General features: G+C 48.2%; 1 protein-coding gene and 1 long non-coding RNA gene across 2 annotated transcripts; one reads left to right on the plus strand and one right to left on the minus strand.

Annotated features, from left to right (window-relative positions):
- Positions 1-9,410: 9,410 nt before the first annotated feature.
- On the minus strand, positions 9,411-86,912 carry LOC129697556 (xanthine dehydrogenase/oxidase-like). Its single transcript, XM_055636224.1, has 38 exons — positions 86,779-86,912; positions 85,612-85,697; positions 84,443-84,500; positions 81,232-81,328; positions 78,205-78,313; positions 72,194-72,320; positions 68,886-68,947; positions 67,862-67,915; positions 65,954-66,031; positions 64,667-64,808; positions 63,481-63,573; positions 62,472-62,623; positions 61,249-61,342; positions 61,053-61,162; positions 57,493-57,677; positions 54,403-54,574; positions 51,310-51,399; positions 49,593-49,762; positions 47,930-48,056; positions 45,944-46,063; positions 42,775-42,871; positions 41,535-41,659; positions 37,770-37,903; positions 35,857-35,944; positions 34,993-35,079; positions 33,589-33,780; positions 31,950-32,095; positions 30,038-30,119; positions 28,145-28,240; positions 25,118-25,246; positions 24,951-25,022; positions 23,774-23,776; positions 22,447-22,499; positions 19,672-19,786; positions 17,822-17,887; positions 14,555-14,743; positions 12,515-12,682; positions 9,411-11,391 (listed from the first exon to the last, which is right to left on the minus strand). The coding sequence occupies exons 2-38, from the start codon at positions 85,681-85,683 to the stop codon at positions 11,341-11,343; spliced, it is 4,005 nt and encodes a 1,334-aa protein (XP_055492199.1). The 5' UTR covers positions 85,684-85,697; positions 86,779-86,912; the 3' UTR covers positions 9,411-11,340.
- LOC129697557 (uncharacterized) lies at positions 86,893-90,506 on the plus strand. The gene is made up of 3 exons (XR_008723545.1): positions 86,893-87,157; positions 88,291-88,465; positions 89,322-90,506. It is a non-coding gene; the product is annotated as an uncharacterized LOC129697557 (long non-coding RNA).
- Positions 90,507-144,179: the final 53,673 nt, after the last annotated feature.

Raw genomic sequence — 144,179 nt, forward strand, 5'->3', positions numbered from 1 at the left:
AGGACATTGAGGGAAGTTAGTGTAGAAATAGCAGGGGCTATGGCAGAAATATTTCAAATGTCATCAGAAACGGGAATAGTGCCGGAGGATTAGCGTACTGCGCATGTTGTTCCATTGTTTAACAGGGGGTCTAAGAGTAAACCTAGCAATTATAGACCTGTTAGTTTGACGTCAGTGGTGGGCAAATTAATGGAAAGGATACTTAGAGATAATATATATAAGCATCTGGATAAACAGGGTCTGATTAGGAACAGTCAACATGGATTTCTGCCTGGAAGGTCATGTTTGACTAATCTTCTTGAATTTTTTGAAGAGGTTACTCAGGAAATTGATGAGGGTAAAGCAGTGGATGTTGTATATATGGACTTCAGTAAGTCCTTTGACAAGGTTCCTCACAGATGGTCGGTTAAGAAGGTTCAATTGTTGGGTATTAATGATGGAGTAGCAAGATGGATTCAACAGTGGCTGAATGGGAGACGCCAGAGAGTAATGGTGGATGGTTGTTTGTCAGGTTGGAGGCCAGTGACTAGTGGGGTGCCACAAGGGATCTGTGTTGGGTCCACTGTTGTTTGTCATGTACATCAATGATCTGGATGATGGTGTGGTAAATTGGATTAGTAAGTATGCAGATGATACTAAGATAGGTGGGGTTGTGGATAATGAAGTAGATATTCAAAGTCTACAGAGAGATTTATGCCAGTTGGAAGAGTGGGCTGGAAGATGGCAGATGGAGTTTAATGCTGATAAGTGTGAGGTGCTACATCTTGGCAGGACAAATCAAAATAGGACGTACATGGTAAATGGTAGGGAATTGAAGAATGCAGGTGAACAGAGGGATCTGGGAATAACTGTGCACAGTTCCCTGAAAGTGGAATCTCATGTAGATAGGGTGGTAAAGAAAGTTTTTGGTGTGCTGGCCTTTATAAATCAGAGCATTGAGTATAGAAGTTGGGATGTAATGTTAAAATTGTACAAGGCATTGGTGAGGCCAATTCTGGAATATGGTGTACAATTTTGGTCGCCTAATTATAGGAAGGATGTCAACAAAATAGAGAGAGTACAGAGGAGGTTTACTAGAATGTTGCCTGGGTATCAGCAACTAAGTTACAAAGGTTGAACAAGTTAGGGCTTTATTCTTTGGAGCGCAGAAGGTTAAGGGGGGACTTGATAGAGGTCTTTAAAATGATGAGAGGGATAGACAGAGATGACGTGGATAAGCTTTTCCCACTGAGAGTAGGGAAGATTCAAACAAGGAGACATGACTTGAGAATTAAGGGACAGAAGTTTAGGGGTAACATGAGGGGGAACTTCTTTACTCAGAGAGTGGCGGCTGTGTGGAATGAGCTTCCAGTGAAGGTGGTGGAGGAAGGTTCGTTTTTATCATTTAAAAATAAATTGGATAGTTATATGGACGGGAAAGGAATGGAGGGTTATAGTCTGAACGCAGGTATATGGGACTAGGGGAGAATACGTGTTCGGCACGGACTAGAAGGGTCGAAATGGCCTGTTTCCATGCTGTAATTATTATATGGTTATATGGTTATAAATTAGTCAGAGGGTGATGAATCTGTTGAATTCATTGCCACAAACGCATGTGGAGGCTAAGTCAATGGATTTTTATTTATTTATTTATATATATATATATTTTTTAATTAGAAGCAAGTACAATACTGTGGTACTTTTTTATTCAGGTGCCAAATATATGTTGGAATGTTACATTCTATGGACAGCATTTATTTTATTTTTTTTAATGAGTGAGAGAAAGAGAGACTAAATAATTGAGAACAGAAAAACATGTGATGTATGGTGTGTGAGAAAGGAAAAGAAAAGAGAGAGTAGGTGAGGAATAGAAGTAAAAAATAAGTCAATGGATATTTTTAAGGCAGAGATTGATAGATTCTTGATTAGTATGAGTGTCAGGGATTTATGGGGAGAAGGCAGGAGAATGGAGTAGAGAGGGAAAGGTATATCAACCATGATTGAATGGTAGACTGATGGGCCTAATGGCCTAATTCTGTTCCTAGAACTTGTGAATTTCCCTTTGGGTTTTCATCGAGTGTGTATTGACTCGAGTGTGTATGGGCTTTGGTAAAATTGTTAAACGTCCCTAGTGTGTAGGAAAGAACTAGTGAATGGGCAGCATGGACTTGGTGGACCGACGGGCATGTTTCCACACTGTATCTCTAAAGTCTAAAGTAAAGTGTAAAGTCTGAAGGCCACTTACGCCCTAGTCATTCCCTCTTCACTGTGCCTTCAGGCAGAAGGTGCAAATGCATGATTGTGCCTTAGTTTCTTTCCTCCTGCACACCAAGGAATGTACAGGTCGGTCAAGTGCCCCTGGTGTGCGGCAAGTCAGAATACGGGTTGAGCTGATAGATGGAAATGTAAGGAGAATAAAACAGCAGCAGGGATTGGTGGATTAGTGTCAATGGGGGGACTGGGACGGTGTTGAAGATGGGTGAGGGTGGCTGGGACGGTGTTCTGGCGGCGGTGGCCTGAGTCCGATGTTCGGCCGTGGGCCAGCGGCTGCGTCGGCAGGACTGGTGGGCGGCAGCTTCAACCACCCCGGGCCGCGGTGTTTGAGCCACGGGACTGTTCTTAACATCTCGGGGGGGGGGGGGGGGGGGGGGGGGGGGGGGGGGGGTATCGCCCCAGCGCAGAGGGAGAAGAGGAGGGAAGAGACTGCAGACCAAAGACGTTTGCCTCCATCACAGTGAGGAGATGTCGGTGGCCTCACTGTGGTGGATGTTAATATGTGTTTATTGTTTTATTGTATGGTATTATATGTATGACTGCTGCAATTTTGTTCAGACTTCGGTCTGAATGACAATAAAAGGCTATCTCTCTATCTGATGGTCAACATGGACTTGGTGGGCTGAAGCTGTGGGAAGGAACTACAGATGCTGTTTTAAACCGAAGATAGACACAAAAAGCTGGAGTAACTCAGCGGCATCTTTGGAGAAAATGAATACGTGATGTTTCTGGTTGAGACCCTTGTCCAGACCCTTCTGAAGAAGGGTCTTGACCCGGTATGTCACCAATTCCTCTTCTCCAGAGATGCTGTCTGACCGGCTGAGTTACTCCAGCTTTGTGTCTATCTTCAAATGACGTCACGCGCTCCAGACGGCATGAAGTCGCGTGCGACCTTTGCGGGACCATCGTGGCTCACCGCGACCACGAGGTCACGTCATATGCGTGCCAAGGACACGTAAGTGGGACAGTTAGTTATCAGGTTATAGACACTAGATCCTGCAGGTCTTTCTTTGTATTTGCCTTTCTTTCATTTCAACTGAACTTAGATCTAATGTATAAACACAGAAGCTCAATGGTTTGCCAGAGGCATCCTGACCTGAAAATATAGTGTGGTTCCTTCACCGTCACTGGGTCTAAAGCCTGGAGTCTTTAATCAGACTACTGGTCCTTATCTTGCACTAAACGTTATTCCCATTATCATGTATCTGTATACTGTGGACGGCTCGATTGTAATCACATATAGTCTTTCCGATGACTGGTTAGCACACAAAGTCTTTTCACTGTACCTCGGTACACATGACAATAAACTAACCTAAACCAAACTAAACTAAACTAAACTAAACTAAACTAGAACTCTCTTTCACCTGAATGGCTGCTGCAATTCAAGGGACAATTCAGCCCCACCTTCTCAAGGGCAGAGTAGTGGGCAATGAACGCTGCCCTTGCCAGCAATAAAATACCACACGCACACGCATACATACAGGTATGCACACGGGGACACACACACACATACAGGTAAGCACACGCACACGCACACACGCACACACACACACACCCACACACACACACACACACACACACACACACACACACACACACACACACACACACACACACACACACACACACACACACACACACACACACACACACATACACACACACACACACACACACACGCACACATACACACACACGCACACACACACACACACACACACACACACACACACACACACACACACACGCACACACACACACATACACGCACACATACACGCACACGCACACACACACACACACACACACACACACACACACACACACACACACACACACACACACACACACAAACACACAAATTCACACGCGCTCACACACATGCGCACGCGCACACACATGCGTGCACACACTCACACACGCTCGCTCATACACATACATACTCAAACTCACTTACACACACTCACACACACATACACACTTACACACACGCACAAACACAAACACTCACATAAACACACTTACACACACACACTTACACACACGCACAAACACACACACTCACATAAACACACTCACACGCACACACTCACATAAACACGAGGCTCAATCACCTGAAGATGGCGGCGCGTTCAGACGCAGCGGCTTTGCGCTCCCAAGTCCGAGTTAACTCGGAGCAGCCCGGTACCGAACGCGGCTGTGAAAGTAAGGTAATTAAAAACCTCAGAACCCCTAGTAACCCCAGAAACCATAGGAAGAAACTCACCTCCAGGACGAGGAAATCCAGGACCCGCATCGCAATCCCGACGGGTCGCACATGGAGCCGCACGGAACTGCTCAATATCGCACGTGGCTGCGAGAAACTGGCTTGTGAGTACTACAGAACCCTTACCAAAATCCCGATGGAGCTGGGCAGAACAGTCCCCTGGATCACCACTCCGGAGGGTAGGAGACGGAGCAAGCGCCGGGAGCGAAAGCAGAAACGTGGAAAGCGAGCGGGGGTGCAGGACAGGCTACGGAGGGCTCCACAAAGACCATCGCTCCCAAGCGTCTTTCTCGCGAATGTCCGGTCACTCACCAACAAGCTGGATGAGGCGAGGCTCTGGATCAACACCCAACGATCCCAGAAAGACTGCTGTGTGCTGATCTTCACAGAGACCTGGCTCAGCGAGCTGGTTCCCGATGGGGCTGTGGACCTAACCAACCAGTCACTGCATGGTGCTGATAGAACAAAGGACTCCGGTAAGAGCAAGGGTGGCGGGCTCTGCATCTACATCAACAATGACTGGTGCACCAACCACACTGCAGTAGAGAGCTACTGTTCCCCAGACCTGGAATACCTACTGCTTAAATGTAGGCCGTTTTACCTGCCTCGGGAGTTTACTATGGTTCTCATCATGGCCATATACATCCCACCACAGGCTAATGCTAACCTAGCGCTAACAGCTGCACTCGGCCATCAGTAAGCAGCAGGATGCTCACCCCGACGGTGCCTTCATTGTTGCAGGGGACTTTAATCAGGTCGACCTACGAGCCGCACTCCGCTAATTACACCAGCATGTGCAGTGCCCTACCAGGGGTTCAAACACGCTGGATAAAGTGTTCACCAAAATCAAGGATGCTTACAGAGCTCTCCCCTGCCCATCCCTGGGGCAATCCGATCACCTCTCATTGTTTCTACTGCCTGCATACAAACCCCTCATCCGCAAGACCAAACCTGCAATAAGGACGGTCAAAATATGGCCCGAAGACGCCACTCTACAGCTCCAGGACTGCTTTGATCGCACCGACTGGGACCTGTTTGCACAACAGGCAACCAGTGGTACAGAGGTAGACTTGGAGCAGTACACATCCACTGTGCTCTCCTACATCAACTGCTGTGTGGAGACTGTCACAGTGGACAAGAAAATAAAGATGTTCCCAAACCGGAAACCCTGGATGAACAAGGAGGTTCAGAAACTGCTAAGGGCACGCAACAATGCCTTTAAATCCAGGGACACTTCTACCTACAGTGCGGCCAGGTCGAACCTGAACAAAGGCATAAATAAGGCCAAAGACATCCACAGGCAAAGGGTGGAAGACCACTTCAAAACCGCGGACACCAGGAGCATGTGGCAGGGTGTCAGGGACATCACTGACTACAAGAGCAGCCCCGCCTGCCCCTACGGTGATATCACACTGGCTGGCGAAGGTATTCACGAGAATCTTCAATCTGTCTCTATCTCTGCAAACGGTCCCCAAGTGCCTGAAAACAGCCACCATAGTGCCGGTGCCGAAAAAGTCTAAAGTCACCAACCTGAACGACTACCGCCCGGTTGCCCTAACTCCAATCCCAATGAAGTGCTTCGAAAGGCTGGTCCTCTCCCATATCAAATCCAGCATCCCTGCCTCACTGGACTCTCATCAATTTGCATACAGGCAAATAGATCAACAGAGGATGCCATCTCTCTGGCTCTTCACACTGTCCTGACTCACCTGGACAGACAGGGCACGTACGTGAGGATGCTCTTCATTGACTATAGCTCTGCATTCAATAGGGTCATCCCCACCAAGCTCACCACCAAACCCCACCAGCTAGGCCTCAGCTCGCCGATATGCGATTGGATCCTGAACTTTCTGACAGAGCGACCGCAGGCAGTGAGACTGGGCCCGCACCTGTCCTCCACTATCACCCTGAGCACCGGCACACCACAGGGCTGTGTACTAAGCCCCATGACTTCCTCTTCACTCACGACTGTGTTCCTGCATTCGACACCAACACCATCGTGAAGTTTGCAGACGACACAACAGTGATTGGGCTGATCACCAACGGTGATGAAACAAAATACAGAGCGGAGGTGCAGAACCTGGCGGACTGGTGCGCACGTAACAACTTGTCACTAAACACCTCCAAGACCAAGGAGCTGATTATTGACTTCAGGAGGTCCCATAATAGAGAATACACCCCAGACTTACGGGGAAAGTGTGGAGAGAGTGTCCAGCTTTAAGTTTCTGGGCACTCACATTTCTGAGGACCTCACACGGTCCACCAACACCGCTGCGCTGTTCAAGAAGGCACAGCAACGACTGTTCTTCCTGAGGAAAAAAGACTGGTCTGCCCCAACAGCTGCTGACAACGTTCTACCACTGCACCACAGAGAGCATATTAACGTATGGCATCTCTGTGTGGTATCTCAGCTGCACGGAGGCGGAGAGGAGAGCTCTTCAGCGCGTCGTCCACAGAGCGCAGAAGATCATTGGGACACAACTACCAGCCTTGGAGGGCATCTACCACACACGGTGCCTCAGGAAGGCCGACAGCATCCATAAAGACTCCTCACACCCTTGTAACGGACTGTTCGAACTACTTCCCTCCGGCAGACGTTACAAGGCCTTCTACGCCCGAACTTCCAGGAACAGATTTATTCCCAGAGCTATAGCGGCTCTGAACCGGACCTGCTGAGTGCCCCCACCCCCCCTGGACTGTCTCCCTCGGATGGTCACGTCACACAGATTATTTATTTATTTTACTTTTCTTTTACATCGGGTTGGAAGCTGCATACTAAATCTCGTTGCACTGGTGTGCAATGGCAATAAAATATATTATTATTATTATTATTAAGCTGATACACACACACACTCACATAAACACTCACACGCACAGACGCACACATTCACGCACACAGACACGCGCACACATATACACAGATGTGCGCACACGCACACACACACCCACGCGCTCACATGCACACACACACACGCGTGCACACACACACAGACACATACACTATCGCTGTAGAGAATGCATGGGGATCACGGGGATGTTGCCGGGTGTGTTTCAGTAATGAGAGACTAGATTAACTGAGTTTAACTTCCGTGGGGAGGAAGAGGTTGAGATACCTAGTAGAGGTGTTCAAAATCATAAAGTTGGAGTAGACAATCTTATCCCAGTGCCAAAATTGTCCAAGGCCAGAGGGCATAGTTACCTGTCCAAATGTTTCTTAAATGTTGGGATAGTCCCAGCCTCAACTACCTCCTCTGGCAGCTCGTTCCATACACCCACCACACTTTGTGCATAAAAGTTGCCCTTCAGGTTCCTATTAAATCATTTCACCCTCCCCCACCTTAAACCTGTAAACTAGATATTGATTACAATATGGAACAGGCTGCCTGAGGGGGTGGGGGTGGCAGAGACTCACACATTGAAGTAGTTTGAATATGCAGCAGAGCAGGCAGTGTAACAAGTGAAGATAAACAGGATTAGTTTATGGACACTGGAGACTAGGGTTGCCAAGTTTCTCACTCCCAAATAAAGGACAATAGGTCAAAATAAGGGACAAATTCCCAACGGCATAAAGTACAGGCCTTCGTCAAGTCACCACTGACGGCCTAAACCCATGTCTTTTTTGCTTGTTATAGCTGCATAGTCTTTTCCTTTTTGCAGACAAACCGACCGAACAACAGACGTTACTAAAACAATAGATAATAGACAATAGCCATTCGGCCCTTCGAGCCAGCACCGCCATTCAATGCGATCATGGCTGATCATCCCCAATCAGTACCCCGTTCCTGCCTTCTCCCCATATCCCCTGACTCCGCTATTTTTAAGAGCCCTATCTAGCTCTCTCTTGAAAGCATCCAGAGAACCTGCCTCTGAGACAGAGAATTCCACAGACTCACCACTCTCTGTGAGAAAACCTTTTGTTTTGGCAGGAATTGGCATAATATAGCGTACAAGTGATGTGCATAAGGGGGCCTGTGGTTGAATGACAGGTGAATTACTCATGCGGGACGTCAACAGCACATGCAACACGCACGCACGCTGTTGTATCGGATCTAGGATGTCTGTAATTGTGCCCTCTGGTGATTACACAGTAGTAGCAGTCAAATACGGGACAAGGGCGGTCCCGTATGGGACCAACCAATTTAGCCCAATATACGGGATGTCCCAGCTAATACCGGACAGATGGCAACCCAACCGAAAACAGAAAACAAAATGCTGGAGTAACTCAGCGGGACAGGCAGCATCTCTGGAGAGAAGGAATGGGCGACGTTTTGGGTCGAGACCCTTCTTCAGACTGACAGTCAGAGGAGAGGGAGATACGGAGATAAGGAAGGGTAGGGTGTAAAAATGAGAGAACAAAAGTGACGAAGGTCAAGGGAAATGTAGAATAGATCGTTGTTAGATAGGGGAAGATGACAACGAAGCATATACAGGTAAAATGTAATCAGGAGGACAGTCAGACTGGTGGGAGAACTGGGAAGGGGGAGGGATGGAGAGAGAGAGATAAAGCAGGGATTACTTGAAGTTAGAGAAGTCAATGTTCATACCGCTGGGGTGTAAGCTGCCCCAGCGAAATATGATGTGCTGTTCCTCCAATTTGCATTGGTCCTCACTCTGACAATGGAGGAGGCTCAGGACAGAAAGGTCAGTGTGGAAATGGGAGGGGGAGTTGAAGTGTTTAGCAATCAGGTTTAGGGACACTATGGATCACCTCTTGTTTTCTTCTTTTTGTATTTTGTACTTTTATTTTTTGTCTTTTTTTCTTTGTACTGCCTTTAGTGAATTTATGATTAATTTATGTATTATTTATATTTCTGGCTTTTGTTCGAGTCTTTGTATCCCTTGACAGTAACTGATATTCTAATTCCCAAAACAAAATCTAAACCAAGAAATACAGAGTTCGAAATGATATTGTTTTTTTTTGCATTGAATTCTTTATTATAATTTACTACTTGATCATATGCTGAAGTGAGTAGATGTCTTTTACATAAAAATCATTCCACATACACATGACTTGCAGTTCACATTGTGTCCCCGCGTTTAATCTGTATATCCCCAGGAAATGTTTAAACAGGGCACGGGAAAACTTGTGGGAATCTTTCCAAATTTGCCAAAGATTTGATTGTGCAGAGTTTTATTTACGCAAACAGAAAAAAAAAGTATGCTCCAGTTATGAACCTTAGCAGGTAATATAGATGATCAATAGTTTTGATTCCTAACACACGTGCTGCCTGGATTAGAGGGCATAAACTATAAGGAGAGGTTGGACAATCTTGCATTGATTTTTCTGGAGCACCAGAGGCTGAGGTGAGACCTGATCAAAATTGTGAGAGGCATAGATAGGATAGACAGTCAGAGCATTTTGCACAGTTTCTTCTCAGTTGTTATCAGGCAACTGAACCATCTTACCACAACCAGAGAGCAGTCCAGAACTACTATCTACCTTTTTGGTGACCCTCGGACTATCCATGATCGGACTTTGTTGGCTTTACCTTGCACTAAGTGTTAGTTCCTAATTATGTATCTGTACACTGTAAATGGATCGATTGTAATCATGTATTGTCTTTCTGCTGACTGGTTAGCACGCAACAAAAAGCTTTTCACTGTACCTCGGTACACGTGGCAATAAACTAAACTAAACTAAACAGAATGGAGATGTCAAAGACTAAAAATAATAGTTTTAAGTGGAAACATTTAAAGGAGATGTGCAGGTTATGTTTTCTTCAATGTAGGTTTAAGTTTATTATTGTCACTTGTCAGTGAAGCTTTGTTTTGATTGCAATCTAATGAAATCAGATAATACTATGTATAAATATGATCAAGTCAAACCAAGTACTATAGGTAGAGCAAAGGGGAAGATACAGAGTGCAGAATATAGTTCTCAGCATTGTAGCGCACCAGTTCCACAGACAAAGCCCAATGTCGGCAATGGGGTAGAGGTGAATTGGACGGCACCCTAGCTCATGGAAGGACCGTTCAGAAGCCTGATAACAGAGGGGAAGAAGCTGTTCCTGAGTCTGGTGGTGCGCGCTTTAAGCCTTCTGTGACTGATGAGTGCCTGGAATGCAGTGAGAAAGGTGGTGGTGGAGGCTGATACAATAGTGGCTTTTAAGAGGCTTTTAGATAGGCAGGGAATGGAGGGATATGGATCACATGCAGGCAAAGGGGATGAGGTGGATATTTTGCTTCCTCTCTTTGAAATCTTTGAAACTCCCTTCTTCAAACATCAACAGGAACAAAATTCTTGAACATTGGAAACATAGGTGGATAGATACCTAGATAGCTGAATGCTTGATGGCACTGGACCTGTACTTGCTGGAGTTTAGGATGGGAGGTTGGGAGATGGCAAGAGTGGGTGGTATAGGAAACAGAGGGGGTGGAGGTTGGGGTGGTATTACTTGAAATTGGAGACTTCAATGTTTCCACCATGGGGTTGTCGGCTGCCCAAGTGCAATATGAGGTGCTGTTCCTCCAGCTTGCGTGTGGCCTCACTCTGACAATGGAGGAGGCCCAGAACAGAAAGAACAATGTAGGGATGGGAAGGGGAGCAACTGGGAGATCCAGCGGGCCTTGGCGGACCGAGCGCAGGTGTCTGGTGAATGGTTTGCCCAGTCTATGCTTGGTGTCCTGCAAGCCACATCTGGAACAGTGAATGCGGGAGGTGTGGGGTTTTATTGTGTTGTGGGATGGGGATGATCGCAGGGGTTGCCTGGAGGTCCAGGCTCTGTTGCTGGGTCTTTGAGCGATGGAGAAGGGTGGGCAGCTCAATGATGATCCATGCTGCCTTATGCACACGGTGGAATCGTTCCTCTCCTGGGCTTGGGCTACACCTCGACGTTCCAAGGAGTAAAGGTTCCTGGTTCCGCAGGAGGGCACTGGGGAAGGAAGGAGAACCAAGTCCATTGTTACTTTCACATAAACAATGAAATCCACACTGCAGTTGAAGATGTAGGTACAAATACACTGCATCACAGCTTGATTTGGGAACAGCTCTGCCCAAGACCGCAAATAAATTGTACAGAGTTGTGGATAGAAATTAGGTGCAGGAGTAGGCCATTCGGCCCTTCGAGCCTGCACCGCCATTCAATATGATCATGGCTGATCATCCAACTCAGTATCCAGTACCTGCCTTCTCTCCATACCCCCTGATCCCTTTAGCCACATCTAACTCCCTCTTAAATATAGCCAATGAATTGGCCTCAATTACCTTCTGTGGCAGGGAATTCCACAGATTCACCACTCTCTGTGTGAAAAATGCTTTTCTCATCTCGGTCCTATAAGATTTCCCCCTTATCGTTAAACTGTGACCCCTTGTTCTTGACTTCCCCAACATCAGGAACAATCTTCCTGCATCTGGCCTGTCCAACCCCTTAAGAATTTTGTAAGTTTCTATAAGATCCCCCCTCAATCTTCTAAATTCTAGCGATTACAAGCCGAGTATATCCAGTCTTTCTTCATATGAAAGTCCTGCCATCCCAGGAATCAGTCTGGTGAACCTTCTCTGTGCTCCCTCTATGGCAAGAATGTCTTTCTTCAGATTAGGAGACCAAAACTGTACGCAAAATGGATGTAGCCCAGTCCGTCACACACACAGACCACACTCCCCACCATCGACTCCATCTCCACTTCACGCTGCCTCGGGAAAGCAGCCGACACAATCAAAGACTTGTCCCACCCCGGTCATTCCTCCTTCCTCTCCCCGCTCCCGTCCGGCAGAAGGTACAGAAGCTTGAAAGTGAGCACCACCAGATTCAGGAACAGCTTCTTCCCCTGTGTTATCAGGCTTCTGACTGAGACAAAGTCCAATGTCCGCAATGGGGTAGAGGTGAATCGGACAGTACCCTAGCTAGTGGAAGCGCCGTTCAGAAGCATGATAACAGAGGGGAAGATACAGAGTGAGAAGGCTGAGTGTGTGGGCAATGTTGGCATTGGGACGGTGAGGAAGGTTCCAGCCCACCCCCTCTGTCCACTCCTCCCCCCCGGCCCGGCCCTACGTACCATCTGGGTGAGGAAGTCGGTGCAGGCGAGTCGTATCCTGTCTGGCGTGGCCGGGCTGTCTAGACGGAACGGCTCCATGGCTCCGGCCCCAGTCCTGCTGGCGGCCACCGCATCCTTGATGGCAAAGAATATGGAGGCGGCAAGAAACAGAGGGGGCTCCCCGACGGCCTGTTGGAAACACAACAGATCCCAGTGGATCACTCACATCCCACCAATAAACAGACCAGATCCAAGTGGATCACTCACATCCCAATAAACACACCAGATCCCAGTGGATCATCCACCCCCCAATAAACACACCAGATCCCAGTGGATCACTCACATCCCACCAACCAGATCCCAGTGGATCACCCATCCACCCCACCAATAAACACACCAGTGGATCACCCACCCATCCCTCCAATAAACACAGCAGATCCCAGTGGATCACTCACATCCCAATAAACACAACAGATCCCAGTGGATCACTCACATCCCACCAATAAACACACCAGTGGATCACTCACCCATCCGTCCAATAAACACACCACAGCCCAAGCTAGTGGATCACTCACACCAATCCCCACCAATCTTACCTTAGCGTAGTGATTCACTTACATTCATCCCTCCAAAAGTTCCTTGCAAAGCCCTGACAGCCCAGTGTCCACCCCACCCTCTCACTGTCCAGCCATTATTTCACCCCCACTCCCCTCCCACCGCTCCCTTCCACCCAAATCCCTCCCACTGGCTTTACATTTGTCTCCTCTCCTTACCTGACTCCCCTTTGTCTCCTATTCACCTCCACCCATCAACCACCCTTCCTCCCCGCTCACCTGTATCCACCTATCACTCACCAGACTTTGTCCTCCAGCTTCCTCCTCCTATTACAACCAGTGTGAAGAGGGACCCAGAGCTGTCCATTCCCTCCACAGATGCTGCTTGACCTGCTGAGTTCCCAAAACACTTTGTGTGTCATATTACACTTGGACCTAGTTGGATAGTTTTCTCTAGAACAAGAGTTTGAGGGGAGATCTGGTGGAAGTATATATAATTATGGGAGGCATAGATGGGGTAGATAGTCTGAACCTTTTCCCCAGGATGGAAACGTCAAAGACTAATTTAGTTTAGTTTAGAGACGCAGCGCTGAAACTGGCCCTTGGGCCCACCGGGTCCGCTCCGACCAGCGATCCCCGCACATTAACACTATCCTACACACACCAGGGACAATTTATATTTATCCCAAGCCAATTAGCCATCTTTGGAGTGTGGGAGGAAACCGGAGATCGTGGGGAAAACCCCACGCAGGTCACGGGGAGAACGTGCAAACTCCGTACAGACGGCACCCGGGTCTCTCGCGCTGTGAGGCAGCAGCTCTACCCGCTGCGCTACTGGAGGGCATAGCTTTCCAGTGACAGGAAAGTTTAAAGGAGATGTGCGGGGGCAAGTCTTTTACACAGAGGGTGGTGGGTGCCTGGAACACACTGCTAGGGGTGGTGGTGGAGGAAGATACAATAGTGGCGTTTAAGAGGCTTTAGGATAGACAAATGGACATGCAGGGAATGGAGGGATTATGCACAGGAGGTGGGTGGGTGGGTCTTGGCATCATGTTCGGCACAGACCTTGTGGGCTGAAGGGCCTCTTCCTGTGCTGTACTGTTATTTAACATCTTCCGGGGATCATCCTACATTGAGAAACTAGGAACTGCAGATGTTGGTTTGGCAAGGAAAGACACAAAGTGCTGGAGTAACTCAGCGGGCCAGGCAGCATCTGTGGAGGGCATGGATAGGCAATGTTTCTGGCGGGACCCTTCTTCAGACTATTATGTCAGCAGCATACATCTGATGCATCCCTTCTATAGATCCTGTTCACAGCCTGGGATGAAGTTCAACGTTTAACAAAAACTTCATTTTTAAACTGTTGCTGAAAAGAATCACACCATTCACGAACATCATGTATATTCAACAAATATCTTCAGTTAAATGCTAACTCCCAGTCGGTTTGGCAACTTTGCTTTGAAAGCAGCTCCCTCTGTGGGTTAAGCAGCAAATGTCCTGCAGTCACCTTGGATGAATAGATGGCTTTCTTGTTGGGAGCTTCCCGAAGCAGGGACACGTTGAACCGGGCAGGAATGTCGCCAGCCGCCGGGATCTTGTAGCTGCCCGGACCCCGTGTGTACAGGACTCCGTCCGGAGAATAACGCAACTCCTCCAGAGTGAAGAGACCCAGACCCTGGGCAAAGGCTCCTTCCACCTGGTAGAGGGAGAGGGAGAGGGGGGGGAGAGGGAGAGGGAGGGGGGAGAGGGAGGGGGGGGGGGGGGGAGGGGGGGGGGAGGGAGGGGGGGGGGGGGAGAAATGGAGAGAGAGAGAGAGGGGGCAGTGAGAGAGGACGAGGTGAGTGAGAGAGGGAGAGGGAGCGGGAGGGGGAGGGAGAGGAGAGGGGGAGTGAGAGAGGGGGGAGAGAGTAGAGGGGGAGAGGGAGGGAGGAGAGGAGGGAGAGAGGGGGTAGGGGGAGGGGTGGAGAGGAGGAGGAAGAGGGAGAGGGGTGAGAGGGTCAGAGAGGGAGAGAGGGAGGGGGGGTGAGGAGGGGGGGGAGGGAGAGGAGGGAGAGGGGAGTGAGGGAGAGGGGGGGAGAGGGAGGGAGTGAGGGGGAGAGGGAGGGGGAGAGGGGGAGGGGGAGACAGAAAGGGGAAAGAGGGTAGGGGAGAGACAGAAGGAGAGAGGGGGACGGAGAGAAGAAGGGGGAGAGAGAGGGAGGGAGAGGGAGAGAAAGGAGATTGGGAGGCAGGGGATGGGAGAGGGATGGAGGGGGAGTGTAGGGAGACACAGAGAATGAGAGAGAGAGTGAGACAGAGAGGGGAGAGATAGAGACAAGAGGGAGGGAGAGAGAGAGAGGCAGAGGGAGAGAGAGAGAACGAGACAGAGAGGGATAGTGAAAGATGGAGAGAGATACAGGGAGAGAAGGGGAGGGAAAAAGACAGGGAAATAGAGAGGGGATAGAGAGAGAGGGAGAGAAAAATAGAGTATGAGAGATAGACAGAGTGAGATTGAGTCAGTATAGCCAACTCCCAACAAACACAGCCTATTCACCTGACTCTCAGTCAGAAGAAGGGTCTCGACCCGAAACGTCACCCATCCCTTCTCTCCAGAGATGCTGCCTGTCCCGCTGAGTTACTCCAGCATTTTGTGTCTGTCCACAACCTATTCACCCCTTACCTCCCCCCCTCTTTTGTCTTTCGCGGGTGGTGGTAAAACGAGCTCTTTTGCCACAGAGCCCCAGGGGATTGGCGGAGAGATCAAACTTCAAACTCCTCAAGCAGCGGAGCCAACCGCCTCAGCCCCATTGCCCCACTCCCCGTCTTCTTGTGGAACTGTGGTTTCTCTCATGACCCATTACTTCCTGATCCCCTTATGATCCTTTACATGGCTGTCTAGTCCACCAGCAGGTCTTGAGAATGTGGGAGGAAACCGGATCACCCAGGCTGTGTGCGGGTGGGAGACTCACAGTGACACAAGGATTGAATTCTTAAGATTTAGCTCCGAGGGCTAACGGAATCAAGGGATGTGGGGGAAAAAGCAGGAACGGGCTACTGATTTGAGATGATCAGCCCTGATCATATTGAATGGCGGTGCTGGCTCAAAGGGCCGAATGGTCTACTCCTGCACCTTCTTCGCTATGTTCCTACGTTTCTATGAACGTGCAAACCCCACACAGACGGCAGCGGAGGTCAGGGTCAAACCCGCCTCCTTGGAGCCATGAGGCGATGGCTCTACCAGATGTGTAAGAAAGAACTGCAGATGCAGGTTTAAATCGAAGGTAGACACAAAATGCTGGAGTAACTCAGGGGGGACAGGCAGCACCTGTGGAGAAAAGGAATGGGTGACGTTTCGGGTCGAGACCCTTCTTCAGACTGATGTCAGGGTAGGGGGCGGGACAAAGATAGAATGTGGTCGGAAACAGTAAAAGACTAGTGGGAGATCTGGGAAAGGGAAGGAGATGGGGAGAGCAAGGGCTATTTGAAGTTAGAGAATTCAATGTTCATACCGCCGGGGTGTAAACTACCCAAGTGAAATATGAGGTGCTGTTCCTCCGATTTGCGCTGGGCCTCACTCTGACAATGGAGGAGGCCCAGGACAGAAAGGTCAGATTGGTGATGGGAGGGGGAGTTGAAATGCTGAAGTTACCTACCTGATCTCCCGGTACCTGATATTTCGCTTGGGTAGTTTACACCCCAGCGGTATGAACATTGACTTCTCCAACTTCAGATAGCCCTTGCTTTCTCTCTCTCTCTCCATCTCCTCCCCCTTCCCAGTTCTCCCACCAGTCTTACTGTCTCCGCCTACATTCTATCTTTATCCCACCCACGCCCCTGATCAGTCAGAAGAAGGGTCTCGACCCGAAACGTCACCCATTCCTTCTCTCCAGAGATGCTGCCTGTCCCGTTGAGTAACTCAAGCATTTTGGCTCTACCAGGTGCGCCACCCTGTGGAGATGCTGCACACTGCACTTTGAGGCTTTGAGAGGCACTTGAATAGAGAAAGCTTCAACGAGATGGATCAACGTGTGTCGCTGAGATACCGTCTGGGGAAGTACCAATGTTGAAGACTATATTCTGCCTGCCGTTTCTCTCCCTTCACTCTAGTTCAGTTTGGAGATACAGCATAGAAACAGGCCATTCAGCCCAACAAGTCATGCTGACCATCGATCACCCATTCACACTAGTTTATGGCTAATATTGCTTTTGCTTATTCTTTAGAAACATAGAACGTAGAAAATAGGTGCAGGAGGAGGCCATTCGGCCCTTCGAGCCATTCATTGTGATCATGGCTGATCTTCCCCAATCAATAACCCATAGAAATTGATTTAATTAAATGAGTCCAACAGTAAAACAAAACAATTGAATTGATTGAGACAACCCACGGAAACAGGCCCTTCAGCCCAACAAGTCCATGCCGACCATTGATCACCCGTTCACACTAGTTCTATGTTATTCCCTTTCATCCTCCACTCCCTACACACTAGCGACAATTTACAGAGAGCCATTTAACCTACAAATGCTCCCGTCTCCGGGTGCTCCGGTTTCCTCCCACACTCTAAAGCCATACAGGTTTGTAGGTTAATTGTCTTCTGTACGTAATCTCTAGTGTGTAGGTTAGAGCGAGTGTACAGGTGAACATGGGTCTGGGTGCACTCAGTGGGTCGAAGGGTCTGTTTCCATGCTGTATCTCTGAACTAAACTGAAAATGAGCAAAGTGATGATTGTAGACCCATCTTGGACAGGCCGAGATCCAGGAATCGTGGCCGTTTCCCCAGTGTTGCCTCTTGCTCACCTGCCCAATGTCCACCGCCGGGTTCAGGCTCAGTCCCACGTCCATTACGATATCCGTGCGCAGGTTCTGAAATCAAACAGAGTCTGGGGTTACGGTGGGATTAACCAGCACCCATCATCAGCGTGCATTACAGTGGATACAAGCAGCCCGTCACAGTGGTGCAGCGGGTGGAGCCGCTGCCTCACACCGCCAGAGACCACGCGCTCGATCCCGACCTGGGGTGTTGCCGGTGTGTGCAGTTTGCACGTTCTCCCAGTGACCGCGTGGGTTTCCTTCGGGTGCTCCGGTTTCCTCCCACGTCCCAAACACGTGTGGGTTTGTGGGTTAATTGGCCCTCTTGTAAAATTACTCCCTAGTGTGTGGGAATGTGGGATAACGTAGAACTAGTGTGGGCAGGTGATCGATGGTCGGCATGGACTCGGTGGCCAGGAGGTAGTGTATCCATAGATTGACACAAAACGCTGGAGTAACTCAGCGGGACAGGCAGAATCTCTGGAGAGGCGGAATGGGTGACGTTTAAGGTCGAGACCCTTCTTCAGCAGTTCCTTCCTCCGGCGTTGTATCCAAATGCTCCATCTTTCAATCAATTCAATTTTTAAAAACTGGGGAAGTTAGATTAAGGAATTAGCAAATGTAATGTTAGCCATGAACTTGGGTGAGTGGGTGATCAATGGTCGGCATGGATTCATTGGGCCGAAGGGCCTGTTCCCCTGCTTTATCTCTCAATCAATGTCTTAGTTTAGTTTAGAGATACAGCGCGGAAACAGGCCCTTCAGCCCACCGAGTCTGCGCCGACCAGCCATCTCCCCATACATTACCATTATCCTACACACATTAGGAACAATTTACAATTTTTACCAATGCCAATTAACCTATAAACCTGTACATCTTTGGAGTGTGAGAGGATACCGGAGCACCCGGAGAAAACCTATGTTGTCACGGGGAGAACGTGCATACTCCGGACAGACAGCACCCGTAAGGATCGAACCCGGGTCTCCGGCATGGGACCACAGCCCTTACCAGAGATGTGGTCCCATGCAAACTACTGGAGTTGTTGGAATGAGTGGGTTAACCTATGATGAACGTTTGTCGGCACTGGGCCTGTACTCGCTGGAGTGTAGAATGAAGAATGAAACGTACAGAATAGTGAAAGGCTTGGATAGAGTGGATGTGGAGACGATGTTTCCACTAGTGGGAGAGTCTAGGACTAGAGGTCATAGCCTCAGAATCAAAGGACGTTCCTTTAGGAAGGAGATGAGGAGGAAGTTCTTTAGTCAGAGGGTGGCGACTCTATGGAATTTATTGCCACAGAAGGCCGTGGAAGCCAAGTCAATGGATGATTTTAAGGCAGAGAAAGATAGATTTGTGATTAGTGCGGGTGTCAGAGGTTATGGGGGGAAGGCAGGAAAATGGGGTTAAGAGGGAGAGATAGATCAGCCATGATTGAATGGCGGAGTAGATTAATGGGCCGAATGGCCTAATTCTGCTCCTATCACGTATGAACCATAAACTAGATCAGTGTCCGAGATCTGATGGATTCCTTAAGGCCTTAAAAGAAGGGGCCTGTGAGAAAGTTGCTTCACTGATTTAACTGTTCCAAAAATTCCAAAAATGGTGGAACAGGCTCGATGAGCTAAGTGTCTGCTCAGGATCGAATCGAACCCGGATATGGATGCAAAGTGCTGGAGCTCAGCGGGTCAGGCAGCATCACTGGAGTAAAAGGATGGGCGACGTTTCGGTTCGAGATCTTTCTTCAGACTCAGACAACCGAACCCGACACTCTGGCGCTGTAAGGCAGCAACTCTACCGCTGCGCCACTGTGCCGCCTGTTCCTGATTCAGACGTCTTACCTTGTGGTCCCCGGTGAGACAGTCAACTTCCACCTCTGAGCTGGCCACGCCGTAACTGAAGTAACTGTAAAGTTTCCCCCTGTTCTCTTTCCAATCATAGTTCAGATCAGGAGTCCTGTCCAGGGAACATTGATCTGTGTCAGTTCAGTTCAGTTCAGTTTTGTTTAGAGATACAGCGCGGAAACAGGTCCATCGGCCCACCGAGTCCGTGCCGACTGGCGATCCCCGAACACTAAAGCCCCGTCCCACTTAGGAAACCTGAACGGAAACCTCTGGAGACTTTGCGTTCCACCCAAGGTTTCCGTGCGGTTTCCGGAGGTTGCAGGTGGTTGCCGTAGGTTGTAGGTGGTGGAAGCAGGTAGGGAGACTGACAAAAACCTCCAGGAACTGCACGGAAACCTTGCGTGGGGCGCAAAGTTTCCAGAGGTTTCCGTTCAGGTCTCTTAAGTGGGACAGGGGCATTACACTGTCCTACAACACTAGGGACAATTTACACTTATACCAAGCCAATTAGCTTACAAACCTGTACGTCTTTGGAGTGTGGGAGGAAACCGGAGCACCCGGAGAAAACCCACGCGGTCACAGGGAGAACGTACAAACTCCGTACAGACAGCACCCGTAGTTGGGATCGAACCCGGGTCTCCAGCACTGCAAGCACTGTACGGCTGCAACTCTACCGCTGCGCCACCGTGCCGCTCAAGCTGTTTGTATATTTGACATTTACAAATACTTGTTTAGTTAATTAGGTGATTTTGTATTATGGCAGTGGGTTTGTTTGGTATTGTTTCACATTGTATATATTATTAATGTAATAATTGATTAAATTTCATTTTTGTAAAGACATTTAAAAAAAAAATTAAAATGCCAGAGGAGGGAGCTGGCGATGATGACGGACTCAAAGAGCAAGGCCGGTAGGAGAGGGAACCAGGTTCTGGCCTTCCGCACCTTCAAGGTCAGCTGTGGAAGGGATCCAAAGGTGGATGGGCGAGGAAGGGGACGAAGGTTCTCAGGACGATCCACACGACCAAGGAAGGCGGCGGCTGGAGGCCCTACAGCAGCCTGGGGCTCGCCTGGATCGGGCACCTCTCCAGAAGGCCTGGAGCGCTCCACCCCTCATCTTTACCCCTGCCTCCTCCCCTTCCATCAATATCCCTCCCTCTGGCTTTATACCCCACACATCGTCTTTGATCGGACTTTACTGGGCTTTATCTTGCACTAAACGTTAATCACGTTATTCCCTTTATCATGTATCTGTGCGAATGGTATGTTGCTTTCATAGCAAAAGGATTTGAGTATAGGAGCAGAGAGGTTCTACTGCAGTTGTACAGAGTCTTGGTGAGACCACACCTGGAGTATTGCGTGCAGTTTTGGTCTCCAAATCTGAGGAAGGACATTATTGCCATAGAGGGAGTGCAGAGAAGGTTCACCAGACTGATTCCTGGGATGTCAGGTCTGTCTTATGAAGAAAGACTGGATAGACTTGGTTTATACTCTCTAGAATTTCGGAGATTGAGAGGGGATCTTATAGAAACTTACAAAATTCTTAAGGGGTTGGACAGGCTAGATGCAGGAAGATTGCTCCCGATGTTGGGGAAGTCCAGGACAAGGGGTCACAGCTTAATGATAAGGGGGGAAATCCTTTAAAACCGAGATGAGAAGAACTTTTTTCACACAGAGAGTGGTGAATCTCTGGAACTCTCTGCCACAGAGGGTAGTTGAGGCCAGTTCATTGGCTATATTTAAGAGGGAGTTAGATGTGGCCCTTGTGGCCAAGGGGATCAGGGGGTATGGAGAGAAGGCAGGTACAGGATACTGAGTTGGATGATCAGCCATGATCATATTGAATGGCGGTGCAGGCTCGAAGGGCCGAATGGCCTACTCCTGCACCTAATTTCTATGTTTCTATGTTTCTATATACACTGTGGACGGCTCGATTATATTCATGGATTATCTTTCCACTGGCTGTTAGCCTGCAACAAAAAAACTGTACCTCGGTACACGTGACAATAAACTAAACTAAACTCAATCTTGCCTGACATCTCTTGTCACCTTTTCACCTCTAGCCTTTATCACCTACTCCACCCATCTGCCTATCAACCCCCCCCTCCCCTTCATTGTATCCAGGGTTTGCCTTGCTCCCCCCCGCCTCTCTTGCAACTTTCTCTCCCCTACTACAATCAGTCTGTAGAAGGATCTCATCCCGAAATGTCCTCGGTCCATTCTCTCCACAGATGCTGCCTGGGTCACTGAGTTCCTCCAGCACTTTGCGTTTTACTGAAGATTCCAGCATCTGCAGTTCCTTGTGTGTCTCTCTGATCTTCTGCTTTCTTTGAATCAACATCGTTGCGTAGGAGGGAACTGCAGATGTTGGTTTCAGCAGAAGATAGACACAAAAAGCTGGAGTAAGTCAGCATCTCTGGAGAGAAGGAATGGTTGACATTTCGGGTCCAGAACCTGAAGAAGTGCCTCGACCCGAAACGTCACCTATTCCTTTTCTCCAGAGATGCTGTCTGTCACGCTGAGTTCCTCCCTGACAAGTCCACTTAACACTCCCCAGTGCAAGATTTTGTCTGCCAAATGTCTGATTATTTTGCTGCTCTGTTCATCCCCCGAGCCCAACTCGCAGTCATCCCCATGTTGTGTCCGCAGGTCACGTCAAGTCAAGTTTATTCGTCACATACACATACGAGATCTGCAGTGAAATGAAAAGTGGCAATGCTCGCAGACTTTGTGCAAAAAGACAAACAACCAAACAAACTACAAACAGAGGTTTACCTGTAAAATCCCGTGGCTGACAGTCCCACTCTTCCCATGTACGCTGAGGAGACCTGAGGAACAACAAGGAAGATTAACGATCCATCACACGAGCTTCATGTCCGCACCCGCCGTGTAGCATAAGATCATATCATGGGCTCCTAATTTGCAGAAGGACATTCTCGCTATTGAGGGAGTGCAGCGGAGGTTCACCAGGTTAATTCCCGGGATGGCGAGACTGAGATATGATGAAAGAATGGATTGACTGGAATTTGGAAGGATGAGAGGATATCTTATGGAAACATATAAAATTCTTAAGGGATTGGACAGGCTAGATGCAGGAAAAATGTTCCCGATGTTGGGGGAGTCCAGAACCAGGGGTCACAGTTTAAGAATAATGGGTAGGGAAACTTTTTCACCCAGAGAGTTGTGGAATTCTTTGCCACAGAAGGCTGTGGAGGCCAAATCAATGGATATTTTTAAGGGAGAGACAGATAGATTCTTGATTAGTACGGGTGTCAGTGGTTATGGGGAAAAGGCAGGAGAATGGGGTTAGGAGGGAAAGATAGATCAACCATGATTGAATGGCGGAGTAGACTTGATGAGCTGAATGACCTAATTCTACTCCTATCACATATGATTTTATAGAGACATAGAACCGCTAAAAAAAATAGGTGCAGGAATAGGCCATTCGACGCTTCGAGCCAATCAATATGATCATGGCTGATCATTCAAAATCAGTACCCTAATCCTGCTTTCTCCCCATATCCCTTGATTCCGTTAGCTAAATCTAACTCTCTCTTGAAAACATCCAGCGAATTGGCCTCCACTGCCCTCTGTGGCAGAAAATTGCACAGATTCACCACCCTCTGACTAAAGAACTTTCTCATCTCCTTCCTAAAAGAATGTTCTTTCATTCTTAGGCTGTGACCTCTAGTCCTAGACTCTCCCTCTAGTGGAAACATCCTTTCCACATCCACTCTATCCAGGCCTTTCACCATTCTATACGTTTCAATGAAATCCCCCCTCATTCTTCTGAACTCCAGCGAGTGCAAGCCCAGTGCCGACAAACGTTCATCATATGTGTATCATGTGGTCGATCGAACATTGAGTTATTCTAAGGCTTGTTATTCTGACTGAAGGCTTATTGATTTAGCGTGAGTTTAGTTTATTGTCACGTGTACCGAGGTACAATGAAAAGCCTTTATTGCGTGCTAACCAGTCAGCGGAAAGACGATACTTGATTGCAATCGAGCCGTCCACCATGTACAGATACATGATAAAGGGAATCATATGAATAACGTCTAGTGCAAGTTTAGAGATACAATGCAGAAACAGGCCCTTTGGCCCACTCTGTCCGTACACCAGCACAACCCGTCACACTGAGGACAATTTACAATTTTTACTGAAGTCAAGTAGCCTCCAAATGCGTATGACTGCGGGAGGAAACCGGTGCACCCGGGTGAACCCATGTAGTCACAGGGAGAACGTGCAGACTCCGTAGAGACGGCACCCATAGTCAGGTTTAAACCCGGGTCTCTGGCGCTGTGAGGCAGCAACTCTACCCGCTGCGCCACCGTGCCATCCTGGGACGGGAGGACATGGCGCTCCGCCACTCCACCTAGGGTCCGTAGGGGGAGAAGCGGGTCTGTTGTCAGCGACTGGAGGACTGGTGATGGGATCTAGGGAGTGGGCAGGGCCGACGATGTCCTGGTTGGGTTGCTCCTAGGCCCGGCCAAGCTGGCCATCCGCGAGTCACAGCGCCAGGTGGAAGAGAACTTTGCCCGAGGCAGATGCTTTCCCCTTTACCGGGGGTTGCGTCCACGTGGGGTGGTGTTAGACTACATTGTTGTACAGTAGTTATTTAGTGTATTTGAAAGGATTGTAACATAGTTGTTTGGAAAGATAATTTCTAGATAATTTGATGATTTTGTAACATGGTGGTGGGTGTGATACTATGGTTTTGTTTTGTAACGTGATAGTAATTAAATAAATTACTTTTGATACAAAAACAAACCGTGCCGCCCTAGTACCATCCACCGTGGTGGTCTGCGGGGATCGGCGCAGGAACCTCCGCTGTTTGCAATGAAAATGGAGGTGGGCTTGATCAGTAAGTTTGCAGTTGACAAAAAAATCGGAGGAGTTAGGGGTGGTGTGGATGGTTGCCAAAGGATATTCTCAGGCGAGCATCAGATATTACAAGCTGTTATCAGGCAACTGAATCATCCCTACCGCAACCAGAGCTGAACTACTATCCAGAGACGCTGACTGACCCGCTGAGTTACTCCAGCACTTTGCGTTCTTTTTTGTAAACCACCATCTTGCGGTTCCTTGTGTCTGCCCTCTGGTGAACCTCCTCTGCACCTTCTCCAGAGCCTCCACATCCTTCCTTGTAATGGGACGAGCAGAACTGGACAGTCAACAAAGTGACTGACTTTAAATGCTGGAGTAACTCAGCGGGACAGGCAGCATCTCTGGAGAGGGTGACGTTTCGGTTCTTGACTGACTTTGTCGCACGTACCCACTGCCTCCCAGCTTCCTGTTGGATTGGCTGATTTAAATGGCTCCAATCTCTCCAGAAGATTCTGACACGCAATCTGTAGAGAAGGGGAGACAGGGGTTGCTGGTAATTGATGTGGAGAGTGGTTTAAAATATAAAGCCAGTGTATGTTTACTGGGTTTGGTCCCTTACCTTAATTGCCATGCCGTTCATATCGGAGCTGACAGAGGCTGCAGTTGGGCTTGTGTTCGGAACCGTGTTGGTGCTCGTCTCACAGATGTGTATCCGGGAAACTGGAATTCCCAGCATTTTACTAGTAACCTGGATAAACCACAGTTTGTTTAAGAAGGAACTGCAGATGCTGGAACAATCGAAGGGAGACAAAAATGCTGGAGAAACTCAGCGGGACAGGCAGCATCTATGGAGCGAAGGAACGGGTGACCTTTCGGGTCGAGAACCTTCTTCAGTCTGAAGAGGGTCTTGAGCCGAAACGTCCACCATTCCTTCTATCCAGAGATGCTGCCTGTCCCGCTGAGTTTCTCCAGCATTGTGTGTCTATTAACAGGTGGTGTGTTAAGTGATAGATACTGACAAACGTCTTTTGGACTCTGCATGCAACAGAGTACAAAGGTAATGCCAATAAAGGTGTTAATGGCGAGTCTGCAAGAACCGAGGTACAGTGGAACTAACAGTTAATATGTTAATAACAGATGCTAGCTGGCAACTTGAACTTTTTTAGTTCTTACACTGCAAGGGCCAGGAAGCGAGCGGGTAAGATTATCTCTGACCCCTCTCACCCTGGCCACAAACTCTTTGAATCACTTCCCTCTGGAAGGCGACTCCGGACTGTTAAAACTGCCACAGCCAGACATAAAAACAGTTTTTATCCACGAGTAGTTGCTCTACTCAACAGCCAAAAATCTGTAGCCTCCCTTTAATCTGGTATTTTGTTGGTTCACATGCTTGATCAATGGTGTTTTATCATTAATGTTTTATTATTATTCATGTTTAGTGTTTTCTGAGACATTTGTAACTGTCACTGTATGTCATGTTGTTACTTGTGGGCGGAGCACCAAGGCAAATTCCTTGTATGTGAATACTTGGCCAATAAACTTACTTACTTACATACTTTAGTTTGGTTTAGAGATATTGCGCGGTAACAGGCCCTTCGGTCCACCGAGTCTGCACTGACCAGCGATCCCCGCACATTAACACTATCCTACACACACTAGGGACAATTTATATTGACACCAAGCCAATTAACCTACAAACCTGTATGTTTTTGGAATGAATGTATTAATAAACACCTCCAACAGTTTTTGGGGCTTCCACAATTCACGCAGCTGGGATTAATGCAAGGTCAGCGCAAATGGGAGGCTGATTGTTGGTGCAGACCTGATGGGCCGAAGGGCCCGTTTCCTTGCCGTATATTTCCGTGTCTCAGTGGACGGCGTCTGAGTCAGCGTGGTTACAATTCCCCCTTACATTATGGGGTGGCTAAAATAAAAAGACACAGAGTGCTGGAGTAATTCAGCGGGTCAGGCAGCATCTCTGGAGAACATGGACAGGTGATGCTTCAGGTCAGGAACCCTGTTACCTGAATCAATCTATCTGAAGAAGGGTCATCACTTATCACACAGATGGTGGTGGAACGAGCTGACAGAGAAGGTAGTTGAGGCAGGGACTAAAACAACATTTAAATGATATTTGAATGGGTGCATTGATAGGACAGGTTTAGAGGGATATGGGACAAACAAGGGTAGGTGGGACTAGCGTAGATGGGACAACTCGGTCGGCAACATGGATAAGTTGGGCCGAAGGGCCTTGTTCCCTGCTGTATATGACTATGACTATCCCCATTCTCCCGAGATGCCGCCGAGCCTGCTACTCCAGCATATTGTTCCTTTTTTTTGTCAACTAGCATCTGCAGTTCATTGCGTCTCCATTATATGGCGGTAATTTGGAATATGCTGGCCGAGGAGATGATGTAGGCAGATAAAAGTCCAATGTTTAAAAGGCATTTGGACAGGCATTCAGATAGAAATGGAGTAGACCAAATGCAGGCTAATATGATTAGCATAGGCAGGTATCATGTTAGAGGTTTAGCGTCAGTTTTAGTGATTCTATGAGAGAGACTGGAAACCAGATGAATGAAGGTATGCAAATAGTCACCAGATAAAGGGCACTGATAAAGTTACACAATATTCCACACTGGGCCTGCTTCGTTCTCCCCCCCCCCCCTCCAAAGATACAAAGCAAGAGACAGAGGAAACTGCAGATGCTGGAATTTTGAGCAAAACACTAAGTGCTGGAGGAACTCAAGGGGTCAGGCAGCATCAGTGGAGGGAATGGGCAGGTGGTGTTTCAGGTTGGGACCCTTCTTTAGGCTCAAACCTAGTTCTGGTGAAATGCCACCCAACCTGAAACTTAAATTACGTTTCTCTCTCCTCAGATGCTGCCTGATGGCATTTTCAACTTTATTTCAGATTTATAGCATCTGCAGGTTTTATTTTATTTTTGGACCAAACCCTGGACTTATTTACTAAGGAGATCTATTCTTCTCAGTATTATTGATCATTTGATATCTGAACATTTAAGAAGCAGAAACTTCAGCATAGACTTTAGAAATTGGAAATACAGCGCAGAAACAGGCCCTTCGGCCCACCGAGTCTGCTCCGACCAGCGATCCCCACACACTAACACTATTCTACACACTAGAGATGATTTTCAATTTTAAAGGTTGCACGTTTAACCTACAAACATGCACGTCTTTGGAGTGTGGGAGGAAACTGGAGCACCCGGAGAAAACCGACGCTGGTCACGGAGAGAACGTACAAACTCCATACAGACAGCACCCGTAGTCAGGATCAGACTCGGGTTTCCGTCATTGTAAGGCACAACCGTGCCACCCACCACAACATAAAACACAAAGTGCCGGAGTAACTCAGCGGGTCAGGCAGCATCACTGGAGAAGTTGGATAGGTGACGTTTCGGATTGCGACCCTTCTTCAGTCTGAGATGGGGTCCCAACCCATGACGTCCTCTGTCCATGTTCTCCAGAGATGCTGAAGCCTGACCCACCAACCTACTCCAGCACTTTGTGTTTTTTTTGCCAGCATCTGCAGTTCCTTGTGTCAACGTATAGTCACAAACTGCCCGGTTCTCCTGCAGAAATGGATCCCGGTCCTGTTTTCTGGGAGCAAGGACCGTTGCGGGTACCTGCACCATCTTGGTGTGGAGCCCTTGTCCCATTTCCGTGCCGCCGTGGGTCAGGAGCACCGAGCCGTCAGTGTAAATGTGAACCAAAGCTGCCGCCTGAAACAGAACACGGGGAAGGGTTTAACTTGAAGCCTCCACCCCACTCCCGCTCACACCCCTCAGCCCTTCCCCTCCTGCACCACCCCAATGAAACCAGGGCCACCTCAACGAACAACATCTCATCCCAACCTTCAGAAGTTGATGGTCGCTGCAGTTCATTGTGTCTCCATTACCTGGCGGTAGATTGGAATAAGCTGGAATAAGAGGAGATGCTGGAGGTGTGGGATCAGCTCTGCTCAAGAGCGCAAGAAATTCCAAAGAATGTGGCCAATGTACAGAAGCTTGAAAGCGCGCACCACCAGACTCAGGAACAGCTTCTTCCCCTCTGTTATCAGGCTTCTGAACAGCCCTTCCATAAGCTAGGGTACTGTCCGATTCACCTCTACCCCATTGCAGACATTGGACTTTGACTGTGGAACTGGTGCGCTACAATGCTGAGAACTATATTCTGCACTCTATATCTTCCCCTTTGCTCTACCTGTTGTGCTTGAGTTTGATTTGATCGTATTTATGTGTAGCGTTATCTGAACTGATTGGGTAGCACGCAAAAAAAAGCTTTTTACTCCAACTTGGTACACGTGCCAATAAGGAGCCTAAACCCAAGGCCAAACCTAACCTTTCATCTCAACTTTCCCATTGTTGGGGAACCCAAAGAGGTTTGTCCGGGTGAGTCAGTGCCAGCACTTCCACTGCTGCCCATCACCTGCGCTGGTTTTCATGTTCACCTTGGTGAGAAACCACAAACGGTCTGGGTAATGGCCTGGTGTTCAGTCGATAGAAGCCAGCCTGACCTCCCTGTGCTCATGACAAGGACCTGCTGACGCTGGTTTATACCAAAGGTAGACACAAAGTGCTGGAGTAACTCAGTGGGTCAGGCAGCATCTCCCTAAAAAACGGATAGGTGACGTTTTGGCTCAGGACCCTTCTTCAGTATGATTAATGTAGGAAGAGTGAACCAAAATGTCACCAATCCATTTTCTCCCAAGATGTTTAAGAGGGAACTCCAGATGCTGGAAAATCGAAGGTAGAAAAAAATGCTGGAGAAACTCAGCGGGTGCAGCAGCATCTATGGAGCGAAGGCAATAGGCAACGTTTCAGGCCGAAACCCTTCTTCAGATTGCTGGGATGCGGGTTGGAGAAAGGAACAAGCAGAAGGAAAAAGGAGGAGGAGGAGCCCGAGGGCTGAGGGATGGGAGGAGACAGCAAGGGCTAACAAAATTGGGAGAATTCAATTTCCTGCCCTCCAGCTCTACGGCTACATCCTTACCCAGACTAGATACCACAGCTTGAATTCTCCCAATTTTGTTAGCCCTTGCTGTCTCCTCCCCTTCCTCAGCCCTCGGGCTCCTCATCCTCCTTTTTCCTTTCTTCTCCCCGCCACCCCCCATCAGTCTGAAGAAGGGTTTCGGCCCGAAACGTTGCCTATTTCCTTCGCTCCATAGATGCTGCTGCACCCGCTGAGTTTCTCCAGCATTTTTGTCTACCTTCTCCTAAGATGTTGCCTGACCTGCTGAGTTACTCCAGTGATTATATCTATCTGAGCATCCTGTTGCCTTGTTTATTCTAGCCCAGTTTAGTCTAGTCTAGTTTAGTTTAGTTTACTTTAGTTTTGTTTATTATTGTCAGGTGTACTGAGGTACAGTGACCATTTTTTGTTGTTGCGTGCTATCCAGTCAGCGGATGGTCAAGATATGATGACAATGGAACCGTCCACAGTGTAGACAGGATAGAGGGAATAACGTTTAGTGCAAGGTAATGTCCAGCAAAGTTTGATTAAAGACAGTCTTTCCGTACCTGATTGAGGAACGTGGCAGTGAAGCTAATTCCAAACATGGTGGGGATTATCGCCAGGCCCCTTTTCTTCCAGCGGTGTTGCCTGGCGGAAAGATGGGAGACTGTTAGTTCCTGTGGACCAGAGTGGTAGCCATGGAAACCGCTGGAGGTCGAGGCCCCGTGACCCCACGCTAGAGCCCGCGTATCGGGGAGGCCATTCGACCCCTCGAGCCTGGTTTCACCCTTCCATAAGACCACGGCTGAGCAGAACACAAATTGCTGGAGGAAGTCAGCAGGCCAGGCAGCATCTGTGGAGGGAATGGACAGGCCGGGAACCTTCTTCAGACTGAAGAGGGGTCCCGACCTATCCTAAGCCTGACGAAGGGAGCTGAGCTGATGTCACCAGTCCATTCCCTCCACAGATGCTGCCTGACCCGCTGAGTGCCTCCAGCACTTTGTGTTTTTCTCCAGATTCCAGCGTCAGCAGTTCCTTATGTCTGCAGATCAGGGCTGATCTGACTGTGATGTCGACACCGTGATCCAGCCCAGCCCAGCCCAGCCCAACGTAACAACTGCCTTGGAGATATTCAGAGTCTGGAACAAGATGGAGTCTCCACCCTTTTTAATTTGTTCCATTAACTTGTACTTGTTTGAACTACTCTATTTGCCACCTTCCTTTCTTCAATATCACTTTGATATCCTTCCTCCGCAAACCGCTTGTAGCTCAGCTATTGAAGAAAGGATTACTGATTGATGGAGAGACACAGGGTTGGACACGGGTCCTTCGGCCCACCGAGTCCACGCCGACCATCGATCATCGATCACCTACTTCCACCTTATCCCACTTTCACATCCACTCCCAACACACAAGGGAGCAACTTTACAGAGGGCCAATTAATCTACAAGACTGAATGTCTTTGTGGGGTGGGAGGAAACCGGAGCACACAGTTTGCAGCCCCTGTTCGACAATCTGAAGGGGCTGCTCCTCAAGTTTTGGCTACATTTTAGCCCCACGCTCCTGATATTTGGGCACCTGGTACAGAGGGGGGAGGGTTTGGAGGGGGGGGGGGGGGGGGGGGGGGGGGGTGGGGAACACCCTGCCGGTTTGCTCCTGGGCCTGGCCAAGATGGCCATTCGCGGGACCAGGCAGTGGGTAGTCACCTGCCCCTATTTCGGGCCTACGTCCGTCCACGCGTGTACCTGGAGAGGGAACACGCGGTGACCACGGGGACTCTGGAGGCTTCCGTGAATGCTGGTCACCGTGGGGAGTATTATTGATAAAGTTGGCGATATATTAAATTGACGACTGGTTGTTTTTTAAACCGCCTTTGGTCCTGTTAATACTCTGTATGTTTGTTTTGTTTCCTGAATAAAACTATTTGTAAAAAAAAAAAGAGGAAACCCAAGTGGTCACAGGGAGAACATGCAAACTCCATACAGACAGCACCTGTAGTCAGGATTGAACCCGGGTTTAGTTTGGTTTAGAGATACAGTGCGGAAACAGGCCGTTGGCCAGCATTGAATGAATGATTGAATGCATGAATGCATGATGAATGAATGAATGTATGATTGAATGATTGAATGATTGAATGAATCAATGTATGAATGAATGAATGAATGGATGCATGAAAACTGAACATTGACCAGCGATCCCTGTACACTAACACGATCCTACACACATTAGGGACAATTTTACAATTTTACCGAAGCCAATTAACCTACAAACCTGTACGTCTTTGGAGTGTGGGAGGAATCTGAAGATCCCGGAAAAAACCCACGTGGTCACGGGGAGAATGTGCAAACTCCGTACAGACAGCACCTGTGGTCAGGATGGAACCCAGATCTCCGGCGCTGTAAGGCAGCAACTCTACCGATGCATCACCAAGCCGACTTTAGAATGACAGAACGCCATGCAGCAAAAGATTCACCCGACCTGTTAAATTCATCCACTGCCTTCCTCCTGCTGTGGTAGGACGAGCTCTCCACACATTCATCCCAACATTTCCCAATGTTCACATCTTCCATCTTTTGGCTGAAGTGGGCGACGTCTCCCTCTTTGTACAGGTTCAACCTCCGCACCTCAGGAGTGGAACGGGGAGAGGACAGTTTTGGATAAAGTGACGGTTGGGAACAATGGGAGTTGAAGGTCATAAGATGATAAGTGATAGGAGTAGAATTAGACCATTCGGCCCATCAAGTCTACTCCGCCATTCAATCATGGCTGATCTATCTCTCCCTCCTAACCCGATTCTCCTGCCTTCTCCCCATAACCCCTGACACCCGCACTAATCAATCATCTATCTATCTCTGCCTTAGGAATATCCACTGACTTGGCCTCCACAGCCTTCTGTGGCAAAGAATTCAACAGATTCACCAGCCTCTGACTAAAGATATTCCTCCTCATCTTCCTAATAGAATGTCCTTTAATTCTGAGGATGTGGCCTCTAGTCTTAGATGCTCCCACTAGTGGAAACATCCTCTCCACATCCACTATCCAAGCCTTTCACTATTCGGTACGTTTCAATGAGGTCCCCCTCCTCATTCTTCTAAACACCAGCGACAACAAGCCCAGTGCCGTCATACACTGGGGATGTTGGGAACCTTGAGAGGGTTTGGCCATCGATATCCCTTTCAAAGCCAAACAGAGTAGTGTCAGAGTCCAGGACATCTGTTCCCAAACCACAAGAAGAGCCACAAATGCACTGGAGTGCTGGATTAACTCACCAGGTCAGGCAGCATCTCTGGAGAACATGGACAGGCGACGTTTCGGATCGGGACCCATCTTCAGACTCGACACAAAGCGTCACCTATCCGTTTTCTCCAGAGATGCTGCCCGACCTGCTGAGTTACTCCAGCATACTGTGTCTATCTTTGGTATAAAACATCATCTGCAGTTCTTTGATGTTACATTATGAATGGACCGGAGCTGTTTTTGGAGGGTGGGACCTCAGGCAAGGTCCTGCTTCCTGCTCATCCCAGAACGTCGAACTGCCCCTTGAGTCTGAAGCAAGATCACCACCCCAAACCCATTACCCATTGAGGGGGGATCTTATAGAAACGTACAAAATTCTTAAGGGGTTGGACAGGCTCGATGCAGGAAGATTGTTCCCGATGTTGGGGAAGTCCAGAACAAGGGGTCACAGTTTAAGGATAAGGGGGAAGTCTTTTTGGACCGAGATGAAAAAAGAAAATTTCACACAGAGAGTGGCAAATCTCTGGAAATCTCTGCCACAGAAGGTAGTTGAGGCCAGTTCATTGGGTATATTTAAGAGGGATTTAGATGTGGCCCTTGTGGCTAAAGGGATCAGGGGGTATGGAGAGAAGGCAGGTACGGGATACTGAGTTGGATGATCAGCCATGATCATATTGAATGGCGGTGCTGGCTCGAAGGGCCGAATGGCCTACTCCTGCACCTATTTTCTATGTTTCTATATCCTCCAAAGATGCTGCTTGATCATTGAATTACTCCAGCACTGCGTCTTGCTCAAGGCTCCAGCATCTGCCCCAACCTCCCTTTCTCCATCCAGCACCCTCCACCCACCCATTCCCCCCCCCCCCTCGCTCTCTGGTACCTGGTCTGCGGGCAGTCCGCTCTTCCGGATCACGGCGTCCATCCATGTCTCAGCGATCAGCATTCCCTGAGGGCCCCCGAATCCCCGGAAGGCCGTGTTGGAAGGCAGGTTGGTCTTGCAGACGTGGCCAACTCCCCGGATGTTGGGGATCTTGTAAGCGTTGCCCATGTGGAACAGTGCCCGCTCCATTATCTGGCGCCAGAAGGAGAGAGAGAGAGAGGGGGGGGCGCAGAGAGATAAAGAGAGAGGAATAGAGAGAGATAGAGAGAGAGAGAGGGAGAGAGAGGGCAGTGGAAAGTGTTACTTCGGAGTCCTTTCAGTAACCCCACTGTCAAGAAAACCTCAGCATGTGACACGTGACAGAAACATAGAAAATAGGTGCAGGAGTAGGCCATTCGGCCCTTCGAGCCTGCACCGCCATTCGATATGATCATGGCTGATCATCCAACTCAGTATCCCATCCTTGCCTTCTCTCCATACCCCCTGATCCCTTTAGCCACAAGGGCCACATTTAACTCCCTCTTAAATATAGCCAATGAACTGGCCTCAACTACCTTCTGTGGCAGAGAATTCCAGAGATTCATCATTCTCTGTGTGAAAAATGATTTTCTCATCTCGGTCCTAAAAGATTTCCCTCTTATCTTTAAACTGTGACCTCTTGTTCTGGACTTCCCCAACATCGGGAACAATCTTCCTGCATCTAGCCTGTCCAACCCCTTAAGAAGGAATCAGGGCGCCCCGGTGGCGCAGCGGTGGAGTTGCTGCCTCACAGCTCCAGAGACCCAGGTTCAATCCCGACTACGGGTGCTGTCTGTACACAGTTGGTATGTTCTCCCTGTGACCGCGTGGGCTTTCTCCAGCGGCTCCGGTTTCCTCCCACACTCCAAAGATTCCAAACGTTTGTAGGTTAATTGGCCCCTGTAAAATTGTAAATTCTGCCTAGTGCGCTCTCTCCACCCATTCTCTCTCTCTCTCTCTCTCTCTCTCTCTCTCTCTGCAACTTAAAACCTGTAGATCAGTGTCACTCGTGTTATGAGTCATACTTTGTAGCTACACCCACTGGTTTAACAGAAAGCTTCCCTGCCTTGTTCTCACACTTATAGAGTAACGTGCTAGTATGACGTCACCTATGCTGTAATGTTAATAAAGTCTTTGGACCTTGGTTACTCCAACAGCCAAATCGCAACAAAACCTGCCTGTTCACTAACTTTCCCTAGATCTGTTGAAAGGTCGTCATGTTGAACCATTAGCCCAGTTTCTTTCATCGCAGAGGCTGCCTGACTTGCTGGGTGCTTCCTCCATTCCTTTGCTTTTGTTTGTTGTTCTCTGCGGAAAGGGCTCTAGTCACGATTATAAAACAGGGCACTTCACCGTTGTAAGGTGGTGAATCCTAGTCTCACTTACAGAAGATGACAGGTCCAGGCTATTTCCTGCATTGCAGTAAAGTGTCTGGTCCACAGCCACGATTTTCCCACTCTTCTGGAACCCCACCTGTGTGTGTGAAAGCAGGGAAAGAGTCAATGAACAATTCCGTCTACACTTCACGCTGCCTCGGGAAAGCAGCCGACACAATCAAAGACTTGTCCCACCCCCGGTCATTCCTTCTTCTCCCCGCTCCCGTCCGGCAGAAGGTACAGAAGCTTGAAAGCGCGCACCACCAGACTCAGGAACAGCTTCTTCCCCTCTGTTATCAGGTTTCTGAACGGCCCTTCCATACGCTAGGGTATTGTCCGATTCACTCACGGGTGTCAGAGTTTATGGGGAGAAGGCAGAAGAATGGGAAAGATAGATCAGCCGTGATTGAATGGCAGAGTAGACTTGATGGGCCGAATGGCCTAATTCTGCTCCTATAACTTATGAACCTTTATTCTATTGCGGACATTGGACTTTGTCTGTGGAACTGATGCGCTACAATGATGAGAACTATATTCTACACTCTGTATCCTCTACCTGTTGTACTTGAGTTTGACTTGATCGTATTTATGTGTAGTATATCTGATGTGATTGGATAGCAGATTTTTGATTAGTACGGGTGTAAGGGGTTATGGGGAGAAGGCAGGAGAATGGGTTGAGAAGAAGAGAGAGGTCAGCCGTGATTGAATGGTGGAGTAGACTCGATGGGCCGAATGGCCTAATTCTGCTCCGATGACATGAACTATTGAGCACCCAAAACAAAGCTTTTCACTGTAACTCGATACACGTGACAATAATAAACCTAAAAAGCTAAATGTAATTCCCTGCAAGTGGCCGTCGCTGTTGAGACCGTACCTTGTAACGTCCCAGGAAAGGATTCCTTCCCCCGGTCACCAACATGTCCACATCACGACTGAGTACACATCGCACGGGACACTTGGTCCTGTCGGACAGGGAAGGGTGAGGAGATGGGACGGAGCAGGAAGAGAGAGAAGCATTGAGGTTCACCTTCATATGTCATCAGACCAACATTAAGCCACTTGGCCCACGGTATCCCGTGACACCTTTACTGATCATCAACTTGTCACACTCAATGACGGCCTCCACAGACCAATGTGGCAATGAATTGTACAGATTCACCCCCCTCTGGCTAACAAAACTCTTCCTCATCTCCTTTCTAAAGGTGCGTCCTTTCATTCTGATGCTGTGCCCTCTGGTCCTTGACTCTCCCACCAGTGGAAACATCCTCTCCACATTCACTCTACCCATGAAACCTTCCCCATTCTCACTGTGATGCTCACACCTCCTGGGACTAGTTTATGAGGAGATACATAATGCTGGGGTAACTGGCAGCATCTCTGGAGAAAAAGAGTAGGTGGCGTATTGGGTCGAGACCCATCTACAGACTGAAGGAGTTTGAAGAAGGTTCTCGACCCAAAATGTTACCTATTCCTTCTCTGCAGAGATGCTGCCTGTCCTGCTGAGCATTTTGTGTCTATCTTCAGTGAAGTTCCTTACTACACATTCTGAGCTGAGCAGGTTTGGGATGAGCAGACTTGGTGGTCACCTAATTCTTTCAGTTCCCTTCCCCCACTGTGCCCAGAAGGTGGAGAGACGGGCCATTCGGCCCAATGGTCCCTGCTAGCATTTATGCCTCACACCAGCCATGTCCCACCAAATTCAAAGTGTCACGTTGTTCTTTCCGCCTTCCCGTGAGATTCCAGCTGCCCTTATACTCAGCACTTTTTGGTAATTATTCCCAGTTGTGCTGAAGTCCTTCAGGCTATGATCTTTCAAACAGAGGCAGTAGAACTGCTGCCTTTCTGCGCCAAAGACCCTGCCAGGTTCCACCCCGACCTCGGGCGCTGCTTGTGTGTGGAGTTTGCACGTTCTCCCTGTGACCATGTGGGTTTCCTCCGGGTGCTCCGGTTTCATCCCACGCCCCAAAGACGTGCGGGTTTGTAGATCAATCGGCCCTCTGTAAAATTGCCCCCACGTGTGGTAGAATATAGTGGTGTGTGTAGGGATGTGAGGTTGAGGTCATCAGGAGCTGTTAGCCAGCATGCACTCAATGGGCCAAAGGACCGGCTTCCATAGAAACATAGAAAATAGGTGCAGGAGTAGGCCATTCGGCCCTTCGAGCCTGCACCGCCATTCAATATGATCATGGCTGATCATCCAACTCAGTGTCCTGTACCTGCCTTCTCTCCATACCCCCTGATCCCCTTTGCCACAAGGGCCACATCTAATTCCCTGTTAAATATAGCCAATGAACTGGCCTTAACTACCTTCTGTGGCAGAGAATTCCACAGATTCACCACTCTCAAGTGTAAAAATAGTTTTCTCATCTCGACGCTAAAAGATTTCCCCCTTATCCTTAAACTGTGACCCCTTGTTCTGGATTTCCCCAGCATCAGGAATAATCTTCCTACATCTAGCCAGTCCAACCCCTTAAGAATTTTGTAAGTTTCTATAAGATCCCCCCTCAATCTTCCAAATTCTAGCGAGTACAAGCCGAGTCTATCCAGTCTTTCTTCATATGAAAGTCCTGATGTCCCAGGAATCAGTCTGGTGAACCTTCTCTGTACTCCCTCTATGGCAAGAATGTCTTTCCTCAGATGAGGAGACCAAAACTGTACGCAATACTCCAGGTGTGGTCTCACCAAGACCCTGTACAACTGCAGTAGAACCTTCTGCTCTTATGCTCAAATCCTTTTGCCTGCTGTACAAAGCTTATGACTTTCTACCATTTCCATGTTGACACCTACTTGTGGGCAGCGACTGCCACCACCGTCGCCAGCATCGTGCTACGTGACTCCTTCCCACCAAAGCCCCCACCGAGACGCTTCACCCGACACACAATCCTGTTGGCAGGGACCCCCAGTGCCTTGGCAACAAGAATCTGCGGGAACACAGCAAGAGGTCAAAACACACACACACCCAAGCAACTGCAGGCAATGGAATCCCGCATTGAACACAAAGTGCCGCAGTAACTCAGCGGGACGGGCGGCATCTCTGGAGAACAGGGATAGGTGACGTTACGGGTCGAGACCCTTCTTCAGGCTGAGAGTAAGGGGAGAGGGAGACACAAAGATATGGAAGGGTGAGGTGTGAAAACGAGAGAAAAAAGGGGTGAAGCTGAAGGAAAATGTAGAAGAGATCATTGTTAGCCAAGGGAAGGTGACAAGGAAGCACATAGAGGTAAAATCTAATCAGGAGGACAGTTAGATTGGTCGGAGAACTCGAATGGGTAGGGATGGAGCGGGAGGGAAGGCAAGGGTTACTTGAAGTTAGAGAGTCAATATTCATACCGCTAGGTTGTACACTGTCCAAACAAAATATGTGCTGTTCCTCCAAATTGCACTGGGCCTCACTCTGACAGTGTGCCTCGTTTTCACCCTCCCCTGGATAACTGATATATTCTACATTTTCCTTGATCCTCATCCCCTTTGATGTCTTATTTTCATGCCTTGCCCTTCCATATCTCCGTGTCTCCCTGACTCTTAGTCTGAAGAAGGGGCTCGACCCGAATCATCACCCATTGGTTCTATCTGGAGATGCTGCCTGTCCCGCTGAGTTACTCCAGCATTTGTATCTACCTTCGGTTTAAACTAGCATCTGCAGTTCTTTCCTACGCATGTGATAGGTGGATACAGGTGGGAGGGAGGGGGGGTGGGTGAATGGCAGAAGGGTGGGCATAGGTCAATGATGAAAAGAAGACAGAAGGGAGGCAAAGGGAGACAAAAGGTGTCAGATAAGGAGAGAAGAGGAATGTAAAGGCAGAGGGAGGGATATAGTTGGAAGGGACAGGGAAGAGGAGGTGGGGGTAACCAGAACTTAACAACATGCTACATCCCAACCTGGTTAGTCTATCTCCATCTCATGTCCTTCCATTGCATAGGATGGCTCGGCAGCACAGCAGGTAGAGCCGCTGCCTCACAGCACCAGAGACCAGGTTGCGATCCTGACCTCGGGTGCCATCTGTGTGCGTGGAGTTTGCACGTTCTTCCTGTGACCGGGTGCTCCGGTTTCATAGAAACATAGAAAATAGGTGCAGGAGGCCATTCGGCCCTTCAAGCAGGCACCGCCATTCATTGTGATCATGGCTGATCGTCCCCTATCAATAACCCGTGCCTGCCTTCTCCCCATATCCCTCGACTCCACTAGCCCCTAGAGCTCTATCTAACTCTCTCTTAAATCCATCCAGTGACTTGGCCTCCACTGCCCTCTGTGGCAGGGAATTCCATAAATTCACAACTCTCTGGGTGAAAAAGTTTTTTCTCACCTCAGTCTTAAATGACCTCCCCTTTATTCTAAGACTGTGGGTCCTGGGTTCTGGACTCGCCCAACGTTGGGAACATTTTTCCTGCATCTATCCTCCCACATCCCAAAGGTGTGCGGGTTTGTAGGTTAATTGACCCTCTGTAAATTTCACAAATAAGGCCTTCGATCCTGAATCTGTGTTTTCACAAACATTGCTGCCACTTCCATCAAACTGCACACATGTACCCACAACAATATAACCTCTGTGTTGTTTAGTTTAGTCTAGTTTAGAGATACAGCTCAAAAACAGGCCTTTCAGCCCAGCCAGCGATCCCCGCACACTAGCACACTGGGGACAATTTATAATTTTTACCAAAGCCAATTAACCTACAAACCCGCATGTCTTTGGGATGTGGGAGGAAACCGGAGCATAGAAACATAGAAAATAGGTGCAGGAGTAGGCCATTCGGCCCTTCGAGCCTGCACCGCCATTCAATATGATCATGGCTGATCATCCAACTCAGTATCCTGTACCTGCCTTCTCTCCATACCCCCTGATCCCTTTAGCCACAAGGGCCACATCTAACTCCCTCTTAAATATAGCCAATGAACTGGCCTCAACTACTAACTGTGGCAGAGAATTCCAGAGATTCACCACTCTCTCTGTGAAAAATGTTTTCCTCATCTCGGTCCTAAAAGATTTCCCCCTTATCCTTAAACTGTGACCCCCTTGTTCTGGACTTCCCCAACATCGGGAATAATCTTCCTGCATCTAGCCTGTCCAACCCCTTAAGAATTTTGTAAGTTTCTATAAACCCCCCCTCAATCTTCTAAATTCTAGCGAATACAAGCCGAGTCTGTCCAGTCTTTCTTCATATGAAAGTCCTGCCATCCCAGGAATCAGTCTGGTGAACCTTCTCTGTACTTCCTCTATGGCAAGAATGTCTTTCCTCAGATTTGGAGACCAAAACTGTACGCACCAATTCGAGCACCCGGAGAAAACCCATGTGGTCACACTAGGAACAATTTGCAATATACCAAGCCAAATAACCAATAAGTCTGTATGACTTTGGAATGTGGGAGGAAACCGGAGGTCCCGGAGAAAACCCACACAGGTCATGGGAAGATGTGGGAAGGCTGTCAGTAAGTTGGAAAGGATGCAGTGGAGATTCTCCAGGATTTTATCTGGGCTTGCGGGCTTGAATTGTAGGGAGAGGTTGGATAGGCTGGGACTTTGTACTTTGGAGCGCAGGAAGCTGAGGGGTGAGCGTATTGAGGTGTACAAGATCAGGGGGGGCACAGATAAAGTGAACGCTCACAGTCTTTTCCCCAGGGTAGAGGATTCTAAAACTAGAGGACATAGACTGCAGGTTAGAGGAGGGAGTTTTAAGAGGGACCTCAGGGGCATCTTTTTCACTCAGAAATTAATCTGTGGAACGAGCTGCCAGAGGAAACTGTAGAAGCGGATAGAATTACGACTTTTTAAAAGACCTTTGGGCACTTATATGGAAAAGGAAGGGTTTAGAGGGCTATGGGCCAAATGCATTCAAATGGGACGCCCAGTATGCCCACATGGTTGACATGGACAAGGTGGGCCGAAGGGCCTGTTTCCATGCTCGATGACTCTACGGAGGGCAGGACTGAACCAGGGTCCCCGGAGCTGTGAGGCAGCAGATCTACCCACTGACTCATGAGAAGAGCAGCACGGTGGTGCAGCGGTAGAGTTGCTGCCTCACAGCACCAGAGACCCGAGTTCCACCCTGACCAAGGGTGGTTATTGCCTCATCATGTATCTGTCCACTGTAAATGGCTCGATTGTGATCATGCATTGTCTTTCCGCTGAGTGGTTAGAACGCAACAAAAGCTTCTCGCTGTATCTCGGCACACGTGACATAAACTAAACTGAACAGCCTGTACAGAGTTTGCACGTTCTCCCAGTGACCTGCTGGTGTTTTCTCCAGTTTCCTCCCACACTGCAAAGACATACAGGTTTGGCAGCAAATGGGCTCCGGTAAAATCGTAAATTGTCCCCATGTGTGTAGGATAGTGCTAGTGCATGGGGATCCCTGGTCGGCACGGACTCGGTGGGCCGAAGGGCCTGTTTCCGCGCTGTATCTCTAAACAGAACAAAAAACTAAAACTCTGCCAGCAGCGACCAGGAGCTGAATTCAGATGGCTGAAATGTTCATTTGTGCCACCAGAGACTTGGGACAGTGTAGACTCACCGGTGATACTTGCCTCGGAGCTGTCTCCGGTTGAGGAAGACCTACCTGTGTCTGTGATGGGGACTGTGTTGATGAGAAGATCTCCATCTCCCCGTCTTCGCCTGTGGGCACTGCCAATGTACAATGGGTCTCCATGTAGAAGTGCTCCTGGCCTCCAACGTGCATTTCCCCTGCAGAACATTTGGAGCATCGTCAGCAGTTCTGGGCCCCGTATCTGAGGAAGGACCTGCTGGCGCTGGAGAGGGTCCAGCGGAGGTTGACCGGAATGACCCCAGGGATGAGTGGGTTAACGTATGATGAGCGATTGAAGGCACTGGGCCTGTACTCGCTGGAGTTTCTGAGGCTGACGGAAGATCCTCATTGAAACTTACCGAATAGCGAAAGGCGTGGATAGAGTGGAGAGTCTAGGACTAGAGGTCACAGCGTCAGAATTAAAGGACGTTCCTTTAGGAAGGAGATGAGGAGGAATATCTTTAATCAGAGGGTGGTGAATCTGGGGAATTTTTTGGTAGTCACGGTGGCGCAGCGGTAGAGTTGCTGCCTTACAACGCTTGCAGTGCCGGAGACCCGGGTTCAATCCTGACAACGGATGCTGTCTGCACAGAGTTTGTACCTTTTCCCCGTGACTTGTGAATCTGTGGAATTCATTGCCATAGAAGGCTGTGGAGGCCGCCAGTGGATATATTTAAGGCAGGGATAGATAGATTCTTGATTAGTACGGGTGTCAGGGGTTATGGGGAGAAGGCGGGTAAATGGAGTTAGGAGGGAGAGATCGATCAGCCATGATTGAATGGCGGAGTGGACTTGATGGGCTGAATGCCCTATCAATTATGACCTTATGGAACACCATGGACATGAGCTTGATGCTGCCTCTGTTGGGAAGGGGGGGGCGTGGTGGTAACTCTGCAAGTGCAGCTGCACAGTGCACAATACAGGCAAAGGGAGCACTGAAACCTACAGTGTAGATCACGGCTGTACAGCACACATTGGCTGGGGGGCTTGCGTGATAATAAACTAATGAGGATAGACTCACCTACAAGTAGAAACATGCAGAACCACTCCATTACACCCCAGTCATTAATCACCCCCGTATCCATTATTCCCCATTTATACCACATGAACCACTCAACAATATTACTACCCACTGTTATTTTCTGCATTTAAACCCTCTGTAACACACAATAATACTCCAGAGGCCATGCTCTCAGTCCCAGCACTCTACAGACTTAGCGACTAGTTTTCACATGAACTCAGTCCAGATTTAAAACTCGTGCCAACAACAGACCCTCAATGATGTTGTCGGCTTGTTCAAATCCGCCTTTGATGTTTCCACTCTCAAGCTTGAGGGGCGGAATGTGGTACGAACTGTGGCTGATGGCCTCCTGTTTGGGAAGAAACCTCTGGTCAGTGGTTGGAAGCAACACAGGAGTTATGAAGTGGGACATTTCACTGACCCAGCCCACTCTGGGGAATACAGGTTTGTAGCACCAGCGGGTCACTTGGACAATGCATGAGGGGCCTGCCCCACTTGGGCGTCATTTGCGCGTCACGCAGATTTTGTACATCCCACAATCCTGGCGCAGCGCGCGCGACCGCGCGTCACTGCCTACGTCACCACGAACAATGCGTGCATAATGCGCACGTAATGCACACCTTGCGCGTGTAGTGCACACCATGCACACATAATGCACACCATGCGCACATAATGCACACCATGCGCACATCATGTGAACGTCACGACCCGTGCGTCATGTGTCGTGAAGCGTAAATGATGTTGCGTAAATGACGCGCAAATGGCGCCCAAGTGGGACAGGCCCTTTAATATCACTATTGGTTTAATATTGTCACGTGTACATTGTTGCAACATTTAAGAAACATTTAGAACGGTACATGGATAGGACAGGTTTAGATGTTGCACAAACACAGGCAGGTGGGACCAGTGCAGATGGGACATGTTGGTCGGTGTGGGCAGTTGAGCCGAAGGGCATGTTTCCACACTGTATAATTCTATATAACTCTAGATGTACCAAGTAACAGTGAAAAACTTTGTTCAAGCATGTTATTCTGGCAAATTGTACACACACACACACACACACACAAATACAACAGGTTGTGCAAATGAGAAAATAAGCAGACAGCGATAATATTGGCCAATTCAGTATGAGACAAAATGGAGGATTTCTGCATTTACAAAACCTGCTTGGCATCTCTCTACAAAACCATGAGGTTCATGGCTCCAGAATGTCTGGGTCTTGGGGGTGATGTCAAAATGTCCCCTCAATTGTTAATATGTATGAGGGTTTTGCAGAAAGAGCTGAGCCTTGCTGTAAATGCATGAACGGGATTGGTTGGGGAAAGGTTTGTTGACTATGTTGCATGGTCTTTGCACAATTTTCTTGTGATTGGTCAAAGCAAGGGGCCTTGCCCGAATTGTTGATGTTACCTGGATAAATGTTTCTTTACTTAGGGGAACTGTCTTCCATTAGGAACTTTATGTAGAAACAATGTAATGGGGTATTTTGTGATTGGGTTAGGGAACTGTCAATCACATGTATTGTATGATCTTTATTTATCATTGGTTTGGAGGGGTTATCCCTGCCCACCCACATGTATTTTGCGCCACGGGTCGGATACTGTATATAAGAAGGGACACCACATGAGTCTGTGTCGATATTCTGGGATAACACTTGGGGCCAAAGATCCTATAGCAAGCAGGATAGATCACTCAACGAAAAAGACGTAGTACGGTCATGGGCAGATTCATGGGTAATTTAAGGCCCCATTTCCGTAACCGGCTTCCGTCTCCGTACCAAAGATCCCATAGGATAATAGTGCGGAGACGGAAGCCGGTTACGGAAATATCCTCGTAAAAATAAAAGTTATTTGGGAAAAATCTTCTCCTCATTTTCAGAATTATAATTTATTAACAGAAACTGTTCCCCCACAATGCTGATTACACTGCGGGTCGGGTTGGGTCGGGTCGGGTGGGGTTACTGAAATGGATGAAAAATCGGCCCACGTTCAGCTCGGTTGCGTACTACATTTCAGTCCATTGCATTTAGAAGGAGTGGTCTATCTTTGCTTGGGACCGTGCTAACTTGCTGGAGGTGTCTATTCGCACGAGGCTGAAGGGCTTGGACGAGTAGAGATAAGGATCGGACCCGCGGTGTTGGTTAGGTATCGTATAGGAAGTGTGTTCGTGTTTGAGAACAAAGAAGTTGAGTTGATCCAGTGCTTGACTCAGTGTTTTACTGAACCAGACTAACGGGGTGAGATTAGAATCAGAATTACAGCAGCACAATATAGTGTTACAGCTACAGAGAAAGTGCAGGTTAAATAAAAGTGCAGGGGTCCCATTGAGGTAGAATGGAAGATCTGGAATTCATACGAGAGGTCCATTCAAGAGTCTGACAACAGCAGGGAAGAAGCTGTTCTTGAATCTGGTGGAAGGTGCTTTCAAGCTTTAGCATCTGCCCAACAGGAGAGGGAATAATGAGCGGGGTGTGAATGGTCTTTGGTGATGTCGGCTGCTTTCCCGAGGCAGTGTGAAGTACAGGTGGAGTCAATGATGGGAAGGATGATTTGTGTGGACTAGACTCTGTGCGATTTCTTATCTCGGGTATAGCAGTTGCCAAATGAAGCTGTGATACATCAGGTCAGGATGCTTCCTGTAGAAATTAGCTGTAGATGAGAGGTATTGATAATGGAAATATTCCCAAATCTACCTATTGAAACATAATACGGACATGCACGGGAATGATGCCACCCACTTGCGTGTCCTCTACAACATACTACAATTTAGTTACTATGCAACAAATAGCTGGAATAAACTTCCTGAAGATTTAAGACTTGCCCCAACTTTGACCACTTTTAAAACAAGATTGAAAACTTTGATGTTCACTTTAGCTTTCAGCTAAATCTTAACTACATTGCACTTTTAACTTTTGCACTTTTCTATAATGCATTTTTAACTTTGCTTTTATTTTCTTTTAATTCTTCTATTTTATTTCATTTTATTATTTCATTTTATTGTATGACATGTTTTTATGTGAAGCACTTTGAGTCTGCCTCGTGTATGAAATGTGCTATATAAATAAAGTTGCCTTGCCTTGCCATACTCATGTCTTGTGCATTCACATCCAACATTGTTGACACAGATGACAATGGGCTCAGCACCGATGCTGGAGGCTCACAGTAATCACAGGCCTCCAGTCTGAAAAACATCCCTCCACCACCCTCTGCTTCCTTCCATAAAATTAATTCTGTCTCCAGTCTAGTTCTCCCTGATCCCAGACCTCTAACCTCCCAGAGCAGCCCACCATGTGGAACCTTATCAATTCCCTTGCTCGTCTCTGTATCTGATGTTAAATAGTGATTTGAGAAGCAAACGCCAGTCATCCTGTAGATGACATAAGACACACACACACACACACATTACAAAGTGGCGCAGGTACCTGTATGGTGATGATGGGCTCCAGCTTTGTGTAGGTGACCTTGACGGCCTTTGCTGCTCTCTGGGCATGAGCTTCTGTATCGGCAACGACTGCCCCAATGATGTGACCCACATACGTGACCTGTACAGACACAACATCCTGGTTACAGAGTGCACACACGGACACATACACACACACACGGATACACACACACACACACGGACACACACACACATGGACACATACACACGGACACACACACACACATACACACGCACACGCACACATGGGGACACACACACACGGGCACACACACACGGACACACACACACACAGGCACACACACACACGGACACACACACACAGGGACACACACACACACACACACACACACACACACACACGGACACACACACACACACACACACACACACACGGACACACACACACACACACACACACACGGGATACACACACACACACACACGGGACACACACACACACACACACACACACACACACACACACACACACGGACACACACACACACGGACACACACACACGGACACACACACACACACACACACACACACACGGGGACACACACACACGGACACACACACACACATACACACACACACACACGGACACACACACATACACACACACACACATGTGCATACATACACACACACACGCACACACACATACACACACACACACACACACGGACACACACACACGCACACACACACACGGACACACACACACACACACACACACACACACACACACACACACACACACACACACACACACACACACACACACACACAGACATGGACACACATACACATATCCACACACACACACGACACGGACACACACACACACACACACAGGGTGGGGGGAGACACAGTGGGACAGAGGGGTGGGGGAGGAGAGGGTGGACACAGATATCCACATATCCACACACACACACATACACGAACGGGAGACACACACACATAGGGGAGAGTGCGGGGGGGGGGGAGAGGGTGGGTGGGTGAGGGGGAGGGTGGGGGGGGGGGAGAGGGGGGGGAGGGGGGGGGGGAGGGGGGGGGAGGAGGGAGAGGGGGTGGGAGGGAAGTGGAGGGGGTGGGGAGAGGGAGGGGGAGAGGGTGGGGGAGGGGGAGGGAGATGGGTGGGGGAGGAGAGGGTAGAGGGTGGGGGGAGAGGGTGGGGGAGAGGGTGAGGGAGAGGGTGAGGGTGAGGGTGAGGGGGAGGGTGAGGGGGAGGGTGAGGGGGGGAGGGTTAGGGTTAGGGGAAGGGTGAGGGTGAGGGAGAGGGTGAGGGTGAGGGTGAGGTGGAGGGTCAGGGTGAGGGGCAGGGTGCGGGTGAGGGGCAGGGGTGGGGAGAGGGTGAGGGGGAGGGGGGGGGAGGGAGGGTGGGGGAGAGGGTGAGGGGGAGAGAGTGAGGGGGTGAGTGAGAGGGAGGGTGAGGGGGAGAGTGATGAGAGGGGGGGTGACGGGGAGATGAGATGGGGGAGGGGTGAGGGGGATAGTGGGGGGGGGGGGGGGTAGATGGTGGGGTCGGATGATGTGGGGGTAGTGTGGGGAGATGATGGGATAGAGGTGGATGACCCTCAGTGCTTCAATGAGCAGGGATCTTTTTGATTTTTTATTTCAAAATATATTTTATTTGAGGAATAAATATATCCAATACATGATCCTTACAAGACTCCGTCCAACATTCTCGGAGGCTATACATACATCCAATACTGTTTACACAAATTACACAAAGTTATCTCCCACAGTTGCCTCCCATGTGGCCCACTGGCGTGGAATCCCTTCCCTTATTGTTTTTTTTGAGGAGCGTCTCCACCACACCCTGCCACCCAAGGCGGGGAGATGATGGGACAGAAGTGGATGACCCTCAGTGCTTCAGTGGGCACCCAGCGTGTGATATTCAAGGGAGGTCCCGTGCTACAGGAATGGAGCTTGTCTCCGACACGGGTGAACACTCACCACACCATCAGCAAACACCGTCTCGTCCATTGCGATGTGTCCCGTCACGTTGCTTCCTGGGATGTCCTTGGCGGTGAGGAAGCAGGTGACTCCAGCCATCTGCAGAGCTTGACTGCTGTCAATGGAACTGCAGAGTGGAGAGGTGGAGATGAGAACAAGAGACACACAGTGCTGAAGTAACAGTATGTTAATGCTTTGGTGCACCAGCAATAAGGAGGCCAATGTGCAAATAGGTTTAGAGTAAAGAATGGAGCTGTCTTGTTTCAATTCTGGATCAATGCTCCAATTGTCCTTTATTGTCTCATGTATCTAGATACAATGAAATCCTTTACTCTGCACACAGTTCAGTAGCAACATCCTAGACATGAACACAATCAGAATCAAGTGTCACGATTGTAGTGTAAGGTGTGTAGATTACACAAACAGGCTGGCACGGTGGTGCAGCAGTAGAGTTGCTGCCTCACAGCGACAGAGACCCAGGTTCCATTCCGACTACGGGTGCTGTCTGTGCGGAGTTTGTACGTTCTCCCTATGACCGCATGGGATTTGCCCGGGCACTCCGGTTTCCTCCCACACTCCAAAGACGTACAGGCTTGCAGGTTAATTGCTTTCTACAAATCGTGAAGTGTCCCTCAGGTGTAGAATAGTGCTAGTGTACGGGGCGATCGCTGGTTGGCACGGTCTCGATGGGCCGAAGGACCTATTTCCATGCTGTATCTCTAAAGTCTAAAGTGTTACCACGTTTCTGGTGCCATATTGTAGCTCAAGTTTCGTTGATAAAAGGAACGTTTATCTTTTACAGCTTTGATGAGACTAAATCTGGTCTATCACAAGGAAGGGTACGTGTGTTAGAGGGCGTGGGAAACGTTCACCCGACATGCCTGGGATGCTCGGCACAGGGGGGTTTGTCATTTGGCGTGGGATTGAAGAGATTGAGCCTTACCTCTCTGGTCTGGAATTTAGGAAACTGAGATGTGGTCTCAATGAAACGTAGAGGGCTTGTCAGAGATGATGTCCCCTACGAGGCTTGTCAGAGATGATGTCCCCTGGCAGAGGTATGTAGAACCACGGACCAAGTGCTGGAGTAACCCAGTGGGTCAGGCAGCATCTCTGGAGAACATGGATAGGTGACGTTTCAGGTCGAGACCTTTCTGGTAGGCAGATGGGTCTGGAAGAGACCCCAGAAGGATCGTGACCTGAAACGTCACCTATCCATGTTCTCCACAGATGCTGCCTGACCCGCTGGGTTACTCCAGCACTTTGAGTCCTTTTGTCTTTTATCCAGCATCTGCAGTTCCTTGTTCCTGCACTCACCATCTTGTAACAAGGGCCATTTGGGAGAGACATGGGAAAAGACGTCTCACATCGGGAACGGGGAAGGGGAGATTTCTGGGAAGCAATGGCAGGATTGTTGGAGGTAGACGATCAGCTGTGAATAATGCAGAAGGCAAACAGGGGCCCAATGGCCAATTCCTGCCTCCATATCTGTGGGTCCTGATGTTTAATGCTGCATGGTATAGTTCTGTATGTCTGAACCTGCTATATAACCACAGTTGTCAAATCCCATGCTGATTGAAGCGTGTGATGTACGTGTAACACGCGTGCTCTGTGGCATGTTGTCCATCGCCTGTGTGACTAGCACAGGAGCAGAAGCAGGAGTTACCTGATCTGGGCGTGAGCTTCCGTGCTGGTCACCAGAGCCAGGTACAGCTCCCTCTCCAGGCGTGGCAGGTCATCGCAGTAAATAGCCTCCCCCGTGGCTTGCTGGAAGCTGGACAAATGCGGCAGAGGCTGGCCAACCATGTCCGAGGAGAGCTGGTCAGGAGGCGCTCCCTGTGGAATAACATCGAGAGCCCAGCTGGGAGATGGGACGGGCAGGATGCAGGGAAGCTGATGCCAAGGACCGAATGGCCTACTCCTGCACCTATTGTCTATTGTCTATTGTCAACCTGGCCCAGGCCTTCTACCGCTGCACCATCGAGAGCATCCTTACTAACTGTATCACAGTATGGTATGGCAACTGCTCTGTCTCCGACCGGAAGGCACTGCAGAGGGTGGCGAAAACTGCCCAACGCATCACCGGTTCCTCGCTCCCCTCCATTGAGTCTGTCCAAAGCAAGCGTTGTCTGCGAAGGGCGCTCAGCATTGCCAAGGACTGCTCTCACCCCAACCATGGACTGTTTACCCTCCTACCATCCGGGAGGCGCTACAGGTCTCTCCGTTGCTGGACCAGCAGGTCCAGGAACAGCTTCTTCCCTGCGGCTGTCACTCTACTCAACAATGTACCTCGGTGACTGCCAATCACCCCCCCCCCCCCCCGGACACTCCTCCCACAGGAAAAACACTATGTCTGTATACATGTAAATAGATTTATTTATTGAAATCATATTCTATGTCGCTCTTCCAGGGAGATGCTAACTGCATTTCGTTGTCTCTGTACTGTACACTGACAATGACAAATAAAGTTGAATCTGAATGGTCTCTCCCACCGGCCAGTGGATCCTCACAACATGGCAGCTCAGTCGGAGACCGACAGCCAATGCTAGACCTTTGAGAAAACCAACTTGGTCCAACCCCAGCTATTTTCCAATGCCCATGAAAATCCCTTTGGAGTTCAAATCCAAGTGCCTTTTGAAAATGCCCATGCTGTGTGTTTCCTGCATCCATTCTCTGAGGTTCTGGGATCTCAACTTTCCTCCACCTAAGGTTAATTCACCCCATTTCCCCCAAACCTGGAGGCTGTTCCCATCTATCCCGATCAACCTATCAAGCCCTCACTCACGCAACATCTCTATTATTTGTCACTTTGACCAACTCCGCTCCAAGGAGTGGAATTCCATCTTCACATATAAGATTGCTAAGGGTTTGGACACGCTGGAGGCAGGAAACATGGTCCCGATGTTGGGGGAGCAGAACCAGGGGCCACAGTTTAAGAATAAGGGGTAAGCCATTTAGAACAGAGTCGAGGAAACACAGAGAGTTGTGAGTGTGTGGAATTCTCTGCCTCAGAGGGCGGTGGAGGCAGGTTCTCGGGATGCTTTCAAGAGAGAGCTGGATAGGGCTCTTAAAGATAGCGGTGTCAGGGGATATGGGGAGAAGGCAGGAACGGGGTAATGATTGTAGATGATCAGCCATGAATGGCATTGAATGGCAATGCTGGCTCGAAGGGCCGAATGGCCTACTCCTGCTCCTATTGTCTGTCTATTGTCTACCTTGCCCAGGTCTTGGTGCCCAGCATCAGTTGGTTGACCAAGGGTGAAGGGTGTCCTTCAAGCAGAGAGTGGCCAGACTGGGCCAGAGTTCAGGAAGGTGGGACAACCTCAGGGATGCAAGGTGGGCATCTGGGAATGGTTGAACATTGAACCGTGGGATCCACTAACCTGGAACAGTTGCACAGACGAGGGGGGGTCCTTGTGGAATAACTCGGTGGCACTGACGTATTCCGGTAAGACGGGTTCAACTTGAAAAGCCTAGGGATAGAGAGAGGGATTAGTGTGGGGCAGAGAATCTCAATCAGTGAATATAATGTACAAACTTCACACACACCAGCGGGGCAGCAAGCAATGCTCAGAGTGCGAGGCCTGTCAGATGCTCTGACTTTAGCTCCGTCTTGAGATACAGCGTGGATTCAGGCCCTTCGGCCCATCGAGACCACACCGACCAACGATCTCCGCGCATTAACGCTACCCTACGCACACTAGGGACAATTTGTACACTTATACCAAGCTAATTAACCTACAAACCTGCGTGTCTTTGGAGTGTGAGAGGAAGCCGAAGATCTCGGAGAAAATCCACGCAGGTCACGGGAAGAACGTACAAACTCCGTACAGACAGCACCCGCATTCGGGATCGAACCCGGATCTCAGGCTCTGCAAGCGCTGTAAGGAAGCAACTCTACCGCTGTGCCACCGTGCCACCCCTTGTTAAGGGACGACACTGGCGGCAGGTAGTGCAGCTGCCTCACAGCTCCAGAGACCCGGGTTACATCCTGACCTCTGGCGCTGTCCGTGCGGAGATTCCACCTTCTCCCGATGACTGTATGGATTTCCTCCGGGTGCTCCGATTTCCTCCGACGCCACAAAGGCTGGGCAGGTCAATATGTTGCTGCAAATGACCCTTGTGGAGGTGGAGCTGGAGGCAGACAGGGAGTGGGGGGGATGAATGGACATGTCGACCAGGGGAGGTTGCAGGGAAATAGAGAAGGGAATGGGAATGCTCTGAGAGTCAGCAGAGACCTGAGAGGCTGAATGGCCTTCTGTGGTATTGGGAAATATGATAATATGTCACCATGGATCTACCTTCAATAAACTTGAGCAGAACTGAATGGCAGGACAATTGACGGGAACAGCCTCATATCTGTACAACTGGACTGGGGAGAGAGAGAGACGGGAGAGAGAACAGGTTTGTTTTCGGTGTCAGAGGAGCTGGAGGCTGGGCGGAATAATTCTCCTGGGTACCACCCAGCTCTCCCACACTTTCTGGACAAGAGCAAGCTCACCAGCTTTCACTGCTCAGCCTCCAACCCTTTTCCTTTCCTGAGTTCCTCTCCACATCATAAATTCACAACTCACCCAGATAGTTGTGAATTTATGGAATTCCCTGCCACAGAGGGCAGTAGAGGCCAAGTCACTGGATGGATTTCAGAGAGAGTTAGATAGAGCTCTAGGGGCTCGTGGAGTCAAGGGATATGGGGAGAAGGCAGGCATGGGTTATTGATAGGGGACGATCAGCCATGATCACAATGAATGGCGGTGCTGGCTCGAAGGGCCGAATGGCCTTCTCCTGCACCTATTTTCTATGTTTCTATGATTCTATGTCACCCATGTACATGTTTATATCTGATGTGAGTCTAACACACCCGACCTTTCACTGGGGCAGTGAGCCCTCTGGTATCAACTCAGAAACATTATGTTGTCCCTTCCCCAGAGCAAGGCCGGCAGGGTGGTGCAACGGTAGAGTTGCTGCCTCACAGCGCCAGAGTCCCGGGTTCCAACCTGACTACGGTTGCTGTCTGTACGGAGTTTGTACGTTCTCCCCGTGACCTGTGTGGGTTTTCTCCGGGTGCTCCGGTTTCCTCCCACACTCCAAAGACGTACAGGTTCGTGGGTTAATAGGCTTCGGTAAAATTGTAAATCGTCCCTAGTGTGTGTAGGATAGAGTTAGTGCACGGGGATCGCTGGTCGGCACAGACTCGGTGGGTCGAAGGGCAGTTTCGGCGCTGTATCTCTAAACTAAACCAAGCAATTTGCTGGACATCACAGCAAACAGACCCACGTTCATGAACCCGTCAGTAAACAGTGAGTGAATGACAAACAAGCGCTGACTATTGACAGTATTTTGTGTTTCACGTCGATCTCTGACCCCTAGTGTAAACGGTTCAGAGCAAAGACCTGTAAGTGAGTAGGGCAATGCTCATTCACAGAAACCACCCTCTACTACCCTCTCCACACTGCCCTCTGTTGGAGAACCCACCCTGGGACTATCTGGTGTAGCTGCTGCAGTTTTATTGATGGGTTCAATGCCCTTCATGAACATGTTTCATAAAGTGTGTGGGAAGGAACTGCAGATGCTGGTTTACACCGAAGATAGACACAAAATGCTGGAGTAACACAACGGGCCAGGCAGCATCTCTGGAGAGGTTTCGCGTCAAGTCAAGTCAAGTCAAGTTTATTTGTCACATACACATACGAGATGTGCAGTGAAATGAAAGTGGCAATGCTCGCGGAACAACAAAACAACCAAACAAATTATAAACACAATCATAACACATATTATTTTACATAGCGTCGAGACCCTTCTACAGGCTGAAGAAACGTTTCGATCCAAAACGTCACCCGTTCCATTTCTCCAGAGATGCTGCCCGTCCCGCTGAATTACTTCAGCAGTTTGTGTTTATTTTTGACAAAGACTGTTGAGAAAATAAGCATTGCTCTTCGAAGAGGCAGTTTGCATCTGTCAATCCTGCCCTTCCTCCAATTGGTGAGTTAGTATAGAGGTACAACACAGAAACAGGCCCTTCGGCCCACCATTGATCACCCGTTCACAGTAGTTCCATGTTATCCCACTTTCTCATCAACTGCCTACACACAAGGGGGCAATTTACAGAGGGCCAGTTACCTTACAAACCCGCACGTCTTTGGGATGTGGGTGGAAACCGGAGCACCCGGAGGAAACCCACACAGTCCCAGGGACAACGTGCAAACTCCGCACACAGACAGCACCCGAGGTCAAGATCAAACCCGTGTCTCTGGCTCTGTGAGGCAGCAGCTCTACTCGCTGCGCCACTGTGCCGCCCCTAAGATGCTGAACACTTGGAGCACTTTCTGAGCTCAATGGTCGACCATCACCAGTGAGCAGATTCACGGTTCACTCTGATGGAGATGCCACGCACGGCTTGTGACCCCCCCCAGAGGGGGGACTGTGACCGTTGAGATGGGCCACGTGTCGGGGTCGGATGTGCCACGGGTACGTACCTCCTGGAAGTCTTGTCCCAGTTTCTGGAGGACGCTGAGGTAGAACTTGAAGAAGAAGCTGAGGCTGAGGGTCCGTCGGAACTGCACCATCCCACCGGGAGCAGAGGGAGAGAGTGCGAGCTCGGACACGAGCAGTGAGCAGCCGTCATGGAGAAGCTCGGCGTTCCACTGTCTAAACGGGAAGAGAGAAGGTTAGAGAATGGCCGTCATTATGGATCTCCACCCTTGACAACTGAACCATCCTACTGTATATGAACCATATTAGTCTGCATTTACCATATCTATCACCACACATATTATGCATGCTACACATTCCATATGCAGTCCGGTCCATAGCTTCATCCCTACCCCGGATTATTAATACAGCGTTTCACTATCTCACGGCCAGACTTTATGCTGGCCATGGAGGCAATAGCATGTAATGTTTCCTCCGCTTGTGCTACAAAAAAGACTTCTGTGTATGGGTCTCATCACACAACACCTACCACAACTAGAGAGCAGTGTTGAGCTTCTATGTAGCAATGTTACAAAATTTTGAGATTTAAAAAATCAAGTCTGTAATTTATCCCATCAGATAAAGCATAAAAATAAGTTTAATTTGACACCTAATTCACTTTCATATCTCAAGTATTTAAAAAGTTATGGCCATTTTCATACTCGGAAATTAGCATCTTGCTCCCTATTGATTTTCTATGGACATAACAAAAAAGCTGTGATCGTGTGCAGTCAAAAGCCCATAACCTTCTTAAAAATTAAGAGAACTGAATGAAATTTTCAGTTATCGTAGATTGAACCATTCTGAAACAAATACAAAATAATCTTACTTGGATGACCTGAAATTAAAGCATATAATTAGTTAGTTACCCAAGTGTAGCTAATTTCAAACCTCAATTACTAGATCTAAACATCTATCCATTTCTTAATAAATGATTAACATTTTTAAATAGCCTAAGTGTCCAAATAATATTCATAAATAATTCACAATAAAACATGATTTTAAAATCTAATTTACATTAATTTACAGGCCAAATGGAAGGAATTTAGTGTTTAATTGCTGTAAATTAAAGTCAATTTAAATCAGCTTTCTAGTGGGTTCCTGTGAACGCGTTGGTTTAGAACGTTCACATTGCGGTAGATTTGTGCCCTCAAATGCCCAGAAAAATACTGCGGGATACAATGGGGCCAAAATGAGCTACTCGCAACATTAAACTTTGTATAAAGGGATCTTAAGAAGCCGTTTTTAATGTAAAAATAAACAGCCTACCTTCTGTTGTCTGCTCTATGCGACCCTGACTGCTGCCGGTGGTCGCGGATTTAGAGATTGATTTTTAAACTACTATAACTATTATACAAGGCCTTTAAAACTAATAATAGCTTTTGCGACGGGGTCTTCCAGCGATTTTTCGTTAATAATTAACTAGGCTGAACATCTTCGATTTGAACAGCCTAGAGAAAATCGCGTTTTAAACCCGCCGCCCTCTAAACGGCGCCAAAATCGCGCACACCCGCAGCGACAGATTTTCAGAGATGCTTCAGGTAGGCTTTGCAACATACCTATTCTATGCATCTCATTGGAGACCCACAAACTATCTTTGATCGGACATTACTGGCTTTCTCATGCACTAAAGGTTATTCCCTTAAGGGCCTGTCCCACCTGCATGCGACCTGCAAGCGGCAAGATCGACCAAACCGGGGGCTGCGCGGGGGTTGCACGGAGGTCGAGTGATCACTGTACAGGGCCGGTCCCACCAGCATGCGACTGCATGCAGCGAGCGCGACCAAACCGGGGCCGCGCAGGGGTCAAGTGAGTGACATGAAGTTCGAGCGAAGTCGCGGGAAGTTCGCACGTGATGTACAGCGTCAAGACACTGCATACGGCGTCGAGACGCTGCGCATGCCCGTCAAGGCAGCTGCGGGCCGGCAGGCCGTTGCCGCTCGGAATTATTGAACACTGTCAGTTTTTCGGAGCCCTGCGCGATGTCGGGACCAGCTCCGCACAACTCCATACAGCTCCGGCGATCGAAGTGGGACCGGCCCCGCGAGGCCGTACGGCTCAAGCGACCACGTTAGGTCGCGCTTGCCGCATGCAGGCGCACGCTCGTGGGACAGGCCCTTTACCATCTATCTATACAAAGTTAATCGGTCGATTGTAATCATGTATTGTCATTCCACTGACTGGTTAACACGTAACAAAAGCTTTTCACTGTACCTCGTGACAATAAACAAAACTGAAACTGTTTAGTTTAGTTTAACGATACAGTGCAGAAACAGGCCCTTCGGCCCACCGAGTCCGTGCCGACCAGCGATCCCCGCACACTAACACTATACTACACACACTAGGGACAATTTACAATTGTACCAAGCTAATGAACCTACAAATGTTATTCACATTATTCCCTTTATCATGTATCTGTACACTATATGGCTCGATTGTAATCATGTATTGTCTGGTTAGCACATAACACAATCTTTTCACTGTACCTCGGTACACGTGGCAAGTCAGCTTGTCTCTTATGTGTCCCGTAGCTCTGCTCTCGCTCCCCCTCCCCCCAGACGTAACAAGGACAGAGTTACCCTTGTCCTCACCCTTCACCCCATCACGCTCTGCATCCAACACATCATCGCCCCACACTTCCACCACCTCCAATGTGATCCCATCACTAATCACGTCGCCCCATCACCACCCCTTTCCACCTTGTTCCACAAACTAGAGGAGCAGCAACTCCTACTCCACTTGGGTAGCTGACAACCCAGCCGGCTGTGTGAACGTTGCACTCTCCAATGGGAGGGACTTTCATTAGTTTGGTCAGTTGATTAGTACAGGTGTCAGGGGTTATGGGGAGAAGGAAGGGAAATGGGGTTAGGAGGGAGAGATAGATCGGCCATGATTGAATGGTGGAGTAGACCTGATGGGCCGAGTGGCCTAATACGCCTACTCCTATTCCTTATGACCAACAGACACCTCTCTCCCCCTCATTCTGTGTCAGCTCTTGTGTTCTTGTGTTTCCACAGCTCAGAAGACATCTCCTGGGCTGTTTCCTGCGGCGTTCTTTGGTGTAGTCGGAATGCCGGACTCCGGCTGAGGCCTACCTGCCCAGAAGCTGCCGACAGGTCCTCTCTGCTGACACGGTTGTGGGCCCCATGCCTCCGTAGCTCAGCCCCATCTCCTCCACCACACAGCTGCCCTCCCTGAAGGCAACTCGCATCCCACCGTTCACTATGGCAATGTCATCCTCCCGACGCTGGGCCTGTTTGTACGCTGAGCAGTACTCACCCTGAATGAGAGGGGGGGTGAGGGATAGAGGGAGAGGGGGGAGAGAGAGAGAGAGGAGGGAAGAGGGAGAGAGAGGGAGAGGGAGAGGGAGAGGGAGAGAGAGGTGAGAGGGAGAGGGGGAGAGGGAGAGAGGGAGAGAGAGGGAGAGGGAGAGAGAGAGAGAGAGAGAGAGAGAGAGAGAGAGAGAGAGAGAGAGAGAGAGAGAGAGAGAGAGAGAGAGAGAGGAGAGGAGAGAGAGAGAGAGAGAGAGAGAGAGAGAGAGAGGGAGAGAGAGAGAGAGAGAGAGAGAGAGGGAGAGGGAGAGGGAGGGAGAGGGAGAGAGAGAGAGAGGAGAGGAGGGAGAGGGGGAGGGAGAGGGAGAGGAGAGGGAGAGAGAGGGAGAGAGAGAGAGGAAGAGAGGAGAGAGAGGAGAGGAGAGAAGGAGAGAGAGAGGAGAGGGAGAGAGGGAGAGAGGGAGGAGAGAGGAGAGAGGGAGAGAGGAGAGGGAGAGGGAGAGGAGGGAGAGGGAGGGGAGAGATAGGAGAGAGATAGGGAGAGAGGGGAGAGGAGGAGGGGAGGGGAGAGGGAGAGAGGGGGAGAGGGGGAGGGATGAGAGAGGGAGAGAGGGAGGTAGAGGGAGAGAGAGATATGTGGAGAGGGGAGGAGGGAGAGGGAGAGGGAGAGAAGAGAGAGCGGGAGAAGAGAGAGGAGAGAGAGAGGGAGAGAGAGAGAGGGGAGATGGAGGGGAGAGAGAGGGGGAGAGGATGAGAGAGAGAAGAGGGAAGGAGGGAGAGAGAGGAGGAGGGAGTAGAGAGAGGGGAGAGAGGGGGAGACACAGAAAGTCTAGGGGGCGCTCGTAGCGGTGGAGAGAGAGGGAGAGAGGGGAGAAGAGATAAAAGTCCCTAGAGGAGAGGGAGAGTGATAAGGGGAGAGGGACGGAGGGGAGAAGGGGGAGAGGAGGGGAGAGGGGGAGAGGGAGAGAGGAGGAGAGAGAGAGAGGGGGAGAGAGAGGAGAGGGGGAGAGGGAGAGGGAGAGAGGGGAGAGAGAGAGAGGAGAGAGGGAGAGAGAGAGAGAGAGGGGGAGATTGGGGAGGAGATAAGAGAGAGAAGAGACTGAGAGGGATCTGCTGGTGTACACAAGAGACTGCGTATGCTGGTGTACAAAGAAAATACACAATGTGCTGGGGTAACTGTGGGTCAGGCAGCATCTCTGCAGACCCTGGATAGGTGACCTTTCAGCTCGGGACCCTTCTTCAGGCTAATTGTAAAAGACCACCTCTTTTCCAGCCTTCTCCTGCCTATTACAATCTGTCTGAAGAAGCCTAAACCTAATATAACAACAAGGAACTGCAAATGCTGTTTAAAACCAAAGATAGACTCAAAGTGCTGGAGTAACTCAGCGGGTCGGGCAGCATCTCTGGAGACCGTGGATAGGAGACGTTTAGAGTCAGGAGCTTTCTTCAGACCTAAACCCAATAGAGATTTGGTCTGGTCTTGACTGAGTATCATCTGCAGATCTAGCTTAATCTAAACACAGCCAACTGACCCCGCACTCCAAGGTCAAAGTCTCCACACAGAGCAGGCCTGTGGGGTGTTGGGACCAGAGGTGTGTGTGTGTGTGGGAATAGGCTGTGGACAGCTGGGGAGGAAGGGAGGGGTCATTACTGCCAAGAATGTTCACACCACAGTCAGCCCGCATGGACACAGGCCACTCGGCCCATTCAATCCCTGTCCACATCCAGCATCCATCCATCCCCACTGTTACCCTTTTACACTCAAACCCACCAACCTCCACCAGATTCAACTCCATGACCACAGTTTACAGAGGCTAACGTGGACGTCTTTGGGAGACACAAGGAACTGCAGGTGCTGGTGCTGGTGTACAAAAAAATATACAAAGTGCTGGAGGAACTCAGCGGGTGAGGCAGCAACTCTGGAGGACATGGACTGGTGATATTTTAGGATCAAACCCTTCCTCAGACTTCATTGGCTTTGGGATGTGGGAGGAAACCGGAGCACCTGGAGGAAACCCTCCACGCGGTCACAGGGAGAACGTGCAAACTCCACACCAACAGCATCTGAGGTCAGGATTGTGAGCAGCCCTCCTTCAAGATGGCGCCCATTGTATTCAAGCATTTAAATCGCACCACTCTTATAAACCTCTACTCCAACAGTAGATGTACAGTCTGAAGAAGGGTCCCGTCCCGAAACGCCATCAATGCCTTCTATCCAGAGATGCTAGAGAAAAGGAATGGGCGACGTTTCGGGACGAGACCCTTCTTCAGACTGATCTCAGGGGAGGGGGCGGGACAGAGGTAGATAGGTAGTCGGAGAAGTAAGTCTGGTGGGAGAACTGGGAAGGGGGAGGGGATGGAGAGAGAAAGCGGGGGCTATCTGAAGGCTATATCTCCCACCCCCCCCTCCCTGAACGTACACCCCTCTGCTCACTCTGCGGCAACCCTGATTGGATAAAACATCGGATAGCCCTTGGTTTCTCTCTCCATCCCCTTCCCCTTCCCAGTTCTCCCACTAGTCTTACTGTCTCTAACTACATTCTACCTTTGTCCCGCCCCCTCCCCCGACATCAGTCTGAAGAAGGGTCTCGACCCGAAACGTCACCCATGCCCTCTATACCAGAGATGCTGCCTGTCCCGCTGAGTTACTCCAGCCTTTTGAGTCCATCTTACAGGAGACGTACACTGTGGACGCCTTGATTGTAATCATGTATTGCCTTTCTGATGACTGGTTAGCACGCAACAAAAAGCTTTTCACTGCATCTCGGTACATGTGACAAGAAACTAAACTAAGCTAGGATGAACTAAACTAAACTAAGCTGAACTAAATTAAACTAAGCTAAACTACCTGCTGCACCACTGTGCCACCCCTATACCAGGGCACTGATGTGGGCGGTTGAATAGCCGATGTCTCTGCCAGGAACTCATAGAAACATAGAAAATAGGTGCAGGAGTAGGCGATTCGGCCCTTCGAGCCTGCACCGCCATTCAATATGATCATGGCTGATCATCCAACTCAGCATCCTGTACCTGCCTTCTCTCCATACCCGCTGATTCCTTTAGTCACAAGGGCCACATCTAACTCCCTCTTAAATATAGCCAATGAACTGGCCTCAACTACCTTCTGTGGCAGAGAATTCCACAGATTCACCACTCTCTGTGTGAAAAATGTTTTTCTCATCTCGGTCCTAGAAGATTTCCCCCTTATCCTTAAACTGTGACCCCTTGTTCTGGACTTCCCCAACATTGGGAACAATCTTCCTGCATCTAGCCTGTCCAACCCCTTAAGAATTTTGTAGGTTTCTATAAGATCCCCCCGTGAGAATGCACAAACTCAGTGAGATTGTACATGTTACTTTGGGCCGAGAGAGGCCGCTCCTCACCTTCCTAGTGAAGGGGATCTCCACAGACAGCAGCACCTCCTGTGGCGATACGGCCGTCTTCCTGTAGCCGGTAAAGAAAGTTCCGTCCATCTTCATCACCCTGGTCGTCCCTGTGAACGGTGGTCAGAGAGGGGTTACCCAAGGTGGGGGGAGAATCGGCGCTGGAGCCTCTGGAAGCAGACTGGGTACAACCTACCTGAGGAGGCCAGGGTGAGGAGACATCCTGAGGCCACAAACAGAGGGTTGAGGTCCGAGATTGGGCTAGCCGTCATGATGTTCCCTCCAACAGCCTAGGAAGGTTCATGCAGACAATGAGTTTTGTTACTGCCACGTGCTCAGGGCTACCGGATGGATGTCAGTGAGCTTGGAAGAGCCCAGACAAGATTTACAATTATGTTTAGTTTAGTGCAGAGATATAGTGCGGAAACAGGATCCCGCACCGACCAGCGATCCCCGAACATTCGCGCAGGTCACGGGGAGAGTGCACAAACTCCGTACAGACAAGCACTCGTAGTCAGAATCGAACATCGGTCACTTTCGCTGGAAGCGCTGTAAGCCCTGTTAGGCGGCAACTCTACCGCTGCACCACCGTGCTGCCTGTTGTCAGGACTCAGTCAGAGTATTGAGTTGGAAGGTCATGTTGAAGTTGTATAAGACGTTGGTGAGGCCGCATTTAGACTATTGCGTTCAGTTCTGGGCACCATGTTATAGGAAAGATGTTGTAAATTTGGAAAGGGAGTTTAGAGAAGATTTACGAGGATGTTGCCAGGACTCGAGGACCTGAGCTACAGGGAGAGGTCGGACAGGCTAGAACTTTATTCCTTGGGAGCTCAGGAGGATGTGGCGATCTTATAGAGGTGTATAAAACCATGAAACAGGGAATAGATAGGATGACGGCACATAGTCTTTTATCCAGTCCAGGGGAGTCAAGAACCAGAGAGGGTGGAAATTGCAACCTTCACGTGGTCCGCCCTGTTTCGACTAATGCAATGAACTTGACGTGCACAAACAGAAGATCAAATAGAACAAGTTGTCCAACAACTTTAGGCTGTGCACGCCACACCAAAGAAGAAGAAGAAGAACCAGGGGATATAGTTTAAGGTGCGAGGGGAAAGATTTAACAGGAACCTGGGGAACAGCTATTTCATTCAGAGTGTGGTGGGTGTATGGAACGAGCTGCCAGAGGAGGTAGTTGAGGCAGGTACTATAACGACATTTGGACAGGTATATGGATAGGACAGGTTTAGAGGGATATGGGTCAAACCTGGGCAAATGGGATATGAAGATGGGGCATCTTAGCTGACATGGACGGGTTGGACCGAAGAGCCCGTTTCCGTGTTGAATGATCCGTTCATCTCCCCGTCCCCACTTGCTGCCTCCATTCCCACCGGCACCCCTGCCCCCTCCCCATCTCCTCACCGCTACATTGCGGATCTGTGGCCCGGCAAACCAGCGCAGCTGCTCCAACACGGCCCTGAAGATCTCCGTCCTGTATGCGGGGAGTCCGCGCGCCGCCTCCTTCAACACGTCCCCCACGTGGCTCAGGCTGCACGCTGCCCCGAACACGATCCCTGGGAAAACGCCAGAGGGGTGAACGCAGAGATAAGCCCCGGCATTCCCATCATAAACTCAGCACAGACACAGGCCCTTCGGCCCAACACCTCCATGCTGGCCCTTTTGCCCAGTGGTGCTCATTCCATTTGCCCCCACAAAGAGGTGAGGATGTGGAAAAGTCTGGCAAGTGATAGGTGGAGAGAAGTGAGGTGGGGGGGAGTTGATTGGTTAGTGATAGGTGGATACAGGAGAGGTGTGTGGGGGGTTAATGGGCAAGTGATAGGGATACAGGAGAGGTGTGTGGGGGGTTAATGGGCAAGTGATAGGTGGATACAGAGGCGTGGGGAGAGGGAGGGGAAGTTGATTAGCAGATGGGTGGAGTAAGTGACAAATGTTTGGTCCCCCTTACCAGCAAGGCCCGTGTCCCATTGTAGATGAGGAACAAGTGCCGGGGATAATTTCACCGTGGTTAGTGTGGAATCTACCCTCCCCACCAATACCTCACCGATCCAGGCGGAGGAGGGTTCTGCCCATGCCGGCGGCCTGCCCCTTGGCCGGGGGTACATCTGGGCCCGGGTTGGGTTAGAAAGGGACTACGTCCTGTCCATGGGCACCCTGGGGGATTTGTGGGGCCACTGGGCACCGCAGGGGGTTGAATGCATTCTCTGTGAGAATTGTAACATAGTTGTATTTTTATATGTTTAAATATGTTTATTTAGGACATATGTTTGTATTGTATTATGGTGGTGGGTTCCGGCTTGTTTTATTGTAGTGTAATATTATCTTTTAATAATTGAATACATTTTTTGATAAATTTAAAACAAAAACGTCACCGATGTATGGTGTACGGCAGGTGATAGAGGGCCTCACCCACCTGTATCCGTGTGTCGGGTGAAGTTCAGTTCTGGGATGTGAGCCGGGGCCAGAATCACCGGATACAACATGTTCTTCAGCTTCATCTCGATGCCTGTGGTGACGGCAGAGAGAGAGAGAGAGATGGTCAAAGTGTGCCCAGAGGGTGCCGTACCTGTACTGTCAATGCCACTCTCACCACCCATTCCCCATCCCTGGGTCACTCAATAGCTTTAGTTTCGTTTAGAGAGATACAGCGCGGAAACAGGCCCTTCAGCCCACCGAGTCCACACCGACCAGCGATCCCCGCACGCTAACACCATCCTACACACACTGGGAACAATTTACAATTTTAGCCAAGCCAATTAGCCTCCAAACCTGACGTCTTTGGAGTGTGGGAGGAAGCCAGAGATTCCGGAGAAAACCCACGCTGGTCATGGGGAGAGCGTACAAGCTCAGTACAGACAGCACCTGTAGTCAGGATGGAACCTTGGTCTCTGGCGCTGTGAGGCAGCAACTTTGCTGCTGCGCTACTGTGCCAATTGTTAATAAAGAAACTACTGAGCCCACCAGTCCTCAACTCTAACGACTCCTACAAACGTCTACAGCTGCACCGTAGTAAGCACACTGTCGTGTTGCATCACAGCCTGGTGTTTAGGGACAGCTCTGCCCAACACAGCAAGAAACTGCAGAGAGTTGTAGATGTAGCCCAGTCCGTCACACACACACAGACCAGACTCCCCACCATCGACTCCATCTACACTTCACGCTGCCTCGGGAAATCAGCCGACACAATCAAAGAAGAGGGGTATTGTTGGGAATTTTGAGAATTATAAGGAAGATGAGATTTTCAAAACAACAAGAAACGCAAGCTTAAAGTTAACTCTTGGGAAAGACAAAGATGGAAGGTTAGAGAGACATTGATTAATGGTTTATTTCAACTCCACAAGTAACTATTGTGTCATGAGGGTATAAACAATGTACAGTTGCGTTATCTTGTTGAAGCAGTTTGGGCTTGCTCACACTGTTTTCCAATGTACATCACTAAGGTCTTTTAGTAAACCGACTTGTTCGATAGACTCACCACTGATCCACAAGCTGTTTTATTTTGTGTCTGGGCCTATCTGAGTAAAGTCAGATATGGAGTACCAGTATAGTTACAAAATTCCCTCCTCCAAGGGGCAAGGTCCACACTGCCTGCAACTTACCCACTTCCGTGTTGCCAACAACCAGCCTGGCCTCAGGGTGTTTGGTCTTCAGGGCCAGCAGCTCCTCCAGGGTTGTGGGCTGAATCCAGGTGACCCTCTCTCCTCTGAAGACCAACGTACTCCGAGGAGATTCACAAAGTGCCTGAGAAACACAAGGGTGAGATGCGGAGCCAGCAGGTCTGAGTTTGCTCGCTTTCTACAAAGGCTAACCTCTCATGGAGTTTGAAACAAGCTGTGATAACAATGAGGTTTAGTTTAGTTTACAGATACATTGTGGAAACAAGTCCTTTGGCCCACCGAGTCCAAGCCGACCAACAATCACCCCGGTCATTAATTCTACCCTACACTCTAGTGCCAATTTACAGAAGGCAATTAACCTACAAGCTAGCACTTCTTGGGAGGAAACCGGAGCACCCGGAGAAAATAGTGATAGGGGGCACGTACAAACGCAACACAGACAGCACCCATCGTCAGGATTGAACCTAGGTTTCTGTCACTATGAGGCATCAACGCAACCACTGTGCCATCGTGCTGCCTGAGGTGCGAGTTGGTTGGGAGCCAGTGTAGCTCAATAGATGGGGACACAGGACTTGGTGTGAACTAGGACAGGCAGCAGAGTGGTGGATGAGCTTAAAGACCAGAACATGATGTGGAGACCATCTGCCCAATGCTTCCCAAACGGGGGGGGGGGTCACCCAGAACAGAACGCAAGGCAAGGCAGGGCACACGATTTGAGGAGCTTTGGCCAAATATCCTTCCCCGTGTGAGTGAGTGAGAAGATTGACTTGTGGGGCAGCACGGTGGCGCAGCTGGTAGTGCTGCTGCCTCACAGAGCCAGGGATCCAGGTTCGACCCTGACCCTGGGTGCTGTCCGAGCGTGGTGTTCAAACATTCTCTCTGACCACATGGGTTTTCCCCGGGTGCTCCGGTTTCCTCCCACATCCCAAAGACGTACGGGTTTGTAGGTTAATTGGCCTCTGTAAAATTGCCCCCAGTGTGCAAGGAATGGGCGTGAACATAGGATAACATAGAACTAGTGTGGAAAGGTGATGCATGGCCGGTGTGGACTCAGTGGGCTGAAGAGCCTGTGGAGTCTTTGCTTTCATACAAACAAAACTAAACAGATTAAGATGGGTGTCAGCGGTTATGGGGAGAAGGCAAGAGAATTGGATTCAGTAGATGAGAAAGAGCAGCCATGATTGAACGGCGGAGTAGACTTGATGGGCCGAATGGCCTAATTCTACTCCTGTCACTTATATGAATTTGATCTTATGAACCTGCACCTACCAGTTGCGGGGGGAAGATGGGCTCCTGAGTGGGATCCAGAGGCAGGAACTCGGACGATTCGAAGAGTTTGGGTGATTTCTGCGAGAGGGGAGAGAAAGTGTGTTAAACAAAGCAGCAAATGTCTGAAGACGGTCAGAACCTTTCCCCAGGATGGAGAAATCAAATTATACAGGGCACAGCTTTATGCTGAGGAGGGGTCAGGTTCAAGCTAGTGTGCAAGGCAGTATTTTCACACAGAATGGTGGTGGGTTGCTGGAACGTGTTGCCAGAGGTGGTGGTGGAGGCAGATACGATAGTCGGGCGTAAGAGGCTCTTAGACATGCAGGAATGGAGGGATATGGATTAGGTGCAGGCAGTTACGAGATGGTTTTGGTATCATGGTCGGCACCTGTCGGCATATGGAAGGGCCTGTTCTTGTGCTGTCCTGTTCAAGGTTCTATCAGACACAAAGGACTGCAGATTAGATAGAGCTCTAGGGGCTAGTGGAATCAAGGGATATGGGGAGAAGGCAGGCACGGGGCTATTGATTGGGGACAAGCAGCCATGATCACAATGAATGGCGGTGCTGGCTCGAAGGGCCGAATGGCCTCCCCCTGCACCTATTTTCTATGTTTCTATGTTTCTAGACGCTGGAATATGGAGAAAAACACAAAGTGCTGGAGGAACTCAGCGGGTCAGGCAGCATCTGTGGAGGGAATGGACAGAAGATATTTTGGGTCAGGACCCTTCTGCAGGAAATGTTGAACACTCGGCCATCCAGGCAGTGGCAGTGAAGACTTTCAGCATGAAAGGTCCATTGAAGGTGGAAGTAGATGAATATTTGAACAAGTGTGGAATTGAGGGTGTTGAAGACTGGGACAGGAGAGGAATGGAGGCCATCAATGGTCAGACAAGATGATATTGAAAGACAGGGACTCTCATCTGCTCCTATTCTCTTGTGTCTCCCAACATAAATATTCACTGTTTCTTTCCTCGGTCTTGATTGATAATATTACCTGATTTGATTAGATAGCACGCAAATAAAAGCTTTTCACTGTCCTTCAGTACATGAGACAACAATAAACCCTCATGTACACACACACACACACATACACACACATACACACACACACACATATATATACACACACACATACACACACACATATACACACACATACACACACACACACACACACACACACACACACACACACACACACACACACACACACACACACACACACACACACACACACACACACACACACACACACACACACACACACACACACACACACACACACACACACACACAAATACACACACACACACACATATATATACACACACACACACACTCACACACACACACACACACACACACACACACACACACATACACACATACACACACACACACACACACACACACACACACACACACATACACGCACACACATACACACACACACACACACACACACAAACACAGACACACACACACACACACACTCTCTCACTCACACACACTCACACACATTTCTCTCTCTCTCCATCTATCTATTTCTCCCCCCTCCTTTTGTCTCTTTGTCTGTCCTTTCTGTCTCTTTTCTGTTTTTCTCTCCTTCCCCTCCATTCTCTGCCTGTCTCTTTATCTCTCTCTCCCTTTCCCCCTCTCTTTCACCCTCTCTCCCTCCTCTTTCATCCTCTCTCTCTCTCTCATCCTCTCTTCCTCTCTCCCTCTCTCTCTTTCTCTCCTGTCTCCCCCTCCCTCGCCCCCTCCCTCTCCCTCCCCCTTGCAATGGTGTGCAGGTGCCATGCATGGAAGGAGCCATGCACAGCTTCATGCGGGTGTGTGCAGGACTGTCAATGCGCCCATGCGGATGTGGCGATGGTGATGCAGGACGTGCTGCAACAGTTCCTCACCTGTTCCTTGCAGCATCTCCCGCTGACACCAGCTCCTCCACAGCAGCTCGATGACTACACGGGAAAATCAAACATGTCTTTAACCATATAACCATATAACCATATAACAATTACAGCACGGAAACAGGCCATCTCGGCCCTACAAGTCCATGCCAAACAACTGGTCCCAACAGTTAGTTTTATAAAGCAGCCATGAACCTTGCTCTGTGTTCAGGAAGGAACTGTAAAAAATGCTGGTTTAATACCAAAGATAGACACAAAATGCTGGAGTAACTCTTACGAACTTCACTCTATGTTCTATGTAGTTTATGATTGATTGAAAGATGCAGCACAGAAACAGGCCCTTGGGCCCATACGTTCACACTGGTTTCTATGTGATCCCAGTTTCTCATCCACTCCCTACACACTAGGAGCAATTAACTTACAAACCCGCAAGTCTTTGGGATGTGGGAGGAAACCGGAGCACCCGGAGGAAAACCTCGCGGTCACAGGGAGAACGTGCAAACTCCACACACACAGACAGCACCGGAGGTCAGGATCAAACCCGGGTCTCTGGCGCTGTGAGGCAGCGGCTCTACCCGCTGCACCACTGTGCCGCCAGCTCTAAGTTTGTTTCCTCTCCCGCACTGATGCCACCTAACACCTCTGCCACCCTGATGAATGAATGTGTCACTGCCCCTCTATCACCACTGGCCTTCTATCACCAGGACCACAGGGATGGGAGTCACCCCCTCACTAGTGGGCAATAAATGCCTCTCCTGCCTCCCACCCCATGCCCTCCATGACAGGAAACTGCCCATTGGTCTTTGCAACAGGGATTTGGTGAGGAAATATGGACCGGTCTGTGAAACCATCCGTAGATGGACACAAAATGCTGGAGTAACTCAGCGGGATAGGCGGCATCTCAGGAGAGAAGCAATGGGTGACGCTTCAGGTCGAGACCCTTCTTCAGACTGAGAGTGTTCTGTGGACTACAGTGTGACTACAGGCTGGTTACCTGGCTCCAGCTGTTGGTGTTTCTTACCTGGGCAAAGGTGCGGTATCCCTCCACGATGGGTCGGTAGCCCGTGCAGCGACACAGGTTTCCTGCAAGGCCAAGACACAAGAGACAGTGGGGAACAGGCTCTGTACCGGGAATACAGGGGGGAACAGTGCGGGGCGGACACTGGGAATCCAGCACTCCAACGACACTTGGTTTCAGGCGTGGGGCCCACAACATTGTACACACGGGTCACTCAGCTGTATTGTTGCTTCTGCTTCTCCCCGCAGATGCTGCCTGACCTGCTGAGTGTTTTCAAAATTCTCCCATTCTGTGGAAAATACCCAGCTGTAGGCTGAGAGGAGATTTAAATGAGGTGAGAGAGACAGACATGCACACGCACACACACGCATGCACACGCACACACACGTACACACGCACATACACGCATACACACGCACACAAATGAATATGCATGCATGCGCACGCTCACATACACATGCACACACACGCATGCACGCACGCACATGCACATACACGCGCATGCATGCGCACGCACACTCACGCACACTCACACACACGCACCCACTCACACACTCACAAACCAACACTCACACATTCACACACTCACACATTCACACTCACACACACACCCACACACTCACGCACACACACGTATACACACACCCACAAGCACACACATACGCGCGCACACACACAAACATGCACACATGTACACACATGCACACACACACACACACACACACACACACACAAACACACACGCACAACATGCACACATGCACACACGCAAGGAACTGCAGGTGCTGGAAGATCGAAGGTGGACAAAAAGTGCTGGAGGAACTCAGCGGGTCAGGCAGCATCTGTGGAGGGAATGGACAGGCGATGTTTTGGATCGGGTCCCATTATTTAGAGAGAGAGAGAGATGAGAGATGGATGGCAAGAACGTATAAGAACGGGGTCAAATCTATCGGACATTTAAATCAGTGGAAGGGTTTTGAGGAAAATGGCAGAATGGTGTGGAGCCAGAGGGTGGGTGGAGCACACTACTTGACAGGGCGCTGTTTAGTTTAGTTTAGAGATACAGCATAGAACAGGCCCTTCTGTCCACTGGGTCCATGCCACCCACTAGTTCTATCCTTCTACACACTAGGGTCAATTTACAGGTCAAATAATCAACAAACCTGCACGTCTTTGGAGTGTGGGAGTCACAAACAGTGACAAACTCCATACCCACACGTCTTTGGAGTTTGAGAGATAAACGTGGGCACCCGGAGAGAACCAACGCAGACACAGGGAGAACCTGCAAACTCCACGCAGACAGTGTCCGAGGTCAGGATTGAACCTGCACCCGTGGAGTTGTTGGTCAGTAGGTGGGACCATCGAGAGTGAGGGGGAGAGTGGAGAGAGAGGGGGATGGTGGAGAGAGAGAGGGAAAGTGGAGTGTGGGAGAGAAAGGGGGGGGGGGGGGAGAGAGGGAGAGCGAGGGGGAGAGAGAGGGGGAGAGGGGCAGAGAGGGGGAGAGAGGGGAGAGAGAGGGAGAGGGGGAGGGCGAGGGAGAGGGGGAGCGAGGGGGGGGGGAGAGAGCGGGGGAGAGACAGGGAGAGAGAGGGAGAGAGAGTGGGAGAGAGAGGGAGAGTGAGGGGAAGAGAGAGGGGGGGAGGGGGAGAGAGAGGGAGAGAGAGAGAGAGAGAGAGAGAGAGAGGAGGAGTGAGGGTATGTGGGTGAGAGGGAGGGAGGGAGGGGGAGAGTGGAGACAGAGAGGGAGAGAGGTGGGGAGGGAGGGAGGGAGGGAGGGAGGGAGGGGGAGAGAGGGTGAGGGAGGGAGGGAGAGGGAGGGGGAGAGGGAGAGGGGGAGAGTGGAGACAGAGAGGGAGAGAGGGGGTGGGGAGAGTGGAGAGCGAGGGGGCCGACACGATCGAGGGGGGCCATCATGAGTGCGAGGGGCATCAAGGGCTAACCGGCAAGGGGCCGCCTGAACAAAGGAGGAACCCAGCGATTCACGATGCCAGGGGGAAGGTGTATCTTTAACCAGGATGGTGATATAGTTATTTGAAGTAGTGATGAGATATTTTGGTGATTTTGTGTTATGGAGGTGGGTCCATCACTACTGCTTTGGTTTGTAAATATGACTTTTTATAATAATTGAATATATTATTTTAAATAAAGAAAAGGGGAGGACTGGATGGTGTGGGGGCGCTGCCGAGAATGAAGTGAGACCCGGCAGTCGGGAGCTTCTTACTGCAAGGTGCGGTGGCTGCCAGCAAACAGGACTGTTGCATGAACTTGTGTAACTTTGTCTGCGGCAGTGGTGTGGCGATACTTGGGTACTGCCTCGGTGATGTCTGCTGAATGATTCTACTGGGTTGTAGGTGTACAAAGCATTTCACTGTAGCTAGCTACATGTGACTATAATGTAGCATTGAATCAGTGGAACTAACTGCTGCCAATATGCTGACCTCTCACCCTCTGCTCTCCCCCCCCCCCCTCCCCCCCCACCCCCGGCGCTCTTAATGGGATGAGCGATCTCCCGAGAAACATAGAAAATAGGTGCAGGAGAAGGCCAGCATCGCCATTCAATTTGATAACGGCTGATCATCCAAACTCAGTACCCCGTTCCTGCTTTTTCCCCATATCCCTTGATTCCACTAGCCCTAAGAGAATCTAACTCTCTCTCTAAATCGAACTTTCTCATCCAGTGGATTGGCCTCCACTGCCTTATGCGACAGAGAAATCACAACTCTCTGGCTGAAAAGGCTTTTCCTCAACTCAGTCCGAAATGGCTTACCCCTTATTCTTACACTATGACTCCTGGTTCTGGATTCCCCCAATATGGGGAAAAATTTTCCTGCATTTCGCCTGTCCAACCCCTTAAGAATTGTATATGTTTCTATAAGATCCCTTCTAGTCCTTCTAACTTCCAGTGAATTTAAGCCCAGTCGACCCATTCTTTCAACATATATCAGTCCCGCCATCCCGGGAATCAACCTCGTGAACCTACGCTGCCCTCCCTCAACAGCAAGAATGTCCTTCCTCAAATTAGGAGACCAAAACTGCACACAATACTCCAGGTGTGGTCTCACTAGGGCCCTGTACAACTGTAGCAGGACCTCCTTGCTCCAAAACTCAAATCATCTCACCATGAAGGCCAACATGCCATTAGCTTTCTTCACTGCCTGTTGTACCTGCATGCTTACTTTCAGTGACTGATGTAGAAGCACACCCAGGTCTCGTTGCACCTACCCTTTTCCTAATCTGACCCCATTCAGATAGCAATCCATGGACAGGATGGATGTCCAGGGTGGAAGTGAGCGACAAGGAGCAGACTTTACCTTGGAGAGTGTCTTCGATGTCCTCCAGCGTGGGGTTGAGGTGGTTCCGTAACAGCGTGTACATGGACATGACCATCCCTGGGGTGCAGAATCCACACTGGCTGCCGTGGGCCTTTGCGATGCGCTCCTGGTGTGGGAATGAAAGCAGAGATGTCATGCAGGTAGCTCGATCACGCACGGAAACTTGGATAGAGTGGATGTGGAGAGGATGTTTCCACCAGTGGCAGAGTCTAGGACCAGAGACCACGGCCTCAGAATTAAAGGATGTTTCTTCAGGAAGGAGATGAGGAGAAATTTCTTTAGTCAGAGGGCGGTGAATCTGTTGAATTCTTTGCCACAGAAGGCTGTGGAGGCCAAGTCAGTGGATATTTTTAAGGCAGAGATAATAATAAATAATAATAATAATAATAATAATCTTTATTTCGGACTCAAGGTCCAGACAAGGGGCAACATTGCATTAAAAATGCATTGCATATCAAATATCATAAATATATATAAAATCATGGTATATCACATAAAAACATCATCATTTATATTTAACAAAAACCCACAATACTTGTTAAAAATCCAGATTAAAAGATGATCAATGTCCTACAATGAGACAACGATACCAGTGTCTCCACAACTGGGATTCGTAGAGTGTAGTGCTAACCCTTATGTTTGTCAAGGCCACAATAAGCACATTTTTACAGTCATTTATCCTGCAAATGAATTTATACATGTGGTGTCTTAAGATAGCTTCTAAAATACTGACTCCACACCATCTAGGTTGCCTTAGCAGTGTTCTCATGGCATCGTTATATGCCACCTTTAGTCTCTGCATACTTGTCTTTAAATAGTTCGACCACAGGTGTGCAGTGTAGAGTGGTGTGCAGTATGCTCTAAATAGCGACATCTTCACCACATCTGCACACGCACCAAATTTACGCAAAAGAATATTCGCCTGTACATACAGCATGCGTCGTTGCCTGTAAATATCCTCATCACCTGTCATTTGTTCTGTAATAATATGCCCTAAATATTTTATCTTATTACAGACACTAAGATTGTTGTCAGACAATTTAAAACAGGATATTTTAGGCATTTATCCTCTTTGGTTCTACAGACCATAACAGCACTCTTACTAGCATTATATTTAATGTCATGTTCCACACCATACACGGAACATATAGTAAGGAGCTGCTGGAGACCAGCGCTAGATGGACTAAAGACCACAAGATCATCTGCATACATAATATGGTTCACTAAAATATTACCAATCACGCACCCAGTGTTACAGGCCTTCAATTTTTTAGACAGATCATCAATATATAGATTAAAAAGGACTGGGGATAAAATTCCCCCTTGGCTAACACCATTGCTAACCCCAAATGGGGCTGAGACCCTATTGCCCCATTTTATTTGCATAGTCTGGTGGGCAAATCAGTAGGCCAGAATTCTAACAATATAGATAGATTCTTGATTAGTACGGGTGCCAGAGGTTATGGGGAGAAGACAGGAGAATGGGGTGAGGAGGGAGAGATAGATCAGGTGTAATAATTGCCTATCAACTTCTGTACCAGGGTCTCTGTCTGCATGGCTCCGAGACTGTGCATCGTATCTAATCGGTTTGATTAGTTGAGTTTAGTTTAGTCCATTGAGTTGAGTTTAGTTAATTGTCACGTGTACCGAAGTACACTGAGGTATCAGGGTTTATTGTCACGTGTATCAAGGAACCATCCTCTGCTTCCTGATACTGCCTACATTGGAAACAGTTTACAATTACGTACAACACTTTATTCATGATTTTAAGAGATCCGTAATGATTGTGTCACGGCGACAGGAAAACAGGAAGACAAAGGGGGCAGTTGTTGAGCAAATGAAGTGAGGGGGGTGAACACAAAATGGACAGAGTGCTGGAGTAACTCAGCGGGACAGACAGCATCCCTTGGGAACTCGAACGTGGTGACGTTTGGGTCGGGATCCTCCTTCAGTCTGATTGTGTTCGGGGAAGGACAAAGCTGGAAGAGAGGTGGGGCTGGGCCAAAGCCTGGAGAGTGATGGGTGGATACAGGTGAAGTGGGGGGGGGGGTCTGAATGTAGATTGTTTTGTTCAAAGTCCAGAGATGAAAAGACAAAAAAGTGTCAGATCAGGATAGAAGAGGTATGAAATGTGAGGCAGGAATAGTCAGAGAGTGATACAGCGTGGAAACAGGCCCTTCCAACCAACTTGCCCACCCTGACCAGCATGTCCCAGCTACACTAGTTCCACTTGCCTGCGCTTGGCCCATATCACTCTAAACAAGTCCGATCCATATACCTGCCTGATTGCTTCTTAAACGTTGGGATAGTCCCTGCCTCAATTACCTCCTCTGGCAGCTCGTTCCATGCACCCACCACGCTTTGTGTAAAAAAGCAAGCGCTCAGATTCCCATAAAACCTTTCACACTTTACATTCAACCTATGCCCTCTGGTCCTCGATTACTCCACTCAGCCTTCGTGAATATAGTCGGTAGAGGTTACAGGAGAATACAGGTGGATGGAAGGGGGAAGGGAGTAATGGGTGCACATCCAAGTGGAGCGCAGGAAAGAGGAGGGAAATATTGAATCATTACACCGTTGTGTTGTGAGCTAGCCAAGTGGAGTATGAGTGCTTGTGCTAACAATGGTGAACACAGCCCTGTCCTCACCAACAGTGGCACGGTGGCGCAGCGGTAGAGTTGCTGCCTTACAGCGCCAGAGACCCGGGTTCAATCCTGACTACGCGTACTGTCTGTACGGAGTTTGCATGTTCTCCCCAGAACCTGCGTAGGTTTTATCAAAGAACTTCAGATTCCTCCCACACTCCAAAGACGTACAGGTTTGTAGGTTCCTTGGCTTCAGTAAAAATTGTAAATTGTCCCCAGTGTGTAGGATAGGGCGGGTATAAGGGGTGATCGTTGGTCGGCGTGGACTCGGTGGGCTGAAGAGCCTGTTTCCTTGCGATATCTCTCGAGTCTAGAGTCTAGTCAGCTCTTTCACTCTCCATTCCCCAACGTGCTGCCACCTACTGGTAGTCTGAGCTCGTACAGTTCTTCGGTTATTGCAGGCTTGTGTTTATTTTACACACAGCTTCAGATTGCACTAAGACCTTTGGCCACACTCTGCTATTTTTGGATTTGGATTTGCCGTTGTCCTGATTGTTGATCATCGAGTAATGTTCACTCTGTGAGCTTCGTGCAAACAAGGAACGGCTTGGCACCCTGAAGGTCAGCCTGGATTTGACTCGCAATCTGTACCTCAGTTAAATAAGCGATAGGGTGTTCAAACACACAGAGTGCAGAGGGAGTTCCTTCAGCCCCTTTGTGCCCGTTTACGAAGATGTTGCCAGGACCAGAGGGTCTGAGCTCTAGGGAGAGGTTGAACAGGCTGGGACTCTATTCCCTGGAGCGCAGGAGGATGAGAGGTGAACTTATTGACATTCTTGCCATAGAGGGAGTACAGAGAAGGTTCACCAGACTGATTCCTGGGATGTCAGGACTTTCAAATGAAGAAAAACTGGATAGACTCGGCTTGTACTCGCTAGAATTTAGAAGATTGAGGGGGGATCTTATAAAAACGTACAAAATTCTTAAGGGGTTGGACAGGCTAGATGCAGGAAGATTGTTCCCGATGTTGGGGAAGTCCAGAACTAGGGGTCACAATTTAAGGATAAGAGGAAAGTCTTTTAGGACCGAGATGAGAAAATCTTTTTTTACACAGAGAGTGGTGAATCTGTGGAATTCTCTGCCGCAGAAGGTAGTTGAGGCCAGTTCATTGGTTTTATTTAAGAGGGAGTTAGATGTGGCCCTTGTGACTAAAGGGATCAGGGGGTCTGGAGAGAAGGCAGGGTTGGGATACTGAGTTGGATGATCAGCCATGATCATATTGAATGGCGGTGCAGGCTCGAAGGGACGAATGGCCTACTCCTGCAACTATTTTCTATGTTTCTATGTTTCTAAGTTTAAGATTTAGTTAGACAGGTACATGGATAGGACAGGTTTGGAGGGATATGGGCCAAATGCAGGCAGGTGGGACTAGTGTAGCTGGGACATGTTGGGCGGTGTGGGATAGTTGGTCCGAGGGGCCTGTTTCCACGCTATATCACTCTATGATTCTATGACCTCTGTGCTGGGACTCCAGGAACAAGCTTGATCTTGTCAGACGTTCAGCATACAACCATGGACATGTTGCAGCAATGTCAAAGGGCATTTGGCCCAAGCCATGTAGCTGGGGCTTGATGGGAACAGCCTGGTTAGTCTAACCTTTCTCTGCTGCCTCCATCTTTTACTTCAAGAACTTGTCCATTTGTGGAGTTGTGAGATTTGTCCATTTGTCCAGAATTGTGAGACCAATTCTGGAGTATGGTATACAATTTTGGTCGCCCAATTATAGGAAAGATGTCAACAAAATAGAGAGAGTACAGAGGAGATTTACTAGAATGTTGCCTGGGTTTCAGCAACTAAGTTACAGAGAAAGGTCGAACAAGTTTGGTCTTTATTCTCTGGAGCACAGAAGGTTCAGGCGGGACTTGATAGAGGTCTTTAAAATGATGAGAGGGATAGACAGAGTTGATGTGGATAAGCTTTTCTCATTGAGAGTAGGGAAGATTCAAACAAGGGGACATGACTTCAGAATTAGGGGACAGAAGTTTAGGGGTAATATGAGGGGGAACTTCTTTACTCAGAGAGTGGTAGCTGTGTGGAATGAGCTTCCAGTGGAAGTGGTGGAGGCAGGTTCGTTGGTATCATTTAAAAATAAATTGGATAGGTATATGGATGGGAAAGGAATGGAGGGTTATGGTCTGAGTGCAGGTAGATAGGACTAGGGGAAAATAAGTGTTCGGCACGGACTTGTAGGGCCTGTTTCCGTGCTGTAATTGTTATATGGTTATATGGTTATTTGCATTTCATAAATGTCATGAACATCACACTATCTCTGTAACTAAACTAAACTAAACTAAGAGGCACTTTAGACAGGATGATGAGGTCGGAACTTGAGGTCGGAGGTTGGAACTTTCCCTGCCTGAACATTGCTCTCCTCATAAGATACACACAAAAATGCTGGAGTAACTCAAATGGTCAGGCAGCATTTCTGGAGAAAAAGGATGGATGACATTTCGGGTCAAGACCCTTCTTTAGACTGTCTGAAGAAGCGTCCCGACTTTAAATGTCACCCGTCCATGTTCTCCAGTGGTGCTGACTGACTTGCTGAGTTACTCCAGCACTCTATCTTTTGTGTAAACCAGCATCTGCAGTTCTTTGTTTCTGAAGACTCTTATTACTACTATATTCTGCACTCTGCATCTTCTCCTTTGCTCTACCTATTGTACTTGAGTTTGACTTGTATTTGTGTATAGCATTATCTGATCTGACTGACTAGCATGCAAAACAAAGCTTTTCGCTGTACCTCGGTAGAAGGCTACAACACAGGAACAGGCCCATCGGCCCACAATGTCAGTATCATCCATTCCCTGCATATGTATGTGCCTTTTCATCAACCTGTCTAAAGTGCCTCGTAGTTTAGTTTAGTTTAGTTACAGATACAGTGTGAAACAGGCCCTTCGGCCCCTCGAGTCCACTCCAACCAGTAATCCCCGCACAATAACACCATCCTACACCCACTAGGGACAATTTTACATTTACACCAAGCCAATTAACCTATAAACCTGTACGTCTTTGGAGTGTGGAAGGAAACCGAAGATCTCGAATAAAACCCACGCAGGTCATGAGGAGAACGTACAGACAGCACCCGTAGTCGGGATTGAACCCCGGACTCTGGCGCTGCAAGGCAGCAACTCTACCGCTGCGCCACCATGCTGACCTTAAAGACTACATTTGCTGGCATCCCTCTCCACCACCTCCCCGATCTGTTTGGATAGCATGGGACACCAAGCTGTTGACTGTACCTCAGTACACGTGACAATAATAATCCTAAACCCACACTTTCATTCCCGCCTCCATTGTTCCCACTCCCTCCGGGCAGAAGGAAGACACGGCACCGGAGTGACTCACCTGGACTGGATGGAGCCGAGTGGCGGTGCTCCCGATACCCTCCACAGTGGTGATGGCGGTACGGTGGAGAGAGCAGAGGGGGGCCAGGCAGGCGTTGACGGAAAAATGTCTGGGGAGACAGAGTCAAGGAGGGACAGACCGAGCCATGTTGTCCCCACGGATTGGGAAGCACGGGGTGGCTGTGAACCAAGGAGTGGATCGTACGGCGAGCGGGCACGGAGGCTTGTAGGAAGGGGGGGGGGGGGTCACAGGATACGTGTGGAGACACCCCTCCTTGTCCCAGTGCTTGTCCACACAGCACCCTTTTATGCCCCTGTCCCACTTAGGAAACCTGAACGGAAACCTCTGGAGACTTTGCGCCCCACCCAAGGTTTCCGTGCAGTTCCCGGAGGTTGCAGGTGGTTGCCGGACGTTGCAGGTAGTGGAAGCAGGTGGGGAGACTGACAAAAACCTCCGGGAACCTCACAGAAACCTTGGGTGGGGCGCAAAGTCTCCTGAGGTTTTCTTCAGGTTTCCTAAGTGGGACAGGGGCATTATAGACATTGTGTTGTAGGTATCACAAACTACACACACCACTGGGCACAGGTTTAAGGTGAGAGGGGCAAAGTTTAAAGGAGATGTGCGGGGCAAGTTTGTTCCACAGAGGGCGGTGGGGGCCTTGAACGTGCTGCCAGGGGGTGGTGGTGGAGGCAGATGCTACGGTGGTGTTTTAAAGGCTATTATATACGTACATGGAGTTGCAGGGAATGGAGGGATATGGTGAGAGATATGAATCATTATTAGACACAGGTGAGGAGCCGGTACTGGTGGACGGCTAATGTTGTGTCTTTGTACTCGGCTTGTACTCGCTAGAATTTAGAAGATTGAGGGGGGATCTTATAGAAACTTACAAAATTCTTAAGGGGTTGGACAGGCTAGATGCAGGAAGACTGTTCCCGATGTTGGGGAAGTCCAGAACAAGGGGTCACAGTTTAAGGATAAGGGGAAAATCTTTTAGGACCGAGATGAGAAAAACATTTTTCACACAGATAGTGGTGAATCTGTGGAACTCTCTGCCACAGAAGGTAGTTGAGGCCAGTTCACTAGTTATATTTAAGAGGGAGTTGGATGTGGCCCTTGTGGCTAAAGGGATCAGGGGATATGGAGAGAAGGCAGGTACAGGATACTGAGTTGGATGATCAGCCATGATCATATTGAATGGCGGTGCAGGCTCGAAGGGCCGAATGACCTACTCCTGCACCTATTGTCTATGTTTCTATGTTTGTTTACAAAGGGTTACAAGGAAAAGCCTGGGAACTATAGACCAGTGAGCCTGACATCTGTGGTAGGCATGTAACTGGAGAGAATGCTGAGGGATAAGGATAGACAGGGGGTGATTAGAGATAGTCAGCATGGTTTTGTATGTGGGAGATTGTGTCTTATGAATCTGATTGAGTATTTTCGAAGAAACAGCCAAAAAGGTCGATGAGGGGTAAAGCGGTAGATATTGTTTATCAGGATAAGTGTGGTCACAAGGAACCAGTGTGAACGGGTGGCTGAAGGTCAGCATGCACTCAGTGGGCGTTTCCATGCTGTATCTCCAAAACTGAAATTAAAAAACAGGTCTCTCTGACCTATAACACTCTCCCGAGCCCTGCCATTTACTGTGTAAGTCCTGCCATGGGTTAACTTACCAAAATAGCACGCCTTGAACTTTTCTAGGTTCCTTTCCCTACTTCCCTCATTCATCTGGATCTTAGATAGCTTCCTTCACTGCCCATGACACCACCAATCTTGGTGTTATATCCAGACTTATTACCAATGTTAACAACACTGGTGACAAACCACAATGGAGCCAAGCACCAATCCCTGTGACACTCCACTGGGTACCGGACCTCCAGTCTGAATAACCACCCTCACAAATACCTTTCCTCTCCTGCCACCAAGCCAACGGTGGATCCATTTGGTTTAGCCCACCTTGGGTTCCATGTAAACCAACCTTCCATACCAGTCTACCATACGAGACCATGCCCAATGCCTTGCTGAGGTCCATGTAGACAATGACCACAGCCCAGCCCTTGTCAGTCCTCTTGGTGATCTCAATGGTCACAAATGCAACCAAATTTGTGTTTTTATGGGAGTGGTAGAATCTGGTGGAAGATCACGTGTACGTGGAGACAATAATTAATTAGAAACATAGAAACATAGTAAATAGGTGCATTCGGCCCTTCGAGCCTGCACCGCCATTCAATATGATCATGGCTGATCATCCAACTCAGTATCCTGTACCCGCCTTCTCTCCATACCCCCTGATCCCTTTAGCCACAAGGGCCACATCTAACTCCCTCTTAAATATAGCCAATGAACTGGCCTCGACTACATTCTGTGGCAGAGAATTCCAGAGATTCACCGCTCTCTGTGTAAAAAATGTTTTTCTCATCTCAATCCTACAAGATTTCCCCTTTATCCTTAAACTGTGGCCCCTTGTCCTGGACTTCCCCAACATCGGGAACAATCTTCCTGCATCTAGCCTGTCCAACCCCTTAAGAATTTTGTAAGTTTCTATAAGATCCCCCCAGTTGGGATTAACGTAGGATGAGTGCCAATGCAGGTTGCTTGTACATGGGACTCCCGGTGTCCAGGTCTGGTCAAGAGAGTGAGGAATCTTTATGGACAGCGAGCTCTCTGGAGGATCTTCCCCCTTTCTCCATTTCTAAGCATAAAACCATTGACAGAGGAGCAGAATTAGGCCATTTGGCCCATCGAGTCTGCTCCACCATTTGATCGCAGGTGATGTATTTTTCCCTCTCAGTTCCATTCTCCTGCATTCTGCCCACAACTTTTGACGCCCCTACTAATCAAGAACCTTTCAATCTCCGCTTAGCAAATATCCACTGACTTGGCCTCCACTGCCCTCTGCAGCAATGAATTCCACAGTGATCTCCACCAACCCTCTACCTCTTGCAATGATAACGTTGAACATGTCGCACTGAATGCCACGGTGGGGAAGGTTTTCCTCGGTTCAGGAGCAGGTGGGTGAAAGGATACACGACCTTCCCCTGGAGGGCGTTGTACTTGGAGACCATCACGGTGCAGGAGCCGCATCCTCCCTCTCCGCAGCCGAGCTTGGTCCCCGTCAGGCCCACTGACGCTCGTGTTAAGGAAAAACGTGGTCAACAGGCAGGGCCGGCAACAAGGACCCATCGCGGTGCTGCCCGCCAGGTGCCGGTGGCTGCTGCTGCTGCCCAAGGTGCGTGGGTGGGCATCATCAAACAAGCGGGGGACTTGGACCACGGATACCCTCGGAGGAGGAGCCGCCCATCGTGGGAATGGAGATGGTGGATTAGATTGTACCGGGCTAGGCTGTGTCGCGACACACCGACAATGTAAAGTGAAAACTGGTCATCAAAGGAGGTGGTCAGATGGTTTACACTGGAGATACCTCATCCAGTGGAACCTGTGGGGCAGGTGGGCCAGTCATTTACAGAGGATCTAGTGGCCAGTGGTGGAGTTTACAGATGGACCATTGAACCACCGGTGAAGGTTTACAGATGGTCCAGTGAACCAGTGGTGGAGTTTACAGATGGACCAGTGGTGGAGTTTACAGATGGACCAGTGGTGGAGTTTACAGATGGACCAGTGGTGGAGTTTACAGATGGACCAGTGGTGGAGTTTACAGATGGACCAGTGGTGGAGTTTACAGATGGACCAGTGGTGGAGTTTACAGATGGACCAGTGGTGGAGTTTACAGATGGGCCAGTGGTGGAGTTTACAGATGGGCCAGTGGTGGAGTTTACAGATGGGACCAGTGGTGGAGTTTACAGATGGACCAGTGGTGGAGTTTACAGATGGGCCAGTGGTGGAGTTTACAGATGGGCCAGTGGTGGAGGAGTGGTGGAGTTTACAGATGGACCAGTGGTGGAGTTTACAGATGGGCCAGTGGTGGAGTTTACAGATGGACCAGTGGTGGAGTTTACAGATGGGCCAGTGGTGGAGTTTACAGATGGGCCAGTGGTGGAGTTTACAGATGGACCAGTGGTGGAGTTTACAGATGGACCAGTGGTGGAGTTTACAGATGGACCAGTGGTGGAGTTTACAGATGGACCAGTGGTGGAGTTTACAGATGGACCAGTGGTGGAGTTTACAGATGGACCAGTGGTGGAGTTTACAGATGGGCCAGTGGTGGAGTTTACAGATGGACCAGTGGTGGAGTTTACAGATGGACCGGTGAACCAATGAAGGTTTACAGTTGGACCAGTGAACCAGTGACAGTTTACAGAGGAACCAGTGATGGAGTTTACAGAACCAGTGGAGACAGCGATGGAGGTTCTAGAACCAGTGGAGCCACTAATGGGGTTTATGGAGACACCAGTGGAGCCAGTGATGGAATTTACAGAGGAACCAGTGGGCCAGTGATGATGATAACTAGCAATGGGTTGATGAAGTTTACAGTGCTGGAGTGTGTGGAGCTGGTTCACTATATATTTGCATTATGTGTTATTCCACAATGGGTTTTCCCTGCCACGTGCTAGAGCAGGGTTGTTTTTGAGTTTGGAGGCATGAGTCCTGTCCACAGGGATCAGTGTTGGGTCCCTGTTGTTTGTCACATGGTCATAATCTGGAGAATGTCGGTGAAATTAATATTATGTTTGCAGATGATACTAAATTTGGCAACACAGTTGTCACATAAGAAGATAGACACAAAATGCTGGTGTAACTCAGCGGGACAGGCAGCATCTCTGGAGAAAATGGATTGGGGATGTTTCGGGTTGAGACCCTTCTTCAGACTGAGAGTCAGGGGAAAGGGGAATGGGAGATATAGACGGTGATGTGGATGTAAATGAATGGAAGAAGGTTGTGTAAACTTTAAACAGGATATAGATCTGATGGGAACATGGACAAGGCAGTGGCAGGCAGCATTTAACTTGGTCAATTGAGTCAACTCAAACCAGGCAAAGACACAGTGAATGTCAGAGGAGTGGAACAGAGAGAGAGCTTGGACTACAAGTGCATCGCACACAATACAAAGTACATTGCTGATTGCTATTTAGGAGAACGACTCGGATGTGGTGATATGGGTTGTAGGTTTTCGGATTAAACCAGTGAACCATGAAGAAGGTTTATCTATTATTACAATGTAAACTTGATCCATTGGTCCAAAGGGCTAAGGAAAGGCAGCTGGGGTTTATTTCACATAGTGCAAAGTGTTGCAGATAAGGTGGGAATAAATAGGGCGGGACTTACACAGTAAAATGAGGAAGGTTGCAGAACAGAGAGACCGTGAAGTGCAGGGGCAAGGTTGAAACAAGGTGGTGACCCCGGTTGACAGGGTAGGCAAAGGAGGCATCGGACATGCTTTCCTTCATTGGTTAGGGCATTGAACCCAGTCACAGAAAGAAGGAAAGATGCAGGTGTACAAAATAAGATGTGCTGGAGTAAGTCAACGGGTCAGGCAGCATCTCTGGAGAACATGAATAGGTGACGTTTCAGGTCGGGACTCTTCTCCTGACTGAAGAAAAGTCCCGACTCAAAACGTCACCTATCCATGTTCTCCAGAGATGCTGCCTGACTCTCTGCATTACTCCGGCACTTTGTGTTTTTCACTGGATACAGGAGTAGGGTGGCATGATGACACAGCAGTAGAGTTGCTGCCTTACAGCTCCAGACACCCGAGTTCAATCCTGACTACGGGTGCTGTCTGCACGGAGTTTGTACGTTCTCCTTGTGACTGTGTGGGTTTTCCCCGGGTGCCCAGGTTTGCTCCCACACTCCAAAGACGTGCAGGTTTGTAGGTTAATTGGCTTTGGTAAAATTGTAAAATTGTCCCCAGTGTGTGTAGGATAGTGCTAGTGTGTGAGGGTCGCTGGTCGGCAAGGACTCAGTGGGCCAAAAGGGTCTGTTTCAGCCCTGTATCTCTAAACTAAACTAAACTACAGATAGACACAAAATGCTGGAGAAACTCAGCAGGCCAGGCAGCATCCCAGGAGGGAAGGAATGGGTGATGTTTCGGTCGAGACCCTTCTTCAAAGATAAACTACAGCTGAACAAATCGTTACCAAGACCACATTCGAGGAAGTACATACAGTCTGGTTACCCTGTTGTAAGGAAGGATGCTAATAAACTGGAAGGGCTGGGGGAGCTGGGAATGTTCAGCTGACCCTGAGTGGGACCCTGAGTTAGGAGCGTCTAGTCCCGCACCTCCCCCCTCTTTCCACATCCGTAACCCGCGGGAGACGCCAATAGCGAGAGGCAAGGATACATTTTCTCCTCAGGTAGGTTATCAGGTTGAGTTCAGGGTCCACATTCCTCTCCACCACCTGCAGGCAATGAAGCAAACACAGCAGAACAGATGAACATGCCTTAGTATCGAGCAAAAACTCTTTATTACATTCAAGGTTCAAGTTACAAGGTTCAAGTTTATGCACCAATTAAGATACAGTGAAATAAGTTACCATGCAGCCATACAATCAAAAAGAGCACAATACACAATAGAATTTAACATAAACATCCACCATAGTGGAATCAACATTCTTCACTGTGATTGTAAGCAATAACGTTCAGTCAATCCTCCTGTATTTCCCCCTTTGTTCCCTCTACATGCCTTCCCTCTTTCAGTTTACACGCCAGGTAAAGAATGGCCCGCTGGTCGCTTAAGATGGCCGCCACGACTCTTTGAGCAAGTGAGTTGAAGAGGCTGACAAACATTCCGCGAGGAAAAACGAACGCTGCGTTTCCTCCTTAAACGAGTGACCCCACTTAGTTTGAAAAGGTGGCCAACTTGTTTCACATTATCCGCACCAGAGGAGCAAGTGGGGTGGTCTAGAACAAGGGGAAGTGAAGGTAATGTACAAGGAACACGTTCTCATATCCATTGTGACAAACACCAGGATCTTACATGTTTCAATCATGAGAGGAATAGGTCATGTAGATGCACAGAGTCTCGTGCCCTGAGTAGACGCATTGAGGACCACAGGACATAGGTTTAAGGTGAAGGGGAAAAGATTTAATAGGAATCTGAGGGGTAACTTTTTTCACACAAGTGGGTGGTGGGTGTATGGAACAAGCTGCCAGAGGAGGTAGTTGAGGCAGGGACTATCCCAACGTTTAAGAAACAATTCGACAGGTACATGCATAGGACATGTTTGGGGGGATATAGACCAAACACAGGCAAGTAGGACTAGTGTAGGTGGGACATGTTGGCTGGTGTGGGCCAGTTGGGCCAAAGGGCCTGTTTCCACACTGTATCACTCTATGACAGTGTGAGTTTCAAGCTCATATCACTGGAAATAATGAGAGATGGGGAGATGCGATAGGAATTGGAAAACAAGACGTCATTTTGAACTGCAATACATCCAGGTCAGGACCCAGAGTAAACATTTCATTCTCTCTACATCTGTTATTGATTCAGGACCCTGATGCTCCACCGACCTTGTGTCCATTGACATAGAAAACCAGTTCATCGCTCTCCGATGTCGTGGAGCTCCCCCCACCATCGTTCATTCTCCGAGTTGTTTCTAAGAATAATACAACAGGATATTAGTTTGCAGACAACACCGTTGCGGAGGGCCAGATGAGACGGAGTATAGGAAAGAGGTGGTGGGAGAACTTAGTAACATGGTGTCACGACAACAACCCCTCCCTCAATGTCAGCAAGATGAAGGGGCTAGTTATTGACTTCAGGAAGCATGGCGGAAGTGGAAATGGTTGTGAACATCAAGTTCCTTGGCATTAATATTACCAATGATCTGTTGTGGACCAACCACATTGATGTGACAACCAAGAGGCCCCACCAACGCCTCTACCTCCTGAGGTCATTGGGCGTCTCCAGTGACTCTTACAAACTTCTACAGAAGCACCGCAGAGAGCATGCGGTCGGGTGGCATCACAGTTTGATTTGGGGACAGCTCTGCCCAATACGGCAAGAAACTACAGAGTTCTAGATATAGCCCAGTCCATCCCACAGACCAGACTCACTGCCAGAGACTCCGTCTACACTTCATGCTGCCTCGGGAAAGCAGCCGACACAATCAACGACTTGTCCCACCCCGGTCATTCCTTCTTCTCCCCGCTCCCGTCCGGCAGAAGGTACAGAAGCTTGAAAGCGCGCACCACCAGACTCAGGAACAGCTTCTTCCCCTCTGTGATCAGGCTGCTGAACAGCCCTTCCATAAGCCAGGGCACTGTCCGATTCACCTCTACCCCATTGCGGACATTGGACTTCGTCTGTGGAACTGGTGCGCTACAATGCTGAGAACTATATTCTGCACTCTGTATCTTCTCCATTGCACTACCCATTGTACTTGAGTTTGACTTGATTGTATTTATGTCTAGTATTATCTGTTCAGTTGGGATAGCATGCAGAACAAAGCTTTTCACTACACCTCAATACAGGTGACAATAATAAACCTAAACCTACTCCTCTGAATCTGCTTGTTTGCCAAGATTGAGCCACCTTTGATATTTCCCTGGCACCTAGGAATGAACATTTATTGAATTTACAATACAATACCTTTTATTTGTCACTTGAACCTCACATGAGGTTCAAATGAAATTTGGTTTCTGCAGCCATACAAGAAAAGAACCAAGACATCTCACCTGCACCACGATCTGGTTCTGAACCACCGTTGATGTTTGTCTCCTCAGAGGTAATTGGACCTGGAATCCTTGATTCCACGATGAATGCAAGATAGCACTGAGAGGAAAAAGGCAACTTCTTACTTCTTGTTAGTTTCCTCCAAATTGCCCTTTGGAGTTTTCAGCTGTCAATCATTAACAGACGCGGGACTGATTAAACTTTCAAAATACAGACTGCCCTTGAACTTCACCACTGGTCTCCTCAGTTTCCTTTCACCACTCTAGAGTTATGAAGAACTGCAGTGGGTTTATACGTTTATTAATGGAACAGATTTGAAGACTGCAACTGACGTGGCCCTGGACAAGTTTTTTGATTATTCACAGTTTAATAATGCTGCAGGTACGTTGGATGGTTGTTCAATGTTACAGCACAGAATGTATCTTCCTGGGGGGGAGTTGAGAAGATCCTCTTATGTCTGAGGTGGGGGCTCAGTGGGAGGGAACTCCACTATGGGGAGCACTGAGTGTGTGTGAGTGTGAGTGCACAATTGGGCAGTTTCACCGTGTGTCCAGGATCTGCTGTGTGCGTGTGCGTGTGTGTGTGTGTGGTTGTCTGTGTGCGTGTGTGAGTGTGGGTATGTGTCTGGGGGGTGGGGTGTGTGTGTGTGTATACGTGTATGCTTATGTGTGTGTGTGTCTGTGTGTGTGTGTGTCCAGAATCTTGTGTGTGTGTGTGTGTGTGTGTGTGTGTGTGTGTGTGTGTGTGTCCAGAATCTTGCGTGCGTGTGTGTCCAGAATTTTGTGTGTGTGTGTGTGTGTGTGTGTGTGTGTGTGTGTGTGTGTGTGTGTGTGTGTGTGTGTGTGTGTGTGTGTGTGTGTGTGTGTGTGTGTGTGTGTGCGTGTGTGTGCGTGTCCAGAATCTTGCGTGTGAGTGTGTGTGTGCGTGTCCAGAATCTCGTGTGTGTGTGTGTGTATGTGTGTGTGCATTTGTGTGTGAGTGGCTGTGTGTGAGTGAGTGTGAATGTGAGTGTGAGTGTGTCTGTGAGAGTGTCTGTGTGTGTGTTTGTATGTGTGTGAGTGTGTGTGCATGTGTGTGTGCATATGTGTGTGCGTGTGTGCATGTGTGTGCGTGTGCGTGTGCGAGTGTGTGTGCGTGTGTGCGGGAGTGCGTGTGCGTGTGTGCGCGAGTGCGTGTGAGTGTGTGCATGGGTACAGGTGTAAATAGATGAGGGGGGCTGTGTAACAAAATTAAACATGGAAAATACTTATTTGAAAGGATAATTTAGACGTATATTTACTGGTTTGATGAGGTGGGATATTCCTTTTGCCCAGAGATGCTGCCCATCCCGCTGAGTTACTCCAGCTTTTTGTGTAATTCCTCTATAAATCCTCAGCAGGTCAAGCAGTGGCTGTGGAGATGAGACAGAGTTAATGTTTCAGGTCAATGAAGTGCATCACAACTCCACCAATGGCCTTTGCCATCCTGAACACTTTCCACATACACTCTGTAATTGAGAACTCTTCTCTCCACAGATACGATTGTTCCCATCTCTGCTCCTTGTGAGGTTTCTGCCCCATTTGACAACGGCGATATAAATCAGGAATATTCATTTCTCATTTCTCTGCCACTTGAAGTCCAAAGTCTACCTGAACCAAGTGACCCATCAGTTCATGTTATCCATGGTTTGGAGAAGATTGTTTACGTCAGGTGAGATTTGTTGGTGTTTATCCTGTTGAATAGTTTATTGAATGTGGCACCACAGATAGATAGGGCGGTCAAAAAGGCTATCGGCCCATTGGCCTTCATCAGTTAGGATATTGTTCGAAGTTGGGAGGTCATGTTGCAGTTATATAAGATGTTGGTGAAACTACATTTAGACTATTGTGTTCTGTTCTGTTCTGGGCATCATGTTACAATAAAGATACTGCCAAGCTGGAAAGGGTGCAGAGAAGATTTATGAGGATGTTTCCAGGAACCGAGTGCCTGTGCCGAAGGGATAAGTTGAGCGGGCAGGCTAGCACTCGAAACCTTGGATCGCAGGAGCTTGAGGGGTGATCTTTTAAAATTGTATAAAATCATTAGAGGGATAGATCAGGTAGACGTACAGAGTCTCTTGCCCAGAGTAGAGAAATCAAGAACCAGAGGACTTAGGTTTAAGGTGAGGGGGGGAATGTAACAGGAACGTGTGGGGTAACAGTTGCATCCGGGGGGTGGAGGTTGTATGGAATGAGCCGCAAGAGGATGTAGTTGAGGTCGGTAGCATCACAATGTTAGTAAGAATTTCATTGTTTTATCTGGGAGAGATGACAGTAAAACACGTTTGACTCTTGTCTCTTGAATGTTTAAGAAACATGTCAGACAGATACATGGCTAGGATTGTTTAGAGGTTTAGAGGGATATGGGCCAAATGCTGGCAGGTGGGACTAGTCTAGACGGGGCATGTTGGTCGGTGTGGGTAAGTTGGGCCGAAGGCCTGTTTCCACTCTGTATCACTCCGTGACTCCATGAGTCAGCAATTGGGAAAGGGTTACATTGTTAATTTAATCTTCAATATTTATTCCAGATTGTTCACAGGACATACCAGGAGAAAACTGAAGACTTTGAGCGTCTCGCCAATGAATTCAAGAATGACTTGGAAAATGATCAGCGTGCCTTTTACAGCAACCGTGTCTATCTGGGAAGGTTCAACAAACATGGACTATTTCAGATACACAAAAATGCTGGAGAAACTCAGCGGGTGCAGCAGCATCTATGGAGCGAAGGAAATAGGCAACGTTTCGGGCCGAAACCCTTCTTCAGACTGACCTCTGGACTATTTCAGATTGGGTTCCAAAAAAAGTAAAACAGAATTTATCTCTCAGATGTTGTGCTACATTTGCAGATTTAAAAAACAGTGAGATGTGCTAAACTCTATTCTTAACTTTAACAAGGTTCTCCCAACATCTACAAGTCGGTGGGTATTTTTAAGGAGGAGATTCACAGGTTCTTGATCAGTACGGGTGTCAAAGGTTATGGGGAGAAGGCAGGAGAATGGGGTTAGGAGGGAGAGATAGATCAGCCCTGATTGAATGGCGGAGTAGATTTGATGGGCCAAAGGCCTAATTCTGTTCTGAGGATTTATGAACATTTACAACATGTGGTCTGGATTGTGGAGAGTGTAATCCCTGGGTGCTGTAGGAAAAGCAACTCATTGACCGGAGGAGCTACTAGTGGGCCATTGCTCCTGTTAACACCAGTCCATTCTCAGCTGCTCTTGCGGCATTAATAAGCTCTTGTCTCTAGATTATTTGCATGTGTTTTGTTTTCCAAACTACTGGGGATGTATTCTCACTGTGAAATAAAGAGGGTGATGCATCACAACACTGGGTCTCTGGGTCGATTCTTACTCAGAAACAGAACTGGTCACTGATCACATCTCCAGTCCCACAGTGACGCCTTGGCTCAGCACACTGTTGGAGAGATGCACGGTATGTTGCCCTTCACTGGAGGAGGACAAAACCCACTTGCTCCAATTGTACACAACTTTGTTGACATCGCGATTCCAGTCAGAAGAAAATAAGTCTGTCCTCAAAATCCTATCTCCTAATTTTAGTCTGCAGTTAATCAAACGGTACATTTAATCAAACAGTATAGATTTAGTAAACAAAAAACTGCAGATGCTGGTTTATTTAAAGAAAGACACAAAGTGCTGGAGTAATCAGCGGGCCAGGCAGCATCTCTGGAGAACATGGATAGGTGACGTTTCGGGTCAGGATTATATTTCAGGCGGATTGTGGGGGGGGGTGGCGGGAGCTGGAAGAGAGGAGGGGCCGTTAATGGATGAATAGGTGAGGGGAGGGGGTTTGAGAGGAAGATGTTTGGAACAAAGGCCAGAGATGAGCAAAAAACAGAAGGCATGAGACAAAGGGATTGAAGAGTTGAGAATTGTGAAGCCAGAGGATGTGAGTGGAGGGGGAGGGGAGAAATAGGCGTTAGTCCAGGTGGGGAACAGGAGGATTCAACGGGTCAGCTATCATCTCTGGAGGTCATGCATGGGCATTGTTTCAGTTCAGGACCCTTCAGAGAGCAGTTTGTCCATTCCCTCCACAGATGCTCTCTGGCGTGTCGAGTTCCTCCAGCACTTCGTGTCTTACTCAAGATTCCAGCATCTGCACTTCCTTCGTTCTCCAATTGCAGCTCATGTGTACTTCTTAACTTCCATTTACTAAAGCTTGTTTGGCTTCTAGTCATAAACAAGATATATATAAACATTGCAAAACATAGAACACACAGTGGTGGGGCACGGTGGCGTAGCGGTAGAGTTGCTGCCTCACAGCGCCAGAGACCTGGGCTTGATCCTGACTGCGGGTGCTGTCTGTACAGAGTTTGCACGTTCTCCCTGTGCATTGTACATTGTCCATGAGTTTTCTCCGGGATCTCCGGTTTCCTCACACACTCCAAAGACGTACAGGTTTGCAGGCTTGGTAAATTATCCCTAGTGTGTATAGGATAGTGAGAGTAATAATAATAATAATCTTTATTTATATAGCACTTTTCAACAAAACCAGTATTTGAACCAAAGTGCTTTACAGAGATTGATTAAATTAATTGAACAGATCAAATGTCAATAAATCCATACAAAACAAAAAAGAGAAAAAAGAAAAAAAAGACACAGAACAGTACACTATAGTATGCGGGGATTGCCGTTCGGCATGGACTCGGTGGGCCGAAGGGCCTGTTTCCATGCTGTTTCTCTAAGCTAAACTAAAACACAAGAACAATCCTTTGGCCCCCAATGTCTACGCCAAACATAATGCCAAGACAATCTTTTATCTCCCTGCACATAGTCTATATCCCTCCATGTACCTATCCAAAATTATCTTAATCACCAGTAACAAACCTGCCTCCACCACCACCCCTGGCAGCGCGTTCCAGGCACCCACCACCCTCTGTGTAAAACACTTGCCCCACACATGTCCTTCAAACTTTGACCCTCCCGATTTAAAACTATGCCGTCTAGTCTTAGATTTTTCCATCCTGGAAAAAACATTATGACTGTCTACCTTCCCCAGGCGTCTCAAATTTTTATATACTTCGACCAAGTCGACCCTACTTATGATCCACATTAGAACTGACCCTGTTGATTAGTTTAGGGTTATTATTGTCACTTGTACTGGGCACGTCACGTGTACATAGAAAATATGTGCAGGAGTAGGCCATTCGGCCCTTCAAGCCAGCACCACCATTCAATATGATCATGGCTGATCAGCCTAATCAGTACCACGTTCCTTCTTCCCCCCCATATCCCTTGATTCTGTTAGGCCTAAGAGCTACATCCAACTCTTTCTTGAAAACCTAACTCTCTCTTGAAACCATCCAGTGAATTGGCCTCCACGGCCTTGTGGCAGAGGATTCCACAGATTCACTACTCTCTGGGTGAAAAAGTTTCTCCTCATCTCAGTCTCAAAGGGCCAACCCTTTATTTTTAAACTGTTCAAAGGTTTAAAGGTTATTTTATTAGTCACATACACCTAGGTGTAGTGAAATGCTTCTTGCCATGCAGCACATAAAGAAAGAATACAAACATAACAGTAATAAAGAAATTTAAACATAAAAACATCCCCCCACAATGGTTACCATTATGAGGGAAGGCACAATGTCCAGTCCCCATCCCCAGTTCACCCATAGTCGGGCCTATTGAGGCCTCCACAGTTGCCTCAACGGAGGCACGATGTTCCAGGCAGTTCTCGCCGGGTGATGGTGCTCCGGCGTCGGGAGAATCCTCATAGCGGCATGGGACACCTGGGACGGCCGCTTCCGTACTGGAGGCCGTGGCTTTTCCGAAGCCAACAAGGCCACGCCGGATGGAGCTCCACAACTGGTGATCTCGCTGAGAGATCCCAGGCTCCCAATGTTAAAGTCAGCGCCTGATGGGAGAGGGGAGAAGAAGGAATGAATGGGATGAGACTGATCCTTGATTATTCTGCTGGCCTTGCCGAGGCAGCTTGAGGTACGGATAGAGACAATGGAAGGGAGGTTGGTTCGTGTGATGGTCTGGGCTGCGTCCACAATTCACTGCAATTTCTTGGGATCCTGGATGGAGCTGTTCCCGAACCAAGCTGCGATGCATCCCGATAAGATGCTTCATACTGTTGAAGCAGCTTGAAGTGTAGATGGAGCCCAAGGAAGGGAGGTGGGATTGTGTGATGAACTGGGAACTAAAGCACCAGGAATCTCATGGGATTGTTCCGAGTCTCACATGGCAAAGTATTTGAATATCTGCTATTTGTTTCATGCAAAGAAAACTCTCCATGTCTGCTCTAAAGTAGAGAAGTTGAAAAACAAATGGCATCAGGAGAAAGATCAAGAGATGATGCAAATCCCCAATTGCAAAACAGCTGGGTGTTTGGTCCCAATGGCTCCTGTGAACCTCCCCCTGTTGACTTGGGTCCCTTGGCACTGTGTGTGAAGCCGATAGTTTTAAACTTGGGTTTTAAGATGGACAGTGATTTTAAATTAGATCGTCAAATAGGCGCGGTAGTTAAATCCAGGTTCTTTCATTTAAGGCAGCTGACAAAGGTGAAGCCCATTCTTGAACGACAGCATTTTGAAACAGTAATCCATGCCTTCATCACGTCTCGGCTGGATTACTGTAACGCACTTTATTTTGGAGTTAGCCAATATTCCCTTGCACGTCTCCAGTTGGTTCAGAATGCTGCTGCTCGCCTTTTAACTGGAACACGTAAGAAGGAGCACATAACGCCTATTCTGGCCTCCCTCCATTGGATGCCTGTGTACTCTAGAGTTCATTTTAAGATTCTTTTATTTGTTTTTAAATCTTTAAATGGTCTCACCCCGCCTTACCTCTCTGAGCTGCTTCATCCCTACGCTCCTGCTCGGTGCCTCAGGTCAGCTGATCAGCTGCTCCTGGAGGTACTGAGGTCTAAGCGGAAGCTCAGAGGGGATAGAGCCTTTTCTGTTGCTGCTCCGGCGTTATGTTCGCGTGAACCGCAGGACGAGAACGGATGAATGGTAGATGACTGGATCTTTTCTTGTATATTGAACGGGACTGCGAAGCTCAAGGTACAAGAGACAATGGAAGGGAGGGTTGGTTCGTTGTGATGGGGCTGGTCTAACAATTCTGGGATTCATGTTGGGAACACTCTACCTTTACACATTAGACAGGCCCCTTAAAACCCTTTTCTATTCCTTGGCTTTCGCCCCTGCATGAGACTTTGCTCTTGTTTTAGTGTTTCTATTATTGTTTTTTATTGTTTTTACTGTCTTTTAATGTTTTTATTGTTTTGTTTTATGTTTATGATTAGTCATGTACAGTACTTTTGCAACAATGGTTGTTTTTAAAGTGCTCTATAAATAAAGTTCAGTTCAGGTCAGTTCAGTTCAGAATCACAGGTTCAGAGTTACAGCAACTCAGTAAAAACTGTTAATGTCTCAACTACCCAAACTTGATAACATTAAATATTTCCTAGACGAGGCCAAATACTAATTTACCGAGTAATTAAGTCTAATTGAGCGTCCCAATTCCAATCCCTATATGTCACTTTCATTGGGGTGATGAGGGAGATCAGTGTGTGTGAAACTGTCACACTGAGGGTCAGTGTGTGTGAAACTGTGTCACTGTGAGTGTCAGTGTGTGTGAAACTGTGTCACTGTGAGTGTCAGTGTGTGTGAAACTGTGTCACTGTGAGTGTCAGTGTGTGTCAAACTGTGTCACTGTGAGGGTTCGTACCCATTAATATACTTCCATAGAGTATTTGATCAAAGTTTAAGCCTGTAAAGTTGCAGCAAGTAAGAATGACGTTGTTCTGTTCCTGGTACATATGGCTATTAAACACTTGCTCAGTAGTTTTCTGTTGCTGAGGTGGGATTATTAGTTTGAGTTTATTGTCACATGTACCGAGGAACAGGGAAAAGCATTTATTGCGTGCTAACCAGTCAGCGGAAAGACTATGCATGATTAGAATCGAGCCGTCCACAGTGTACAGTGTACAGAGTTGCCTTCTCTCTGGTAGGCTCCAGTACAAGCTGCTCCAAGAATCAATCTCGGAGCCACTCCACAAACTCCCTTTCCTGAGGTCCAGTATCAACCTGATTTTCCCAGTCTACCAGCATATTGAAATCTCCCATAACCACCGTAGCATTATCTTTGTTACATGCCAATTTTAACATGATTCAACTTGCACCATATATCCAGTCGGCTGTTTGGGGGCCTGTAGATATCTCCCATTAGGGTATTTTTAATCTTACAATTCCTCAGTTCTATCCTTATTGGCTCTACATCTGATTCTATGTCACCCCACGTAAGGGACTAAATTTCATTCCTTACCAACAGAGCTACCTCCACACCTCTGCCCACCTGTGTGTCTTTTCAATAGGACGTTCCCGATGTTGGGGGAGTCCAGAACCAGGGGCCACAGTTTAAGAATAAGGAGTAATAATAATAATAATAATAACTTTCATTTATGGGCGCCTTTCAAGAGTCTCAAGGACACCTTACAAAAATTTAGCAGGTAGAGGAAAAACATGTAAGGGGAATGAAATAAATAGTAGAGACATGACTATTACACAAAGTAAATACAGAATTCAATACAAAACACAGTATGAGGCAATTAATGCACAGATGAAAAGGGACGGCACGTGGGGCTAAGGATAGGCAGAGGTGAAGAGATGGGTCTTGAGGCGGGACTGGAAGATGGTGAGGGACACGGAATTGTGGATCAGTTGGGGGAGGGAGTTCCAGAGCCTGGGGGCTGCCCTGGAGAAGGCTCTGTCCCCAAAACTGCGGAGGTTGGACTTGTGGATGGAGAGGAGACCGGCTGATGTGGATCTGAGGGACCGTGAGGGTTGGTAGGGGGAGAGGAGGTCAGTGAGATATGGGGGGGCCAGATGGTGGAGGGCTTTGTAGGTGAGGATCAGGATTTTGTAGTTGATCCGGTGGGAGATGGGAAGCCAGTGAAGTTGTTTTGAGGACTGGAGTGATGTGATGCCAGGATTTGGTGTGGGTGATGAGTCGGGCGGCTGCGTTCTGGACCAGTTGGAGTCGGTTGATGTAGGTGGAACTGATGCCAAGGAGAAGTGGGTTGCAATAGTCCAGTCGGGAGGAGATGAAGGCATGGATGAGTCTTTCAGCAGCAGGCGGTGTGAGAGAGGGTCTGAGTTTGGCGATGTTGCGGAGATGAAAGAAGGAGGTTTTAATGACGTGGCGGATGTGAGGCTCAAGGGAGAGGGTGGAATCAAAGATCACGCCAAGGTTGCGGGCCTGGGGAGATGGGGAGACAGTGGTGCCGTCGATGGTGAGAGTGGGGTTATTGATTTTGCTGAGTGTGGCTTTGGAGCCTATGAGGAGGAATTCTGTCATCGCTGTTGAGTTGAGGAAATTATGTTGCATCCAGGTTTTTATAGCTGACAAACAGGAGTTGATATGGTAGAGGGGGGGGGGGGATTTGAAACATAGAAACATAGAAATTAGGTGCAGGAGTAGGCCATTCGGCCCTTCGAGCCTGCACCGCCATTCAATATGATCATGGCTGATCATCCAACTCCGTATCCCGTACCTGCCTTCTCTCCATACCCCCTAATCCCCTTAGCCACAAGGGCCACATCTAACTCCCTCTTAAATATAGCCAATGAACTGGCCTCAACTACCCTCTGTGGCAGAGAGTTCCAGAGACTCACCACTCTCTGTGTGAAAAAAGTTCTTCTCATCTCGGTTTTAAAGGATTTCCCCCTTATCCTTAAGCTGTGACCCCTTGTCCTGGACTTCCCTAACATCGGGAACATTCTTCCTGCATCTAGCCTGTCCAACCCCTTAAGAATTTTGTAAGTTTCTATAAGATCCCCTCTCAATCTCCTAAATTCCAGAGAGTATAAGCCAAGTCTATCCAGTCTTTCTTCATAAGACAGTCCTGACAACCCAGGAATCAGTCTGGTGAACCGTCTCTGCACTCCCTCTATGGCACTAATGTCCTTCCTCAGATTTGGAGACCAAAACTGTACGCAATACTCCAGGTGTGGTCTCACCAAGACTCTGTACAAGGTCTGGTTTGGTGCCAAGGTAGATCTGGGTGTTATCAGCGTAGCAGTGGAAGTCCAGATTGAAGTGGCGGAGTATCTGACCAAGGGGGAGGATGTAGATGATGAAGAGGAGGGGGCCGAATACGGAGCCTTGGGGAATGCCTTGAGTGACTGTGGCTGTAGCAGAGGTGTGGTTATGGAGAGAGATGAAGTGGGATCTGTTGGAAAGGTAGGAACGGAGCCAGCTGAGTGCAGAGCCTTCAATGCCGAGGTCTTTGAGTCTGGTGAGCAGGATGTTATGGTTCACTGTATCGAAGGCTGCGCTCAGGTCGAGGAGGATGAGGATGTTGAGGGAACCAGTGTCAGCAGAGGTGAGGAGGTCGTTGAGGACTTTGAGGAGAGCAGTTTCTGTGCTATGGAGGGGGCGAAAGCCAGATTGGAGGGGTTCAAGTAGGTTATACGCAAGGAGGTGGGAATGAAGTTGGGACGCAACGATACGCTCCAGGGTTTCTGAAAGAAAGGGGAGGTTTGAGATTGGGCGGTAGTTAATGAGAGAGGAGGGATCAAGACCAGGTTTCTTTAAGATTGGTGTAACAGCAGCAGTTTTGAAAGCGGAGGGGACAATTCCTTGGGACAATGAGGAGTTGAAGAGATTAGTGAGGTAGGGGCAGAGAACGGGGAGGCAGGGCTTCAACAGGGGAGTGGGGAGAAGGTCGAGGGAGCAGGTAGTGGGTTTGGAAGAGCTGATGAGTTTGGAGATTTCAATACGGGTGACCAGGTCAAACTGGGAGAGGAAGCAGTGTGGAGGAAGGGTAAGGAGGTCAGTGGATATGTTGAAAGGAAGGGCCTTGGTAGGTGGCGGAGTACATGCTGGGGAGTCGGGTACAGGGGATAAAGATTGATAGATGGTGCTGATTTAGAATGAGTAATTGCTGAGTAAGCCATTTAGAACGGAGACGAGGAAACACCTTTTCTCACGGAGAGTGGTTTGTCTGTGGAATATTATTTCGGAGTCACGTGAGTGACTACGTGAAGAACCCGCCAGGACGCATGTGTGTCATATCGTCTATCGCATTGCGTTACGACTGGCAGGGTGGACGTGATTCTCCTGCCAGCAACAGACCTGAAGTAAGTTTTTTTTTAAACTTTCAGGTTTAAATCTTCTTGCAGAAACCTCTACTTAGAGGTCCTGCTAAAAGTCCGGGGCAAAGTCGGGACAGAGGGGAGACCCCAGTCACGAACTTCAGGGAACCCCGGTCACGGGGAATTCCGCCCACGGACCTAGGCGTTTGGAAGACGGGTAGCGAGCGATGGCGAATTCATCTTTGAGCTGCTGGCGGCAGAAACAGCGGCTTCTTATTGGTGGAGAACCCACTCGGGAGACCGTGAAATACGGGAGCGGGCGGCGGTGGATTCGCCTTCGAGCTGCTGGCGGTGGAGCCAGCGGCTTCATATTGGTGCCGGTGGCACCTGCAGAACCGCTCCGGAGACCGCAGAATACGGGGAGCGGGCGGCGGTGGAGTCGCCTACTGAGCCGCTGGCAGTAAAACCAGCGGCTTCATATACACCCCCCCCCCCGCCCCCCCGAAGCAGGATAACCCCCCCCCCCCCCCCCGACTTTGAAAATCACGGCTATCCCTTTTATAGGGACCGCGGGGATATCCCGGCTGCAGTTACTGCGGGGATACCCAGATCGGGGGGGTGGGGGGAATCCTGGGTCGGGTGCATAAGTCCTCCCATACGGATAAAGGTATGGAACCACATCGATGATGTCTCCTGTCACGGATGCAAGTTGGTAATATTAAACTGGTTTGAATATTTACTCTGGTTTGGGATAACATAAGATTAGTTTATCCGCTCATCGGGTTGAAGATATTTGAAATTTAACTGGATGAGGCAATGATACACTCAGTAGCGTTGCAAAATGGGCTAACTCCAGTTTCTAGATTATTTACCAAATCAGTACTATCAATGCTTCGACTGCATGGAGCTAACAAATAAGTGGCATGGCCAATCTGGATGATATTGAACATTAGCCTTATCAGCAACATAGCTATATTTGTGAAATTGGTTCACACCCGTCCAGTTAAGTTTAAATTAAGTTGATACCAACTGAAACTATTGGTTATTGGGATACAATCATCCATTTATTTGTTGGGATCAGTCTGAGACAAAAAATTAGACCTTTGCTATTTTTAGCTGAAACTATCAAAGTCACAATAATGGACAGATTTGCTCCACTAAAACCTCTCATCCATAAATTTTCAGTCATTTCCAAACTGATGCTATTGCCCAAAGATGGGTAATTTACTAATACCATCTCTAGTTGCGGAGGCAGAAGGGATTAGCATGAGTTATCAAGTGTTCAGTCATGGTATCAACAGCCAATGGACACCAGGTGCATTCGGTGCATTATAGGGTGTGTGGATATGCATAAACTGCATGCACAAGTCCAAGGTGATACACTTTGGTGGTGGTATATGTTAATCACAAAGGTACAATCAAATCAAAGTATCCAGTGATAGTTTTACCAAACCGCATTTAGCACTGGTGTATTATTATGCAAAATCAATGACTACACAGAATGAATGTGTGATCACAAAGTATTTAATGACATTGTGGATCAATGGAACTGACTATTGAGATGCTTGCATCCAGGCTCAATCAAAAGTGAACGAGGCATATTAGTGGCGAAGGGTGCATTCTCGCTACACTAAGGAGGAATGTTCTTTATGTCTTCCTCCATTTGGCCTCAATAGATGGTCTTGCAAAATTCAGCAAGATTCCCACTTCTGGGTTTTCATAGTGCCTGCCTGGGTAATATACCTATGGCTCCCACTGAGGCGAAGAATGAGCATAAACCTTACATGGTTATTTCCGGATAAAATAGATGCTGGCTCAATTGTGATGTCGAAACCATCCTCTGCATGATATAATCAATTCATAGACTTACAGACTCTGAGAGATCATTCCTGCAGCTCGGGTTGTCAAACCATAAGCATTACGAGTGCTCACTACAGATTGCAGGGATAGCACCAAATAGCAGCTATCTGCATAGGATATGGGAAGCATTGTTTATGCTTCCTTACTTTTCACACGGCACGGATAACTGACACATTGAAATTCAGTTTTATGGGATTATAACATTAAGTTAATATTCCATTACTGTGCCTGAAGTACCTCCTCATCATTTGGCTGCGGAGAACATAAACCACTCTGTCCGGTCTCACCCTCTGACATCTAGAATATGAAGGTGTCGTCAACTTAAAACCTCTCAGGCATAGGGACGCAGAGGTATGGGTTGTTAACATTGTACTACATCACTTCGCCGATGGGCACCAGCAACATCCCTGTCCATGGTCATACTCACGTACTAGTGATTATGCCATGGTGCTGACTACAGCACTACGGGTCCAGTCATTACTACAATGGATAGGATGATCATATCTGCGGGCTATAATAACATGTTTTGTTTATGATTAGTCAAGCAGATTAGACAGGGACACAAGACCAAACTAGATGTTGCATATCCCATGGACCTTGGGTTGCGTGTGATCACGCATCTACACTAGTATGTCAAGGTTCCTAAGAGCCAAGGCTCTGACAGCAATATTGTTAGTTACATAAAACCTCATTAGAAGGAATCACTACGAACCTTCTCCAGAAAGTTATATGGGTCTGGCATATACAGGAGTGTACATTGACATTGAGTCTCACTCCACCAGGACCGCTATACCTCAGCAGCAGGGATGGACCACATCTTAGCGGTTGCAGCATGGTCAAACTATTGATCTGTCCAAATATTCAGAATAAACCTATTGCCAGATCGGGCGTATTTGCCAACTCTATGTTAGGTATGGTTCATACTTCCTCCTGGTTGAGGAAGGTTACTATTGCCACTGTTGTTCATTAATAGCATCAACATGTCTATATCTATGTCAGTGGGGGCGCTGCAAGCCGGCGCCCTGTCAGCAGCGTGTCCGTTTTTTTCTACTTTTTTTGTTTTTTTAGTATGTTTTTACAGTATGTTTTTGATGTTTCTTGGTGTGTTTTGTGTGGGGGGGGTGGGGGGGGGGGGGGGGGGTGGTTGAGGGGGGAAAACCGCTTCTGGCTGCGGCGCGAATTTTAAATCTTCGACCGCCGGCTTCAGTCGCTTCCTCCATAGAGAGGCAACTTTTTCCTGGTCGCCTCCCCCGTGGCCTAACAGCAAGGATCGGCGTGGCCTTTCCTGGAGATGCGCCCGGGGCTTCAGCGGCGGGCGCAGTGCGGACTCGGCGTGGAGCGGGCGAGCCCTCGCTGGGGCTTGCTGGAGGGGAGCGCTCCATTTCGCTGGCCCGCGGCAGCCGGCAGCTTGAAGCTCCAGCTGACGCGGCGTCTGCAGCCCGGGATCCCTCGTGGGGGACCCAGGAGGAAGAAGAAGCTCCGAATGCCGGCCCGCGGCCAACTTCCACCGCGGGCCCGGCGTGAACTTACCATCGCCCCTGGAGGGGAGCTTCGACCGCCGGCTCTGCAGTCTGCGGTGCTTCTGGCTGCGGCGTGGATTTAAAATCTTCGACCGCCGGCCTGCGGCCTACACCACCCTGAAGCCGTGGTCTCCGGTAGGGAAGAGCCGATCCTGGACTTACCTTGACTTTTACCTTGTACCTTTATCATCTGGACGCCCGCAGCGCCGGCTGTGGAGGGTTGAGGTCCTGACCACGGGGGAAAATGGAGGACAGGCCAAGTTCTGTGCCTTCCACCACAGTGATGAATGCTGTGGTGCATGTTTGTGTTAGATTTTTATTGTGGTTGTGTGTTCTTTATTATTGTACTGCAGCTGACAAATTCATTTCACTTGCACATTATGTGCAATGTGACGAATAAAACTGATTGATTGATTGATTGATGTCTGAATGCATTCTTAATGTTCACTCATTGGGTCTGCTCCCCAGCGCAAGATTCCACCACCCACCCGTTCCCCCAACGCAAGCCGTTCCCCCAACGCAATATTGCACCACTCACGCATAGCTCCCAACTGCGCAGGTACGGCTCATTTTTCCTCATCCCTCGGCACTCCCTCTTCCTGCTTTTCAGCCTCCCTCTTCAATCCCTAGAGAGAGATGGGGGTAGAGAGGGAGGATGGGTAGAGAGGGAAGAGGGGGTAGAGAGAGAGGAAGGGCTGAGAGGGAGGGGGGGTAAAGAGGGAGGGGGATGTGGGTAGAGGGAGAGGGGAGGGGTGGAGAGGGGGGGAGAAGGGAGGGGGGGAGAGGAGGGGAGGGGGGGTAGAGGAGGGCAGGGAGGTAGAGAGGAAGAGGGGTAGAGGGAGAGAGAGGAGGGTAGAGGTAGAGAGAGGGAGGGGGTAGAGGGAGAGGGTAGAGTGTGGTAAAGGAAGGGTAGAGAAGGAGAGGGCGAGGAAGGGAAAGGGATAGAGAGGGATGGGGTAGAGAGGGTGGGAGTGAGGTTAGATAGGGAGGGGGCATCTCCCTCCTCCACACCTCACCATCTCCCTCCTCCACAACGCCCCACTCCCCACCTCATCTCCCTCCTCCTCATTTCCCTCCTCCTCCTCCCCTGACTCCCACTCCCTGCCCCAGGACCTACCCAGGTCATAGAGCAGTGCCAGGGCCTGGAACACGGCCTGTTTCTCGTACTTGGCCGGGCCCTGGCTGTAGACTCCAGCCGTCAGCTCTGCCGCTGCCTGGGCTATAGTGCAGGCTACGACTTCATCTCCGGGCTCGTCCCTGACCACGGACCCAGGTTCCAGAAGCGGCTTCTTTTTCGGCCCCCGGTCACGGTGCCATCATAAGCCCCGGGCTCTGCCTTCACTCCAGCTCCAGCACCACCCTCCCCACCGGGCATCGGACGCTACCAGCAGTTGCCACGCGGGCACTATAGTGCCCCTCCCTCCTGCAGTGTCCCGTTCTACCTGGCGACTGCATTGTGATGTCACTCTTTTTTTTTCCGAAACGGATGACTTTTCGGGCTCTTTTTAAAACTTTAAATGAATGAAAAATTCAGAAATAAAGGTGGGAATACAAACATAGAAAATAGGTGCAGGAGTAGCCCTTCGAGCCTGCACCGCCATTCAATATGATCATGGCTGATCATTCAACTCAGTATCCTGTACCTGCCTTCTCTCCATGCCCCCTGATCCCTTTAGCCACAAGGGCCACATCTAGCTCCCTCTTAAATATAGCCAATGAACTGGCCTCAACTACCTTCTGTGGCAGAGAATTCCACAGATTCACAGAATGTGACGGGAAGATGTTTATGTGAGTAGAATGTGTGAAAATGGGAAGGCTGGGGCCTAGCGTTTGGAAGAAAATAGGAATTAACCAGATTGTGCTCAGATGACTGACACACACACACACACACACACACACACACACACACACGCACACGCACGCACACACCCACACACACACACACACACACACACATACACACACACACACACACATACACACACACACACACACACACATACACACACACACACACATATATACACACATACATATATATATACATACACACAAACAAGAGAAGAGCTTTAGCAATATGGACCAGATAATGGTGCTGAGGTTAAAGAACAACCATTATCTCCCACAATGGAAGAGCAGACTCAAGGGACCGAATGCTGCCTTTTATGTCCGTCACTTTTTGCATGTCTCCTTTCCTAAAATAATCTGTATCTGTAATCATTGAATCATCAATTAGCAACTTACCATTGCATTCATACAGATAAATAATTTGCAAAAAAAAAAAAAGATTGGAATGCTGTTAAATGCTTTTATAGCACCTGCCTAAACTACATCCTCTGGCAGCTCATTATAGCTGGCAGCTTATACCCACCACTCTCTGAGTGAAAAACCTGCCCCTCAGTTACCGATTAAATATTTTCTTTCTCACCTAAGTGCCCCACCCGCTGACGTTCCAAAAGCCCACCTCCTGCCCCATACATGAGAAAGTTGGCGGGTAACACATTGAACTCATCAGCTGCCTCATGACCAACTCGGAGACGGGTGATTCTCCATCCCAGATTGCCTGAGATAGCGGGAGGAAAGCTCACTCATCTGCAGTTGCCTGCAAGGCTGACAGAGGGCAGCATAGCCTTTCCGATCATCTCATTTTTCCAGTTAAAAGGGCCAACATATCCCGCTTACTACAGTCAGCTGTTGATGGGCTCACTAATAGGTACGGTTGCCAACTGTCCCGTATTAGCCGAGACATCCCGTATATTGGGCTAAATTGGTTAGTCCCATACGGGACCGCCCTTGTCCCGTATTTGACTGCTACTACTCGGGTTGAGGGGACTGTCGGGTCAGAGCACCCCGTCCGGCCCCGCCTCACCCGTCCCGACATAGTGCAGCCCATGGAGTGCAGCAGCAGCGCCTCGCCCGTGGCCCCGTCGGTCGGCAGCCCGGCCAGCTGTCCGACCTTCGGACCTTCGCTTACCGCCGACACCACCGCCCCTCCTTCTCATGGCCGATCATCGGTTCATCCGCCGGCTGGGCTTTGTGTGCAGTCCAGCACCCGGGCCAACTCATCATTCACCCAGCCACGGCCGATTGCCGTCGGGAATTTGTCCCATATTTTGACCTTTTGTCCCTTATTTGGGAGTGAGGAAGTTGGCAGCCCGATTGGTAGGTACACATAAACTTTCAGGAATTCATGGAAGAAAGTTTCGGTTTCGGTTTATTATTACCACATGTTCTGACGTGCAGTGACATTATTGTTTTGCATGCTATCCAAACACACCAGATAATACTGTACCTAAATACAATCATCAAACTCAAGTGCAAAAGAGTTTAGAACTCACTCTTTCGAAATACAGCATGCAAACTGGCCCTGCGGCCCACCGAATCCACACCGACCATCGATCACCCGCTCACACGAGATCTATGTGATCCCACTTTCTCATCTACTCCCTATACACTAGGGGCAATTTACGGAGGACAATTAACCTACAAACCCGCACATCTTTGGGATGTGGGAGGAACGGGAGCATTTATTTCAAGAGGGCTTGTATACAAGAACAGAGATGTAATGCTGAGGATCTATAAGGTACTGGTCAGGCTGCATTTGGAGGATTGTGAACAATTTTCGGCACCATATCTGAGGATCTTGTAAACCTCCCCTGGACCCTCTCCAGGGCCAGGTGCTGGCTCTGGAGAGGGTCCAGAGGAGGTTTACAAGAACGATCCCAGGAATGATTGGGTTAAATTATGATGAGCGTTTGACAGCACTGGGCCTGTACTCTCTGGAGTCAAGAAGGATGAGGAGAACCCTTATTGAAACTTACAGAATAATGAAAGGCTTGGATAGAGTGGATGTGGAATTCTTTGCCACAGAAGGCTGGTGTCAAGGGTTATGGGGAGAAGACAGGAGGATGGGGTTAGGAGGGAGAGATAGATCAGCCGTAATTGAATGGTGGAGTAGATTTGATGGGCTGAATGGCCTAATTCCGCTCCAACCATCCGAGGGAAACCCACGTGGTCATAGGGAGAATGTGCAAACTCCACACAAACTGCAACTGAGGTCAGGTTCAAATCCGGATCTCTGGTGCTGTGAACGGAGCATCTACCAGCTGCGCTACTGTGCTGCCCTCTGCCAATTCTCTATCACTTTTTCTGCTGGGAGCCAGGATATACAGTGCATTCAGAAAGTATTCAGACCCCTTCATTTTTTCCACGTTTTGGTGCGTTACGGCCTCCGTCATTCTTAAATGGAAGAACTTTAGAACCACCGGGACTCTTCATAGAGCTGGCTGCCCGGCCAAACTGTGCAATCGGGGGAGAAAGGCCTTGGTCAGGGAGGTGACCAAGAACCCGATGGTCACTCTGTGTATAGGGAGAACCTTCCAGAAGGACAACTATATCTGCAGCACTCCACTAATCAGGCCTTTATGGTAGAGTGGTCAGACGGAAGCCACTCCTCAATAAAAGGCACATGACAGCCCGCTTAGAGTTTGCAAAAAGGCACCTAAAGGACTCACACCATGAGAAACAACATTCTCTGGTCTGATGAAACCAAGATTTAACTTTGGCCTGAATGCCAAACGTCACGTCTGGAGGAAACCAGGCACCGCTAATCACCTGGCCAATACCATACCTACGGTGAAGCAAGGTGGTGGCAGCATCATGCTGTGGGGATGGTTTTCAGCAGCAGGAACTGGGAGACTAGTCAGGATCGTGGGAAAGATGAACGGAGCAAAGTACAGAGAGATCCTTGATGAAAACCTGCTCCAGAACGTTCTGGACCTCAGACTGGGGTGGAGGTTCACATTCCAACAGGACAGCAACCTTAAGCACACAGCCAAGGCAACGCAGGAGTGGCTTTGTGACAAATCTGTGAATGTCCTTGAGTGGCCCAGCCAGAACCCGGACTTGAACCAGATCGAACATCTCTGGAGGGGCCAGAAAATAGCTGTGCATTGATGCTCCCCATTCAACCTGACAGAGTTTGAGAGGATCTGCAGAGAAGAATGGGAGAAATTACCCAAATACAGGTGTGCCAAGCTTGTAGCGTCATACCCAAGAAGACTTGAGGCTGTAATCGCTGCCAAAGGTGCCTCAACAAAGTACTGAGTAAAGGGTCTGAATACTTATGTAAATGTGATATTTCAGTTATTGCTTTTTAATTACTTTGCAAACATTTTGTTTTTGCTTTTTTATTATGGGATATTGTGTGTAGATCGATGATTAAAAAAAAATGAATTTAATCAATTTTAGAATAAGGCTGTAACGTAACAAAATGTGGAAAAAGTGAAGGGATCTGAATCGTTCTGAATGCACTGTATATGGCACTGAGCCCATCACAACCTATTTTATAGACATAATCTCACCACCAGGATGCCCTACAAATAGACATGTATAAAAACAACAGTGAATTTAGATTTTTTTTTTTAACCATGATTGGGGTAGATTTGTTGATGTGAATTATGTACTTACCAAGAAATGTAATATGTAATTTTAGTTTAGAGATACATTGTGGAAACAGGCCCTTTGGCCCACCGAGTCCGCACCGACCAGCAATCCCCGTTACACTAGCACACACTACACACGAGAGACAGTTTACTATTTTTTTTTACCGAAGCCAATTAACCTACAAACCTGTTCAAGAAGGAACTGCAGATGCTGGAAGATCGAAGGTACACAAAATTGTTTGAGAAACTCAGCGGGTGCAGCAGCATCTATGGAGCGAAGAAAATAGGCGACGTTTTGGGCCGAAACCCTTCTTCAGACTGACAAACCTACAAGCCTGGTTAGACACAAATGCAGGTGTATTTCAGCGGGACGGGCAGCATCCCTGGAGAGACGGAGTGGGTGACGTTTCGGGTTGAGACCCTTCTTCACCCAAAACATCACCCATTCCTTGTCTCCAGAGATGCTGCCTGTTCTGCAGAACGACTACAGAATTTTGTATCTAAACCAGTACGTCCTCCTGCACTCATCCATTCGCTGCTCGTTACTGGAGCCCTCCAATCCCCACTGCATCCTTGTAAATCCTTCTCTGCACCTTCTCTAGCTTAATCAAGAGTCAAGAGGTCATTGTTATGTATGCCAACAATGGAACAGCTAAATCTTTACAGCAGCCTAACACAAAAAATATAATAATAAAAACAATTCAATGTGAATAACCGTAATACGAGGCAGACATATTAGTGTAAAAACCAAAGTCCATAGTGCATCCAAAGACACAGTCCATAGAAGGTCATTGCTGTGGTTTAGTTAAGTTTAGTTTAGAGATACAGCATGGAAACAGGCCCTTTGGCCCACCGAGTCCGCACCGACCAGCGATTCTCCCACATTAACACTATCCTACAAGCAGCGACATTAGGGACAATTTACAATTTACACATTCACCAAGCCAATTAACCTACAATCTTGTATATCTTTGGAGTGTGCGATCGAACCTGAGTCTTGGGCGCTGCAAGCGCTGTAAGGCAGCAACTCTACCGCTGTGCCACCCTAGAGTTGTGTTAAGGGCCTGTCCCAATGTACGAGGTAAATCAAGAGTTTTCCCGCATTTTCCCCTGATTTTAACTCGGAGAATGTCCGTAGCGGGTCCGTAGGAGTTTGTAGTGGGACAGGCCCTTTAGTGTTGTGTATTGTTCTAGAGTCTGATGGTTGTTGGGCAGAAGCTGATCCTGAAGCTGGAGGTCACAGTTTTCAGGCTCCTGTACCTTCTTCCCAATGGTGGGAGTGAAATGAGAGTGTGTTCATGCACATGCTGCTTTACAATGAATATACATAGTACTGGAGGAACTCAGCATGTCAGTCGACATCACTGGAGTTAAAGGACATGTCTGGACCCTTCTTCAGACATCTTTATCTTTGGGATATGGGAGGAAACCAGAGCACCCGGAGGAACCAGCCACAGGGAGTGGCCAGGGTGCGAAACGGCCTTGATTATGCTGCTGGCCTTGGAGTTAATAGAAGGGAGGTTGGTTTGTGTGATGGTCTGGGCTGCGTCCACAATTTGCTGCAAGGCAGCATCTCTACTGCTTTGCCAATGTGCCGCCCCTTATTTAATAGAAAATAGACAATAGGTGCAGGAGTTGGCCATTCAGCTCTTCGAGCCAGCACCACCATTTACTGTGATCATGGCTGATCATCCACAATCAGGACTCAATTCCTGCCTTCTCCCCATATCCCTTGACTCCGCTATCTTTAAGAGCTCTATCTAACTCTCTCTTGAAAGCATCCAGAGAATTGACCTCCACTGCCTTCTGAGGCAGAGAATTCCACAGATTCAAAACTCTCTGGGTGAAAAGGTGTTTTCCTCATCTCCGCTCTAAATGGCTCACCCCTTATTCTTGAACTGTGGCCCCTGGTTCGTGTTCAATCACTTAATAATCTTATATGTTTCAATAAGATATCCTCTCATCCTTCTAAATTCCAGTGTATACAAGCCCAGTCGCTCCATTCTTTCAACGTGACAATTCTGCCATCCTGGCAATTAACCTTGTGAACCTATGCTGCACTCCCTCAATAGCAAGAACGAGTCACTCTGCATCCTCATAGAATCCTCCTCACAGTTCACATGGCTACCAGCTTTGTGTCATCTGCAAATTTGCTAATGTTCCTCTTAATCCCTTCATCTAAACCATTAATGTATATTGTAAATAGTTGCGGTCCCAGCACCGACCGAGCCTTGCGGTACCCCACTAGTCACTGCCTGCCATTCTGAAAGGGACCCGTTAATCTTTGTTTCCTGTCTGCCAACCAATTTTCTAACCATGTCTGTACCCTACCCCCAATACCATGTGCTCTAAATTTGCCCACTAATCTCCTATGTTGGACTTTATCAAAGGCTTTCAGAAAGTCCAGGTACACTACATCCACTGGCTCTCCCTTGTCTATTTGCCTAGTTACATCCTCAGAAATTCTACATTCGTCAAGCATGATTTCCCCTTTGTAAATCCATGCTGTCTCGGACCGATACAGTTACTGCTGTCCAACAATATTTTCTCCCCACTGGTGTTTCCATCCCCTTCGGAATCTATATCTTCAGTTGCTCTCAATGTCTGACCTAGTGAGGGATTCAAGATTGTGTAGCTGGAACAATCACAACACATTGTGAGAATAAAATCCTCTCCTGGATGTGTTAAAGAGTGCTGGCTGATTGCATTACAATGATTATAGGACAATTAGAAGGAATGATCCCACAGCTCAAAGGCCAAAAGGTCATAAGTGATAGGAGCAGAATTAGGCTATTCGGCTCATCATGTCTACTCCGCCATTCAATCATGGCTGATCATTCTCACCCTCCTAACCCCATTCTCCTGCCTTCTCCCTGCAACCCCTGACGACTGGACAGAAGGTGCGGTCAGAAAGGAGAGATATTAGTCAGTCTTATTCTCCTGAGTGATGAAGTGCTTTGAGAGGTTGATCATGGAGCAAATCAACTCCTACCGCGACAAAAACCTGAACCCACTGCAGTTCGCTTACCGCCACAACAGATCAACGGTGGATGCGATTTCGCTGGCCCTCCACTCCGCTCTGGACCACTTGGACAACAAAAACTCATATGTCAGGCAGTTATTTATTGATTACAGCTCGGCATTCAACACCATCATCCCCTCCAAGCTGGTTACTAAACTCGCAGAACTGGGTCTCTGTGCATCCCTCTACAATTGGATCCTCGACTTCCTCATTCACAGACCTGTCTGTTTGTATTGGTGGAAATGTGTCAGCCTTGATAACAATCAGCACGGGAGCACCTCAAGGCTGCGTGCTCAGCCCCCTGCTGTACTCACTCTATACCCATGACTGCGTAGCCAATCACAGTGCGAACTCCATCATCAAGTTTGCTGACGACACCACTGTTGTGGGACGTATCACTGATGGGGATGAGTCAGAGTATAGAAGAGAGATCGAGCAACTGTCCATATGGTGCCAGCACAATAACCTGGCACTCAACACCAGCAAAACCAAGGAACTGATTGTGGTGTTTGGAAGGAGTAGGAGGGGGACCCACAGCCCCATTTATATCAACGGGTTGATGGTTGAACGGGTCAAGAGCTTCAAATTCCTGGTGGTGCACATCTCTGAAGATCTTTCCTGGTCCAAGAACACTAATGCAATCATCAAGAAAGCTCATCAGTGCCTCTACTTCCTGAGAAGATTACGGAGAGTCGGTTTGTCAAGGAGGACTCTCTCTAACTTCTACAGGTGCACAGTAGAGAGCATGCTGACATGTTGCATCGTGGCTTGGTATGGCAACTTGAGCGCCCTGGAGAGGAAAAGACTACAAAAAGTAGTAAACACTGCCCAGTCCATCATCGGCTCTGACCTTCCTTCCATCGAGGGGATTTATCGCAGTCGCTGCCTCAAAAAGGCTGGCAGTATCATCAAAGACCCACACCATCCTGGCCACACACTCATCTCCCTGCTACCTTCAGGTAGAAGGTACAGGAGCCTGAAGACTGCAACAACCAGGTTCAGGAATAGCTACTTCCCCACAGCCATCAGGCTATTAAACTTGGCTCGGACAAAACTCTGATTATTAATAACCAACTATCTGTTATTTGCACTTTATCATTTTATTTATTCATGTGTGTATATATTTATATTATAGTATACGGACACACTGATCTGTTTTGTAGTAAATGCCTACTATGTTCTGTGTGCTGAAGCAAAGCAAGAATTTCATTGTCCTATAAGGGACACTTGACAATAAAACTCACTTGAACTTGAACTAAACGTGTTCCAAAAGAATTTATTTAATTACGGGCAGACGGTACAGATCAATGAGGACAAGGACAAACACTCAAAATCAGTTTTTATCCCACAGCAATAACTGCATTTAATATAGCCACCAAATGAGCGCAGGTGCGCTACATACCAAAGGGATTGTGCAATCGACAGAAGAATGTATGGTTGTGTATGCCTGTTTTTTCCTGTGATTTATTTTAGTTGTTTATTTCAGATATTCTCTTTTACATATCGTTAGCTTTTAGATAATGTGTGAATGGTGCACTGGCTGGTTGGCATTGTTAATTTTTTTGTACATGTTTACATGTTATAATGACAATAAAGAATCTATCTATCTATCTATCTATCTATCTATCTATCTATCTATCTATCTATCTATCTATCTATCTATCTACCTATCTATCTATCTATCTATCTATCTATCTATCTATCTATCTATCTATCTATCTATCTATCTATCTAATAACAGGAAAAAAGCTTATACTCAAATTCTGGAAAAACGCTCCTCTACCAACAATAAAAATGTGGATTTCAAACATGTTCGAAACATTACACCTGGAAGATATGAGACTCCTCCTCGCAGGCAAAGCAGACCACTTCCAAAAGACGTGGTCTGCATTTATGGACTTACTACAAGCATAAGGTGCAACAGTAATTTAAAAAATAAATGGTGCCAGGATCTGGTAACGGGGGATGAAAAATATGGTGGGTATATCCCTTTGTGCATAGTTTTTTATAATAGAGCGATTGCTTCTCTTTCTTTCTTTCTTTTCTAGGGTCTATTTCTTAACGTTCTTCTCTAACTCTCTTTCTAATTGGTTTTCTTTTCCCAACACTTTCTTGCACTATCACGACTCTTTCTCACTTTCCTTACTTCTTTTATTTCTATCTTTCTTAAAGCTCAAAAAATGAAGGGGTACAACAAACGTAATAAGATATATGTGGTGTGTATTACTGTAACTTATTGTACTTGAACTTGAAGGGGTTAAAAAAAACATGGGTCAAAGCGCACTTGAGGATGGTCTGGAGTGTTACACAGAAGCAAGGATTAACTCAAATGGCTTTCTCTCTCCAAGACAAACAATTGAAACAAATATCATGCGACCAGTTTGAGCTCACCTGGCTGTTTTTGCCAGTTAAGAAAATTAATGCAGCGATCTTTCACTTTACCATTTAAAGATTAAACAGGGGTCAGGAAGAATTGGAGATTAATTCCCCCTCCCATCCCAACACCAACCTTGCTGGCCTGGGCCTCCTCCATTGCCAGAGTGAGGCCAAATGCAAACTGGAGGAACCACTGTACCTTACAACCCATGCTTTGGAATTCTCCAATTTCAAGAAAATCCCCACCCTGAACACACCTCGTTCCTGTGTCTCTCTCCCCCCATGTTGGTGTGTGCCCATTTATTCTAGTATCTCCCACCCCCCTTCCACTGCCACCCTGCTCCTTTGTGTAGGAAGGAACCAATTATGCTAGTTTACACCAAAGATAGATGTAAAATGCTGGAGGAACTCAGCAAGACTGGCATCATCTCCATTCCTTCTATCCCGAGATGATGCTGCCTGTTACTTACTGCCGCTGAGTTACTTTAGCATTTTGTGTCTTTCCTCTCCTCCGTACACTCTTTCCCCATACCTGAGTCCCTCATTTTCTTTATATCCTCTCCCCCACCACCTTTTCCCATTCCCCTTCTACCAGTACTGCTCCCTTTGGCTTTAAATTTCAATCCTCACATCTCCTTCTCTGACATATTTTTGTCTCCTTTTCATCTCCAGCCTTTGTCACTTCCTCCACCCCAGTTTGAGTTGAGTTTATTGTCACGTGTACCGACGTACAGTGAAAAGCTTTAGTTGTGCGCTAACCAGTCAGCAGAAAGACAATGCATGATTACAATCGACCATTTACAGTGTAATGATACATGATAAGGGAATAACATTCAGTGCAAGGTAAAGCCAGCAAAGTCCGATCAAGGATAGTCCGAGGGTCACCATAGAGGTAGATAGTAGTTCAGCACTGCTCTCTGGTTGTGGTGGGATGATTCAGTTGCAGGATAACAGTTGGGAAGAAATTGTCCCCGAATCTGGAGGTGTATGTTTTCACACTTCTGTACCTTTTGCCTGATGGGAGAGGGGAGAAGAGGGAGTGGCCAGGGTGCAACATGTCCTTGATTATGCTGCTGGACTTGCCGAGGCAGCGTGAGGTGTAAATCGAGTCAATAGAGGGAGGTCGGTTTGTATGATGGTCTAGTCTGCATCCACAATTTGCTACAATTTCTCTCGGTCTGGTTGGGGCTATTCCCAAAACCAAACTCTGGTGCATCCTGATAAGAATGCTTTCTATCTGACAGCATCCCACTCCCTCACTTGTATCAACCCATCACTTGCCAGGCTTTGCCCTGCTCCTATCTTTCTTTCCCCCCCACCCAACTCAGTCTGAAGAAGGGTCACGGCCCTAAACGTAATTTGTCAATTTCCCTCAAGAGATGGTGCCTGACCCCTGATCTCCCTCTCCTGACAGTCGGTAGAAAAGTCTTGACCCGAAACATCACCCATTCCTTCTATCCAGAGATGCTGCCTGTCCCGCTGAGTTACTACAGCATTTTGTGTCTATCTTCAGTGTAAACCAGCATTTGCAATTCCTTCCCACCCACTATGTTTCTCCTGCACTTTGTGTTTTGTTAGAGATTAAACTGTTTTGTCCAAAGCGCAGATTCTAACTCTTGGCATGTTCTAAGTGCACTTCAAACCCTCGGCACTGCAATCCCGGGAATTAACCTGGTGAACCTACGCTACACTCCCTCAATAGCAAGAATGGCCTTCCTCAAATTTGGAGACCAAAGCTGCACACATCTGTGCTGAACATCTCTTTACATTTAGTACTTTAGAGATACAGTGTGGAAACAGGCCCTTCGTGCCCATCGAGTCCATGCTGACCAGTGACCACCCTGTGCACTAGCACTATCCCACCTACTAGAGAGAATTTACTATTTTACCAGAGCCAATTAGCATACAAACCTGTACGTCTTTGGAGTGTGGGAGGAAACCGGAGCACCCAGAGAAAACCCACACGGCACAGGGAGAACGTGCAAACTCCATACAGACAGCACCCATAGTCAGGATGGAACCCGGGTCTCTGCTGTTGTAAGGCAGCAACTCTACCGCTGCGCCACCGCGCCGTCCCATACCTCTCCATACATAAACCCTAAACTGTCCACAATTAAGATGAACAGTACTAACAAGTGTAAGAGAAAGCTAGACACAGACTTCAGTCAGAAAGATGCATTAGAGGCACCATAAAGGCGATTGAGGAGATTTGGCAGGTCTCCAATGTCTCTTTCAAGCTTCTACAGCTGCACTGTAGCGAGCACACTGTCGGGTTGCATCACAGCTCGGTGTTTGGAACAGCTCTGCCCAACACCGCACGAGATTACAGAGAGTTGTAGATGTAGCCCAGTCCATCACACACAGACCAGACTCCCCACCACCGACTCCATCTACACTTCAAACCGCTTCGGGAAAGCAGCCGACATATCAAAGACCTTTCATACCCAACTGATACAGAAGCTTGAAAGTGTGCACCACCAGACTCAGGGAACAGCTTCTTCCCCTCTGTTATCAGGCTTCTGAACGGCCCTTCCATAAGCTAGGGTACTGTCCGATTCACCTCTACCCCATTGCGGACATTGGACTCTGGAACTGGTGCGCTACAATGCTGAGAACTATATTCTGCACTATGTATCTTCCCCATTGCACTACCTATTGTACTTGTTTGGATAGCATGCAAAACAAAGTCAAGCTGCAGCAAGTAAGAATTTCATTCATATGCTTTTGGTACATATGCCAATTAAACCCACGTAACTCTTGAGAGGGTGGCACGGTAGAACAGCTGGTAGACCCACCTGCCTCCCAGCACCAAAGGCCTGGGCTCGATCCTGACCTCGGCTGTTGTCTGTGACCATGTGGGTTTCCTCTGGGTGCTCCGGTTTCCTTCCACATCCCAAAGCCGTGCAGGTTTGTAAGTTGATTGACCTCTGTGAAAATTGCCTTCTAATCTGTAGGAAGTGGATGAGAAAGTGGGATAACATAGAATATGGAAAGTGGGATAACATAGTGTGAAGATAGGCACAAAAAGCTGGAGTAACTCCGCAGGACAGGCAGCATTTCAGGAGAGAAGGAATGGGTGATGTTTCGGATCGAGACCCTTTTCCAGACTCCGAAGAATGGTCTCGATCCAAAACGTCACACATTCCTTCTCTCCAGAATTGCTGCCTGTCCTGCGGAGTTACTCCAGCTTTTTGTGTCTATCCGCGGTTTAAGCCAGCATTCGCAGTTCCTTCCGACACATAGAACTAGTGTGAACGGGTGATCGATGGTTGGCGTGGATTGGGTGGGCAAAAGGGTCCATGCTATTTCTCTAAAAAAAAACTGTTAAAAAAGTAGAATTCCATGCACATAAAGGACATGTGAATTCTCATAGGAAAAAAACAGAGAAAAATAGGTGCAGGAGTAGGCTATTTGACCCTTCGAGCCAGCACTGCTATTCAATATGATCATGGCTGGTCATTTAAAATCAGTACCCCGTTCCTGCTTTCTCCCCATACCCCTTGATTTCTTTAGCCGCAAGAGCTAAGTCTAACTCTCTCTTGCAGACATCCAGTGAATTGCCTCGATTAAAGAGACCAATACAGTCTACCGTATATCAGATTTCAGTGTACTTTGTTCTGATGGTTGAGCTTTTCCTGGTCATAAACACTTAATCCAAATTGGGCTGAAGGATGAGAGTATTATTTTAACATTTACTATTTGTAACTGGGGAAATGTATCATATGATCTGCAACTAGCTTGGAAAAGAGTTCATGCAGAGATTATTGCCAAATTTGGCATTGACCTTTGAAATGGATGCAAGGCTGTTTACTATGGGCTGAATCCAGAAAACCTAGTCAGGAACACAGCCCATTTGCACTAGTGCTTTCCAGAGGATTTAGCTGTGAGTAATTCTAGCCTCTTTCAAGGAGACGCAAGTCATGGATTTATATTGTGTTTTCTGCAAAGTCTGAAATCGTTTTGGCATTGGTATTGATTTTAATATTTAGTTTTAGTTTTAGAGATCCAGCGTGGAAACAGGCACTTCGGCCCAGCGAGTGCACACCGACCAGCGATCCTCGCACACTTCCACTATCCTACACACACACACTAGGGACAATTTATATTTATACCAAGCCAATTAACCCACAAACATGTACGTCTTTGGAGAACGTACAAACTCCATACAGATAGGACCCGTAGTCAGGATCGAACCCGGGTCTCTGGCGCTGTAAGGCAGCAACTCTACCGCTGTGCCACCATGACACTCTGATGTTAGTTTATTATTGTCACTGTGCCGAGATGTAGTGAAAAACTTTCCTCTGCGTACTATCAAGACGTCAAATGTACCATACTTAAGTACAATCAAACTATACCTAGGGTGGCACAGTGGGCAGTGGTAGAATTGCTGCCTTACAGCATCAGAGACCATTGGCTTCTGTAAATTGTGTAGGAGAGAACTAGTGTATGGGGTCGATGCGGACTCGGTGGGCTGAAGGGCCTGTTTCCATCCTTTATCTTTAAACTAAAACAAACTATCTCTGAGTACATCAGGTAGTGCAAAAGAGAGAAGATCCACTCCATTACGCAAATCAGACTTTTCCCTGGAACGCAAGAGGCTGAAGGGTGACCTTATACAATTTACATTCCTTCATCTCCCCGCACCGGAGGTTTTTGTCAGTCTCCCCACCTGCTTCCACTACCTGCAACCTCTGGCAACCACCTGCAACCTTCGGGAACCGCACGGAAACCTTGGGTGGGGTGCAAAGTCTCCAGAGGTTTCCATTCAGGTTTCCTAAGTGGGACAGGGGCATAATAGTGTTTAATGGACATTGATAAGCACATGGATATGCGTGGAATGGAGGGATATGGATTATGTGCAACCAGACATGATTGAGATGGTCTTGGCATCATGTTTAGCACAGAAATTGTGGGCCGAAGGGCCTTGTTCTTGTGCTCTGCTAGTCCATGATCCAGGTTAAATGATCCCGCACTCACTGCGTCCTGTGAGACCAGTTTGAAGAAGGGTCTTGACCTGAAACACCATCTATTCCTTTTCTCCAGAGATGCTGTTTGACCCTCTGAGTTACTCCAGCTTCTTTGTGTCGATCTTCAGTTCATCCTGCACTTTGTTAATTGCTCAAGATTCCAGCATCTGCAGTTCCTTGAGTCTTCACCTTGTACATGAGTAGGTCTTGCTTCACAAGGGGAAGATGGTGGGAGCTGCGGAGATGACTCAAATAGAAATGGCTCCCTGTGGATGCGCCTTCCCTGAAAATTTTACGATCAATCTTCTGGTCTCTTATCCAAATAATTCCACAGGATGTTATCACTGATTGCCCAGTAATCTCAGGAGTTTGGCATGTCCTCCTTCCATTAGGGATAAGTGGATGTGGGTGGAAATGCAGGAACATTATTAGTGGTAAACTTTCTTAAATTGCCACAGTATTTGTCAGAGCAAACAGCAAATCCAACACTTCTGTCATTTCCTAAGTAGCTACTGTATTATGTTTGGATTAAGAATTATTGTTGTAACAATTTAATCTATCGTATGATTTATGTATTATGGCCCACTTGATCTCTCATCGTATAGCTGATTTAAGGAGAAAAGGAAAATCATAGTTATACGGAACAGAAACAGACCCTTCGGCCCAAATCATCCATGCAATCCAAGATGCTCCATCTATGCTGGTCCTATTTGCCTGCATTTGGCCAAAATCCCTCTAAATCTTTCCCATTCTGTACAAATGTCTTTTAAATGGTGTAATTGTATCTGCCTTAACTTTCTCCTCTGGTAGCTCGTTCCATATGCCCACCACCATCTGCGTGAAAGATATGCCCCTCAGGTTTCTATTAAATCGTTCCCCTCTCATTTTAAACCTATGTCCTCTGGTTCTTGATTCCCCCTACTCTGGGGGGAAAAAACTCTGTGCTTTCACCCTATCTATTTCCCTCATGATTTTATACACCTATATAAGATGACCCCTCAGCCGCCTGCACTCCAAGTAATAATGTCCTAGCCTGCGCAACCGCTCCCTATACCTCAGGCCCTCAAGTTCTGGTAACATTTTCCTAAATCTTTTCTGCAGGCCTTAATGTGTCTCATTGTCAAGTCCTTGTGAACTACTGTGAGGTACAGTCCATATGACACTCCTAGACACACACTCACTCCTAGACACACACTCACTCCTAGACACACACACACACTCCTAGACACACACACTCACTCCTAGACACACACACACACACTCCTAGACACACACTCACTCCTAGACACACACTCACTCCTAGACACACACAAACACACACCTAGACACACACACACACACTCCTACACACACACTCACTCCACACACACTCACTCCTAGAGACACACACGCACACTCACTCCTAGACACACACACACACACACACTCCTAGACACACACACACTCCTAGACACACACACACACACACTCCTAGACACACACACTCATTCTCACCCACACACACACACACAAACACACACACACCACACACACACACGCGCACACACACACACACACACACACACACACACACACACACACACACACACACACACACACACACACATGTGCACACACATACACACACGCACACACACATACACACCCACACACACACATACACACACACACACACACACACACATATACACACACACACATTAAAGCAGGCTGTTGATTCTGATTCTTTACCAGACTCCTTCACATTTCACAAGGCAGGATTACCACCAATGTGTGCTCCCTAATTACACTCTCGCATTAATTTCCGTTCCAACATCTGTCTCCATCCCCTCCTGTTTTGCTTTGGTTTCCAGGAACAGATGAGTGCGACGGCTCATTTAGAAATTGCTCAGTCAGGAAAGAGTAGTGAATTTGTGTTTGTTAAATATCACCCCTGTGTGTGTGTAGTTCACACATCTGTTATGCTACAGCTTGTACAAATTTAATGATCCTGTTGTTGGTACACATGACAATTAAGTGCTCTTAAGACTCGTTGGATGGGGCTGATGTTGCCAACAACAAACCTGGACTTGACCTTCCTTCAAATCCGCTCTTTGATCAGGGCACCAGTCAACTGGAAAGGTTACAGTGCAAAAGCTCCACATCTGATACACGTATATAGAATTACGAGATGCGTAGATAGGGTAGACAGTCAGAACCTTTTCCCCCAGGAATGAAATGTCAAAGACTAGCGTGCATAGATTTAAGGTGAGAGGGGCAATGTTTATAGGTGATGTGCGGGGCAAGGTTTTTACGCAGAGGGCGGTGGGTGCCTGGACGCGCTGCCAGGGGTGGTGGTGGAGGCAGATACGACAGTGGTGTTAAAGAGGCTTTTTGATCGGCAAATGGATATGCAGGGAATGAAGGGGTACGGATCACATGCAGGCAGAGGGAGTGGTCGCAGGTAGAACATGCAAATTCCACACAGAGATCACTCGAAGTTAGGATCAAATCGGAGTCTCTGGCTCTGTGTGGCGGAAGCTCTACCATCTGCACCACTGTTGAACAAACGAGTCGATTGAACAAACACTTTTCATCACACAGGTCCACCACTGATTTTCTACATCCTTAATTCCTTGTAGGTTTCCTTATGGCTAAAGGTCTCTAATCCATATAATGTTCTGGTAATCCTCCTCTGCACCCTCTCCAATGCCTTCACATCCTTCCTGTATAGGGGCATCCAGAACTGTACACAATACTCCAAATGCAGTCTAACCAAAGTGTTATAGAAACATAGAAACATATAAAATAGGTGCAGGAGTAGGCCATTCGGCCCTTCGAGCCTGCACCGCCATTCAATATGATCATAGCTGATCATCCAACTCAGTATACTGTACCTGCTTTCTCTCCATACCCCCTGATCCCTTTAGCCACAAGGGCCACATCTAACTCCCTCTTAAATATAGCCAATGAACTGGCCTCAACTACCTTCTGCGGCAGAGAATTCCAGAGATTCACCACTCTGTGTGAAAAATGTTTTTCTCATCTCGGTCCTAAAAGATTTCCCCTTAATCCTTAAACTGTGACCCCTTGTCCTGGACTTCCCCAACATCAGGAACAATCTTCCTGCATCGAGCCTGCCCAACCCCTTAAGAATTTTGTAAGTTTCTATAAGATCCCCTCTCAATCTTCTAAATTCTAGAGAGTACAAGCCGAGTCTATCCAGTCTTTCTTCAAATGAAAGTCCCGACATGCCAGGAATCAGTCTGGTGAATCTTCTCTGTACTCCCTCTATGGCAAGAATGGCTTTCCTCAGATTTGGAGACCAAAACTGTACGCAATACTCCAGGTGTGGTCTCACCAAGACCCTGTACAACTGCAGTAGAACCTCCCTGCTCCTATACTCAAATCATTTTGCTATGAATGCTAACATACCATTCGCTTTCTTCACTGCCTGCTGCACCTGCATGCCTACTTTCAATGACTGGTGTACCATGACACCCAGGTCTCGTTGCATCTCCCCTTTTCCTAATTGGCCACCATTCAGATAATAGTCTACTTTCCTGTTTTTGCCACCAAAGTGGATAACCTCACATTTATCTATGTTATACTGCATCTGCCATGCATTTGCCCACTCACCTATAAGGCTGCAATGTGAATTCCCAAATTTTAGTTTAGTTTAGTTTATTGGCACGTATAACGAGGTACAGTGAAAAGTTATTGTTGAGTACTATCCTGGCATCGCGGGACTGTCATATGTTGATAGAATGGAGCGGCTGGGCTTGTACACTCTGGAATTTACAAGGATGAGAGAGGATATTGGAACATATAAAATTATTAAGGGATTGGACATGCTAGAGGCAGGAAACATGTTCTCAATGTTGGGGGAGTCCAGAACCAGGGGCCACAATTTAAGAATAAGGGGTAGGGCCATTTAGAACGGAGATGAGGAAAACCTTTTTACCCAGAGAGTTGTGAGACTGTGGAATTCTCTGCCTCAGAGGCAGTGGAGGCCAATTCTCTGGATGCTTTCAAGAGAGAGTTAGATTGACCTCTTAAAGATAGCGGAGTCAGCGGATATGGTGAGAAGGCAGGAATGGGGTACTGAATGTGGATGATCAGCCATGATCATAGTGAATGGCGGTGCTGGCTCGATGGGCCGAATGACCTACTCCTGCAACCTATTGTCTATTGTCTAACCAGTCAGCGGAAAGACTGTACGTGATTACCAATGAGCCGTCCACAGTGTACAGACACATGATAAAGGGAATAACGTTTTGTGCAGAATAATGTCCAGTAAAATCGGATTAAAGGTCGTCCGAGTGTCACCTTGATGAAGGCAAGCATTCAATTTGCCTTCTTTGCCAATCTACAGCATCTATTTGTGTTGAAGATAAGACACAAAATGCTGGAGTAACTCAGAGGGTCAGGCAGCATCTCTGGAGAGAAGGAATGAGTGAGGTTTCGGGTCGAGACCCTTCTTCTGACTTGTTAGGGGAAAGGGAAACCAGAGATATAGATGGTGATGTAGAGAGACAAAGAACAATTGAGTGAAAGATATGCAAAAAAGTAACGATGATAAGGGAAACAGGCCATTGTTAGTTGTTTGCTAGGTGAGAACGAGAAGCTGGTGTGACTTGGGTGGGGGAGGGATGGAGAGAGAGGGAGCATAAACAAAATATGAGAAGTATTCCAATAGTTGTGTTGCCACTTTCAGACTGAGCACCAAGGTCCTTTTGAACATCAATGCTCTTGAGTGTCTTGCCATTAACTGTAGACTTTCCCCTTCTATGCAAACTGCCGACGTGCAACACCTCACACTTATCCTACCTCACGCGAAACTCTATTGGCCATTTCTCCGCCCATATTTCCAACTGATCTCTTATCTTGCTGGATATTCTAACAACCTTCCTCACTCTCGACAATGCCGCCAATCTTTGTGTCGCTTGCAAACGTACTAATCAGCCCACCTACATTTTCATCAATATTAATATCGCAAACAGTACCCGAGGTGAATGACCAATCTAATCTGTTTGCCGCTGCTAGAGAGAGATATATATGTCGGCGTGCCAGGTGTCAATTCCTTTCAACGATTTTCATGGAATTTGCGGAATTATTAACATGCATTAAAAAGAAAACAGGACTTGTGTACACAACACTCCCTTGTCAATGTGCTGGCACCAAGATCTCCTGTTCAAAGCCAAGGATTGAGGCGATGAACACAGGACTATTTGAATCAGTGCTGTTCCAAACTATGTTTTAACTCAAAACTGGCAAATTCTTTCAGTAGAGCGGGAAAATCCCTTGGGAGGGAAATAAATTGAGTCATGATTCCCGGAAAGGCATATTGCAGTTTTATACAACTTTGGTGAAGCTGCATTTTGCAGTATTGTGTGTAGTTCTGGTCACCCAATTACAGAAAGGATGTGTAGTCTTTGGAAAAGGTGCAGCAGTGGTTTTACCTGAACACTGCCGAGATGAGAGGGTATTTTGGCTATAAAGAAAGATTGGTCAAATTTGGGTTGTTTTTTTCTGGAGTGCCAGAGGCTGAGGGAAAACCAGATAAAAGTATATAAACTCATGGGAGGCAGAGATAGGGTAGTCAGTCTGAACCCTTTTTCCAGGCTGGAAATGTCAAAGATACTCTCTCTCTCTCTCTCTCTCTCTCTCTCTCTCTCTCTCTCTGTCTCTCTCTCTCTCTGTCTCACTCCTCTCTCCCACCCATCTATCTCTCTCTCCCTCTCCCCCTCTCTCTTCCATCACACTCTCTCTCCCCTCTCTCTCTCCCCTCTCCACTCTCTCTTTCTTTGTCTATCCACTCTCTCCAGCACTCTTTCTCTCTCTCTCTCTCCCCCCATATGTCTCTCTCTCCCCCATTTTCTCTCTCCCCTCTCTCTCTCCCCATCTCTCTCTCTCTCTCTCTCTCTCCTCTCTCTCTCTCTCTCCACCTCTCTCTTTCTTTGTCTATCTACTCTCTCTCCAGCACTCTTTCTCTCTCCCCCCCCCCATATGTCTCTCTCTCCCCATCTCTCTCTCTCTCTCCCTCTGGTCTCTCACTGAGTGTCTGTTTGGTCAAGTTGTTGACTCTCTAATCTGCCGGTGAATACTAGAATCCATTTAAAAAATCTGACCCACCTATTTCCTGAACCACTACATGGGCCATAAGTATACAAATTAGTTGCAGGAGCAGGCCCCTTAGCCACTCTAGCCCGGCCCCACCATTAGATTAGATCATGGGCTGATCCACATTGTATCTACCTGTGGTAACTATTCATCCTGTTGCTTATGAACAATCTATCCACCTTCACCTTAAACATGCCCGAGTGGTGCAGTGTATGCCCATAGCACCAGAGACCTGGTTGGACCCTGACCTTGGGTGCAGTTTGTCGGTGTGAGGTTTACACCTTCTTTCTGTGATCGCGTGGGTTTCCTCCGGGTGCTCCGGTTTCCTCCCCACATCCCAAAGACGTGCGCAGCTTAATTGTCCCCCTGTAAATTGCCCCTACAGTGTAGGGAGCGGATGAGAAAGTGAGGTAACATAGGACTAGAGTGAATAGATCATCAATGGACTCGATGGGCTAAAGGGCCTATTTCTATAATGTATCTCTAAACTAAACACTATTCAAAGATCCTACATCCTCTGCCCTTTGAGCCAGACAGTTCAATGGCCCTCTGAGAAGAAAACATTTGCCACACTCTATCGGAAGTACCTGACCCGTGTCATCAGTGAAACATACCATATGAATGTCATTTTATTTATTTCCATCTGTATTCATGTGCATTTCCTTCCCTTTTCTCTTTTTCTCTGTTTAGATTTAGATTTGCGTTTATTACTGGCACGTGTACCAAGGTACAGTGAAAATAATTGTTTTGTATATAATCCAATCAAATCAGATAATACTATACATAAACATCCTAATCTTATGCAAAGTGCTTGAGTAACTCAGCGGGACAGGAAGCATCTCTGGGGAACATGGATAGGTGACGTTTCAGGTCGGGACCCTTCTTCAAACTGAAAAAAATATGGAGTCTGAAGAAGGGTCCTGACCCAAAACGTTGCCGATACGCATTCTCCAGAGATGCTGCCTGACTGAAGACAGAAGAAATATGCCTGACCTGCTGAGTTGCTCCAGTACTTTGTGTCATTTTTTGTAAACCAGCATCTGGGGTTCTTTGCCTCTACATCCAGTAATGAGTGGGTTAACATATGATGAGTGGTTGACAACACTGGGCCTGTACTTGCTGGAGTTTAGAAGAATGAATAGGGACTGCATTGAAATGTACCGAATAGTAAAAGGCTTGGATAGAGTGGATGTGGAAAGGATGTTTCCACTAGTGGGAGAGTCTAGGACTAGAGGTCGTAGCTTCAGAATTAAAGGATGTTCCTTTAGGAAGGAGATGAGGAGGAATTTCTTTCGTCAGAGGGTGGTGAATCTGTGGAATTCTTTGCCACAGAAGGCTGTGGAGGCCAGGTCAATAGATAATTTTAAGGCAGAGATAGATAGATTCTTGATTAATACGGGTGTCAGGGGTTATGGGGAGAAGGCAGGAGAATGGGGTTAGGAGGGAGAGATAGATCATCCATGATAGAATGGTGGAGTAGATTTGATGGGCCAAATGGCTTAATTCTGCTCCTATCTTTTATGAGCTTACATCTGGAATGCGTTGCCAGAGGTGGTCACAATGGCTACCTTGCCAACAGCCTTGCTCGTTCTTTTCTTCCTTGTTGTTTTTTCAGTATGTTTAATGTATGTTTTACTTCGGAGTCACGTGAGTGACTACGTGAGGAGCCCGCTCAGCACGCATGCGCGACATTGCGTTAACGCAGTGCAACAGCAACGCAGCGGGAGTCAGGCGCTCCCTCTACAGCTTAAAAAAGACGGACCGTCCGGTAAGTCTATTCTGTGGTCGTTTTTTCCTGGCAAAAAGAAGAGTTTTGCTTTGTTGCAACAGAGAAAAAATGAACAGAACAAGGCTCTCCAAGAAGCCTGCCCCTCGTTTGACTCCAACGGAGGAGTGTTCCATCAGTGGGGGGCAGGAGGCGGTAGGACCACTAACCCAGCGGTCTGCCATCCCCGACACCGAGCCGTGCCCAGTCCCGCTAGCGCCTGAGCAGCGGGCTGGATGTAAAGCCACACGGAAGATCATCTGGCCGGTGGTTTCCGATTCATCGGACGGGGGACGTCTCACCGCGCGCTCGGGGCAGAGACAGCCGCCTGAGCCGCATGGAGCGGCTCGTGGAGCGTATGTTCCAGCGAGACTTGCTTTAGGGGTTGGACAGGCTAGATGCAGGAAGATTGCTCCCGATGTTGGGGAGGTCCAGGACAAGGGGTCACAGCTTAAGGATAAGGGGGAAATCCTTTAAAACCGAGATGAGAAGAACTTTTTTCACACAGAGAGTGGTGAATCTCTGGAACTCTCTGCCGCAGAGGGTAGTCGAGGCCTGTTCATTGGCTATATTTAAGAGGGAGTTAGATGTGGCCCTTGTGGCTAAGGGGATCAGAGGGTATGGAGAGAAGGCAGGTACGGGATACTGAGTTGGATGATCAGCCATGATCATATTGAATGACGGTGCAGGCTCGAAGGGCCGAATGGCCTACTCCTGCACCTAATTTCTATGTTTCTATGTTTCTATGCTTTGTGAGGAGCAGTTTCGCAGAGGGAGTTCAGGCACTCTCTCCACAGTGCCTCGTGCACTGACCATCGCTTCCCCCTCATCCGAGGGCAGCCTTGGCGACCAGGGCTGGGCTGGTGAAGAAGAGGGGTCAATGGCTGAAGAAGTCGGGAGTATGCCAGGGGTACAGAAACAGGAAGAGCTGCTGGGTGTGGTGGACCGCTATGTGGCATCCCCACGTGAAGGACGGCCATTAGAGCCAAAACTAGCGGCCAGCATTAACCACCTATCCAACAGGCCCCTGCAGGAACAGGTGGCTAATGAGGTCTTAGAGTAATATTCAGCTCCTGAAAATTGCGAATCGCTCAAAGTGCCGGCTGTCAACAGCCAAATCTCAGGCTCCTGACGTCAGCCATCACCTCGTTTGCTCGTTCCGTGGATGGAACAGAAATGACCACAAACCAGCATGACACCCTCGCACTGCTGTGCAATACTCAATTTGAAATAAATAACCTCCGCAAGGAGATTATAAGACCTGCCCTCAACCCGAAATTCGCGGGGTTGTGTAAAACTCCAACGATAGAGCCAGATACACTGCTATTTGGCAAAGACCTCACCAAAAAAGTCAAAGACATGGAGGAGGCTTCCAAAACTTTTGACCTCATGAGGGCAGGCCCCGGGACGAGCAAAACCAAAACCATTAAACCCAAGCAGCAGTACCCCATCGTGTCCACCAGTCGACGTCTACCCTATGGGACTGGTGAAAGCTCGGGGTCCGCATATCACCACCGGAAGCCTTTTTTAGGCCAAGGCCCAGAGCGGACCCCATGGAAAATGCGCCACCCCAAAACAACAGCAACACTTCAGACAACACACAAGACTCATCATCCGACGAAGAAGCAAAAGAAACACCAATAACCATGGAGGTAGGTGGGTCTGGTTCCAGCCAGCATATAGAAAGTAGGGGCTCTATACTAACAGGGGGGAGATTACACCTGTTTAAGCAAGCATGGGAGTCTATCACGAGTGACAAGTATATACTCAATAGCATTCGTGGATACAAAATACAATTTACACTAGAAAAATTGCCACCAGTTCAGCATTCACCCCAAAGGGTCTTTTCCCTCTCAGTTAAAGAAAAACGCGAGGGACAAGCTGAACTGGTGAGACTAATCACTAAGGGTATAATTGAAAAAACTAAACATGAACTCTTGGAATTTGTGTCTAATATATTCACTAAAAATAAAAAAGATGGTGGATGTCGCATCATCATTTACTTAACTTCACTAAATATGTTTGTTAAGTATGTACATTTCAAAATGGAAACGTTTGTAACTGCCAAACAACTGATTTCCAAAGGATACTTCATGGCAAGCATTAACCTCAAAGATGCTTACTATTCAATACCCATTCATAAGGATCATTGCAGAAACCTGAAATTTACCTGGATGGGGCAACTATGGCAGTTTAAAGCGTTACCCACTGGTTTAACATCAGCCCCAGGATTATTCACCAAGATACTAAAACCAGCCCTGGCAATATTAAGAAGACAAAAACATATTGTCATGGCATATCTTGATGATATCTTAATAGTAGGCAAAACCATGGAATTGGCCATATCAGCTGTGTCAGCTACCAAACAATTGTTTGAAACCTTGGGATTTGTCTTACATCCAGATAAATCTAAGTTGAAGCCATCCACAACCATGGACTACTTGGGCTTCACAATTAACTCGGTCCACATGTCTGTAACTTTGCCAAAAGATAGAACAACTGAATTGGCACAATCATATAACAATTTAATGGTCAACGAGCGACCAACTATTCGACAAGTGGCAAGGATAATTGGGAAAATGGTAGCAGCATTTCCGGCTACACAATTTGGACCTTTGCACTATCAAAACTTACAAAGAGCAAAGGTGCAGGCACTAAAACGACATGCAGGTCATTATGACCGTATCATGAAATTACCCACTGAAACAATATCAGAGCTACAGTGGTGGGCAGAAAACATTTGGCATAGTTCCAGCCCTATCATCGTCGTTAACCCTACTTTAGTTATCCAAACAGATGCCAGTGCTCAAGGCTGGGGAGCAACTAACTCCATATCCAGCACAGGTGGTAGATGGACTAACCCAGAGTCATCGTTACTACTTACACTGGGCATTAATTATCTAGAGATGTTGGGTGCCTTTTATGGTTTAAAAGCATATGCATCAAATATGCATCACTTGCATGTTCGGTTACAAATAGACAATACTACGGTGGTGGCCTATATTAACCATATGGGCGGCATAAAATCGATATCATGCGACAAATTGGTCAACACAATCTGGCAATGGTGCGTCAAAAGAAATATTTGGCTATCAGCAACTTACCTGCCAGGTAAGCTAAATACAGTGGCAGACACCAGGTCACGTAAATTTAATGACAACACCGAATGGATGTTAAACCCCAAAGTGTTTGCTAAAATTATCAAGCAATATGGCACGCCAGATATCGACCTATTTGCACAAGGCTAAATCACCAGGTACCTATGTATGTCACTTGGGAACCAGACCCCGAGGCAGCAGCGGTAGATGCGTTTGCGCTGGATTGGGGAAATTTCTTCTTCTATGCATTTCCTCCCTTCTGCCTCATCAGACGGGTACTACGCAAAATACAAATGGACTCTGCTTCAGGTATTTTGATAGTACCCGACTGGCCTACACAGCCATGGTACCCATTACTCTACGACTTGGTTGTTGAAACCCCTATGATATTTCCCGGTAACCCAGAATTATTAACCCACCCAGTATCTGGCATAAGCCACCCATGCCATGATAAAATCAAACTCCTGGGTTGCAGATTTTGAAAAGACGATTGCTGGGACTGGGATTGTCAGAAAACACAATCAACACCATGACAGCATCCCACCGAGTATCCACAAGAAATCAGTACTTGTCCAGCATCAAAAAGTGGCAGAAGTACTGCTTGGATACAGGAACCACCTATTCAACCTCAACAGTTACCAATGCACTGGAGTTCCTGGCAGCCCTTCACCACGATGAAGGACTCAGCTACAGTGCCATCAACACAGCTAGAAGTGTTCTGTCTGCCTATTTAACACAGGCACCAGGACAACAGGCCATGGGGTCCCACCCGCTGGTGGTCAAACTCATGAAGGGAATTTACAACTTTAACCCCCCCAGAACCAGGTACACCCAAATTTGGGATGTTAGTGTGGTCCTGACATACCTCAGGGGATGGCCACCAGCCACGTCCCTCACCCTGGAACAATCTACGCTCAAGACTATCATGCTGATGGTACTTGTATCAGCTCAAAGGGTCCAGTCACTACACCTTCTACGACTGGACAAGATGATCATAGCTCCAGACCAGGTCTCTTTCGTTATCCAGGGACTGGTCAGAGCAGACCAGGAACACCTAACCCAGTCATGGAATTCCGGGCTTACCCGCCAGAACACGGTTATGTGCCATGACCCACCTACTATCCTGCATAGACACAACCAAAATACATCGAGGGAGTGAAAAAGCCTTATGGGTCAGTCACAAAAAACCTTATGGTCGGGTGACGAGCCAAACCATTTCTAGATGGCTCAAGCAGGTGCTGAAAGCTGCTGGTATAAACACTAACATGTACAAACCTCACTCCACCAGGGCAACATCCACGTCGGCGGCCAAAAGAATGGACGTGCCAATAGACCACATCCTGGCTACAGCAGGGTGGTCGGGGGAAAGAACGTACCGAACTTTCTATAATAAGCCGCTGGCAAAACCTGCTTTATTTGCAGACATTTTTTTACAGTCTGCAAATATTTAATTTAAGCCCAGGGGAGCAATTTAATTTATTTTGTTGCTATTGTTAATAAATACCATTATTGTTTTTAACGAACAGATTCATTGGTTGATTACGATAACACACTTCCTCCCTCAAGGACTTCGGCAGTGAGTGAAGTAATAACTGTTACACGGTTTGAAATCACAGAGCTTTAAAATCTTCATGTAGTCACTCACGTGACTCCGAAGTAAAATAGTAAGATTAAACGAGAACTTACCAGTTTGAAGTTTGATCTGTATTTTATGAGGAGTTACGATGAGGGATTACGTGCCCTCCGCTCCCACCCTCAATAATATGGGTCAAACTGATAACTGAGGTCTTTTCTTTACTATGTTTATTTCAATAACTGTGTCTGTCTGTGATTCCACACCGCTGCTTGGAAGCATGTCGCGCCTGCGCCCTGAGCGGGCTTCTTCACGTAATCCCTCATCGTAACTCCTCATAAAATACAGATCAAACTTCAAACTGGTAAGTTCTCGTTTAATCTTACTATTTTGGTGTATCTTTAGCTTGTTTTATGTGGGGGGTGGGGATTGGGGGAAACTTTTTTCAATCTCTTACCTCGCCGTCGATGCGACTTTTTCCATATCGTATCTCTGTCCGCACTGCGGCCAAACATCGAGGAGCTGGCGGTCTCTTGCTGGGGACCGACTTTGAGAGCTCCAACCGCGGGAGTCTGCGGCCTAACATCTTGGAGCTGGCAGTCTCTTGCATGAGGATCGACTGTGTGAGCTGCGGCCTAACTTCGTGGAGCTTGCGGTCCCTGTCGGGGATGGACCATGGAACTCCAACCGCGGGAGCCTGGGACTTTCACATCGTGGAGCTAGCAATCGCTTTATCGGGGATCGATTTTGTCAGCTCTGACCCCGGGAGCCTGAAGGACTTTAACATCACGGAGCTTGCGGTCCCTGGTTAGGGTTCGACTTCGGGTGTTCCAGGCCACAGGAGTTTCGATCGCCTCGAAGCGGGAGAGTCGATCGCCGGCTGCGGCCGCTTCGATCAGCGGCTGCATGAGCTACGATCGCCCAGACTGCAGAAAGTTCGACTGCCTTGTTCGCGGGAGAATAAGAGTGAAGAAGATTAGACTTTATTGCCTTCCATCACAGTGAGGAATGGGGGGAATCTGCTGTGGTGGATGTTTATGTTAACCTTTATGTAGTTGTGTGGCTTGCTTTTTTTAGTATGGCTGTATGGTAAATTGAGTATCACTGTACATTAATTGGTACCTTTGAAGATCATGTGGCGTGGAAGATTGCAACCTTCACGTGGTCCGCCCTGTTTTGACTAATGCAATCAACTCAACGTGAACAAACAGAAGATCAAATAGAACAAGTTGGCCTACAACTTTAGGCTGTGCACGCCACACGAAAGAAGAAGAAGAAGATCATGTGATAGGAGTAGAATTAGGCCATTCGGTCCATCAAGTCTACTCCACCATTCAATCATGACTGATCTATCTCCCCCTCCTAACACCATTCTCCTGCCTTCTCCCCATAACCCCCGACACCCATTCTAATCAAAAGTCTATCTATCTCTGCCGTAAATATATCCACTGACTTGGCCTCCACAGCCTTCTGTGGCTAAGAATTCCACAGATTCACCACCCTGTATTTGTGGAATCAGGTAGTCACAGCGTTTAAGAGGCATTTAGACAGACAAGGCATAGAAGGTGCTAACGTCTGTGCTGTAAGACTATCCCTCTGTCACCGTGACTCGCTTGTCCTTTCTGCTCTGCTCTCGCTCTCCCTAGCACTCCCTTCGTGATAAACCTCTGGATTACAGAGTGGCTAAATTACATTTCAGTGTTTGCCAAATGTGATAACTTTCTGTTGTAATTTTCCAAAGAAACATTCCTCAGATAACGTGTGAATTCCTTCCCTTAACCTCTCTCCAAATAGAGCGTGCCGTAGCGAACGAAACCCGCAGCCTCATGAAGGACTTTAATTCTTTAGAGCCGGCACATTGCTGCTTTTGCCTGAGAAAAGTTATGTCCAATGATACAGTGTGAATCGCCCATTTCCTTTGGCGGGCACAAGGGACAGCAGACGTTGGTTGACAAAACAAAAGGACTGGAGTAACTCAGTAGGTCAGGCAGCATCTCTGGAAGGAATGGACAGACGATGTTTTGGGTCGGGACCCTTCTCCAGAGTCATTGAAGTAGGAGGGGGGGAGAAAGCTAGAAGAGAGCTGTGAGTGGAGCAAAATCTGGCAAGCGTTAGGTTTAAAAAAGACACAGTGTGCTGCAGTAACTCAGCAGGGTCAGGCAGCATCTCTGGAGAATGTGGATAGGTGAAGAAGGGTCCCGACACGAAACGCCACCTCGTCATGTTCTCCACAGATGCTGCCCGACTCGACGAGTTACTCCACCACTTTGTGCCTTTTATTGTAACCCAGCATCTGTTGTTCCTTGTGTGATGCAAGTGGTAGGTACAAGTGATTGGTAGATATAGGTCATAAGGTCATAAGATAACGTGATAGGAGCAGAATCAGTCCATTCGGCCCATCAAGTCAACTCCGCCATCCAATCGTGGCTGATCTAATTCTCGCTCCAAACCCCATTCTCCTGCCTTCTCCCCATAACCCCCAACACCCGTACTAATCAAGAATCTATCTATCTCTGCCTTAAAGGGGGCAAGGGGGGGGGGTCGATTGGCAAATGGCTGGACAAAGGTCAGAGATAAAAAAGACAAAAGTGTAAGAGGTGATAATGGGAGAGGAGGTGTGAAATATGAAGCCAGAACAAGGAATAGTTTTGACAGATACAGATAGGAGTAGGTAGCTGATTTGCAGGAGTATCTCTGGAAGTGGTAATTGTAATGTATATAATGTATATGGTGTAACCTGCCTCCAAGTTAAAGGGGGAGCAGTGTAATGTATATAATGTAATTAGCATATGTTATGTCTTGTGCAAGGGGACACATGCGCTGGAGAAGACTCATGGTGGCGTCCTGCAATGAAGAAGCTTGTTAGTTTACTCCTGTATCTGAGAGTTCTTTTGAGTCAGTTCAAAGCACCCAAATACACCACAATTGGCGACGAGGATGGGATAGAGTTTGTGAACTCGCCCACAGGACTGTTTTGCAACACGTAGGATTGTTTAACAGTTTAAACCGTAGATACATAGTTGTGTCGCAGTTGTTTGCGAGCAGGACAAGAGAGGCCTGCAGATCCCTCTATGCTGGGGGCTGCATTTAAAACATCAGCTGTACAAGTCGGCGAGTTTTGTCAGGCTATCTCTATGTTGTGTCTACGTGGCAAGATGTCTTCCTTCGGATTGTTACTCATTTTAGACTGAGTTGTTTTCTTTTTGTCAAATTCCTCAAGCTGAATAGTCTTTGTATTAGTTTTCGGTGAATTGTTACACCAAAACACACAACAACAGCATGAAGAGGATAAAAGAACAGAAAAGGAAAGAAGGACTGTCAGAAAAATAAGGTTGTGTTTGGAAACAAAGTGGAACGGCACCAAGCCAAAAGATTTGGCGCCAAATGGTTTTGAATTGGCGCCAAAGAAAAGAACTCTCAGATACAGGAGTAAACTAACAAGCTTCTTTATTGCAGGACGCCACCATGAGTCTTCTCCAGCGCATGCGGCCCCTCGCACAAGACATAACATATGCTAATTACATTATATACATTACACTGCTCCCCCTTTAACTTGGAGGCAGGTTACACCATATACATTATATACATTACACTGCTCCCCCTTTAGCTTGGAGGCAAATAACACCATTTCTAGTACATTAAATATAATTGATTAACACACAGTTGCAAAATTATATTATTGCAGTCATCTTACATTACATCCTCATAACTGTAATAATTGTACTAAAACTTAGCACTTATAATCGTTCATTCCACTCATCTTTCTAATCACTCTAGCTCTACCTGTATCTCGGCTTCTTCCCTTTTTACATATCCTAATCTAATTTGCAGATTTCTTCCTGTTCTTGATATTCTGCTAAAGTTAACATTTCCTCTGTTTCTGTTCTTTATTTGTAGGTGGCTCAATTTCCTGGCGCTGCATATTTATCTGCTCTTGGTGTATAATGACATTCTGCAATGCAGAAACATTTGTCCATTGCTCAGTGAAGGAAGCTCCATGCTGGACTATACTGAAGTGTCCTAATCGCAATCCGTCCTGCATACTTTTGTCTCGACCGACAAGCCTCTTCTTCTTTAGACTTTTCTGTTAACAGCTTTTTGCTCATCGTCACACATTTATTTAACCGTTCTTTGCAACGTTTAAGCCTTTTCTGCTGTTTGTATATTTGTCTTCTTAAATCATCTTTCTGGTTATTCATCAAAAAGTAGGATCTATACTGTCCTTGCAATACAGCAGTGGCTTTGATTTGCGCTCTGTATATTTCTCTTACTACATAAGCACGGTAGCACTTGACTTGTGTCCCTTTGCACTTGACCTTTGTCCCTTTGCACTTGACCTTTGTCCTTTTGCATTTGACCTTTGTCCTTTTGCATTTGACCTTTGTCCTTTTGCACTTGACCTTTGTCCTTTTGCACTTGACCTTTGTCCTTTTGCATTTGACCTTTGTCCTTTTGCATTTGACCTTTGTCCTTTTGCACTTGACCTTGGTCCTTTGAGAGACTCCCTGCCCTCTTTAGTTCAGGCTCCTTGCCTCTGGATACCCTTGGAGGTTTTGGCGAGAAATGAGCCATTAAAGCCTCCTTACACTCCTCATACATTTTATCCGTGGGCGCTGCTGGCAGCAGTAACATACGTAAGGTCTGATAACCCTCTCTTCCTAAGCCTAATATGAACCATGCTCTCTTCTTCTCCTCTGCAGCAATATCATTGGAAATGAAACAAGCCTCCAAGACTTTGGTCCATTTCTCAAAATTACACCCATAATCTAATTGGGGCACGTTTCCTACAATTTGAAAAGCCATGCTACCTGTTGCTATTCAGGTGCACTATCTTCTTTTCTCTCACTGTGTATTCTGCACTAGACTTAATCCTTCTACACACTAAGAAGTGATCCAGCCCACTGACTATTACTAATTCTTATAATAATAGATTTATACTATTAACCAACATTTCATGTTAATAGACATTTAGAACATTTTAACCATATTCCTGCTATGCACACAGATTTACTATTAATAACAGTGACCAATGCATTACATCCAAACAGTCCCGCTTTTACTGTGAAGGAATAGTGAACAACGCATTACATTCTACAGTCCTGCTTTTACTTTGATGGATTTCACTTGTCCGGCTTGTCGGCCTATGAACACCAGTGCCTTCTCGACCTCTCGAGCTGTCCCCACTGGTACTTTTGCTGTTGGCCTCGCCAGACCTCCACTTTGGCTGCTTTTGCTGGCTCCTCCAGGCTTCACCGTTACTTTTGCTGCTGCTGGCTCGCCGCCAAGTCGACTACTGCTGCTCTGCTGACTTGCCTGCCCGCTGTCTCCACAGCCCTCATGACCGGGCTGACTCCACTCCCGACCAGGCTGAAGTGCTGTCCTGCTTCTCTCGTGCGGACCCACTCCGGGGCTGGACTTCCTCCCACGTCCGGGCTTTCCCCCTCGGCCAGTCCGCTTCTCTTGCGTGGCCGGACCCTCTTTTCTGCTCACGGTCGGGCTGACTCTACTCCCGACCGGGCTTTCTTTCACGACCGGTCCGCTTGTCTTGCGGCCAGTTTTCTTTTACTCTGCCGGTCCGCTTCTCACGCGTGGCCGGGCTTTTTTTTCTCGCTGCTGGTTCGCTTCTCACGCGGCCGGCTTTCTCCCTCGACTGGGCTGACTCTTCTCCCAGCCGGGCTGACTCCGTTTCGTCGGTGGCTTCACTGGACCTGTCCGTGACCTACCCGGTACTAGGCCCTCACTCAACGTCGTTGGCGGCTCCTGGGCCTGGCTGTGGGCTACACGGTCCTGGAAAACGTCCGAAGTCGGTGGCGGCTACGGGGCCTCTTCTGCCCCTTTGCCTTGGCTGCACAGCCCTGGAAAATGTTCCAGGTAAGTTGACACCGTCACTGTACTGCTGGTTAGGCTTCCAGCTTTCGGCTGCTTTCTTTGGTGACACTTACTTCTGCCCCACCTGTTTTCCTTGCTTCCTATTCCGACCTTTCTTTTCTTTGGCGCCAATTCACAAGACATAACATATGCTAATTACATTATATACATTACAGTAATCAATAAAATATAGTGGTATAACAGTTTAAGAAGGAACTGCAGATGCTGGTAAATCGAAGGTACACAAAAATGCTGGAGAAACTCAGCGGGTGCAGCAGCATCTATGGAACGAAGGAAATAGGCAACGTTTCGGGTCGAAACCCTTCTTCAGATAGTTGTACAATGAAAGGTGCCAACATTACAACAACCTGTGTCCTGAAGTGCCTCTAGACTGAGTTTAATCATCTCACGCTTGCAGTCAAAGCTCAAAGAGGGCTTTAATAATCTCCCATGCTCCAGAATAAACAGCCATTTAATACCAAGCACAACTCAGAACTGTGGATATGCAGGGAATGGGAGTGTTATGGATTACTCACAAGTACAGGAGATTAGTTTAACATTCAGCACAGACAATGTAGGATGAAGGGCCTGTTCCTATGCTGTGCTGTTCTATTTCACATTTCCATTCTACATCTACAGTTTACATTGCCTTGGAAAAGCAGCCAACCTAATCAAAGACTTGGCCCACCCCAGTCATTCCTTCTTCTCCCTGCTCCCATCGGGCAGACAGTACAGACCAGTGGTAAATTGTGGACACAATCCAGACCGTCACACAAACCAACCTCTCTTCTATTCACCTTTTATAACCAACGCTGCCTCGGCAAGGCCAGCAGCATAATCATGGACGAGTCGCACCCTGGCCACTCCCTCTTCCCCCTCTCCCATCGGGCAAAAAGTATAGAAGTGTGAAAACGCACAACACCAGATTCAGGGACAGTTTCTTCCCAGCTGTTATTAGGCAACTGAACCATCCTACCACAACTAGAGAGCAGAGCTGAACTACTATCTACCTCTTTGGTGACCCTCAGACTATCCTTGATCAGACTTTGCTGGCTTTACCTTGCACGAAACGTTAGTCCCATATCATATATCTATACACTGTAAATGGATCGATTGTAATCATGTATTGTCTTTCTGCTGACTGGATAGCAAGCAACAAAAAGCTTTTCACTGTACCTCGGTACACATGACTATAAACCCAACTAAACTGATAGCGCACACCGTCAGACTCAGTTACAGCTTCTTCCCCTCTGATATTAGGCTTTTAAACGGTCCTTCCATAAGCTAGGGTACTGTCCGATTCACCACTACCCCATTGCGGACATTGGACTTTGTCTGTGGAACTGGTGCGCTACAATGCTGAGAACTAGATTTTGCACTCTGTATCTTCCCCTTTGCTCTACCTGTTGTAAATTAGGTTGACTTCATTGTATTTGTATTGAGTGTTGCGTGATCTGTTTGGATAATTAGTACACATGACAGTAATAAACCTAAACTTAAACCTCGATGTATACAAAATTATGAGAGGGTTAGAAAGTGGGAATCTTTCTCCCGGGGTGGAAATGTCAAAGAGTGGAGGGCAGAGGTTAAAAGTCAGAGGGGAAAAGTTTAAAGGAGATGTGCTGGGCAAGATCTTTTACACAGAGGGTAGTGGGTGTTTGGAACGCACTGCCGGGGGTGGTGGTGGAGGCAGATACGAAAGCGACACTTATGAGACTTTTAGATATGCAGGGAGTGGAGGGATCTGGATCACGTGCAGGCAGAGGAGATTAGTTTAACCTGGCAATGGGTTTGGCATGGATGTTGTGAGCCGAATGACCTGTACTTGTGCTGTATGTAATGTGCTATGTTCTATGTTCTTATAATAATAATAATAATAATAATAATAATAATGTTTATTTATATAGCACTTTTCAACAAAATCAATTTGAACCAAAGTGCTTTACAGAGATTGATTAAACTAATTGAACAGACTAAATGTCAATAAATCCATACAAAACAAAAAAGAGAAAAAGAAAAAAAGACACAGAACAGTACACTATAGAAATCAACAAGAAACGTCCCCCCACAGCAGAATTCACTGTGAGGGAAGGCACTAAAAATATCCAGTTCTCCCCCTCATAGTCCACCCGAGGTCGGGGTCTATATCTGGCCTCCTCAGCCAACCCGGTGTTTTCAGGCCCTCTTGCCGCGAAGCTGGATCATCGGCGTCGGGTGAACATAAGTCATTCCACGGAGCATGGAGCCCATCATTTGGAAAGCAGTGACAGGATCGGTCAAAGTCAGCATGGATCTATGAAGGGGAAATCATGCCTGACAAATCTTCTGGAATTTTTTGAGGTTGTTACAAGTAGAATGGATAAGGGAGAGACAGTGGATGTGGTGTATCTGGACTTTCGAAAAGCCTCTAACCAAGCCCCCACACAAGAGATTAACTAGTGTGCAAAATTAGAGCACATGGTATTGGGGGGTAGGGTATTGACATAGATAGAGAACTGGTTGGCAGACAGGAAGCAAAGAGTAGGAATTAACGGGTCCTTTTCAGAATGGCGGCAGTGACTAGTGGGGTGCTGCAAGACTCGGTGCTGGGCCCCAGTAACTTACAATATATATTAACGATTTAGACGAGGGAATTAAATGTAACATCTCCATGTTTGCAGATGACAGAAAGCTGGGTGGCAGTGTGAGCGGCGATGAGGATGCTATGAGGCCGCAGTGTGACTTGGATAGGCTGGATGAGTGGGCAGATGCACAGCAGATGCAGTATAATGAGGATAAATGGGATGTTATCCACTTTGATGGAAAGAACAGGAAGGCAGATTATTATCTGAATGGTGTAAGATTAGGAAAAGAGGAGGTGCAACGAGACTTGGGTGTGCTTGCTTGTACATCAGCCACTGAAAGTAAGCATGCAGGTACAGCAGGCAGTGAAGAAAGCCATTGGCATGTTGGCCTTCATTGCGAGAGGATTTGAATTTAGGAGCAAGGAGGTCTTACTGCAGGAAATATGTTCCTAATGTTGGGAGAGTCCAGAATCAGGGATTCTAGTTTAAGAATAAGGGATTGGCCATTTAGGGCAGAGATAAGGAAAAACTTTTTCATCCATAGTTGTGAACCTGTGGAATTCTCTGCCTCAGAAGGCAATGTAGGCCAATTCACTGGGTGTTTTCAAGAGAGAGTGCAATTTAGCTCTAAGGGCAAAAGGAATGAAGGGATATGGGGAAAAAGCACGAACGGGGTACTGATTTTGGATGATCAGTCATGATCATATTGAATGGCGGTACTGGCTCGAAGAGACATATGGCCTACTCCTGCATCTATTTTCAATTTTTCTATGTTTCTATCATTATCAGTGTGGAAGGGGAGGCGATTCGCAAGCGTCAAATATCTAAGCAAGAGCGTAGACCTCAGCCATCATATGCTTCTACGTTGCAGAGTTCAGAACAGGTTGACAGGTGTTGTCATCTGCAGAAGATAAGCTGTGAGCTCTTTATTCAGAGGGTGATGAATCTGTGGAATTCTTTGCCACAGAATGCTGTGGAGGCCAGGTCAGTGGATATAATCAAGGCAGAGATAGATTCTTGATTAGTACGGGTGTCAGGGGTTATGGGGAGAAGGCAGGAGAACGGGGTTGGGAGGTAGAGATAGATCAGCCATGATTGAATGCCTTGATGGGCCAAATGGCCTAATTCTACACCTATCACTTATGATCTTCTGATCTTATGAGCCCTTCTTGTGTTGTATATTTGTGCCATGCAGTGATTCTATGCCGGGGGTTTCATGGGTCTGTCGGTCTAATAGAAACATAGAAAAATAGAAACCTAGGTGCAGGAGTAGGCCATTCGACCCTTCGAGCCTGCACCGCCATTCAATATGATCATGGCTGATCATCCAACTCAGTATCCTGTACCTGCCTTCTCTCCATACCCCCTGTTCCCTTTAGCCACAAGGGCCACATCTAACTCCCTCTTAAATATAGCCAATGAACTGGCCTCAACTGCCTTCTGTGGCAGAGAGTTCCAGAGATTCACCACTCCCTGTGTGAAAAATGTTTTTCTCATCTCGGTCCTAAAAGATTTCCCCTTTATCCTTAAACTGTGACCTCGTGTCCTGGTTCCCAACATCGGGAACAATCTTCCTGCATCTAGCCTGTCCACCCCCTTAATGGGGGCTGGATTCGGTCATGGACCCGGCCCTGAACCAGAGGTCACTCGGCCATCTTGGGAGATGGAGAAAGAAACAAAGAGTCATACAGCACGGAAACAGGCCCTTCGGCCCAATGCTCCCATGCCAACCAGATGCCCATCTAGGCTGGTCCTACCTGCTTACATTTGATCCATGTCCCTCTGAACTTTCCTAACCATAAACCAAAGGAAACAATGAACCTCGATTGGGAAACAGGGCAAGGTCTGGCACATTTCCCTTCCACTAACTATTAACTCGAGAACAAACTCCACACAGCAATGAAAACACACATCGTTGCTGATTAAGTTCAGCTCTGCACATATTTCCCAACAATAGGTCACTGATGTGAAGGCACCACCAAAAATAACTTCAACTGTGACCCAATGCAAACACTAAAACATTCAATCAGATGTTCAAACCCTCTCCCTGAATATCTTATTTTAGTTTGGAGATGCAGTGAGGTAACGGGTCCTTAGTCCCACCGAGTACGCGCTGTCTAGCAATTCCCCACACATATCTCAGTAACCTCTTCTGGTCCCACAGCCCACCATAACATCTGCCCTCTTCCAATTATGGTCTCTTCCCCGCCGGGCCTCCATCTCCAAGCCTCAACTAACCTCTGCAGGTGTATGCCAGAAAGCATGCTGACTAGATCGGCAATTCGAAAGCTCACTAACATGGGAGTGGTGGACACTGCCTGGTCTATCGTGGGTACTGACCTCTTCACCCTAACGATCCACAGAAGCTGTGAGCTCAAAAGGCATCTAATATCATCAAAGACCCAAACCACTCTGGCCACGCTCTCGTTTTGCTGCTGCCATCAGGAAGACGGTACAGGAGCTTGAGAACCATGACTCCAGGTTCAAGAACAGCTTGTTCCTATCGACCATCATGTTCTTGAACTACATTGCAGAACTCAGACCACAACCTTACCTCTGCACTGAATCACTAAGGACTTTGTTCAAAGTGTAAAGCCAGACTGACGCCTGCTGCCTCTCCTCGTCGGAGGATGAGGCGAGATCGAGGACCCGACGACGGAGGCAGAGGAAGAAAACGGGAGAGGAGATCGGAAAGGGAAAGGACTCGCTTGTTGTCCTGCAGGACCGGGAACAGTGCAGCGGCCAATGGGCCCCAGCTCCGGGAGACCGGGAGACCGGGAGCAATGAATCAGCCACCGTACGCCAGCTACAGGAGACGGAGGGGGCGCTGCGCCCAGAAGTGGGTGGAACAAGGAGGGTCCCTCCAACAACTTCAGCTATGCCAGAGGAGACCCCCCTCCTTGAGGATGCCAGCACCCAGTACCTGAGCCCTGAAACGGTGCTGCAATTCACCAAAGCGATGTGCATGATAGGACAAGATGGCGGTCAGTGACTCTAAAAGTCAATGGAGCTAAAACTGGCATTGCTAAACGTGCGCAGTGTGAAGAACACTGCGTGATGTGTAAACGCCTTGCAGTACCTGGCCAAGGTCAAGGTGGACGGGACTTTTCTGCAGAAGTGCGGGCTGCCACACCTCCGCAGCTATTGGAGGTGGTCGCCATGATGGCCCCACGGACTGTCTGTATGGTCAGGAGGCAATGAATGTCGCGCTTCCGGTCTGGCGATCTTGCTACGGGGAGGGAGCTTCACCATCACTGAGGTCAGGGAGGTGGTTGGGTGGCGTCTCCTCGTGGTGGATGTAATGTACCGTGGCTCTCCGCTCCGACTGAGTAATGTATATGCCTCACCCGTGCGGAGCGAGCAGCTGGCCGTTCTCCAGTAGCTGCTACCGCTGCTGGCCACGTCCCAGCTGCTCGGACTTCAACTGCATCATCAATGAGGCTGGATGATCTGGCAGTGCCGACAACAGACTGGACAACACCTCCAAGCTCCTGAGGGAGACTGTCAAAGACGCAAAGCTGTGCGACGCCTTCGGCGACCCTGCAATCGGGTCCCAGTCGGTTCAGTCCGGTCCCGGATAAACTTCATCTTCACATCGATGGCCGTCACGGTCAGACACATCGACCCACGCCGGTACTGGTTCCCCTCTGACCACTGCCTCCTTCAGGCTTCCTGTCACCTACAGGAGGACCGGAAGGCAGGCAGAGGGACGTGGATGGTAAATGTGAAGCTGTTGACCCCAGAGAACATTGAGGACCTAAAGAGGGACTAGGCATGTTGGAGAACGGTGAAGCCCCTCTTTGACTCCCTGACACGCTGGTGGGAAGCAACCAAGGAGAACATCAAGAGGCCCTTCATTTTTAAAGGGGTTCAGAGAGCAAGGCAGAGTCAGAGGGAATTGTGTCAACTCCAGACAGATTTGCAGCAACTGTTCCTTCTGTAGTCGAGAAGGGTGGAAGTGAGGATCTTAGAGAGTTGAAGGGCCGGCAAGCTCGGTTCTTAACCTCCGAATCCTCCAAGATCCTCTTCAGATCCAGTGTCCGCCACGTGGAGCAGGATGAGTCGTGCTCATGTTTCTTCTTCCATAAGATTCACAGGGGGAGCTCTGTGATGAACAGCCTTAAGGAGGGGAACGGCTCTGTAACATCCTTGCGGACAGACATGCTGAGGGTCTGCAAATCCTTTTATACGGATTTGTATGACAGAAAGGCCACAGACAGCATCGCCTCCCAGAACTTCCTGTCCTCTATCACGGAGGTCTTGGGGGACAGCAAGCGGGGAGAGTCTGGACCAACCACTGACCCTAGAGGAGCTGACTGGCTCCATCCGATCCTTTGACTCCCGGAAATGTTGGCTTACCGGCCGAGTTGTATTCGGCTCTGTGGGACTGGGTGGGCCCGGACCTGCTGGTAGTGTACAACGACATGCTTCTAGCCAGCAGCATGACAGACTCCATGAGGAAGGGCAGCATTACCCTAATCTACAAGCAGAAGGGGGAGATGAATGATATAAGGAATTGAAGACCCATCACATTGTTGAATGTTGATTATAAGATCCTATCTAAGGCCATCGCCAACTGGGTCAAGTCTGCTCTGGGACGGGTGATCCACCTGGACCAAACCTGTGCTGTACCTGGCAGGAAAATCTCAGACAGCCTAGCGCTGCTGAGAGATACCATTGCCTACGTGCAGGACAGATGGGTGGATGCCTCCCTAGTCAGCTTGGACCAGGAGAAGGCCTTCAACAGGATATCGCACACGTACTGTACATGAGGGACGTGCTCTCCAAAATGGGATTTGGGGAGGGAATCGGGAATTGGATCCAACTGCTCTACTCTGATATCTGTAGTGCAATCCAAATCAATGGGTGGGAATCAGACAGCTTCCCCGTCAGGTCTGGAGTCAGGCAGGGTTGCCCTTTATTCCGTCTTGTTCATCTGTTGTATTGAACCTTTTGCCGAGTCCATCAGGAAGGACGTGAGCATAAGAGGAGTGACATTGCCAGGCAGTGGGGGCACTCGGGTCAAAGCCTCCCTGTACATGGATGATGTCGCCGTCTGCTGCTCGGATCCAGGGCCGGTCCACAGATTGATTAGTGTCTGCGACCAGTTTGAGTCGGCCACAGGAGCCAGGGTGAACCGGGTCGGGCCAGGAAGAGCGAGGCAACTGGCTCGACCCATCTTCTGTTCCTATCACCATCAAGCCTGACTTCTTAAAGGTGCTGGGGATCTGTTTCGGGCGGGCTGAGACATGTGACAGGAATTGGCTGGAGCGGATAGCCAAGGTGGGGAAGAAACTGGAGCTGTGGAAGCTCATTCCTCTATGATGGGAAAAATGGGGTCATCAGGTGTGAGGTGCCCTCGGGGCTGCTGTACTTGGCGCAAGTGTGACCTGTCTCTCCCTCCAACGCCACAGGGATCACCCGGGCCGTCTTCCAGTTCATCTGGGGGTCGAGGATGGACAGGGTGCGATGGGCCACAATGCACAAGGCAGCAGACAACGGGGGTAAAAGCGTGCCCAACGTCACTCTCACCATGATGGCCACCTTCGTGTGTGGCTGCATCAGGTGGAGCGTAGAACCAAGGCACGTGGGCACTAAGTGTCAATACCTGCTGAGGTTCTACCTGTCCCCGGTGCTGCGAAGGATGGGCCTGGCGCAGATGCCACACAATGTGCCAGTCAGCTGGACATTGCCGCCCCATCTGTCGTTTGTTGAAAGGTTCTTCCAGACCAACACCTTTGACCACAAGTCCATCGGGCAGTGGTCAGCACGGAATGTCCTGCAGGCACTGCAGGGAAAGGACTCCATGGATCCTGTGGCATCGTTCCCAGAGCAGACTGTCCAGCATGTATGGCAAAATGCCTCATCACCAGAACTCACCAACAAGCACCAAGACCTGGCTTGGCTGGCGGTGAGGGGAGCTCTCCCAATCAGATCCTTCCTGCACCGTCGGAACCTCACTGCCAGTGCATGCTGCCCTCGGGAAGGCTGCTATGGAGAGGAGACGGTTGCACACCTCTTTGCAGAGTGTGGATTTGCAAAAAGAGTCTGGAGAGGTTTGCAAGGGTCCTTGTCACGGTTTATTCCAAACAGCTCGGGGGTTCTGAGATTTACGGACTGTTCCCAGGGACGCATTCAGAGACTGACATCGAGTGCTGCTGGAAG

This window comes from Leucoraja erinacea, chromosome 5 (assembly GCF_028641065.1).
Source record: "Leucoraja erinacea ecotype New England chromosome 5, Leri_hhj_1, whole genome shotgun sequence".
NCBI lineage: Eukaryota > Metazoa > Chordata > Chondrichthyes > Rajiformes > Rajidae > Leucoraja > Leucoraja erinaceus.

What these genes read in the sequence shown, in the direction of transcription:
- LOC129697556 (XM_055636224.1), bottom strand. Translation starts at nt 85,683, where the DNA reads ATGAACGATGGTGGGGGGAGCTCCACGACATCGGAGAGCGATGAACTG. An exon ending in CACCCGACACACGGATACAG is followed by an intron (nt 62,624 to 63,480) that starts GTGGGTGAGGCC and finishes GCGTTTTCCCAG; the next exon opens with GGATCGTGTTCGGGGCAGCG. An exon ending in TGGGACAAGACTTCCAGGAG is followed by an intron (nt 51,400 to 54,402) that starts GTACGTACCCGT and finishes CTCTATCCCTAG; the next exon opens with GCTTTTCAAGTTGAACCCGT.